A 144,179-nucleotide genomic window follows, 5' to 3' on the forward strand; every position below is an offset into this window, starting at 1 on the left:
CTCATACGCAGGCACTGACCCTTTCATCAGCAAGTAGACTGACCCTCCCACGTTTCCGTACCCTCACCTGTGCCCTAAGCCTTGCCATTCACTAACCCTAACCCTAGCCCGGAACGGAAACCCACCACCAGCCCTACACCTTACTCTATGCCGTAGCCTACACCTGGCCCATACGCGGGCACTGACCTGTGCTTCAGCACGTAGCCTGACCCTCCCATGTTACCGTACGCTCACCTGTGCCCTAAGCCTTGTCGTTCCCTAACCCTAACCATAGCCCGGCACGGAATCTCACCAACAGCTCTACAGCTTATCGTATGCCGTAGCCTAGTCCTGGCCCGTACGCTGGCACTGACCCGTGTGTCAGCATGTAGCCTGACCCTCCCACGTTTCCGTAACCTCACCTGTGCCCTAAGCATTGCCGTTCCCTAACCCTAACCCTAGCCCGGAACAGAAAACCACCACCAGCCCTACACCTTACCATACGCCGTAGCCTACTCCTGGCCCGTACGCTGGCACTGACCCGTGAGTCAGCACGTAGACTGACCCTCCCACATTTCCGTACCCTCACCTGTGCCCTAAGCCTTGCCGTTCCCTCACCCTAACCCTAGCCAAGAACGGAAACCCACCAGCAGCCCTAAACCTTACCCTACACCATAGCCAACTCCTGGCCCGTACGGTGGCACTGACCAGTGCGTCAGCACGTAGCCTGACCCTCACACGTTTCCGTACCCTCACCTGTGCCCTAAGCCTTGTCGTTCCCTAACACTAACCCTAGTCCGGAACGGAAGCCCACCACCAGCCCTACAGCTTACCCCCGATCCATAGCCTATTCCTGGCCCGTACGCTGGCACTGACCCGTGCTTCAGCATGTAGCCTGACCCTCCCACGTTTCCGTACCCTCACCTGTGCCCTAAGCCTTGCAATTCCCTAACCCTAACCCTAGCCCGGAACGGAAACCCACCACCAGCCCTACACCTAACCCCCAAGCCGTAGCCTACTCCTGGCTGGTACGCTGGCACTGACCCGTTCATCAGCACGTAGCCTGACCCTCCCACGTTTCCGTACCCTCACCTGTGCCCTAAGCCTTGCCATTCCCTAACCCTAACCCTAGCCCGGAACGGAAACCCAACACCTGCCCTAAACCTTACCCCCAAGCCGTAGCCTACTCCTGGTCCATACGCTGGCACTGACCTGTGCGTCAGCACGTAGCCTGAACTTCCCACATTACCGTACCCTCACCTGTGCCCTAAGCCTTGCCGTTCCCTAACCCTAACCCTAGTACGGAACGGAAACACACCACAAGCCCTACAACTAACCCCCAAGCCGTAGCCTACTCCTGGCTGGTACGCTGGCACTGACCCGTTCATCAGCACGTAGCCTGACCCTCCCACGTTTCCGTACCCTCACCTGTGCCCTAAGACTTGCTGTTCCCTAACACTAAACCTAGCCTGGAACGGAAACCCACCACCAGCCCTACACCTTACTCTATGCCGTAGCCTACACCTGGCCCGTACGCGGGCACTGACCTGTGCTTCAGCACGTAGCCTGACCCTCCCATGTTACCGTACGCTCACCTGTGCCCTAAGCCTTGTCGTTCCCTAACCCTAACCCTAGCCCGGCACGGAATCTCACCACCAGCTCTACAGCTTATCGTATGCCGTAGCCTAATCCTGGCCCGTACGCTGGCACTGACCCGTGTGTCAGCATGTAGCCTGACCCTCCCACGTTTCCGTAACCTCACCTGTGCCCTAAGCATTGCCGTTCCCTAACCCTAACCCTAGCCCGGAACAGAAACCCACCACCAGCCCTACACTTTACCCCAAGCCGTAGCCTATTCCTGGCCCGTACGCAGGCACTGACCCTTTCATCAGCACGTAGCCTGACCCTCCCACGTTTCCGTACCCTCATCTGTGCCCTAAGCCTTGCCGTTCCCTAACCCTAACCCTAGCCCGGAACGGAAACCCACCACCAGCCCTACACCTTAACCTACGCCGTAGCCTACTCCTGGCCTGTACGGTGGCACTGACCCTTGCGTCAGCATGTAGCCTGACCCTCCCACGTTTCCGTACCCTCACCTGTGCCCTTATCCTTGCCGTTCTGTAACCCTAACCCTAGCCCGGAACGGAAACCCACCACCAGCCCTACACCTTACCCCCAAGCCGTAGCCTACTCCTGGCCCGTTCGGTGGCAGTAACCCTAGCATCAGCAAGGAACCTGACCCTCCCACGTTTCTGTACCCTCACACGTGCCCTAAGCCTTGCCGTTCTGTAACCCTAACCCTAGACCGGAACGGAAACCCACCACCAGCCCTACACCTTTCCCTACGACGTAGCCTATGCCTGGCTCGTACGCAGGCACTCACACTTTCATCAGCACTTAGCCTGAACCTCCCAGGTTTCTGTACCCTCACCTGTGCCCTAAGCCTTGCCGTTCACTAACCCTAACCCTAGCCCGGAACGGAAACCCACCACCAGCCCTACAACTTACCCCCAAGCCGTAGCCTACTCCTGGCCGGTACGCTGACACTGACACGTGCGTCAGCACGTAGCCTGACCCTCACACGTTTCCGTACCCTCACCTGTGCCCTAAGCCTTGCCGTTTCCTAACCCTAACCCTAGCCCGGAACAGAAACCCACCACCAGCCCTACACTCTACCCTACGCCATAGCCTCTTCCTGGCCCATACACTGGCACTGAGCCGTGCGTCAGCACGTAGCCTGACCCTCCCACGTTTCCGTACCCTCACCTGTGCCCTAAGCCTTGTCGTTCCCTAACCCTAACCCTAGTCCGGAACGGAAGCCCACCACCAGCCCTACATCTTACCCGCGATCCATAGCCTATTCCTGGCCCATACGCTGGCACTGACCCGTGCTTCAGCATGTAGCCTGACCCTCCCACGTTTCCGTACCTTCACCTGTGCCCTAAGCCTTGCCATTCCCTAACCCTAACCCTAGCCCGGAACGGAAACCCACCACCAGCCCTACACCTAACCCCCAAGCCGTAGCCTACTCCTGGCTGGTACGCTGGCACTGACCCGTTCATCAGCACGTAGCCTGACCCTCCCACGTTTCCGTACCCTCACCTGTGCCCTAAGCCTTGCCGTTCCCTATCCCTAACCCTAGCCCTGAACGGAAACCCACCACCAGCCCTAAAACTCACCCCAAAGCCGTAGCCTATTCCTGGACCTTATGCTGGCACTGACCCGTGCGTCAGCTCGTAGCCTGACCCTCCCACGTTTGCGGACCCTCACCTGTGCCCTTATCCTTGCCATTCCCTAACCCTAACCCTAGACCGGATCGGAAACCCACCACCAGCCCTACACCTTTCCCTACGCCGTAGCCTATTCCTGGCCCGTACACAGGCACTGACCCGTGAGTCAGCACGTAGCCTGACCCTCCCACGTTTCCGTACCCTCACCTGTGCCCTAAGCCTTGCCGTTCCCTAACCCTAACCCTAGCCCGGAACGGAAACCCACCACCAGCCCTTAACCTAAACCCCAAGCCGTAGCCTACTCCTGGTCCATACGCTGGCACTGACCTGTGCGTCAGCACGTAGCCTGAACTTCCCACATTACCGTACCCTCACCTGTGCCCTAAGCCTTGCCGTTCCGAAACCCTAAACCTAGCCCGGAACGGAAACCCACCACCAGCCCTACACCTTACCCCCAAGCCATAGCCTACTCCTGGCCCGTTCGGTGGCACTAACCCTAGCATCAGCAAGTAGCCTGACCCTCCCACGTTTCTGTACCCTCACACGTGCCGTAAGCCTTGCCGTTCTGTAACCCTAACCCTAGACCGGAATGGAAACCCACCACCAGCCCTACACTCTACCCTACGCCATAGCCTATTCCTGGCCCGTACACTGGCACTGAGCCGTGCGTCAGCACGTAGACTGACCCTCCCACGTTTCCGTACCCTCACCTGTGCCCTAAGCCTTGAGGTTCCCTAACCCTAACTCTAGCCCGGAACAGAAAACCACCAACAGCCCTACAACTTACGACCACGCCGTAGCCTACTCCTACCCCATATGCTGGCACTGACACGTGCGTCAGCACGTAGCCTGTCCCTCCCACGTTTCCGTAACCTCACCTGTGCCCTAAGCCTTGCCGTTTCCTAACCTTAACCCTAGCCCGGAACGGAAACCCACCACCAGCCCTACACCTTACACTATGCCGTAGCCTACACCTGGCCCGTACGCGGGCACTGACCTGTGCTTCAGCACGTAGCCTGACCCTCCCATGTTACTGTACTCTCACCTGGGCCCTAAGCCTTGCCGTTCCCTAACCCTAACCCGAGCCTGGCACGGAATCCCACCCCCAGCCATACACCTTATCGTATGCCGTAGCCTAGTCCTGGCCCGTACGCTGGCACTGACCCGTGTGTCAACATATAGCCTGACCCTCCCACGTTTCCGTACCCTCACCTGTGCCCTAAGCCTTGCCTTTCCCTAACCCTAACCCTAGCCCGGAACGGAAACCCACCACAATCCCTACACTTTACCATACGCCGTAGCCTACTCCTGGCCCGTACGCTGGCACTGACCCGTGAGTCAGCACGTAGACTGACCCTCCCACATTTCCGTACCCTCACCTGTGCCCTAAGCCTTGCCGTTCCCTAACCCTAACCCTAGCCCGGAACGGAAACCCACCACCAGCACTAAACCTTACCCCCAAGCCGTAGCCTACTCCTGGTCCATATGCTGGCAATGACCTGTGCGTCAACACGTAGCCTGAACTTCCCACATTACCGTACACTCACCTGTGCCCTAAGCCTTGCCGTTCCCAAACCCTATCCCTAGTACGGAAAGGAAACACACCACAAGCCCTACACCTAACCCCCAAGCCGTAGCCTACTCCTGGCCGGTACGCTGGCAATGACCCGTGGGTCAGCACGTAGCCTGACCCTCCCACGTTTCCGTACCCTCACCTGTGCCCTAAGACTTGCTGTTCCCTAACACTAAACCTAGCCTGGAACGGAAACACACCATCAGCCCTACACCTAACCACCAAGCCGTAGCCTACTCCTGGCCGGTACGCTGGCACTGACCCGTGCGTCAGCACGTAGCCTGACCCTCCCACGTTTCCGTACCCTCACCTGTGCCCTAAGCCTTGCCGTTCCCTAACCCTAACCCTAGCCCGGAACGGAAACCCACCACTAGCCCTAAACCTTTCCCTACACCGTAGCCTACACCTGGCCCGTACGCTGGCACTGACCCATGTGTCAGCACGTTGTCTGACCCTCGACGTTTCCGTACCCTCACCTGGGCCCAAAGCCTTGCCGTTTCCTAACCCTAACCCTAGTCCATGAACGGAAACCCACCACCAGCCCTACACCTTACCCTACGCCGTAGCATACTCCTGGCCCGTACGCTGGCACTGACCCGTGCGTCAGCACGTAGCCTAACCCTCTCACGTTTCCGAACCCTCACCTGTGCTGTAAGCCTTGCCGTTCCCTAACCCTAACCCTAGTCCGGAACGGAAGCCCACCACCAGCCCTACAGCTTACCCCCGATCCATAGCCTATTCCTGGCCCGTACGCTGGCACTGACCCGTGCTTCAGCATGTAGCCTGACACTCCCACGATTCCGTACCCTCACCTGTGCCCTAAGCCTTGCCATTCCCTAACCCTAACCCTAGCCCGGAACGGAAACCCACCACCAGCCCTACAACTAACCCCCAAGCCGTAGCCTACTCCTGGCTGTTACGCTGGCACTGACCCGTTCATCAGCACGTAGCCTGACCCTCCCACGTTTCCGTACCCTCACCTGTGCCCTAAGCCTTGCCGTTCCCTATCCCTAACCCTAGCCCGGAACGGAAACACACCACCAGCCCTAAAACTTACCCCAAAGCCGTAGCCTATTCCTGGACCTTATGCTGGCACTGACCCGTGCGTCAGCTCGTAGCCTGACCCTCCCACGTTTGCGGACCCTCACCTGTGCCCTAAGCCTTGCCATTCCCTAACCCTAACCCTAGACCGGAACGGAAACCCACCACCAGCCCTACACCTTTCCCTACGCCGTAGCCTATTCCTGGCCCGTACGCAGGCACTGACCCTTTCATCAGCACGTAGCCTGACCCTCCCACGTTTCCGTACCCTCACCTGTGCCCTAAGCCTTGCCGTTCCCTAACCCTAACCCTAGCCCGTAACGGAAACCCACCACCAGCCCTAAACCTTACCCCCAAGCCGTAGCCTACTCCTGGTCCATACGCTGGCACTGACCTGTGCGTCAGCACGTAGCCTGAACTTCCCACATTACCGTACGCTCACCTGTGCCCTAAGCCTTGCCGTTCCCTAACCCTAACCCTAGTCCGGAACGGAAACACACCACCAGCCCTACACCTAACCCCCAAGCCGTAGCTTACTCCCGGCCAGTACGCTGACACTGACCCGTGCATCATCACGTAGCCTGACCCTCCCACGTTTCCGTACACTCACCTGTGCCCTAAGCCTTGCCGTTCCCTAACCCTAACCGTAGCCCGGAACGGAAACCCACCACCAGCCCTACAACTTACCCCCAAGCCGTAGCCTACTCCTGGCCCGTACGCTGGCACAGACCCGTGCATCAGCACGAAGCCTGACCCTCCCACGTTTGCGGACACTCACCTGTGCCCTAAGCCTTGCCGTTCCCTAACCCTAACCCTAGCCCGGAACCGAAACCCACCACCAGCCCTACACCTTTCCCTACGCCGTAGCCTATTCCTGGCTCATACGCAGGCACTGACCCTTTCATCAGCAAGTAGACTGACCCTCCCACGTTTCCGTACCCTCACCTGTGCCCTAAGCCTTGCCATTCACTAACCCTAACCCTAGCCCGGAACGGAAACCCACCACCAGCCCTACACCTTACTCTATGCCGTAGCCTACACCTGGCCCGTACGCGGGCACTGACCTGTGCTTCAGCACGTAGCCTGACCCTCCCATGTTACCGTACGCTCACCTGTGCCCTAAGCCTTGTCGTTCCCTAACCCTAACCCTAGCCCGGCACGGAATCTCACCACCAGCTCTACAGCTTATCGTATGCCGTAGCCTAGTCCTGGCCCGTACGCTGGCACTGACCCGAGTGTCAGCATGTAGCCTGACCCACCCACGTTTCCGTAACCTCACCTGTGCCCTAAGCATTGCCGTTCCCTAACCCTAACCCTAGCCCGGAACAGAAACCCACCACCAGCCCTACACCTTACCCCAAGCCATAGCCTATTCCTGGCCCGTAAGCAGGCACTGACCCATTCATCAGCACGTAGCCTGACCCTCCCACGTTTCCGTACCCTCATCTGTGCCCTAAGCCTTGCCTTTCCCTAACCCTAACCCTAGCCCGGAACAGAAACCCACCACCAGCCCTACACTCTACCCTACGCCATAGCCTATTCCTGGCCCGTACACTGGCACTGAGCCGTGCGTCAGCACGTAGCCTGACCCTCCCACGTTTCCGTACCCTCACCTGTGCCCTAAGCCTTGAGGTTCCCTAACCCTAACTCTAGCCCGGAACAGAAAACCACCAACAGCCCTACAACTTATGACCACGCCGTAGCCTACTCCTGGCCCATATGCTGGCACTGACACGTGCGTCAGCACGTAGCCTGTCCCTCCCACGTTTCCGTAACCTCACCTGTGCCCTAAGCCTTGCCGTTTCCTAACCTTAACCCTAGCCCTGAACGGAAACCCACCACCAGCCCTACACCTTACACTATGCCGTAGCCTACACCTGGCCCGTACGCGGGCACTGACCTGTGCTTCAGCACGTAGCCTGACCCTCCCATGTTACTGTACTCTCACCTGGGCCCTAAGCCTTGCCGTTCCCTAACCCTATCCAGAGCCTGGCACGGAATCCCACCCCCAGCCCTACACCTTATCGTATGCCGTAGCCTAGTCCTGGCCAGTACGCTGACACTGACCCGTGCATCATCACGTAGCCTGACCCTCCCACGTTTCCGTACACTCACCTGTGCCCTAAGCATTGCCGTTCCCTAACCCTAACCGTAGCCCGGAACGGAAACCCACCACCAGCCCTAAACCTTACCATACACCGTAGCCTACTCCTGGCCCGTACGCTGGCACTGACCCGTGAGTCAGCACGTAGACTGACCCTCCCACATTTCCGTACCCTCACCTGTGCCCTAAGCCTTGCCGTTCCCACACCCTAACCCTAGCCAAGAACGGAAACCCACCAGCAGCCCTAAACCTTACCCTACACCATAGCCTACTCCTGGCCCGTACGGTGGCACTGACCAGTGCGTCAGCACGTAGCCTGACCCTCACACGTTTCCGTACCCTCACCTGTGCCCTAAGCCTTGTCGTTCCCTAACCCTAACCCTAGTCCGGAACGGAAGCCCACCACCAGCCCTACAGCTTACCCCCGATCCATAGCCTATTCCTGGCCCGTACGCTGGCACTGACCCGTGCTTCAGCATGTAGCCTGACCCTCCCACGTTTCCGTACCCTCACCTGTGCCCTAAGCCTTGCCATTCCCTAACCCTAACCCTAGCCCGGAACGGAAACCCACCACCAGCCCTACACCTAACCCCCAAGCCGTAGCCTACTCCTGGCTGGTACGCTGGCACTGACCCGTTCATCAGCACGTAGCCTGACCCTCCCACGTTTCCGTACCCTCACCTGTGCCCTAAGCCTTGCCGTTCCCTATCCCTAACCCTAGCCCTGAACGGAAACCCACCACCAGCCCTAAAACTTACCCCAAAGCCGTAGCCTATTCCTAGACCTTATGCTGGCACTGACCCGTGCGTCAGCACGTAGCCTGACCCTCCCACGTTTGCGGACCCTCACCTGTGCCCTAAGCCTTGCCATTCCCTAACCCTAACCCTAGACCGGAACGGAAACCCACCACCAGCCCTACACCTTTCCCTACGCCGTAGCCTATTCCTGGCCCGTATGCAGGCACTGACCCTTTCATCAGCACGTAGCCTGACCCTCCCATGTTACCGTACCCTCACCTGTGCCCTAAGCCTTGTCGTTCCCTAACCCTAACCCTAGCCCGGCACGGAATCTCACCACCAGCTCTACAGCTTATCGTATGCCGTAGCCTAGTCCTGGCCCGTACGCTGGCACTGACCCGTGTGTCAGCATGTAGCCTGACCCTCCCACGTTTCCGTAACCTTACCTGTGCCCTAAGCATTGCCGTTCCCTAACCCTAACCCTAGCCCGGAACGGAAACCCACCACCAGCCCTACACCTTACCCCAAGCCGTAGCCTATTCCTGGCCCGTACGCAGGCACTGACCCTTTCATCAGCACGTAGCCTGACCCTCCCACGTGTCCGTACCCTCACCTGTGCCCTAAGCCTTGCCGTTCCCTAACCCTAACCCTAGTCCGGAGCGGAAACCCACCACCCGCCCTACAGCTTACCCCCAAGACATAGCCTATTCCTGGCCCGTACGCTGGCACTGATCCGTGCGTCAGCATGTAGCCTGACCCTCCCTCGTTTCCGTACCCTCACCTGTGCCCTAAGCCTTGCCGTTCCCTTACCCTAACCCTTGCCCGGAACAGAAACCCACCACCAGCCCTACACCTTACCCCCAAGCCGTAGCCTACTCCTGGCCCGTTCGGTGGCAGTAACCCTAGCATCAGCAAGTAGCCTGACACTCCCAAGTTTCTGTACCCTCACCCGTGCCCTAAGACTTGCCGTTCCGTAACCCTAACCCTAGCCCAGAACGGAAACCCACCACCAGCCCTACACCTTACCCCCATGCAGTAGCGTACTCATGGCCCACATGCTGGCACTGACCCGTGCGTCAGCACGTAGCGTGACCCTCCCACGTTTCCGTACCCTCACCTGTGCCCTAAGCCTTGCCGTTCCCTAACCCTAACCCTAGCCCGGAACGGAAACCCACCACTAGCCCTACACATTACCCTACGCTGTAGCCTACACATGGCCCATACGCGGGCACTGAACCGTGCGTCAGCACGTAGCCTGTCCCTCCCACGTTTCCGTACCCTCACCTGTACCCTAAGCCTTGCCGTTCCCTAACCCTAACCCTAGACTGGAACGGAAAGCCACCACCATCCCTAAAACTTAGCCACAAGCCGTAGCCTACTCCTGGCCCGTACGCTGGCACTGACCCGTGCGTCAGCACGTAGCCTGACCCTCCCACATTTCCGTACCCTCACCTGTGCCCTAAGCCTTGCCGTTCCCTAACCCTAACCCTAGCCCAGAACGGAAACCCACCACCCGCCCTACACCTTACCCTATGACGTAGCCTACTCCTTGCCCGTACCCTGGCACTGACCCGTGCTTCAGCACATAGCCATACCCTCCCACATTTCCGTACCCTCACATGTGCCCTAAGCCTTGCCATTCCCTAAAAGTAACCGTAGTGCGGAACGAATACCCACCACCAGCCCTACACCTTACACTACGCCGTAGTCTACTCCTGGCCCGTACGCTGGCACTGACCCGTGCGTCAGCCCGTAGCCTGAGCTTCCCACGTTTCGGTAACATCACCTGTGCCCTAAGCCTTGCCGTTCCCTCACCCTCACCCTAGCCAGGAACAGAAAACCATCAGCAGCCCTACACCTTACCCTATGCCGTAGCCTACTCCTGGCACGTACGCTGGCACTGACACGTGCCTCAGCACGTAGCCTGACCCTCACACGTTTCCGTACCCTCACCTGTGCCCTAAGCCTTGCCGTTCACTAACCCTAAACCTAGTCCGGAACGGAAACCCACCACCAGCCCTACAGCTTACCCCCAAGCCATAGCCTATTTCTGGCCCGTACGCTGGCACTGACCCGTGCGTCAGCATGTAGCCTGACCCTCCCACGTTTCCGTAACCTCACCTGTGCCCTAAGCCTTGCCGTTCCCTAACCCTAAGCCTAGCCCGGAACGGAAACCCACCACCAGCCCTACAACTTACCCCAAAGCCGTAGCCTATTCCTGGACCATATGCTAGCACTGACCCGTGCGTCAGCACGTAGCCTGACCCTCCCACGTTTGCGGACCATCACCTGTGCCCTAAGCCTTGCCATTCCCTAACCCTAACCCTAGCCCAGAACGGAAACCCACCACCAGCCCTAAACCTTACCCCGAAGCCGTAGCCTACTCCTGGTCCATACGCTGGCAATGACCTGTGCGTCAGCACGTAGCCTGAACTTCCCACATTACCGTACCCTCACCTGTGCCCTAAGCCTTGCCGTTCACTAACCCTAATACGGAACGGAAACACTCCACAAGCCCTACACCTAACCCCCAAGCCGTAGCCTACTCCTGGCCCGTACGCTGGCACTGACCCGTGCGTCAGCATGTAGCCTGACCCTCCCACGTTTCCGTACACTCACCTGTGCCCTACGACTTGCTGTTCCTTAACACTAACCCTAGCCTGGAACGGAAACACACCATCAGCCCTACACCTAACCACCAAGCCGAAGCCTACTCCTGGGCAGTACGCTGGCACTGACACGTGCGTCAGCACGTAGCCTGACCCTCCCACGTTTCCTTTCCCTCACCTGTGCCCTAAGCCTTGCCGTTCCCTAACCCTAACCCTAGCCCGGAACGGGAACCCACCACTAGCCCTAAACCTTTCCCTACGCCGTAGCCTAAACCTGGCCTGTACGCTGGCACTGACCCATGCGTCAGCACGTAGTCTGACCCTCCCACGTTTCCGTACCCTCACCTGGGCCCTAAGCCTTGCCGTTTCCTAACCCTAACCCTAGCCCATGAACGGAAACCCACCACCAGCCCTACACCTTACCCTACGCCGTAGCCTACTCCTGGCCCATACGCTGGCACTGACCCGTGCATCAGCACGTAGCCTAACCCTCTCACGTTTCCGAACCCTCACCTGTGCTGTAAGCCTTGCCGTTCCCTAACCCTAACCCTAGTCCGGAACGGAAGCCCACCACCAGCCCTACAGCTTACCCCCGATCCATAGCCTATTCCTGGCCCGTACGCTGGCACTGACCCGTGCTTCAGCATGTAGCCTGACACTCCCACGATTCCGTACCCTCACCTGTGCCCTAAGCCTTGCCATTCCCTAACCCTAACCCTAGCCCGGAACGGAAACCCACCACCAGCCCTACAACTAACCCCCAAGCCGTAGCCTACTCCTGGCTGTTACGCTGGCACTGACCCGTTCATCAGCACGTAGCCTGACCCTCCCACGTTTCCGTACCCTCACCTGTGCCCTAAGCCTTGCCGTTCCCTATCCCTAACCCTAGCCCGGAACGGAAACACACCACCAGCCCTAAAACTTACCCCAAAGCCGTAGCCTATTCCTGGACCTTATGCTGGCACTGACCCGTGCGTCAGCTCGTAGCCTGACCCTCCCACGTTTGCGGACCCTCACCTGTGCCCTAAGCCTTGCCATTCCCTAACCCTAACCCTAGACCGGAACGGAAACCCACCACCAGCCCTACACCTTTCCCTACGCCGTAGCCTATTCCTGGCCCGTACGCAGGCACTGACCCTTTCATCAGCACGTAGCCTGACCCTCCCACGTTTCCGTACCCTCACCTGTGCCCTAAGCCTTGCCGTTCCCTAACCCTAACCCTAGCCCGTAACGGAAACCCACCACCAGCCCTAAACCTTACCCCCAAGCCGTAGCCTACTCCTGGTCCATACGCTGGCACTGACCTGTGCGTCAGCACGTAGCCTGAACTTCCCACATTACCGTACGCTCACCTGTGCCCTAAGCCTTGCCGTTCCCTAACCCTAACCCTAGTCCGGAACGGAAACACACCACCAGCCCTACACCTAACCCCCAAGCCGTAGCTTACTCCCGGCCAGTACGCTGACACTGACCCGTGCATCATCACGTAGCCTGACCCTCCCACGTTTCCGTACACTCACCTGTGCCCTAAGCCTTGCCGTTCCCTAACCCTAACCGTAGCCCGGAACGGAAACCCACCACCAGCCCTACAACTTACCCCCAAGCCGTAGCCTACTCCTGGCCCGTACGCTGGCACAGACCCGTGCATCAGCACGAAGCCTGACCCTCCCACGTTTGCGGACACTCACCTGTGCCCTAAGCCTTGCCGTTCCCTAACCCTAACCCTAGCCCGGAACCGAAACCCACCACCAGCCCTACACCTTTCCCTACGCCGTAGCCTATTCCTGGCTCATACGCAGGCACTGACCCTTTCATCAGCAAGTAGACTGACCCTCCCACGTTTCCGTACCCTCACCTGTGCCCTAAGCCTTGCCATTCACTAACCCTAACCCTAGCCCGGAACGGAAACCCACCACCAGCCCTACACCTTACTCTATGCCGTAGCCTACACCTGGCCCGTACGCGGGCACTGACCTGTGCTTCAGCACGTAGCCTGACCCTCCCATGTTACCGTACGCTCACCTGTGCCCTAAGCCTTGTCGTTCCCTAACCCTAACCCTAGCCCGGCACGGAATCTCACCACCAGCTCTACAGCTTATCGTATGCCGTAGCCTAGTCCTGGCCCGTACGCTGGCACTGACCCGAGTGTCAGCATGTAGCCTGACCCACCCACGTTTCCGTAACCTCACCTGTGCCCTAAGCATTGCCGTTCCCTAACCCTAACCCTAGCCCGGAACAGAAACCCACCACCAGCCCTACACCTTACCCCAAGCCATAGCCTATTCCTGGCCCGTAAGCAGGCACTGACCCATTCATCAGCACGTAGCCTGACCCTCCCACGTTTCCGTACCCTCATCTGTGCCCTAAGCCTTGCCTTTCCCTAACCCTAACCCTAGCCCGGAACAGAAACCCACCACCAGCCCTACACTCTACCCTACGCCATAGCCTATTCCTGGCCCGTACACTGGCACTGAGCCGTGCGTCAGCACGTAGCCTGACCCTCCCACGTTTCCGTACCCTCACCTGTGCCCTAAGCCTTGAGGTTCCCTAACCCTAACTCTAGCCCGGAACAGAAAACCACCAACAGCCCTACAACTTATGACCACGCCGTAGCCTACTCCTGGCCCATATGCTGGCACTGACACGTGCGTCAGCACGTAGCCTGTCCCTCCCACGTTTCCGTAACCTCACCTGTGCCCTAAGCCTTGCCGTTTCCTAACCTTAACCCTAGCCCTGAACGGAAACCCACCACCAGCCCTACACCTTACACTATGCCGTAGCCTACACCTGGCCCGTACGCGGGCACTGACCTGTGCTTCAGCACGTAGCCTGACCCTCCCATGTTACTGTACTCTCACCTGGGCCCTAAGCCTTGCCGTTCCCTAACCCTATCCAGAGCCTGGCACGGAATCCCACCCCCAGCCCTACACCTTATCGTATGCCGTAGCCTAGTCCTGGCCAGTACGCTGACACTGACCCGTGCATCATCACGTAGCCTGACCCTCCCACGTTTCCGTACACTCACCTGTGCCCTAAGCATTGCCGTTCCCTAACCCTAACCGTAGCCCGGAACGGAAACCCACCACCAGCCCTAAACCTTACCATACACCGTAGCCTACTCCTGGCCCGTACGCTGGCACTGACCCGTGAGTCAGCACGTAGACTGACCCTCCCACATTTCCGTACCCTCACCTGTGCCCTAAGCCTTGCCGTTCCCACACCCTAACCCTAGCCAAGAACGGAAACCCACCAGCAGCCCTAAACCTTACCCTACACCATAGCCTACTCCTGGCCCGTACGGTGGCACTGACCAGTGCGTCAGCACGTAGCCTGACCCTCACACGTTTCCGTACCCTCACCTGTGCCCTAAGCCTTGTCGTTCCCTAACCCTAACCCTAGTCCGGAACGGAAGCCCACCACCAGCCCTACAGCTTACCCCCGATCCATAGCCTATTCCTGGCCCGTACGCTGGCACTGACCCGTGCTTCAGCATGTAGCCTGACCCTCCCACGTTTCCGTACCCTCACCTGTGCCCTAAGCCTTGCCATTCCCTAACCCTAACCCTAGCCCGGAACGGAAACCCACCACCAGCCCTACACCTAACCCCCAAGCCGTAGCCTACTCCTGGCTGGTACGCTGGCACTGACCCGTTCATCAGCACGTAGCCTGACCCTCCCACGTTTCCGTACCCTCACCTGTGCCCTAAGCCTTGCCGTTCCCTATCCCTAACCCTAGCCCTGAACGGAAACCCACCACCAGCCCTAAAACTTACCCCAAAGCCGTAGCCTATTCCTAGACCTTATGCTGGCACTGACCCGTGCGTCAGCACGTAGCCTGACCCTCCCACGTTTGCGGACCCTCACCTGTGCCCTAAGCCTTGCCATTCCCTAACCCTAACCCTAGACCGGAACGGAAACCCACCACCAGCCCTACACCTTTCCCTACGCTGTAGCCTATTCCTGGCCCGTATGCAGGCACTGACCCTTTCATCAGCACGTAGCCTGACCCTCCCATGTTACCGTACCCTCACCTGTGCCCTAAGCCTTGTCGTTCCCTAACCCTAACCCTAGCCCGGCACGGAATCTCACCACCAGCTCTACAGCTTATCGTATGCCGTAGCCTAGTCCTGGCCCGTACGCTGGCACTGACCCGTGTGTCAGCATGTAGCCTGACCCTCCCACGTTTCCGTAACCTTACCTGTGCCCTAAGCATTGCCGTTCCCTAACCCTAACCCTAGCCCGGAACGGAAACCCACCACCAGCCCTACACCTTACCCCAAGCCGTAGCCTATTCCTGGCCCATACGCAGGCACTGACCCTTTCATCAGCACGTAGCCTGACCCTCCCACGTGTCCGTACCCTCACCTGTGCCCTAAGCCTTGCCGTTCCCTAACCCTAACCCTAGTCCGGAGCGGAAACCCACCACCCGCCCTACAGCTTACCCCCAAGACATAGCCTATTCCTGGCCCGTACGCTGGCACTGATCCGTGCGTCAGCATGTAGCCTGACCCTCCCTCGTTTCCGTACCCTCACCTGTGCCCTAAGCCTTGCCGTTCCCTTACCCTAACCCTTGCCCGGAACAGAAACCCACCACCAGCCCTACACCTTACCCCCAAGCCGTAGCCTACTCCTGGCCCGTTCGGTGGCAGTAACCCTAGCATCAGCAAGTAGCCTGACACTCCCAAGTTTCTGTACCCTCACCCGTGCCCTAAGACTTGCCGTTCCGTAACCCTAACCCTAGCCCAGAACGGAAACCCACCACCAGCCCTACACCTTACCCCCATGCAGTAGCGTACTCATGGCCCACATGCTGGCACTGACCCATGCGTCAGCACGTAGCGTGACCCTCCCACGTTTCCGTACCCTCACCTGTGCCCTAAGCCTTGCCGTTCCCTAACCCTAACCCTAGCCCGGAACGGAAACCCACCACTAGCCCTACACATTACCCTACGCTGTAGCCTACACATGGCCCATACGCGGGCACTGAACCGTGCGTCAGCACGTAGCCTGTCCCTCCCACGTTTCCGTACCCTCACCTGTACCCTAAGCCTTGCCGTTCCCTAACCCTAACCCTAGACTGGAACGGAAAGCCACCACCATCCCTAAAACTTAGCCACAAGCCGTAGCCTACTCCTGGCCCGTACGCTGGCACTGACCCGTGCGTCAGCACGTAGCCTGACCCTCCCACATTTCCGTACCCTCACCTGTGCCCTAAGCCTTGCCGTTCCCTAACCCTAACCCTAGCCCAGAACGGAAACCCACCACCCGCCCTACACCTTACCCTATGACGTAGCCTACTCCTTGCCCGTACCCTGGCACTGACACGTGCTTCAGCACATAGCCATACCCTCCCACATTTCCGTACCCTCACATGTGCCCTAAGCCTTGCCATTCCCTAAAAGTAACCGTAGTGCGGAACGAATACCCACCACCAGCCCTACACCTTACACTACGCCGTAGTCTACTCCTGGCCCGTACGCTGGCACTGACCCGTGCGTCAGCCCGTAGCCTGAGCTTCCCACGTTTCGGTAACATCACCTGTGCCCTAAGCCTTGCCGTTCCCTCACCCTCACCCTAGCCAGGAACAGAAAACCATCAGCAGCCCTACACCTTACCCTATGCCGTAGCCTACTCCTGGCACGTACGCTGGCACTGACACGTGCCTCAGCACGTAGCCTGACCCTCACACGTTTCCGTACCCTCACCTGTGCCCTAAGCCTTGCCGTTCACTAACCCTAAACCTAGTCCGGAACGGAAACCCACCACCAGCCCTACAGCTTACCCCCAAGCCATAGCCTATTTCTGGCCCGTACGCTGGCACTGACCCGTGCGTCAGCATGTAGCCTGACCCTCCCACGTTTCCGTAACCTCACCTGTGCCCTAAGCCTTGCCGTTCCCTAACCCTAAGCCTAGCCCGGAACGGAAACCCACCACCAGCCCTACAACTTACCCCAAAGCCGTAGCCTATTCCTGGACCATATGCTGGCACTGACCCGTGCGTCAGCACGTAGCCTGACCCTCCCACGTTTGCGGACCATCACCTGTGCCCTAAGCCTTGCCATTCCCTAACCCTAACCCTAGCCCGGAACGGAAACCCACCACCAGCCCTAAACCTTACCCCGAAGCCGTAGCCTACTCCTGGTCCATACGCTGGCAATGACCTGTGCGTCAGCACGTAGCCTGAACTTCCCACATTACCGTACCCTCACCTGTGCCCTAAGCCTTGCCGTTCACTAACCCTAATACGGAACGGAAACACTCCACAAGCCCTACACCTAACCCCCAAGCCGTAGCCTACTCCTGGCCCGTACGCTGGCACTGACCCGTGCGTCAGCATGTAGCCTGACCCTCCCACGTTTCCGTACACTCACCTGTGCCCTACGACTTGCTGTTCCTTAACACTAACCCTAGCCTGGAACGGAAACACACCATCAGCCCTACACCTAACCACCAAGCCGAAGCCTACTCCTGGGCAGTACGCTGGCACTGACACGTGCGTCAGCACGTAGCCTGACCCTCCCACGTTTCCTTTCCCTCACCTGTGCCCTAAGCCTTGCCGTTCCCTAACCCTAACCCTAGCCCGGAACGGGAACCCACCACTAGCCCTAAACCTTTCCCTACGCCGTAGCCTAAACCTGGCCTGTACGCTGGCACTGACCCATGCGTCAGCACGTAGTCTGACCCTCCCACGTTTCCGTACCCTCACCTGGGCCCTAAGCCTTGCCGTTTCCTAACCCTAACCCTAGCCCATGAACGGAAACCCACCACCAGCCCTACACCTTACCCTACGCCGTAGCCTACTCCTGGCCCATACGCTGGCACTGACCCGTGCGTCAGCATGTAGCCTAACCCTCTCACGTTTCCGTACCCTCACCTGGCTGTAAGCCTTGCCGTTCCCTAACCCTAACCCTAGCCCGGAACGGAAACCCACCACCAGCCCTACACCTTTCCATACGCCGTAACCTATTCCTGGCCCGTACGCAGGCAATGACCCTTTCATCAGCACGTAGCCAGACACTCCCACGTTTCCGTACCCTCATCTGTGCCTTAAGGCTTGCCGGTCCGTAACCCTAACCCTATTCCGGAATGGAAACCCTCCACCAGCCCTGAAACTTACCCACAAACCGTAGCCTACTCTTGGCCCGTACGCTGGCACTGACCCGTGCGTCAGCACGTAGCCTGACCCTCCCACGTTTCCGTACCATCAACTGTGCCCGAAGCCTTGCTGTTCCCTCACCCTCACCCTAGCCAGGAACAGAAACCCATCAGCAGCCCTACACCTTACCCTACGCCGTAGTCTACTCCTGGCACGTACGCTGGCACTGACACGTGCGTCAGCACGTAGCCTGACCCTCCCACGTTTCCGTACCCTCACCTGTGCCCTAAGACTTGCTGTTCCCTAACACTAACACTAGCCTGGAATGGAAACACACCATCAGCCCTACACCTAACCACCAAGCCGTAGCCTACTCCTGGCCGGTACGCTGGCACTGACCCGTGCGTCAGCACGTAGCCTGACCCTCCCACGTGTCCGTACCCTCACCTGTGCCCTAAGCCTTGCCGTTCCCTAACCCTAACCCTAGTCCGGAGCGGAAACCCACCACCAGCCCTACAGCTTACCCCCAAGACATAGCCTATTCCTGGCCCGTACGCTGGCACTGATCCGTGCGTCAGCATGTAGCCTGACCCTCCCTCGTTTCCGTACCCTCACCTGTGCCCTAAGCCTTGCCGTTCCCTTAACCTAACACTTGCCCGGAACGGAAACCCACCACCAGCCCTACACCTTACCCCCAAGCCGTAGCCTACTCCTGGCCCGTTCGGTGGCAGTAACCCTAGCATCAGCAAGTAGCCTGACACTCCCAAGTTTCTGTACCCTCACCCGTGCCCTAAGACTTGCCGTTCCGTAACCCTAACCCTAGCCCAGAACGGAAACCCACCACCAGCCCTACACCTTACCCCCATGCAGTAGCGTACTCATGGCCCACATGCTGGCACTGACCCGTGCGTCAGCACGTAGCGTGACCCTCCCACGTTTCCGTACCCTCACCTGTGCCCTAAGCCTTGCCGTTCCCTAACCCTAACCCTAGCCCGGAACGGAAACCCACCACTAGCCCTACACATTACCCTACGCTGTAGCCTACACATGGCCCATACGCGGGCACTGACCCGTGCGTCAGCACGTAGCCTGTCCCTCCCACGTTTCCGTACCCTCACCTGTACCCTAAGCCTTGCCGTTCCCTAACCCTAACCCTAGACTGGAACGGAAAGCCACCACCATCCCTAAAACTTAGCCACAAGCCGTAGCCTACTCCTGGCCCGTACGCTGGCACTGACCCGTGCGTCAGCACGTAGCCTGACCCTCCCACTTTTCCGTACCCTCACCTGTGCCCTAAGCCTTGCCGTTCCCTAACCCTAACCCTAGCCCAGAACGGAAACCCACCACCCGCCCTACACCTTACCCTATGACGTAGCCTACTCCTTGCCCGTACCCTGGCACTGACCCGTGCTTCAGCACATAGCCATACCTTCCCACATTTCCGCACCCTCACATGTGCCCTAAGCCTTGCCATTCCCTAAAAGTAACCGTAGTGCGGAACGAATACCCACCACCAGCCCTACACCTTACACTACGCCGTAGCCTACTCCTGGCCCGTACGCTGGCACTGACCCGTGCGTCAGCAAGTAGCCTGACCCTCCCACGTTTCCGTACCCTCACCTGTGCCCTAAGCCTTGCCGTTCCCTAACCCTAACCCTAACCCGTAACGGAAACCCACCACCATCCCTAAACCTTTACCTACTGGGTAGCCTACTCCTCGCCCGTACGCTCGCACTGACCCGTGCGTCTGCATGTAGTTTGACCCTCCCACTTTTCCGTACCCTCACCTGGGCCCTAAGCCTTGCAATTCCCTAACACTAACCTTAGCCCGGAAGGGAAACCCACCACCAGCCCTACACATTACCCTATGCCGTAGCCTACACCTGGCCCATACGCGGGCACTGACTTGTGCTTCAGCACGTAGCCTGACCCTCCCACGTTTCCGTACCATCACCTGTGCCCTAAGCTTTGCCATTCCCTAACCCTAACTGTAGCCCGGAACGGAAACCCACCACCAGCCCTACAACTTACCCCCAAGCCGTAGCCTACTCCTGGTCCATACGCTGGCACTGACCCGTGCTTCAGAATGTATCCTGACCCTGCCACGTTGCCGTACCCTCACATGTGCCCTAAACCTTGCCGTTCCCTAACCGTAACACTAGCCCGGAACGGAAACCCACCACAAGCCCTACACCTTACCCCCAAGCCGTAGCCTACTTGTGGTTCATACGCTGGCACTGACCTCTGCGTCAGCATGTAGCCTGACCTTCCCACGTTACCGTAACGTCACCTGTGCCCTAAGCCTTGCCGTTCCCTAACCGTAACCCTAGTACGGGACAGAAACACACCACAAGCCCTAAACATTAACCCCAAGCTGAAGCCTACTGCTGGCCCGTACGCTGGCACTGACACGTGCGTCAGCATGTAGCCTGAACCTCCCACGTTTCCGTACCATCACCTGGGCCGTAAGCCTTGCAGTTCCCTAACCCTAACCCTAGCCCGGAACGGAAAACCACGACCAGCCCTAAACCATACCCTACGCCATACCCTACTCCTGGCCCATACGCTGGCACTGACCCGTGAATCAGCACGTAGCCTGACCCTCCCACGTTTCCGTACCCTCACCAGTGTCCTAAGCCTTGCAGTTCCCTCACCCTAACCCTAGCCCGGAACGGAAACCCACCACCAGCCCTATATCTAACCCTATGCCGTAGCCTACACCTGTCCCGTACGCTGGCACTGACCTGTGCGTCAGCACGAAGCCTGACCTTCCCACATTTCCGCACCCTCATCTGTGCCCTAAGCCTTGACGTTCTCTAACACTAACCCTAACCCGGAACGGAAACCCACCAACAGCCCTACAACTTACCCCCAAGCCGTAGCCTATTCCTGTCCCGTACGCTGGCACTGAACCGTGCGTCAGCACATAGCCTGACCCTCCCACGTTTCCGTACCCTCACCTGTGCCCTAAGCCTTGCGGTTCCCTAACTCTAACCCTAGCCCGGAACGGAAACCCACCACCAGCCCTACACCTTACCCTACACCGTAGCCTACTCCGGGCCCGTACGCTGTCACTGACCCGTGCGTCAGCACGTAGCCTGACCCTCCCACGTTTACGGAGCCTCACCTGTGCCCTAAGACTTGACGTTCCCCAACTCTAACCATAGCCCGGAACGGAAACACACCACCAGCCCTACACTTTACCCCCAAGCCATAGCCTACTCCTGGCCCGTACGCTGGCACTGATGCGTGCGTCACCACGTAGCAATGAAACTCCCACGTTTCCGTACCCTCAAGTGTGCCCTAAGCCTTGCGGTTCCCTAACCCTAACCCTAGCCCAGAAGGGAAACCCACCACCAACCCTACACCTTACCTTACGCCGTAGCCTACTCCTGGCCCATACGCGGGCACTGACCCGTGCATTCAGCAGGTAGCCTGACCCTCCCACGTTTCCGTACCCTCACCTGTGCCCTAAGCCTTGCCGTTCCCTAACCCTAACACTAGCCCAGAACAGAAACCCATCACCAGCCTAAAACTTACCCACAAACTATAGCCTACTCCTGGCCCGTACGCTGGCACTGACCCGTGCGTCAGCACGGAGCCTGACCTTCCCACGTTTCCGTATCCTCACGTGGGCCCTAAGCCTTGCCGTTCCCTAACCCTAACCCTAGCCTGGAACGAAAACCAACCACCAGCCCTACAACTTACCCCCAAGCCTTAGCCTACTCCTTGCCCATATGCTGGCACTGACCCATGCGTCAGCACGTAGCCTGACCCTCCCACGTTTCCGTATCATCACCTGTGCCCTAAGCCTTGCCGTTCCCTAACCCTAACCCTAGCCCTGAATGGAAACACACCACCAGCCCTATACCTAACCCCCAAGCCGTAGGCTACTCCTGGCCCATACGCGGGCACTGACCTGTGCTTCAGCACATAGCCTGACACTCCCATGTTACTCTACCCTCACTTGTGCCCTAAGCCTTGCTGTTCCCTTATCCTAACCCTAGCCCCGAACGGAAAACCACCACCAGCCCTACACTCTACCCTACGCTGTAGCCAACTCCTGGCCCGTACGCTGGCACTGAGCCGTCCGTCAGCACTTAGCCTGACCCTCCCACGTTTCCGTACCATCACCTGTGCCCTAAGCCTTGCCTTTCCTTAACCCTAACCCTAGCCCATCACAGAAACCCACCACCAGCCCTACACCTTACACTACGCCGTAGCCTAATCCTGGCCCATACGCTGGCACTGACCCGTGCGTCAGCACGTAGCCGGACCCTCACTCGTTTCCGTACACTCACCTGTGCCCTAAGCCTTGCCGTTCCCTAACCCTAACCCTAGTCCGGAACGGAAAACCACCACCAGCCCTACAGCTTACCCCCAAGCCATAGCCTACTCGTGACCCATACGCTGGCACTGACCGGTGTGTCAGCATATAGCCTGAAGAGGCACACCAAGGGAGGGCGGGCCGGCAGGGTAAGGCTACCCAGGTCAGCTAATCCACAACCCTCAGGAAATCACATTGGTGAAAATGGACCTCGCTAAGGCAGAAGAGAATCCAAGGGAAAAAAGGACACGGTGCCATTTGCAGCACCGTAGATGAGTCTAGAAATAATCAAGTGACTTGTAGTAAGTCAGAAAGTGAAAGACACATATCATATCATATCACTTATAGGTGTTACCTAAAAATGGATACCAGGGCAGATATTTCCACGGAGAAGGGCAAACACAGATTCATTAAACAAACTTATGATTCACCAATGGAAAGGTGTGAGGATTGGTTTCATTTCGATATCGGCGTTAACACACATATACAAACACAGGTGACATATATAATCACCAAAGACCTACAGAATACCAAGAGAGGACTACTCAACATTCTGTCATAACGTACATGGGAAAAGGATCCCAGGAAGAACAGACATCTGTATATGTGTAAAAGAACCACATCTTCCACACCTACAACAAGCCAAACATTGTAATCAAACTTGCTGTAATAAAAAATAAAAAATTAAATTAAAAACACAAACAAGAAGTAGTGAGAGAAACTTGAGGGGCTTTCTCCTGGCACATTCCATTCTAAATTCCAATCTAGAACACCACTTCCACTGAGGCTCTCTTGCCCTAGTAACCAGATTTGGTAAGGGAGAACTGCTGCCACCTTGTGGCCGTTTCACACAACAGCAGCTTTAATCCCAGCACTAATGGTCAGTTGATATTCAGAATCATTGCAGGCCTGTAAATGACACCTGCCCTGAAAACAAATCCTGGGGTCACATATCGACCAAAAAATTCAAAGGACGTCCATATTTCAAAACGACCGTTTCAAAAGGCATATTTTACGCACATTAGTGTTCTGCTTCTTTTCCTTTCTTTCCTTTTTTGTTAAAAAACACGGGAATGGAAAAAGGCATCCCTCAGAATGGGCGAAAATCGTTGCAGACGAATCAATGGACAGAGGTATAATCTCCAATATATATAAACAGCACATGCAGCTTAATATTAAAAAAAACAAACAACCCAATACAAAAATGGGCAGAAGATCTAAAGAGACGTTTCTTCAAAGGAGACACAGAGATGGCCAAGACGCACATGAAAAGCTGCTCAACAGCACTAATTATTAGAGAAATGCAAATCAAAACTACAATGAGGTATCACCTCACACCTGTTAGAATCGGCATCATCAGAAAATCTACAAACAACAAATTCTGGGGAGGGTGTGGACAAAAGGATCCCTCTTCCACTATTGGTGGGAATGTAACTTGATACAGTCACTATGGAGAACAGTATGGAGTTTCCTTAAAAAAACTAGAAATAGAATTACCATCTGATCCAGCAATCCCACTTCTGGTCATATACCCAGAGAAAACCGTAAATCAAAAAGGCACATTCACCACAATGTTCATTGCAGCACTATTTACAATAGCCAGGTAATGGAAGCAACCTAAATGCCCACAGACAGATGAATGGATAAAGATGTGGTACATATATAAAATGGAATATTACTCGGCCATAAAAAGGAATGAAACTGGGTCATTTGTAGAGACATCGATGGATCGAGAGACTGTCATACAGAATGAAGTAAGTCAGAAAGAGGAAAACAAATATTGTATATAAATGCATATATGTGGAGCCTAAAAAATGGTACAGATGAACTGGTTTGCAGGGAAGAAATAGAGACACAGAGGTAGAGAACAAACGTATGGACCACAAGTGTGGGAAGCCATGGGGTGGTGGTGGTGGGATGAGTTGGGAGATTGGGATTGACCTGAATACATATATATGCATAAAATACATAACAAATAATAACGTGCTGTATAAAAAAAATAAATAAAATTATATTTCAAAATTTAAAAAAAATAGAATTTAACAATAAAACAGAAAAAAGTTCTTCCCGTCACACAGATGTATTTATAGGAATGAATTATTTCCATGCTTATATCTATAAATACATAAAAGAGGAATAAAATCTAACTTGAACCATAAAAGAAAAAAAAAACCTGAACCCACGAGTTATACAGAGGAAAACCCTATCAGGGCACAATTGCTCCAGCGGTAAAAAATTCTGAAATTGGTCAGAGGTGGGGAACCATCTCCCATACAGTCAGCAACCCACCCCCCACGCAAGGAGCGTCCTCATTGCAAAGCTGGGGGACCGTGCCGAGGCATCTGTGAGTAAACGTGAGCTGAGCCCCAGGCCAGCTGCTGCTGAACGGTTCCCAACCTTTCCAGGTAAAACACCTGAATATGTACAAGGGCTTGAAAGCCTAGAGGAAGGACCGTGGAGCCACACCAGTGACAGCACGCAGGCCAACTTGGTGCCTGCAGGCCAGCCAGGGTGGTCCTGGCCCCGGGAGCTCCTCCAGAAGCTTTCCATTGCCCTGCCTGTGATACCCCTTCTGTCCCGGCCCCCACTGCTTTTTTCCTTCCTCATCTCTGTCCGGAGAGAAATTCCAGCGGAAGGTATGGGTGACACAACCTCTTCTTTACAGGCGGCAGCCTGGCAACTCCTGCAGAAAGGCCAGCAGAACCCCACTCACACCGGGCCACCCACAAAGCTGTGGCACCTCTCTCCCTCCCACCAGCACAGCCCCGAGACTGCTGATGGGGCAGAAAATATGGAGTCAGGCACAGCTTCAGGGGCTATTGCTGCCTGGAGCTCTGTTTATATTGACCTCAACGAGGCACACCTGGGGAGGGCGGGCCGGCAGGGTAAGGCTGTCCAAGTCAGCTAATCCACAACCCTCAGGGAATCACATTGTTGAAAATGGACCTCGCTAAGGCAGAAGAGGAGCCAAGGAAAAAAAGGACACAATGCCATTTGCAGCCCCGTAGATGAGTCTAGAAGTAATCACGTGACTTGTAGTAAGTCAGAAAGTGAAAGACACATATCATATCATATCACTTATAGGTGTTACCTAAAAATGGATACCAGGGCAGATATTTCCACGGAGAAGGGCAATCACAGATTCATTAAACAAACTTATGGTTCACCAATGGAAAGGTGTGAGGATTGGTTTCATTATGATATCGGCGTTAACACACATATACAAACACAGGTGACATATATAATCACCAAAGAACTACAGAATACCAAGAGAGGACTACTTAACTCTGTCATAACATACATGGGAAAAGGATCCCAGGAAGAACAGACATCTGTATATGTGTAAAAGAATCACATCTTCCACACCTACAACAAGCCAAACATTGTAATCAAACTTGCTGTAATAAAAAATATAAAAAATTAAATTAAAAACACGAACAAGAAGTAGTGAGACAAACTTGAGGGGCTTTCTCCTGGCACATTCCATTCTAAATTCCAATCTAGAACACCACTTCCACTGAGGCTCTCTTGCCCTAGTAACCAGATTTGGTAAGGGAGAACTGCTGCCACCTTGTGGCCGTTTCACACAACAGCAGCTTTAATCCCAGTGCTAATGGTCAGTTGATATTCAAAATCATTGCAGGCCTGTAAATGACACCTGCCCTGAAAACAAATCCTGGGGTCACATATCGACCAAAAAATTCAAAGGATGTCCATATTTCAAAACGACCGTTTCAAAAGGCATATTTTACGCACATTAGTGTTCTGCTTCTTTTCCTTTCTTTCCTTTTTTTGTTAAAAAACACGGGAATGGAAAAAGGCATCCCTCAGAATGGGCGAAAATCGTTGCAAACGAATCAATGGACAGAGGTTTAATCTCCAATATATATAAACAGCTCATGCAGCTTAATATTAAAAAAACAAACAACCCAATACAAAAATGGGCAGAAGATCTAAAGAGACGTTTCTTCAAAGGAGACACAGAGATGGCCAAGACGCACATGAAAAGCTGCTCAACAGCACTAATTATTAGAGAAATGCAAATCAAAACTACAATGAGGTATCACCTCACACCTGTTAGAATCAGCATCATCAGAAAATCTACAAACATCCAATTCTGGGGAGGGTGTGGACAAAAGCAGCCCTCTTCCACAATTGGTGGGAATGTAAATTGATACAGTCACTATGGAGAACAGTGTGGAGTTTCCTTAAAAAAACTAGAAATAGAATTACCATCTGATCCAGCAATCCCACTTCTGGGCATATACCCAGAGAAAACCGTATTTCAAAAAGGCACATTCACCACAATGTTCGTTGCAGCACTATTTACAATAGCCAGGTAATGGAAGCAAACTAAATGCCCACAGACAGATGAATGGATAAAGATGTGGTACATATATAAAATGGAATATGACTCGGCCATAAAAAGGAATGAAACTGGGTCATTTGTAGAGACATCGATGGATCGAGAGACTATCATACAGAATGAAGTAAGTCAGAAAGCGGAAAAAAAATATTGTATATTAATGCATAAATGTGGAACCTAAAAAAATGGTACAGATGAACTGGTTTGCAGGGAAGAAATAGAGACACAGAGGTAGAAAACAAACGTATGGACACCAAGTGTGGGAAACCATGGGGTGGTGGTGGTGGGATGAGTTGGGAGATTGGGATTGACCTGTATACATGTATATGCATAAAATACATAACTAATAAAAACCTGCTGTATAAAAACATAAATAAAATTATCTTTAAAATTTAAAAAAAATAGAATTTAACAATAAAAGAGAAAAAAGTTCTTCTGTCACACAGATGTATTTATAGGAATGAATTATTTCAATGCTTATATCTATAAATACATAAAAGAGGAATAAAATATAACTTGAACCATAAAAGAAAAAAAAAAACCTGAACTCACGAGTTTTGCAGAGGAAAACCCTATCTGGGCACCTGCTCCAGCGGTAAACAATTCTGAAATTGGTCAGAGGTGGGGAACCATCTCTCATACAGCCAGCAACCCACCCCCCACGCAAGGAGCGTCCTCATTGCAAAGCTGGGGGACTGTGCCGAGGCATCTGTGAGTAAACGTGAGCTGAGCCCCAGGCCAGCTGCTGCTGAACTGTTCCCACCCTTTCCAGGTAAAACACCTGAATATGTACAAGGGCTTGAAAGCCTAGTGGAAGGACCGTGGAGCCACACCAGCGACAGCACGCAGGCCAACATGGTGCCTGCAGGCCAGCCAGGGTGGTCTTGTCCCCGGGCGCTCTTCCAGAAGCTTTCCATTGCCCTGCCTGAGATACCCCACCTGTCCCGGCCCCCACTGCTTTTTTCCTTCCTCACCTCTGTCCGGAGAGAAATTCCAGCGGAAGGTATGTGTGACACATCCTCTTCTTTACAGGCGGCAGCCTGGCAACTCCTGCAGAAAGGCCAGCAGAACCCCACTCACACCGGGCCACCAACAAAGCTGTGGCCCCTCACTCCCTCCCACCAGCACAGCCCCGAGACTGCTGACGGGGCAGAGAATATGGAGTCAGGCACAGCTTCAGGGGCTATTGCTGCCTGGAGCTCTGTTTATATTGACCTCAACGAGGCACACCTGGGGAGGGCGGGCCGGCAGGGTAAGGCTGCCCAGGTCAGCTAATCCACAACCCTAAGGGAATCACATTGTTGAATATGGACCCCGCTAAGGCAGAAGAGAAGCCAAGGGAAAAAAGGACACAATGCCATTTGCAGCACCGTAGATGAGTCTAGAAGTAATCACGTGACTTGTAGTAAGTCAGAAAGTGGAAGACACATATCATATCATATCACTTATAGGTGTTACCTAAAAATGGATACCAGGGCAGATATTTCCACGGAGAAGGGCAATCACAGATTCATTAAACAGACTTATGGTTCACCAATGGAAGGTGTGAGGATTGGTTTCATTACGATATTGGGGTTAACAGACATATACAAACACAGGTGACATATATAATCACCAAAGACATACAGAATACCAAGAGAGGACTACTCAATATTCTGTCATAACATACATGGGAAAAGGATCCCAGGAAGAACAGACATCTGTATATGTGTAAAAGAACCACATCTTCCACACCTACAACAAGCCAAACATTGTAATCAAACTTGCTGTAATAAAAAATAAAAAATTAAATTAAAAACACGAACGAGAAGTAGTGAGACAAACTTGAGGGGCTTTCTCCTGGCACATTCCATTCTAAATTCCAATCTAGAACACCACTTCCACTGAGGCTCTCTTGCCCTAGTAACCAGATTTGGTAAGGGAGAACTGCTGCCACATTGTGGCCGTTTCACACAACAGCAGCTTTAATCCCAGTGCTAATGGTCAGTTGATATTCAAAATCATTGCAGGCCTGTAAATGACACCTGCCCTGAAAACAAATCCTGGGGTCACATATCGACCAAAAAATTCAAAGGACGTCCATATTTCAAAACGACCGTTTCAAAAGGCATATTTTACGCACATTAGTGTTCTGCTTCTTTTCCTTTCTTTCCATTTTTGTTAAAAAACACGGGAATGGAAAAAGGCATCCCTCAGAATGGGCAAAAATCCTTGCAGACGAATCAATGGACAGAGGTTTAATCTCCAATATATATAAACAGCTCATGCAGCTTAATATTAAAAAAACAAACAACCCAAAAAAATGGGCAGAAGATCTAAAGAGACGTTTCTTCAAAGGAGACACAGAGATGGCCAAGACGCACGTGAAAAGCTGCTCAACAGCACTAATTATTAGAGAAATGCAAATCAATACTACAATGAGGTATCACCTCACACCTGTTAGAATCGGCATCATCAGAAAATCTACAAACAACCAATTCTGGGGATGGTGTGGACAAAAGGAGCCCTCTTCCACTATTGGTGGGAATGTAAATTGATACAGTCACTATGGAGAACAGTATGGAGTTTCCTTAAAAAAATTAGAAATAGAATTACCATCTGATCCAGCAATCCCACTTCTGTGCATATACCCAGAGAAAACCGTATTTCAAAAAGGCACATTCACCACAATGTTTGTTGCAGCACTATTTACAATAGCCAGGTAATGGAAGCAACCTAAATGCCCACAGACAGATGAATGGATAAAGATGTGGTACATATATAAAATGGAATATTACTCGGCCATAAAAAGGAATGAAACTGGGTCATTTGTAGAGACATCGATGGATCGAGAGACTGTCATACAGAATGAAGTAAGTCAGAAAGAGGAAAACAAATATTGTATATTAATGCATATATGTGGAGCCTAAAAATGGTACAGATGAACTGGTTTGCAGGGAAGAAATAGAGACACAGAGGTAGAGAACAAACGTATGGACACCAAGTGTGGGAAGCCATGGGGTGGTGGTGGTGGGATGAGTTGGGAGTTTGGGATTGACCTGTATACATGTATATGCATAAAATACATAACTAATAATAACGTGCTGTATAAAAAAAATAAATAAAATTAAATTTCAAAATTTAAAAAAATAAAATTTAAAAATAAAACAGAAAAAAGTTCTTGCCATCACACAGATGTATTTATAGGAATGAATTATTTCCATGCTTATATCTATAAATACATAAAAGTAGAATAAAATCTAACTTGAATGATAAAAGAAAAAAAAAAGTGAACCCACGAGTTATACAGAGGAAAACCCTACCACGGCACTTGCTCCAGCGGTAAACAATTCTGAAATTGTTCAGAGGTGGGGAACCCTCTCCCATACAGCCAGCAACCCACCCCCCACGCAAGGAGCGTCCTCATTGCAAAGCTGGGGGACCGTGCCGAGGCATCTGTGAGTAAACGTGAGCTGAGCCCCAGGCCAGCTGCTGCTGAACTGTTCCCACCCTTTCCAGGTAAAACACCTGAATATGTACAAGGGCTTGAAAGCCTAGAGGAAGGACCGTGGAGCCACACCAACGACAGCACGCAGGCCAACATGGTGCCTGCCGGCCAGCCAGGGTGGTCCTGGACCCTGGCGCTCTACCAGAAGCTTTCCATTGCCCTTCCTGAGATACCCCTCCTGTCCCGGCCCCCACTGCTTTTTCCCTTCCTCACCTCTGTCCGGAGAGAAATTCCAGCGGAAGGTATGGGTGACACATCCTCTTCTTTAAAGGAGGCAGCCTGGCAACTCCTGCAGAAAGGCCAGCAGAACCCCACTCACACCGGGCCACCCACAAAGCTGTGGCCCCTCACTCCCTCCCACCAGCACAGCCCCGAGACTGCTGACGGGGCAGAGAATATGGAGTCAGGCACAGCTTCAGGGGCTATTGCTGCCTGGAGCTCTGTTTATATTGACCTCAACGAGGCACAACTGGGGAGGGCGGGCCGGCAGGGTAAGGCTGCCCAGGTCAGCTAATCCACAACCCTCAGGGAATCACATTGTTGAAAATGGACCCCGCTAAGGCAGAAGAGAAGCCAAGGGAAAAAAGGACACAATGCCATTTGCAGCACCGTAGATGAGTCTAGAAGTAATCACGTAACTTGTAGTAAGTCAGAAAGTGAAAGACACATATCATATCATATCACTTATAGGTGTTACCTAAAAATGGATACCAGGGCAGATATTTCCACGGAGAAGGGCAATCACAGATTCATTAAACAAACTTATGGTTCACCAATGGAAAGTTGTGAGGATTGGTTTCATTACGATATCGGGGTTAACAGACATATACAAACACAGGTGACATATATAATCACCAAAGACCTACAGAATACCAAGAGAGGACTACTCAACATTCTGTCATAACGTACATGGGAAAAGGATCCTAAGAAGAACAGTCATCTGTATATGTGTAAAAGAACCACATCTTCCACACCTACAACAAGCCAAACATTGTAATCAAACTTGCTGTAATAAAAAATAAAAAATTAAATTAAAAACACGAACAAGAAATAGTGAGACAAACGTGAGGGGCTTTCTCCTGGCACATTCCATTCTAATCTCCAATCTAGAACACCACTTCCACTGAGGCTCTCTTGCCCTAGTAACCAGATTTGGTAAGGGTGAACTGCTGCCACCTTGTGGCCGTTTCACACAACAGCAGCTTTAATCCCAGCGCTAATCGTCAGTTGATATTCAAAATCATTGCAGGCCTGTAAATGACACCTGCCCTGAAAACAAATCCTGGGGTCACATATCGACCAAAAAATTCAAAGGACGTCCATATTTCAAAACGACCGTTTCAAAAGGCATATTTTACGCACATTAGTGTTCTGCTTCTTTTCCTTTCTTTCCTTTTTTGTTAAAAAAAACGGGAATGGAAAAAGGCATCCCTCAGAATGGGCGAAAATCGTTGCAGACGAATAAATGGACAGAGGTTTAATCTCCAATATATATAAACAGCTCATGCAGCTTAATATTAAAAAAACAAACAACCCCAAAAAAATGGGCAGAAGATCTAAAGAGACGTTTCTTCAAAGGAGACACAGAGATGGCCAAGACGCACATGAAAAGCTGCTCAACAGCACTAATTATTAGAGAAATGCAAATCAAAACTACAATGAGGTTTCACCTCACACCTGTTAGAATCGGCATCATCAGAAAATCTACAAACAACCAATTCTGGGGAGGGTGTGGACAAAAGGAGCCCTCTTCCACTATTGGTGGGAATGTAAATTGATACAGTCACTATGGAGAACAGTATGGAGTTTCCTTAAAAAAACTTGAAATAGAATTACCATCTGATCCAGCAATCGCACTTCTGGGCATATACCCAGAGAAAACCGTATTTCAAAAAGGCACATTCACCACAATGTTCGTTGCAGCACTATTTACAATAGCCAGGTAATGGAAGCAACCTAAATGCCCACAGACAGATGAATGGATAAAGATGTGGTACATATATAAAATGGAATATGACTCGGCCATAAAAAGGAATGAAACTGGGTCATTTGTAGAGACATCGATGGATCGAGAGACTGTCATACAGAATGAAGTAAGTCAGAAAGAGGAAAACAAATATTGTATATTAATGCATATATGTGGAGCCTAAAAATGGTACAGATGAACTGGTTTGCAGGGAAGTAATAGAGACATAGAGGTAGAGAACAAACGTATGGACACCAATTGTGGGAAGCCATGGGGTGGTGGTGGTGGGATGAGTTGGGAGTTTGGGATTGACCTGTATACATGTATGTGCATAAAATACATAACTAATAATAATGTGCTGTATAAAAAAAATAAATAAAATTAAATTTCAAAATTTTAAAAAATAAAATTTAAAAATAAAACAGAAAAAAGTTCTTCCCGTCACACAGATGTATTTATAGGAATGAATTATTTCCATGCTTATATCTATAAATACATAAAAGAGGAATAAAATCTAACTTGAACGATAAAAGAAGAAAAAAGTGAACCCACTAGTTATACAGAGGAAAACCCTATCACGGCACTTGCTCCAGCGGTAAACAATTCTGAAATTGGTCAGAGGTGGGGAACCCTCTCCCATACAGCCAGCAACCCACCCCCCACGCAAGGAGCGTCCTTATTGCAAAGCTGGGGGACCGTGCCGAGGCACCTTTGAGTAAACGTGAGTTGAGCCCCACGCCAGCTGCTGCTGAACTGTCCCCACCCTTTCCAGGTAAAACACCTGAATATGTACAAGGGCTTGAAACCCTAGAGGAAGGACTGTGGAGCCACACCAGCGACAGCACGCAGGACAACTTGGTGCCTGCAGGCCAGCCAGGGTGGTCCTGGACCCTGGCGCTCTTCCAGAAGCTTTCCATTGCCCTTCCTGAGATACCCCTCCTGTCCCGGCCCCCACTGCTTTTTTCCTTCCTCACCTCTGTCCGGAGAGAAATTCCAGCGGAAGTTATGTGTGACACATCCTCTTCTTTACAGGCGGCAGCCTGGCAACTCCTGCAGAAAGGCCAGCAGAACCCCACTCACACCGGGCCACCCACAAAGCTGTGGCTCCTCACTCCCTCACACCAGCACAGCCCCGAGACTGCTGACTGGGCAGAGAATATGGAGTCAGGCACAGCTTCAGCGGCTATTGCTGCCTGGAGCTCTGTTTATATTGACCTCAACGAGGCACACCTGGGGAGGGCGGGCCGGCAGGGTAAGGCTGCCCAGGTCAGCTAATCCACAACCCTCAGGGAATCACATTGTTGAAAATGGACCCCGCTAAGGCAGAAGAGAAGCCAAGGAAAAAAAGGACACAATGCCATTTGCAGCACCGTAGATGTGTCTAGAAGTATTCACGTGACTTGTAGTAAGTCAGAAAGTGAAAGACACATATCATATCCTATCACTTATAGGTGTTACCTAAAAATGGATACCAGGGCAGATATTTCCACGGAGCAGGGCAATCACAGATTCATTAAACAAACTTATGGTTCAACAATGGAAAGGTGTGAGGATTGGTTTCGTTACGATATCGGGGTTAACAGACATATACAAACACAGGTGACATATATAATCACCAAAGACCTACAGAATACCAAGAGAGGACTACTCAACATTCTGTCATAACGTACATGGGAAAAGGATCCCAGGAAGAACAGACATGTGTATATGTGTAAAAGAACCACATCTTCCACACCTACAACAAGCCAAACATTGTAATCAAACTTGCTGTAATAAAAAATAAAAACTTAAATTAAAAACACGAAAAAGAAGTAGTGAGACAAACGTGAGGGGCTTTCTCCTGGTACATTCCATTCTAAACTCCAATCTAGAACACCACTTCCACTTAGGCTCTCTTGCCCTAGTAACCAGATTTGGTAAGGGTGAACTGCTGCCACCTTGTGTCCGTTTCACACAACAGCAGCTTTAATCCCAACGCTAATGGTCAGTTGATATTCAAAATCATTGCAGGCCTGTAAGTGACACCTGCCCTGAAAATAAATCCTGGGGTCACATATCGACCAAAAAATTCAAAGGACGTCCATATGTCAAAACGACCGTTTCAAAAGGCATATTTTAGGCACATTAGTGTTCTGCTTCTTTTCCTTTCTTTCCTTTTTTGTTAAAAAAAAACGGGAATGGAAAAAAGCATCCCTCAGAATGGGCGAAAATCGTTGCAGACGAATCAATGGACAGAGGTTTAATCTCCAATATATATAAACAGCTAATGCAGCTTAATATTAAAAAAACAAACAACCCCAAAAAAATGGGCAGAAGATCTAAAGAGACGTTTCTTCAAAGGAGACTCAGAGATGGCCAAGACGCACATGAAAAGCTGCTCAACAGCACTAATTATTAGAGAAATGCAAATCAAAACTACAATGAGGTTTCACCTCACACCTGTAAGAATCGGCATCATCAGAAAATCTACAAACAACCAATTCTGGGGAGGGTGTGGACAAAAGGAGCCCTCTTCCACTATTGGTGGGAATGTAAATTGATACAGGCACTATGGAGAACAGTATGGAGTTTCCTTAAAAAAACTAGAAATAGAATTACCATCTGATCCAGCAATCGCACTTCTGGGCATATACCCAGAGAAAACCGTATTTCAAAAAGGCACATTCACCACAATGTTCGTTGCAGCACTATTTACAATAGCCAGGTAATGGAAGCAACCTAAATGCCCACAGACAGATGAATGGATAAAGATGTGGTACATATATAAAATGGAATATGACTCGGCCATAAAAAGGAATGAAACTGGGTCATTTGTAGAGACATCGATGGATCGAGAGACTGTCATACAGAATGAAGTAAGTCAGAAAGAGGAAAACAAATATTGTATATTAATGCATATATGTGGAGCCTAAAAATGGTACAGATGAACTGGTTTGCAGGGAAGAAATAGAGACACAGAGGTAGAGAACACACATATGGACACCAAGTGTGGGAAGCCATGGGGTGGTGGTGGTGGGATGAGTTGGGAGTTTGGGATTGACCTGTATACATGTATATGCATAATATATATAACTAATAATAACGTGCTGTATAAAAAAAATAAATAAAATTAAATTTCAAAATTTTAAAAAATAAAATTTAAAAATAAAACAGAAAAAAGTTCTTCCCGTCACACAGATGTATTTATAGGAATGAATTATTTCCATGCTTATATCTATAAATACATAAAAGAGGAATAAAATCTAACTTGAACCATAAAAGAAAAAAAAAGTGAACCCACGAGTTACACAGAGGAAAACCCTATCACGGCACTTGCTCTGGCGGTAAACAATTCTGAAATTGGTCAGAGGTTGGGAACCATCTCCCATACAGCCAGCAACTGACCCACACGCAATGAGCATCCTCAATGCAAAGCTGGGGGACCGTGCCGAGGCATCTGTGAGTAAACGTGAGCTGAGCCCCAGGCCAGCTGCTGCTGAACTGTTCCCACCCTTTCCAGGTAAAACACCTGAATATGTACAAGGGCTTGAAAGCCTTGGGGAAGGACCTTGGAGCCACACCAGTGACAGCACGCAGTGCAACTTGGTGCCTGCAGGCCAGCCAGGGTGGTCCTGGCCCCGGGCACTCTTCCAGAAGCTTTCCACTGCTCTGCCTGAGATACCCCTCCTGTCCCGGCCCCCACTGCTTTTTTCCTTCCTCACCTCTGTCCGGAGAGAAATTCCAGCGGAAGGTATGGGTGACACAACCTCTTCTTTACAGGCGGCAGCCTGGCAACTCCTGCAGAAAGGCCAGCAGAACCCCACTCACACCGGGCCACCCACAAAGCTGTGGCCCCTCACTCCCTCCCACCAGCACAGCCCCGAGACTGCTGACGGGGCAGAGAATATGGAGTCAGGCACAGCTTCAGGGGCTATTGCTGCCTGGAGCGCTGTTTATATTGACCTCAACGAGGCACACCTGGGGAGGGCGGGCCGGCAGGGTAAGGCTGCCCAGGTCAGCTAATCCACAACCCTCAAGGAATCACATTGTTGAAAATGGACCTCGCTAAAGCAGAAGAGAAGCCAAGGGAAAAAAGGACACAATGCCATTTGCAGCACCGTAGATGAGTCTAGAAGTAATCACGTGACTTGTAGTAAGTCAGAAAGTGAAAGACACATATCCTATCATATCTCTTATAGGTGTTACCTAAAAATGGATACCAGGGCAGATATTTCCACGGAGAAGGGCAATCACAGATTCATTAAACAAACTTATGGTTCACCAATGGAAAGGTGTGAGGATTGGTTTCATTACGATATCGGGGTTAACAGACATATACAAACACAGGTGACATATATAATCACCAAAGACCTACAGAATACCAAGAGAGGACTACTCAACATTCTGTCATAACGTACATGGGAAAAGGATCCCAGGAAGAACAGACATGTGTATATGTGTAAAAGAACCACATCTTCCACACCTACAACAAGCCAAACATTGTAATCAAACATGCTGTAATAAAAAATAAAAAATTAATTGAAAAACACGAACAAGAAGTAGTGAGACAAACGTGAGGGGCTTTCTCCTGGCACATTCCATTCTAAACTCCAATCTAGAACACCACTTCCACTGAGGCTCTCTTGCCCTAGTAACCAGATTTGGTAAGGGTGAACTGCTGCCACCTTGTGGCCGTTTCACACAACAGCAGCTTTAATCCCAGCGCTAATGGTCAGTTGATATTCAAAATCATTGCAGGCCTGTAAATGACACCTGCCCTGAAAACAAATCCTGGGGTCACATATCGACCAAAAAATTCAAAGGACGTCCATATTTCAAAACGACCGTTTCAAAAGGCATATTTTACGCACATTAGTGTTCTGCTTCTTTTCCTTTCTTTCCTTTTTTGTTAAAAAACACGGGAATGGAAAAAGGCATCCCTCAGAATGGGCGAAAATCGTTGCAGACGAATAAATGGACAGAGGTTTAATCTCCAATATATATAAACAGCTCATGCAGCTTAATATTAAAAAAACAAACAACCCCAAAAAAATGGGCAGAAGATCTAAAGAGACGTTTCTTCAAAGGAGACACAGAAATGGCCAAGACGCACATGAAAAGCTGCTCAACAGCACTAATTATTAGAGAAATGCAAATCAAAACTACAATGAGGTTTCACCTCACACCTGTTAGAATCGGCATCATCAGAAAATCTACAAACAACCAATTCTGGGGAGGGTGTGGACAAAAGGAGCCCTCTTCCACTATTGGTGGGAATGTAAATTGATACAGTCACTATGGAGAACAGTATGGAGTTTCCTTAAAAAAACTTGAAATAGAATTACCATCTGATCCAGCAATCGCACTTCTGGGCATATACCCAGAGAAAACCGTATTTCAAAAAGGCACATTCACCACAATGTTCGTTGCAGCACTATTTACAATAGCCAGGTAATGGAAGCAACCTAAATGCCCACAGACAGATGAATGGATAAAGATGTGGTACATATATAAAATGGAATATGACTCGGCCATAAAAATGAATGAAACTGGGTCATTTGTAGAGACATCGATGGATCGAGAGACTGTCATACAGAATGAAGTAAGTCAGAAAGCGGAAAACAAATATTGTATATTAATGCATATATGTGGAGCCTAAAAATGGTACAGATGAACTGGTTTGCAGGGAAGTAATAGAGACATAGAGGTAGAGAACAAACGTATGGACACCAAGTGTGGGAAGCCATGGGGTGGTGGTGGTGGGATGAGTTGGGAGTTTGGGATTGACCTGTATACATGTATGTGCATAAAATACATAACTAATAATAATGTGCTGTATAAAAAAAATAAATAAAATTAAATTTCAAAATTTTAAAAAATAAAATTTAAAAATAAAACAGAAAAATGTTCTTCCCGTCACACAGATGTATTTATAGGAATGAATTATTTCCATGCTTATATCTATAAATACATAAAAGAGGAATAAAATCTAACTTGAACGATAAAAGAAGAAAAAAGTGAACCCACTAGTTATACAGAGGAAAACCCTATCACGGCACTTGCTCCAGCGGTAAACAATTCTGAAATTGGTCAGAGGTGGGGAACCCTCTCCCATACGGCCAGCAACCCACCCCCCACGCAAGGAGCGTCCTTATTGCAAAGCTGGGGGACCGTGCCGAGGCATCTTTGAGTAAATGTGACTTGAGCCCCAGGCCAGCTGCTGCTGAACTGTCCCCACCCTTTCCAGGTAAAACACCTGAATATGTACAAGGGCTTGAAACCCTAGAGGAAGGACTGTGGAGCCACACCAGCGACAGCACGCAGGCCAACTTGGTGCCTGCAGGCCAGCCAGGGTGGTCCTGGACCCTGGCGCTCTTCCAGAAGCTTTCCATTGCCCTTCCTGAGATACCACTCCTGTCCCGGCCCCCACTGCTTTTTTCCTTCCTCACCTCTGTCCGGAGAGAAATTCCAGCGGAAGTTATGTGTGACACATCCTCTTCTTTACAGGCGGCAGCCTGGCAACTCCTGCAGAAAGGCCAGCAGAACCCCACTCACACCGGGCCACCCACAAAGCTGTGGCTCCTCACTCCCTCCCACCAGCACAGCCCCGAGACTGCTGACGGGGCAGAGAATATGGAGTCAGGCACAGCTTCAGGGGCTATTGCTGCCAGGAGCTCTGTTTATATTGACCTCAACGAGGCGCACCTGGGGAGGGCGGGCCGGCAGGGTAAGGCTGCCCAGGTCAGCTAATCCACAACCCTCAGGGAATCACATTGTTGAAAATGGACCCCGCTAAGGCAGAAGAGAAGCCAAGGAAAAAAAGGACACAATGCCATTTGCAGCACCGTAGATGTGTCTAGAAGTATTCACGTGACTTGTAGTAAGTCAGAAAGTGAAAGACACATATCATATCCTATCACTTATAGGTGTTACCTAAAAATGGATACCAGGGCAGATATTTCCACGGAGAAGGGCAATCACAGATTCATTAAACAAACTTATGGTTCAACAATGGAAAGGTGTGAGGATTGGTTTCATTACGATATCGGGGTTAACAGACATATACAAACACAGGTGACATATATAATCACCAAAGACCTACAGAATACCAAGAGAGGACTACTCAACATTCTGTCATAAGGAACATGGGAAAAGGATCCCAGGAAGAACAGTCATCTGTATATGTGTAAAAGAACCACATCTTCCACACCTACAAGAAGCCAAACATTGTAATCAAACTTGCTGTAATAAAAAATAAAAATTAAATTAAAAACATGAACAAGAAGTAGTGAGACAAACGTGAGGGGCTTTCTCCTGGCACATTCCATTCTAAACTCCAATCTAGAACACCACTTCCACTGAGGCTCTCTTGCCCTAGTAACCACATTTGGTAAGGGTGAACTGCTGCCACCTTGTGGCCATTTCACACAACAGCAGCTTTAATCCCAGCGCTAATGGTCAGTTGATATTCAAAATCATTGCAGGCCTGTAAATGACACCTGCCCTGAAAACAAATCCTGGGGTCACATATCGACCAAAAAATTCAAAGGACGTCCATATTTCAAAACGACCATTTCAAACGGCATATTTTACGCACATCAGTGTTCTGCTTCTTTTCCTTTCTTTCCTTTTTTGTTAAAAAACACGGGAATGGAAAAAGGCATCCCTCAGAATGGGCGAAAATCGTTGCAGACGAATAAATGGACAGAGGTTTAATCTCCAATATATATAAACAGCTCATGCAGCTTAATATTAAAAAAACAAACAACCCCAAAAAAATGGGCAGAAGATCTAAAGAGACGTTTCTTCAAAGGAGACACAGAAATGGCCAAGACGCACATGAAAAGCTGCTCAACAGCACTAATTATTAGAGAAATGCAAATCAAAACTACAATGAGGTTTCACCTCACACCTGTTAGAATCGGCATCATCAGAAAATCTACAAACAACCAATTCTGGGGAGGGTGTGGACAAAAGGAGCCCTCTTCCACTATTGGTGGGAATGTAAATTGATACAGTCACTATGGAGAACAGTATGGAGTTTCCTTAAAAAAACTTGAAATAGAATTACCATCTGATCCAGCAATCGCACTTCTGGGCATATACCCAGAGAAAACCGTATTTCAAAAAGGCACATTCACCACAATGTTCGTTGCAGCACTATTTACAATAGCCAGGTAATGGAAGCAACCTAAATGCCCACAGACAGATGAATGGATAAAGATGTGGTACATATATAAAATGGAATATGACTCGGCCATAAAAATGAATGAAACTGGGTCATTTGTAGAGACATCGATGGATCGAGAGACTGTCATACAGAATGAAGTAAGTCAGAAAGCGGAAAACAAATATTGTATATTAATGCATATATGTGGAGCCTAAAAATGGTACAGATGAACTGGTTTGCAGGGAAGTAATAGAGACATAGAGGTAGAGAACAAACGTATGGACACCAAGTGTGGGAAGCCATGGGGTGGTGGTGGTGGGATGAGTTGGGAGTTTGGGATTGACCTGTATACATGTATGTGCATAAAATACATAACTAATAATAATGTGCTGTATAAAAAAAATAAATAAAATTAAATTTCAAAATTTTAAAAAATAAAATTTAAAAATAAAACAGAAAAATGTTCTTCCCGTCACACAGATGTATTTATAGGAATGAATTATTTCCATGCTTATATCTATAAATACATAAAAGAGGAATAAAATCTAACTTGAACGATAAAAGAAGAAAAAAGTGAACCCACTAGTTATACAGAGGAAAACCCTATCACGGCACTTGCTCCAGCGGTAAACAATTCTGAAATTGGTCAGAGGTGGGGAACCCTCTCCCATACGGCCAGCAACCCACCCCCCACGCAAGGAGCGTCCTTATTGCAAAGCTGGGGGACCGTGCCGAGGCATCTTTGAGTAAATGTGACTTGAGCCCCAGGCCAGCTGCTGCTGAACTGTCCCCACCCTTTCCAGGTAAAACACCTGAATATGTACAAGGGCTTGAAACCCTAGAGGAAGGACTGTGGAGCCACACCAGCGACAGCACGCAGGCCAACTTGGTGCCTGCAGGCCAGCCAGGGTGGTCCTGGACCCTGGCGCTCTTCCAGAAGCTTTCCATTGCCCTTCCTGAGATACCACTCCTGTCCCGGCCCCCACTGCTTTTTTCCTTCCTCACCTCTGTCCGGAGAGAAATTCCAGCGGAAGTTATGTGTGACACATCCTCTTCTTTACAGGCGGCAGCCTGGCAACTCCTGCAGAAAGGCCAGCAGAACCCCACTCACACCGGGCCACCCACAAAGCTGTGGCTCCTCACTCCCTCCCACCAGCACAGCCCCGAGACTGCTGACGGGGCAGAGAATATGGAGTCAGGCACAGCTTCAGGGGCTATTGCTGCCAGGAGCTCTGTTTATATTGACCTCAACGAGGCGCACCTGGGGAGGGCGGGCCGGCAGGGTAAGGCTGCCCAGGTCAGCTAATCCACAACCCTCAGGGAATCACATTGTTGAAAATGGACCCCGCTAAGGCAGAAGAGAAGCCAAGGAAAAAAAGGACACAATGCCATTTGCAGCACCGTAGATGTGTCTAGAAGTATTCACGTGACTTGTAGTAAGTCAGAAAGTGAAAGACACATATCATATCCTATCACTTATAGGTGTTACCTAAAAATGGATACCAGGGCAGATATTTCCACGGAGAAGGGCAATCACAGATTCATTAAACAAACTTATGGTTCAACAATGGAAAGGTGTGAGGATTGGTTTCATTACGATATCGGGGTTAACAGACATATACAAACACAGGTGACATATATAATCACCAAAGACCTACAGAATACCAAGAGAGGACTACTCAACATTCTGTCATAAGGAACATGGGAAAAGGATCCCAGGAAGAACAGTCATCTGTATATGTGTAAAAGAACCACATCTTCCACACCTACAAGAAGCCAAACATTGTAATCAAACTTGCTGTAATAAAAAATAAAAATTAAATTAAAAACATGAACAAGAAGTAGTGAGACAAACGTGAGGGGCTTTCTCCTGGCACATTCCATTCTAAACTCCAATCTAGAACACCACTTCCACTGAGGCTCTCTTGCCCTAGTAACCACATTTGGTAAGGGTGAACTGCTGCCACCTTGTGGCCATTTCACACAACAGCAGCTTTAATCCCAGCGCTAATGGTCAGTTGATATTCAAAATCATTGCAGGCCTGTAAATGACACCTGCCCTGAAAACAAATCCTGGGGTCACATATCGACCAAAAAATTCAAAGGACGTCCATATTTCAAAACGACCATTTCAAACGGCATATTTTACGCACATCAGTGTTCTGCTTCTTTTCCTTTCTTTCCTTTTTTGTTAAAAAACACGGGAATGGAAAAAGGCATCCCTCAGAATGGGCGAAAATCGTTGCAGACGAATCAATGGACAGAGGTTTAATCTCCAATATATATAAACCGCTCATGCAGCTTAATATTAAAAAAAACAAACAACCCCCAAGAAAATGGGCAGAAGATCTAAAGAGACGTTTCTTCAAAGGAGACACAGAGATGGCCAAGACGCACATGAAAAGCTGCTCAACAGCACTAATTATTAGAGAAATGCAAATCAAAACTACAATGAGGTTTCACCTCACACCTGTTAGAATCGGCATCATCAGAAAATCTACAAACAACCAATTCTGGGGAGGGTGTGGACAAAAGGAGCCCTCTTCCACTATTGGTGGGAATGTAAATTGATACAGTCACTATGGAGAACAGTATGGAGTTTCCTTAAAAAAACTTGAAATAGAATTACCATCTGATCCAGCAATCCCACTTCTGGGCATATACCCAGAGAAAACCGTATTTCAAAAAGGCACATTCACCACAATGTTCGTTGCAGCACTATTTACAATAGCCAGGTAATGGAAGCAACCTAAATGCCCATAGACAGATGAATGGATAAAGATGTGGTACATATATAAAATGGAATATGACTCGGCCATAAAAAGGAAAGAAACTGGGTCATTTGTAGAGACATCGATGGATCGAGAGACTGTCATACAGAATGAAGTAAGTCAGAAAGAGGAAAACAAATATTGTATATTAATGCATATATGTGGAGACTAAAAATAGTACAGATGAACTGGTTTGCTGGGAAGAAATAGAGACACAGAGGTAGAGAACAAACGTATGGACACCAAGTGTGGGAAGCCATGGGGTGGTGGTGGTGGGATGAGTTGGGAGTTTGGGATTGACCTGTATACATGTATGTGCATAAAATACATAACTAATAATAACGTGGTGTATAAAAAAAATAAATAAAATTAAATTTCAAAATTTAAAAAAATAAAATTTAAAAATAAAACAGAAAAAAGTTCTTCCCGTCACACAGATGTATTTATAGGAATGAATTATTTCCATGCTTATATCTATAAATACATAAAAGAGGAATAAAATCTAACTTGAACGATAAAAGAAGAAAAAAGTGAACCCACGAGTTATACAGAGGAAAACCCTATCAGGGCACTTGCTCCAGTGGTAAACAATTCTGAAATTGGTCAGAGTTGGGGAAGCATCTCCCATACAGCCATCAACCCACCCCCCACGCAAGGAGCGTCCTCATTGCAAAGCTGGGGGACCGTGCCGAGGCATCTGTGAGTAAACGTGAGCTGAGCCCCAGGCCAGCTGCTGCTGAACTGTTCCCACCCTTTCCAGGTAAAACACCTGAATATGTACAAGGGCTTGAAAGCCTAGAGGAAGGACCGTGGAGCCACACCAGCGACAGCACGCAGGCCAACTTGGTGCCTGCAGGCCAGCCAGCGTGGTCATGGCCCCGGGCGCACTTCCAGAAGCTTTCCATTGCCCTGCCTGAGATACCCCTCCTGTCCCGGCCCCCACTGCTTTTTTTCCTTCCTCACCTCTGTCCGGAGACAAATTCCAACGGAAGGTATGGGTGACACCACCTCTTCTTTACAGGCGGCAGCCTGGCAACTCCTGCAGAAAGGCCAGCAGAACCCCACTCACACCGGGCCACCCACAAAGCTGTGGCCCCTCACTCCCTCCCACCAGCACAGCCCCGAGACTGCTGACGGGGCAGAGAATATGGAGTCAGGCACAGCTTCAGGGGCTATTGCTGCCTGCAGCGCTGTTTATATTGACCTCAACGAGTCACACGTGTGGAGGGCCGGCCAGCAGGGTAAGGCTGCCCAGGTCAGCTAATCCACAACCCTCAGGGAATCACATTGTTGAAAATGGACCCCGCTAAGGCAGAAGAGAAGCCAATGGAAAAAAGGACACAATGCCATTTGCAGCACCGTAGATGAGTCTGGAAGTAATCACGTGACTTGTAGTAAGTCAGAAAGTGAAAGACACATATCATATCATATCAGTTATAGGTGTTACCTAAAAATGGATACCAGGGCAGATATTTCCACGGAGAAGGGCAATCACAGATTCAGTAAACAAACTTATGGTTCACCAATGGAAAGGTGTGAGGATTGGTTTCATTAAGATATCGGGGTTAACAGACATATACAAACACAGGTGACATATATAATCACCAAAGACCTACAGAATACCAAGAGAGGACTACTCAACATTCTGTCATAACGTACATGGGAAAAGGATCCCAGGAAGAACAGACATGTGTATATGTGTAAAAGAACCACATCTTCCACACCTACAACAAGCCAAACATTGTAATCAAACTTGCTGTAATAAAAAATAAAAACTTAAATTAAAAACACGAAAAAGAAGTAGTGAGACAAACGTGAGGGGCTTTCTCCTGGCACATTCCATTCTAAACTCCAATCTAGAACACCACTTCCACTTAGGCTCTCTTGCCCTAGTAACCCGATTTGGTAAGGGTGAACTGCTGCCACCTTGTGTCCGTTTCACACAACAGCAGCTTTAATCCCGACGCTAATGGTCAGTTGATATTCAAAATCATTGCAGGCCTGTAAGTGACACCTGCCCTGAAAATAAATCCTGGGGTCACATATCGACCAAAAAATTCAAAGGACGTCCATATGTCAAAACGACCGTTTCAAAAGGCATATTTTAGGCACATTAGTGTTCTGCTTCTTTTCCTTTCTTTCCTTTTTTGTTAAAAAAAAACGGGAATGGAAAAAAGCATCCCTCAGAATGGGCGAAAATCGTTGCAGACGAATCAATGGACAGAGGTTTAATCTCCAATATATATAAACAGCTAATGCAGCTTAATATTAAAAAAACAAACAACCCAAAAAAAATGGGCAGAAGATCTAAAGAGACGTTTCTTCAAAGGAGACTCAGAGATGGCCAAGACGCACATGAAAAGCTGCTCAACAGCACTAATTATTAGAGAAATGCAAATCAAAACTACAATGAGGTTTCACCTCACACCTGTAAGAATCGGCATCATCAGAAAATCTACAAACAACCAATTCTGGGGAGGGTGTGGACAAAAGGAGCCCTCTTCCACTATTGGTGGGAATGTAAATTGATACAGGCACTATGGAGAACAGTATGGAGTTTCCTTAAAAAAACTAGAAATAGAATTACCATCTGATCCAGCAATCGCACTTCTGGGCATATACCCAGAGAAAACCGTATTTCAAAAAGGCACATTCACCACAATGTTCGTTGCAGCACTATTTACAATAGCCAGGTAATGGAAGCAACCTAAATGCCCACAGACAGATGAATGGATAAAGATGTGGTACATATATAAAATGGAATATGACTCGGCCATAAAAAGGAATGAAACTGGGTCATTTGTAGAGACATTGTTGGATCGAGAGACTGTCATACACAATGAAGTAAGTCAGAAAGAGGAAAACAAATATTGTATATTAATGCATATATGTGGAGCCTAAAAATGGTACAGATGAACTGGTTTGCAGGGAAGAAATAGAGACACAGAGGTAGAGAACACACGTATGGACACCAAGTGTGGGAAGCCATGGGGTGGTGGTGGTGGGATGAGTTGGGAGTTTGCGATTGACCTGTATACATGTATATGCATAATATATATAACTAATAATAACGTGCTGTATAAAAAAAATAAATAAAATTAAATTTCAAAATTTTAAAAAATAAAATTTAAAAATAAAACAGAAAAAAGTTCTTCCCGTCACACAGATGTATTTATAGGAATGAATTATTTCCATGCTTATATCTATAAATACATAAAAGAGGAATAAAATCTAACTTGAACCATAAAAGAAAAAAAAAGTGAACCCACGAGTTACACAGAGGAAAACCCTATCACGGCACTTGCTCTGGCGGTAAACAATTCTGAAATTGGTCAGAGGTTGGGAACCATCTCCCATACAGCCAGCAACTGACCCCCACGCAATGAGCATCCTCAATGCAAAGCTGGGGGACCATGCCGAGGCATATGTGAGTAAACGTGAGCTGAGCCCCAGGCCAGCTGCTGCTGAACTGTTCCCACCCTTTCCAGGTAAAACACCTGAATATGTACAAGGGCTTGAAAGCCTTGGGGAAGGACCGTGGAGCCACACCAGTGACAGCACGCAGTGCAACTTGGTGCCTGCAGGCCAGCCAGGGTGGTCCTGGCCCCGGGCACTCTTCCAGAAGCTTTCCACTGCACTGCCTGAGATACCCCTCCTGTCCCGGCCCCCACTGCTTTTTTCCTTCCTCACCTCTGTCCGGAGAGAAATTCCAGCGGAAGGTATGGGTGACACAACCTCTTCTTTACAGGCGGCAGCCTGGCAACTCCTGCAGAAAGGCCAGCAGAACCCCACTCACACCGGGCCACCCACAAAGCTGTGGCCCCTCACTGCCTCCCACCAGCACAGCCCCGAGACTGCTGACGGGGCAGAGAATATGGAGTCAGGCACAGCTTCAGGGGCTATTGCTGCCTGGAGCGCTGTTTATATTGACCTCAACGAGGCACACCTGGGGAGGGCGGGCAGGCAGGGTAAGGCTGCCCAGGTCAGCTAATCCACAACCCTCAAGGAATCACATTGTTGAAAATGGACCTCGCTAAGGCAGAAGAGAAGCCAAGGGAAAAAAGGACACAATGCCATTTGCAGCACCGTAGATGAGTCTAGAAGTAATCACGTGACTTGTAGTAAGTCAGAAAGTGAAAGACACATATCCTATCATATCACTTATAGGTGTTACCTAAAAATGGATACCAGGGCAGATATTTCCACGGAGAAGGGCAATCACAGATTCATTAAACAGACTTATGGTTCACCAATGGAAAGGTGTGAGGATTGGTTTCATTACGATATCGGGGTTAACAGACATATACAAACACAGGTGACATATATAATCACCAAAGACCTACAGAATACCAAGAGAGGACTACTCAATATTCTGTCATAACGTACATGGGAAAAGGATCCCAGGAAGAACAGACATGTGTATATGTGTAAAAGAACCACATCTTCCACACCTACAACAAACCAAACATTGTAATCAAACTTGCTGTAATAAAAAATAAAAAATTAAATTAAAAACACGAACAAGAAGTAGTGAGACAAACGTGAGGGGCTTTCTCCTGGCACATTCTATTCTAAACTCCAATCTAGAACACCACTTCCACTGAGGCTCTCTTGCCCTAGTAACCAGATTTGGTAAGGGTGAACTGCTGCCACCTTGTGGCCGTTTCACACAACAGCAGCTTTAATCCCAACGCTAATGGTCAGTTGATATTCAAAATCATTGCAGGCCTGTAAATGACACCTGCCCTGAAAACAAATCCTGGGGTCACATATCGACCAAAATATTCAAAGGACGTCCATATTTCAAAACGACCGTTTCAAAAGGCATATTTTACGCACATTAGTGTTCTGCTTCTTTTCCTTTCTTTCCTTTTTTTGTTAAAAAAAGCGGGAATGGAAAAAAGCATCCCTCAGAATGGGCGAAAATCCTTGCAGACGAATCAATGGACAGAGGTTTAATCTCCAATATATATAAACAGCTAATGCAGCTTAATATTAAAAAAAACAAACAACCCCAAAAAAATGGGCAGAAGATCTAAAGAGACGTTTCTTCAAAGGAGACTCAGAGATGGCCAAGACGCACATGAAAAGCTGCTCAACAGCACTAATTATTAGAGAAATGCAAATCAAAACTACAATGAGGTTTCACCTCACACCTGTAAGAATCGGCATCATCAGAAAATCTACAAACAACCAATTCTGGGGAGGGTGTGGACAAAAGGAGCCCTCTTCCACTATTGGTGGGAATGTAAATTGATACAGGCACTATGGAGAACAGTATGGAGTTTCCTTAAAAAAACTAGAAATAGAATTACCATCTGATCCAGCAATCCCACTTCTGGCCATATACCCAGAGAAAACAGTATTTCAAAAAGGCACATTCACCACAATGTTCGTTGCAGCACTATTTACAATAGCCAGGTAATGGAAGCAACCTAAATGCCCACAGACAGATGAATGGATAAAGATGTGGTACATATATAAAATGGAATATGACTCGGCCATAAAAAGGAATGAAACTGGGTCATTTGTAGAGACATTGTTGGATCGAGAGACTGTCATACAGAATGAAGTAAGTCAGAAAGAGGAAAACAAATATTGTATATTAATGCATATATGTGGAGCCTAAAAATGGTACAGATGAACTGGTTTGCAGGGAAGAAGTAGAGACACAGAGGTAGAGAACACACGTATGGACACCAAGTGTGGGAAGCCATGGGGTGGTGGTGGTGGGATGAGTTGGGAGTTTGGGATTGACCTGTGTACATGTATATGCATAAAATACATAACTAATAATAATGTGCTGTATAAAAAAATAAATAAAATTAAATTTCAGAATTTTAAAAAATAAAATTTAAAAATAAAACAGAAAAAAGTTCTTCCCGTCACACAGATGTATTTATAGGAATGAATTATTTCCATGCTTATATCTATAAATACATAAAAGAGGAATAAAATCTAACTTGAACCATAAAAGAAAAAAAAACCTGAACCCACGAGTTATACAGAGGAAAACCCTATCAGGGCACTTGCTCCGGTGGTAAACAATTATGAAATTGGTCAGAGGTGGGGAAGCATCTCCCATACAGCCATCAACCCACCCCCCACGCAAGAGCGACCTCATTGCAAAGCTTCGGGACCGTGCCGAGGCATTTGTGAGTAAACGTGAGCTGAGCCCCTGGCCAGCTGCTGCTGAACTGTTCCCACCCTTTCCAAGTAAAACACCTGAATATGTACAAGGGCTTGAAAGCCTAGAGGAAGGACCGTGGAGCCACACCAGCGACAGCACGCAGGCCAACTTGGTGCCTGCAGGCCAGCCAGGGTGGTCTTGGCCCCGGGCGCTCTTCCAGAAGCTTTCCATTGCCCTGCCTGAGATACCCCTCCTGTCCCGGCCCCCACTGCTTTTTTCCTTCCTCACCTCTGTCCGGAGAGAAATTCCAGGGGAAGGTATGGGTGACACATCCTCTTCTTTACAGGCGGCAGCCTGGCAACTCCTGCAGAAAGGCCAGCAGAACCCCACTCACACCGGGCCACCAACAAAGCTGTGGCCCCTCACTGCTTCCCACCAGCACAGCCCCGAGACTGCTGACGGGGCAGAGGATATGGAGGCAGGCACAGCTTCAGGGGCTATTGCTGCCTGGAGCGCTGTTTATATTGACCTCAACGAGGCACACCTGGGGAGGGCGGGCCGGCAGGGTAAGGCTGCCCAGGTCAGCTAATCCACAACCCTCAGGGAATCACATTGTTGAAAATGGACCGCGCTAAGGCAGAAGAGAAGCCAAGGGAAAAAAGGACACAATGCCATTTGCAGCACCATAGATGAGTCTAGAAGTAATCACATGAATTGTAGTAAGTCAGAAAATGGAAGACACATATCATATCATATCACTTATAGGTGTTACATAAAAATGGATACCAGGGCAGATATTTCCACGGAGAAGGGCAATCACAGATTCATTAAACAGACTTATGGTTCACCAATGGAAAGGTGTGAGGATTGGTTTCATTACGATATCGGGGTTAACAGACATATACAAACACAGGTGACATATATAATCACCAAAGACCTACAGAATACCAAGAGAGGACTACTCAATATTCTGTCATAACATACATGGGAAAAGGATCCCAGGAAGAACAGACATCTGTATATGTGTAAAAGAACCACATCTTCCACACCTACAACAAGCCAAACATTGTAATCAAAATTGCTGTAATAAAAAATAAGAAATTAAATTAAAAACACGAAGAAGAAGTAGTGAGACAAACGTGAGGGGCTTTCTCCTGGCACATTCCATTCTAAACTCCAATCTAGAACACCACTTCCACTGAGGCTCTCTTGCTCTAGTAACCAGATTTGGTAAGGGTGAACTGCTGCCACCTTGTGGCCGTTTCACACAACAGCAGCTTTAATCCCAACGCTAATGGTCAGTTGATATTCAAAATCATTGCAGGCCTGTAAATGACACCTGCCCTGAAAACAAATCCTGGGGTAACATATCGACCAAAAAATTCAAAGGACGTCCATATGTCAAAACGACCGTTTCAAAAGGCATATTTTACGCACATTAGTGTTCTGCTTCTTTTCCTTTCTTTCCTTTTTTGTTAAAAAACACGGGAATGGAAAAAGGCATCCCTCAGAATGGGCGAAAATCGTTGCAGACGAATCAATGGACAGAGGTTTAATCTCCAATATATATAAACAGCTCATGCAGCTTAATATTAAAAAAACAAACAACCCAAAAAAATGGGCAGAAGATCTAAAGAGACGTTTCTTCAAAGGAGACACAGAGATGGCCAAGACGCACATGAAAAGCTGCTCAACAGCACTAATTATCAGAGAAATGCAAATCAAAACTACAATGAGATTTCACCTCACACCTGTTAGAATCGGCATCATCAGAAAATCTACAAACAACCAATTCTGGGGAGGGTGTGGACAAAAGGAGCCCTCTTCCACTATTGGTGGGAATGTAAATTGATACAGTCACTATGGAGAACAGTATGGAGTTTTCTTAAAAAAACTAGAAATAGAATTACCATCTGATCCAGCAATCCCACTTCTGGGCATATACCCAGAGAAAACCGTATTTCAAAAAGGCACATTCACCACAATGTTCGTTGCAGCACTATTTACAATAGCCAGGTAATGGAAGCAACCCAAATGCCCACAGACAGATGAATGGATAAAGATGTGGTACATATATGAAATGGAATATTACTCGGCCATAAAAAGGAATGAAACTGGGTCATTTGTAGAGACATCGATGGATCGAGAGACTGTCATACAGAATGAAGTAAGTCAGAAAGAGGAAAACATATATTGTATATTAATGCATATATGTGGAGCCTAAAAATGATACAGATGAACTGGTTTGCAGGGAAGAAATAGAGACACAGAGGTAGAGAACAAACGTATGGACACCAAGTGTGGGAAGCCATGGGGTGGTGGTGGTGGGATGAGTTGGGAGTTTGGGATTGACCTGTATACATGTATATACATAAAATATATAACTAATAATAACGTGCTGTATAAAAAAAATAAATAAAATTAAATTTCAATATTTTAAAAAATAAAATTTAAAAATGAAACAGAAAAAAGTTCTTCCCGTCACACAGATGTATTTATAGGAATGAATTATTTCCATGCTTATATCTATAAATACATAAAAGAGGAATAAAATCTAACTTGAACCATAAAAGAAAAAAAAAGTGAACCCACGAGTTACACAGAGGAAAACCCTATCATGGCACTTGCTCAAGCGGTAAACAATTCTGAAATTGGTCAGAGGTTGGGAACCATCTCCCATACAGCCAGCAACTCACCCCCACGCAAGGAGCATCCTCATTGCAAAGCTGGGGGACCGTGCCGAGGCATCTGTGAGTAAACTTGAGCTGAGCCCCAGGCCAGCTGCTGCTGAACTGTTCCCACCCTTTCCAGGTAAAACACCTGAATATGTACAAGGGCTTGAAAGCCTAGAGGAAGGACCATGGAGCCACACCAGTGACAGCACGCAGGCCAACTTGGTGCCTGCAGGCCAGCCAGGGTGGTCCTGACCCCGGGCGCTCTTCCAGAAGCTTTCCATTGCCCTGCCTGAGAAACCCCTCCTGTCCAGGCCCCCACTGCTTTTTTCCTTCCTCACCTCTGTCCGGAGAGAAATTCCAGCAGAAGGTATGGGTGACACAACCTCTTCTTTACAGGCGGCAGCCTGGCAACTCCTGCAGAAAGGCCAGCAGAACCCCACTCACACCGGGCCACCCACAAAGCTGTGGCCCCTCACTCCCTCCCACCAGCACAGCCCCGAGACTGCTGACTGGGCAGAGAATATGGAGTCAGGCACACCTTCAGGGGCTATTGCTGCCTGGAGCGCTCTTTATATTGACCTCAACGAGGCACACCTGGGGAGGGCGGGCCGGCAGGGTAAGGCTGCCCAGGTCAGCTAATCCACAACCCTCAGGGAATCACATTGTTGAAAATGGACCTCGCTAAGGCAGAAGAGAAGCCAAGGGAAAAAAGGACACAATGCCATTTGCAGCACCATAGATGAGTCTAGAAGTAATCACGTGACTTGTAGTAAGTCAGAAAGTGAAAGACACATATCATATCATATCAGTTATAGGTGTTACCTAAAAATGGATACCAGGGCCGATATTTCCACGGAGAAGGGCAATCACAGATTCATTAAACAAACTTATGGTTCACCAATGGGAAGGTGTGAGGATTGGTTTCATTACGATATCGGGGTTAACAGACATATACAAACACAGGTGACATATATAATCACCAAAGACCTACAGAATACCAAGAGAGGACTACTCAACATTCTGTCATAACGTACATGGGAAAAGGATCCCAGGAAGAACAGACATCTGTATATGTGTAAAAGAACCACATCTTCCACACCTACAACAAGCCAAACATTGTAATCAAACTTGCTGTAATAAAAAATAAAAAATTAAATTAAAAACACGAACAAGAAGTAGTGAGACAAACGTGAGGGGCTTTCTCCTGGCACATTCCATTCTAAACTCCAATCTAGAACAACACTTCCACTGAGGCTCTCTTGCCCTAGTAACCAGATTTGGTAAGGGTGAACTGCTGCCACCTTGTGGCCGTTTCACACAACAGCAGCTTTAATCCCAACGCTAATGGTCAGTTGATATTCAAAATCATTGCAGGCCTGTAAATGACACCTGCCCTGAAAACAAATCCTGGGGTCACATATCGACCAAAATATTCAAAGGACGTCCATATTTCAAAACGACCGTTTCAAAAGGCATATTTTACGCACATTAGTTTTCTGCTTTTTATCCTTTCTTTCCTTTTTTTGTTAAAAAAAGCGGGAATGGAAAAAAGCATCCCTCAGAATGGGCGAAAATCATTGCAGACGAATCAATGGACAGAGGTTTAATCTCCAATATATATAAACAGCTCATGCAGCTTAATATTAAAAAAACAAACAACCCAAAAAAATGGGCAGAAGATCTAAAGAGACGTTTCTTCAAAGGAGACACAGAGATGGCTAAGACGCACATGAAAAGCTGCTCAACAGCACTAATTATTAGAGAAATACAAATCAAAACTACAATGAGGTTTCACCTCACACCTGTAAGAATCGGCATCATCAGAAAATCTACAAACAACCAATTCTGGGGAGGGTGTGGACAAAAGGAGCCCTCTTCCACTATTGGTGGGAATGTAAATTGATACAGTGACTATGGAGTACATTATGGACTTTCCTTAAAAAAACTAGATATAGAATTACCATCTGATCCAGCAATCCCACTTCTGGGCATATCCCCAGAGGAAACCATAAATCAAAAAGGCACATTCACCACAATGTTCATTGCAGCACTATTTACAATAGCCAGGTAATGGAAGCAACCTAAATGCCCAGAGACAGATGAATGGATAAAGATGTGGTACATATATGAAATGGAATATTACTCGGCCATAAAAAGGAATGAAACTGGGTCATTTGTAGAGACATCGATGGATCGAGAGACTGTCATACAGAATGATGTAAGTCAGAAAAAGGAAAACAAATATTGTATATTAATGCATATATGTGGAGCCTAAAAATGGTACAGATGAACTGGTTTGCAGGGAAGAAATAGAGACACAGAGGTAGAGAACAAACGTATGGACACCAAGTGTGGGAAGCCATGGGGTGGTGGTGGTGGGATGAGTTGGGAGTTTGGGATTGACCTGTGTACATGTATATGCATAAAATACATAACTAATAATAATGTGTTGTATAAAAAAAATAAATAAAATTAAATTTCAAAATTTTAAAAAATAAAATTGAAAAATAAAACAGAAAAAAGTTCTTCCCGTCACACAGATGTATTTATAGGAATGAATTATTTCCATGCTTATATCTATAAATACATAAATGAGGAATAAAATCTAACTTGAACCATAAAAGAAAAAAAAACCTGAACCCACGAGTTATACAGAGGAAAACCCTAACAGGGCACTTGTTCCAGTGGTAAACAATTCTGAAATTGGTCAGAGGTGGGGAACCATCTCCCATACAGCCATCAACCCACCCCCCACTCAAGGAGCGTCCTCATTGAAAAGCTGGGGGACCATGCCGAGGCATCTGTGAGTAAACGTGAGCTGAGCCCCAGGCCAGCTGCTGCTGAACTGTTCCCACCCTTTCCAGGTAAAACACCTGAATATGTACAAGGGCTTGAAAGCCTAGAGGAAGGACCGTGGAGCCACACCAGCGACAGCACGCAGGCCAACTTGGTGCCTGCAAGCCAGCCAGGGTGGTCCTGGCCCCGGGCGCTCTTCCAGAAGCTTTCCATTGCCCTGCCTGAGATACCCCTCCTGTCCGGGCCCCCACTGCTTTTTTCCTTCCTCACCTCTGTCCGGAGAGAAATTCCAGCGGAAGGTATGGGTGACACAACCTCTTCTTTACAGGCGGCAGCCTGGCAACTCCTGCAGAAAGGCCAGCAGAACCCCACTCACACCGGGCCACCCACAAAGCTGTGGCCCCTCACTCCCTCCCACCAGCACAGCCCCGAGACTGCTGACGGGGCAGAGAATATGGAGGCAGGCACAGCTTCAGGGGCTATTGCTGCCTGGAGCGCTGTTTATATTGACCTCAATGAGGCACACCTGGGGAGGGCGGGCCGGCAGGGTAAGGCTGCCCAGGTCAGCTAATCCACAACCCTCAGGGAATCACATTGTTGAAAACGGACCCCGCTAAGGCAGAAGAGAAGCCAAGGGAAAAATGGACACAATGCCATTTGCAGCACCGTAGATGAGTCTAGAAGTAATCACGTGACTTGTAGTAAGTCAGAAAGTGAAAGACACATATCCTATCATATCACTTATAGGTGTTACCTAAAAATGGATACCAGGGCAGATATTTCCACGGAGAAGGGCAATCACAGATTCATTAAACAAACTTATGGTTCACCAATGGAAAGGTGTGAGGATTGGTTTCATTACGATATCGGGGTTAACAGACATATACAAACACAGGTGACATATATAATCACCAAAGACCTACAGAATACCAAGAGAGGACTACTCAACATTCTGTCATAACGTACATGGGAAAAGGATCCCAGGAAGAACAGACATCTGTATATGTGTAAAAGAACCACATCTTCCACACCTACAACAAGCCAAACATTGTAATCAAACTTGCTGTAATAAAAAATAAAAAATTAAATTAAAAACACGAACAAGAAGTAGTGATACAAACGTGAGGGGCTTTCTCCTGGCACATTCCATTCTAAACTCCAATCTAGAACACCACTTCCACTGAGGCTCTCTTGCCCTAGTAACCAGATTTGGTAAGGGTGAACTGTTGCCACCTTGTGGCCGTTTCACACAACAGCAGCTTTAATCCCAACGCTAATGGTCAGTTGATATTCAAAATCATTGCAGGCCTGTAAATGACACCTGCCCTGAAAACAAATCCTGGGGTCACATATCGACCAAAAAATTCAAAGGACGTCCATATTTCAAAATGACAGTTTCAAAAGGCATATTTTACGCACATTAGTGTTCTACTTCTTTTCCTTTCTTTCCTTTTTTGTTAAAAAACACGGGAATGGAAAAAGGCTTCCCTCAGAATGGGCGAAAATCGTTGCAGACGAATCAATGGACAGAGGTTTAATCTCCCATACATATAAACAGCTCATGCAGCTTAATATTAAAAAAACAAACAACCCCCCAAAAAATGGCCAGAAGATCTAAAGAGATGATTCTTCAAAGAAGACACAGAGATGACCATGACGCACATGAAAAGCTGCTCAACAGCACTAATTATTAGAGAAACGCAAATCAAAACTACAATGAGGTATCACCTCACACCTGTTAGAATCGGCATCATCAAAAAATCTACAAACAACCAATTCTGGGGAGGGTGTGGACAAAAGGAGCCCTCTTCCACTATTGGTGGGAATGTAAATTGATACAGTCACTATGGAGAACAGTATGGAGTTTCCTTAAAAAATTAGAAATAGAATTACCATCTGATACAGTAATCCCACTTCTGGGCATATACCCAGAGAAAACCATAAATCAAAAAGGCACATTCACCACAATGTTCGTTGCAGCACTATTTACAATAGCCAGGTAATGGAAGCAACCTAAATGCCCACAGACAGATGAATGGATAAAGATGTGGTACATATATAAAATGGAATATTCCTCGGCCATATAAAGGAATGAAACTGGGTCATTTGTAGAGACATCGATGGATCGAGAGACTGTCATACAGAATGAAGTAAGTCAGAAAGAGGAAAACAAATATTGTATATTAATGCATATATGTGGAGCCTAAAAATGGTACAGATGAACTGGTTTGCAGGGAAGAAATAGAGACACAGAGGTAGAGAACAAACGTATGGACACCAAGTGTGGGAAGCCATGGGGTGGTGGTGGTGGGATGAGTTGGGAGTTTGGGATTGACCTCTATACATGTATATGCATAAAATACATAACTAATAATAACGTGCTGTATAAAAATATAAATAAAATTAAATTTCAAAATTTTAAAAAATAAAATTTAAAAATAAAACAGAAAAAAGTTCTTCCCGTCACACAGATGTATTTATAGGAATGAATTATTTCCATGCTTATATCTATAAATACATAAAAGAGGAATAAAATCTAACTTGAACCATAAAAGAAAAAAAAAACCTGAACCCACGAGTTATACAGAGGAAAACCCTATCAGGGCACTTGCTCCAGTGGTAAACAATTCTGAAATTGGTCAGAGGTGGGGAACCATCTCCCATACAGCCAGCAACCCACCCCCCACGCAAGGAGCGTCCTCATTGCAAAGCTGGGGGACCATGCCGAGGCATCTGTGAGTAAACGTGAGCTGAGCCCCAGGCCAGCTGCTGCTGAACTGTTCCCAACCTTTCCAGGTAAAACACCTGAATATGTACAAGGGCTTGAAAGCCTAGAGGAAGGACCGTGGAGCCACACCAGCGACAGCACGCAGGCCAACTTGGTAACTGCAGGCCAGCCAGGGTGGTCCTGGCCCCGGGCGCTCTTCCAGAAGCTTTCCATTGCCCTGCCTGAGATACCCCTCCTGTCCCGGCCCCCACTGCTTTTTTCCTTCCTCACCTCTGTCCGGAGAGAAATTCCAGCGGAAGGTATGGGTGACACATCCTCTTCTTTACAGGCGGCAGCCTGGCAACTCCTGCAGAAAGGCCAGCAGAACCCCACTCACACCGGGCCACCCACAAAGCTGTGGCCCCTCACTCCCTCCCACCAGCACAGCCCCGAGACTGCTGACGGGGCAGAGAATATGGAGTCAGGCACAGCTTCAGGGGCTATTGCTGCCTGGAGCGCTGTTTATATTGACCTCAACGAGGCACACCTGGGGAGTGCGGGCCGGCAGGGTAAGGCTGCCCAGGTCAGCTAATCCACAACCCTCAGGGAATCACATTGTTGAGAATGGACCCCGCTAAGGCAGAAGAGAAGCCAAGGGAAAAAAGGACACAATGCCATTTGCAGCACCGTAGATGAGTCTAGAAGTAATCACGTGACTTGTAGTAAGTCAGAAAGTGAAAGACACATATCCTATCATATCACTTATAGGTGTTACCTAAAAATGGATACCAGGGCAGATATTTCCACGGAGAAGGGCAATCACAGATTCATTAAACAAACTTATGGTTCACCAATGGAAAGGTGTGAGGATTGGTTTCATTACGATATCGGGGTTAACAGACATCTACAAACACAGGTGACATATATAATCACCAAAGACCTACAGAATACCAAGAGAGGAGTACTCAACATTCTGTCATAACGTACATGGGAAAAGGATCCCAGGAAGAACAGACATGTGTATATGTGTAAAAGAACCACATCTTCCACACCTACAACAAGCCAAACATTGTAATCAAACTTGCTGTAAGAAAAAATAAAAAATTAAATTAAAAACACGAACAAGAAGAAGTGAGACAAACGTGAGGGGCTTTCTCCTGGCACATTCCATTCTAAACTCCAATCTAGAACACCACTTCCACTGAGGCTCTCTTGCCCAGGTAACCAGATTTGGTAAGGGTGAACTGCTGCCACCTTGTGGCCGTTTCACACAACAGCAGCTTTAATCCCAACGCTAATGGTCAGTTGATATTCAAAATCATTGCAGGCCTGTAAATGACACCTGCCCTGAAAACAAATCCTGGGGTCACATATCGACCAAAAAATTCAAAGGACGTCCATATTTCAAAACGACCGTTTCAAAAGGCATATTTTACGCACATTAGTGTTCTGCTTCTTTTCCTTTCTTTCCTTTTTTGTTAAAAAACACGGGAATGGAAAAAGGCATCCCTCAGAATGGGCGAAAATCGTTGCAGACGAATCAATGGACAGAGGTTTAATCTCCAATATATATAAACAGCTCATGCAGCTTAATATTAAAAAAACAAACAACCCAAAAAAATGGGCAGAAGATCTAAAGAGACGTTTCTTCAAAGGAGACACAGAGATGGCCAAGACGCACATGAAAAGCTGCTCAACAGCACTAATTATCAGAGAAATGCAAATCAAAACTACAATGAGGTTTCACCTCACACCTGTTAGAATCGGCATCATCACAAAGTCTACAAACAACCAATTCTGGGGAGGTTGTGGACAAAAGGAGCCCTCTTCCACTATTGGTGGGAATGTAAATTGATACAGTCACTATGGAGAACAGTATGGAGTTTCCTTAAAAAAACTAGAAATAGAATTACCATCTGATCCAGCAATCCCACTTCTGGGCATATACCCAGAGAAAACCGTATTTCAAAAAGGCACATTCACCACAATGTTCGTTGCAGCACTATTTACAATAGCCAGGTAATGGAAGCAACCTAAATGCCCACAGACAGATGAATGGATAAAGATGTGGTACATATATGAAATGGAATATTACTCGGCCATAAAAAGGAATGAAACTGGGTCATTTGTAGAGACATCGATGGATCGAGAGACTGTCATACATAATGAAGGAAGTCAGAAAGAGGAAAACAAATATTGAATATTAATGCATATATGTGGAGCCTACAAATGGTACAGATGAACTGGTTTGCAGGGAAGAAATACAGACACAGAGGTAGAGAACAAACGTATGGACACCAAGTGTGGGAAGCCATGGGGTGGTGGTGGTGGGATGAGTTGGGAGTTTGGGATTGACCTGTGTACATGTATATGCATAAAATACATAACTAATAATAACGTGCTGTATAAAAAAAATAAATAAAATTAAATTTCAAATTTTAAAAAATAAAATTTAAAAATAAAACAGAAAAAAGTTCTTCCCGTCACACAGATGTATTTATAGGAATGAATTATTTCCATGCTTATATCTATAAATACATAAAAGAGGAATAAAATCTAACTTGAACCATAAAAGAAAAAAAAAACTTGAACCCACGAGTTATACAGAGGAAAACCCTATCAGGGCACTTGCTCCAGTGGTAAACAATTCTGAAATTGGTCAGAGGTGGGGAACCATCTCCCATACAGCCAACAACCCACCCCCCACACAAGGAGCTTCCTCATTGCAAAGCTGGGGGACCGTGCCGAGGCATCTGTGAGTAAACGTGAGCTGAGCCCCAGGCCAGCTGCTGCTGAACTGTTCCCACCCTTTCCAGGTAAAACACCTGAATATGTACAAGGGCTTGAAAGCCTAGAGGAAGGACCGTGGAGCCACACCAGCGACAGCACGCAGGCCAACTTGGTGCCTGCAGGCCAGCCAGGGTGGTCCTGGCCCCGGGCGCTCTTCCAGAAGCTTTCCATTGCCCTGCCTGAGATACCCCTCCTGTCCCGGCCCCAACTGCTTTTTTCCTTCCTCACCTCTGTCTGGAGAGAAATTCCAGCGGAAGGTATGGGTGACACATCCTCTTCTTTACAGGCGGCAGCCTGGCAACTCCTGCAGAAAGGCCAGCAGAACCCCACTCACACCGGGCCACCCACAAAGCTGTGGCCCCTCACTCCCTCCCACCAGCACAGCCCCGAGACTGCTGACGGGGCAGAGAATATGGAGTCAGGCACAGCTTCAGGGGCTATTGCTGCCTGGAGCGCTGTTTATATTGACCTCAACGAGGCACACCTGGGGAGGGCGGGCCGGCAGGGTAAGGCTGCCCAGGTCAGCTAATCCACAACGCTCAGGGAATCACATTGTTGAAAATGGACCCCGCTAAGGCAGAAGAGAAGTCAAGGGAAAAAAGGACACAATACCATTTGCAGCACCGTAGATGAGTCTAGAAGTAATCACGTGACTTGTAGTAAGTCAGAAAGTGAAAGACACATATCATATCATATCACTTATAGGTGTTACCTAGAAATGGATACCAGGACAGATATTTCCACGGAGAAGGGCAATCACAGATTCATTAAACAAACTTATGGTTCACCAATGGAAAGGTGTGAGGATTGGTTTCATTACGATATCGGGGTTAACAGACATATACAAACACAGGTGACATATATAATCACCAAAGGCCTACAGAATACCAAGAGAGGACTACTCAACATTCTGTCATAACGTACATGGGAAAAGGATCCCAGAAAGAACAGACATGTGTATATGTGTAAAAGAACCACATCTTCCACACCTACAACAAGCCAAACATTGTAATCAAACTTGCTGTAATAAAAAATAAAAAAAATTAAATTAAAAACACGAACAAGATGTAGTGAGACAAACGTGAGGGGCTTTTTCCTGGCACATTCCATTTTAAATTCCAATCTAGAACACCACTTCCACTGAGGCTCTCTTGCCCTAGTAACCGGATTTGGTAAGGGTGAACTGCTGCCACCTTGTGGCCGTTTCACACAACAGCAGCTTTAATCCCAACGCTAATGGTCAGTTGATATTCAAAATCATTGCAGGCCTGTAAATGACACCTGCCCTGAAAACAAATCCTGGGTTCACATATCGACCAAAATATTCAAAGGACGTCCATATTTCAAAACGACCGTTTCAAAAGGCATATTTTACGCACATTAGTGTTCTGCTTCTTTTCCTTTCTTTCCTTTTTTGTTAAAAAACACGGGAATGGAAAAAGGCATCCCTCAGAATGGGCGAAAATCGTTGCAGACGAATCAATGGACAGAGGTTTAATCTCCCATACATATAAACAGCTCATGCAGCTTAATATTAAAAAAAAACAAACAACCCAATACAAAAATGGGCGGAAGATCTAAAGAGACGTTTCTTCAAAGGAGACACAGAGATGGCCAAGACGCACATGAAAAGCTGCTCAACAGCACTAATTATCAGAGAAATGCAAATCAAAACTACAATGAGGTTTCACCTCACACCTGTTAGAATCGGCATCATCAGAAAATCTACAAACAACCAATTCTGGGGAGGGTGTGCACAAAAGGAGCCCTCTTCCACTATTGGTGGGAATGTAAATTGATACAGTCACTATGGAGAACAGTATGGAGTTTCCTTAAAAAAACTAGAAATAGAATTACCATCTGATCCAGCAATCCCACTTCTGGGCATATACCCAGAGAAAACCGTATTTCAAAAAGGCACATTCACCACAATGTTCGTTGCAGCACTATTTACAATAGCCAGGAAATGGAAGCAACCTAAATGCCCACAGACAGATGAATGGATAAAGATGTGGTACATATATGAAATGGAATATTACTCGGCCATAAAAAGGAATGAAACTGGGTCATTTGTAGAGACATCGATGGATCGAGAGAGTGTCATACAGAATGAAGTAAGTCAGAAAGAGGAAAACAAATATTGTATATTAACGCATATATGTGGAGCCTAAAAATGGTACAGATGAACTGGTTTGCAGGGAAGAAATAGAGACACAGAGGTAGAGAACAAACGTATGGACACCAAGTGTGGGAAGCCATGGGGTGGTGGTGGTGGGATGAGTTGGGAGTTTGGGATTGACCTGTGTACATATATATGCATAAAATACATAACTAATAATAACGTGCTGTATAAAAAAATAAATAAAATTAAATTTCAAAATTTTAAAAAATAAAATTTAAAAATAAAACAGAAAAAAGTTCTTCCCGTCACACAGATGTATTTATAGGAATGAATTATTTCCATGCTTATATCTATAAATACATAAAAGAGGAATTAAATCTAACTTGAACCATAAAAGAAAAAAAAACCTGAACCCACGAGTTATACAGAGGAAAACCCTATCAGGGCACTTGCTCCAGTGGTAAACAATTCTGAAATTGGTCAGAGGTGGGGAACCATCTCCCATACAGCCATCAACCCACCCCCCACACAAGGAGCTTCCTCATTGCAAAGCTGGGGGACCGTGCCGAGGCATCTGTGAGTAAACGTGAGCTGAGCCCCAGGCCAGCTGCTGCTGAACTGTTCCCACCCTTTCCAGGTAAAACACCTGAGTATGTACAAGGGCTTGAAAGCCTAGAGGAAGGACCGTGGAGCCACACCAGCGACAGCACGCAGGCCAACTTGGTGCCTGCAGGCCAGCCAGGGTGGTCCTGGCCCCGGGCGCTCTTCCAGAAGCTTTCCATTGCCCTGCCTGAGATACCCCTCCTGTCCCGGCCCCAACTGCTTTTTTCCTTCCTCACCTCTGTCTGGAGAGAAATTCCAGCGGAAGGTATGGGTGACACATCCTCTTCTTTACAGGCGGCAGCCTGGCAACTCCTGCAGAAAGGCCAGCAGAACCCCACTCACACCGGGCCACCCACAAAGCTGTGGCCCCTCACTCCCTCCCACCAGCACAGCCCCGAGACTGCTGACGGGGCAGAGAATATGGAGTCAGGCACAGCTTCAGGGGCTATTGCTGCCTGGAGCGCTGTTTATATTGACCTCAACGAGGCACACCTGGGGAGGGCGGGCCGGCAGGGTAAGGCTGCCCAGGTCAGCTAATCCACAACGCTCAGGGAATCACATTGTTGAAAATGGACCCCGCTAAGGCAGAAGAGAAGTCAAGGGAAAAAAGGACACAATACCATTTGCAGCACCGTAGATGAGTCTAGAAGTAATCACGTGACTTGTAGTAAGTCAGAAAGTGAAAGACACATATCATATCATATCACTTATAGGTGTTACCTAGAAATGGATACCAGGACAGATATTTCCACGGAGAAGGGCAATCACAGATTCATTAAACAAACTTATGGTTCACCAATGGAAAGGTGTGAGGATTGGTTTCATTACGATATCGGGGTTAACAGACATATACAAACACAGGTGACATATATAATCACCAAAGGCCTACAGAATACCAAGAGAGGACTACTCAACATTCTGTCATAACGTACATGGGAAAAGGATCCCAGAAAGAACAGACATGTGTATATGTGTAAAAGAACCACATCTTCCACACCTACAACAAGCCAAACATTGTAATCAAACTTGCTGTAATAAAAAATAAAAAAAATTAAATTAAAAACACGAACAAGATGTAGTGAGACAAACGTGAGGAGCTTTCTCCTGGCACATTCCATTTTAAATTCCAATCTAGAACACCACTTCCACTGAGGCTCTCTTGCCCTAGTAACCGGAGTTGGTAAGGGTGAACTGCTGCCACCTTGTGGCCGTTTCACACAACAGCAGCTTTAATCCCAACGCTAATGGTCAGTTGATATTCAAAATCATTGCAGGCCTGTAAATGACACCTGCCCTGAAAACAAATCCTGGGTTCACATATCGACCAAAATATTAAAAGGACGTCCATATTTCAAAACGACCGTTTCAAAAGGCATATTTTACGCACATTAGTGTTCTGCTTCTTTTCCTTTCTTTCCTTTTTTGTTAAAAAACACGGGAATGGAAAAAGGCATCCCTCAGAATGGGCGAAAATCGTTGCAGACGAATCAATGGACAGAGGTTTAATCTCCCATACATATAAACAGCTCATGCAGCTTAATATTAAAAAAAACAAACAACCCAATACAAAAATGGGCAGAAGATCTAAAGAGACGTTTCTTCAAAGGAGACACAGAGATGGCCAAGACGCACATGAAAAGCTGCTCAACAGCACTAATTATCAGAGAAATGCAAATCAAAACTACAATGAGGTTTCACCTCACACCTGTTAGAATCGGCATCATCAGAAAATCTACAAACAACCAATTCTGGGGAGGGCGTGCACAAAAGGAGCCCTCTTCCACTATTGGTGGGAATGTAAATTGATACAGTCACTATGGAGAACAGTATGGAGTTTCCTTAAAAAAACTAGAAATAGAATTACCATCTGATCCAGCAATCCCACTTCTGGGCATATACCCAGAGAAAACCGTATTTCAAAAAGGCACATTCACCACAATGTTCGTTGCAGCACTATTTACAATAGCCAGGTAATGGAAGCAACCTAAATGCCCACAGACAGATGAATGGATAAAGATGTGGTACATATATGAAATGGAATATTACTCGGCCATAAAAAGGAATGAAACTGGGTCATTTGTAGAGACATCGATGGATCGAGAGAGTGTCATACAGAATGAAGTAAGTCAGAAAGAGGAAAACAAATATTGTATATTAACACATATATGTGGAGCCTAAAAATGGTACAGATGAACTGGTTTGCAGGGAAGAAATAGAGACACAGAGGTAGAGAACAAACGTATGGACACCAAGTGTGGGAAGCCATGGGGTGGTGGTGGTGGGATGAGTTGGGAGTTTGGGATTGACCTGTGTACATGTATATGCATAAAATACATAACTAATAATAACGTGCTGTATAAAAAAATAAATAAAATTAAATTTCAAAATTTTAAAAAATAAAATTTAAAAATAAAACAGAAAAAAGTTCTTCCCGTCACACAGATGTATTTATAGGAATGAATTATTTCCATGCTTATATCTATAAATACATAAAAGAGGAATAAAATCTAACTTGAACCATAAAAGAAAAAAAAACCTGAACCCATGAGTTATACAGAGGAAAACCCTATCAGGGCACTTGCTCCAGTGGTAAAGAATTCTGAAATTGGTCAGAGGTGGGGAACCATCTCCCATACAGCCATCAACCCACCCCCCACGCAAGGAGCGTCCTCATTGTAAAGCTAGGGGACCGTGCCGAGGCATCTGTGAGTAAACGTGAGCTGAGCCCCAGGCCAGCTGCTGCTGAACTGTTCCCACCCTTTCCAGGTAAAACACCTGAATATGTACAAGGGCTTGAAAGCCTAGAGGAAGGACCGTGGAGCCACACCAGCGACAGCACGCAGGCCAACTTGGTACCTGCAGGCCAGCCAGGGTGGTCCTGGCCCCGGGCGCTCTTCCGGAAGCTTTCCATTGCCCTGCCTGAGATACCCCTCCTGTCCCGGCCCCCACTGCATTTTTCCTTCCTCACCTCTGTCCGGAGAGAAATTCCAGCGGAAGGTATGGGTGACACAACCTCTTCTTTACAGGCGGCAGCCTGGCAACTCCTGCAGAAAGGCCAGCAGAACCCCACTCACACCGAGCCACCCACAAAGCTGTGGCCCCTCACTCCCTCCCACCAGCACAGCCCCGAGACTGCTGACGGGGCAGAGAATATGGAGTCAGGCACAGCTTCAGGGGCTATTGCTGCCTGGAGCGCTGTTTATATTGACCTCAATGAGGCACACCTGGGGAGGGCGGGCCGGCAGGGTAAGGCTGCCCAGGTCAGCTAATCCACAACCCTCAGGGAATCACATTGTTGAAAATGGACCTGGCTAAGGCAGAAGAGAAGCCAAGGGAAAAAAGGACACAATGCCATTTGCAGCACCGTAGATGAGTCTAGAAGTAATCACGTGACTTGTAGTAAGTCAGAAAGTGAAAGACACATATCATATCATATCACTTATAGGTGTTACCTAAAAATGGATACCAGGGCAGATATTTCCACGGAGAAGGGCAATCACAGATTCATTAAACAGACTTATGGTTCACCAATGGAAAGGTGTGAGTATTGGTTTCATTACGATATCGGGGTTAACAGACATATACAAACACAGGTGACATATATAATCACCAAAGACCTACAAAATACCAAGAGAGGACTACTCAACATTCTGTCATAACGTACATGGGAAAAGGATCCCAGGAAGAACAGACATGTGTATATGTGTAAAAGAACCACATCTTCCACACCTACAACAAGCCAAACATTGTAATCAAACTTGCTGTAAGAAAAAATAAAAAATTAAATTAAAAACACGAACAAGAAGTAGTGAGACAAACGTGAGGGGCTTTCTCCTGGCACATTCCATTCTAAATTCCAATCTAGAACACCACTTCCACTGAGGCTCTCTTGCCCTAGTAACCAGATTTGGTAAGGGTGAACTGCTGCCACCTTGTGGCCGTTTCACACAACAGCAGCTTTAATCCCAACGCTAATGGTCAGTTGATATTCAAAATCATTGCAGGCCTGTAAATGACACCTGCCCTGAAAACAAATCCTGGGGTCACATATCGACCAATATATTCAAAGGACGTCCATATTTCAAAACGACCGTTTCAAAAGGCATATTTTACGCACATTAGTGTTCTGCTTCTTTTCCTTTCTTTCCTTTTTTGTTAAAAAACACGGGAATGGAAAAAGGCATCCCTCAGAATGGGCGAAAATCGTTGCAGACCAATCAATGGACAGAGGTTTAATCTCCAATATATATAAACAACTCCTGCAGCTTAATATTAAAAAAACAAACAACCCCCCAAAAAATGGGCAGAAGATCTAAAGAGACGTTTCTTCAAGGAAGGCACAGAGATGGCCAAGACGCACATGAAAAGCTGCTCAACAGCACTAATTATTAGAGAAATGCAAATCAAAACTACAATGAGGTATCACCTCACACCTGTTAGAATCGGCATCATCAGAAAATCTACAAACAACCAATTCTGGGGAGGGTGTGGACAAAAGGAGCCCTCTTCCACTATTGGTGGGAATGTAAATTGATACAGTGACTATGGAGAAGAGTATGGAGTTTCCTTAAAAAAACTAGAAATAGAATTACCATCTGATCCAGCAATCCCACTTCCGGGCATATACCCAGAGAAAACCGTAAATCAAAACGGCACATTCACCACAATGTTCATTGCAGCACTATTTACAATAGCCAGGTAATGGAAGCAACCTAAATGCCCACAGACAGATGAATGGATAAAGAGGTGGTACATATATGAAATGGAATATTACTCGGCCATAAAAAGGAATGAAACTGGGTCATTTGTAGAGACATCGATGGATCGAGAGACTGTCATACAGAATGAAGTAAGTCAGAAAGAGGAAAACAAATATTGTATATTAATGCATATATGTGGAACCTAAAAAAATGGTACAGATGAAAGAGTTTGCAGGGAAGAAATAGAGACACAGAGGTACAGAACAAACGTATGTAAACCAAGTGTGGGAAGCCATGGGGTGTTGGTGGTGGGATGAGTTGGGAGATTGGGATTGACCTGTATACATGTATATGCATAAAATACATAACTAATAATAACGTGCTGTATAAAAACATAAATAAAATTAAATTTCAAAATTTTAAAAACTAAAATTTAAAAATAAAACAGAAAAAATTCTTCCCGTCAGACAGATGTATTTATAGGAATGAATTATTTCCATGCTTATATTTATAAATACATAAAGGAGGAATAAAATCTAACTTGAACCATAAAAGAAAAAAAAAGTGAACCCACGAGTTATACAGAGGAAAACCCTATCACGGCCCTTGCTCCAGTGGTAAACAATTCTGAAATTGGTCAGATGTGGGGAACCATCTCCCATACAGCCATCAACCCACCCCCCACGCAAGGAGCGTCCTCATTGCAAAGCTGGGGGACCGTGCCGAGGCATCTGTGAGTAATCGTGAGCTGAGCCCCAGGCCAGCTGCTGCTGAACTGTTCCCACCCTTTCCAGGTAAATCACCTGAATATGTACAAGGGCTTGAAAGCCTAGAGGAAGGACCGTGGAGCCACACCAGCAACATCACACAGGCCAACTTGGTGCCTGCAGGCCAGCCAGGGTGGTCCTGGCCCCGGGCGCTCTTCCGGAAGCTTTCCATTGCCCTGCCTGAGATACCCCTCCTGTCCCGGCCCCCACTGCTTTTTTCCTTCCTCACCTCTGTCCGGAGAGAAATTCCAGCGGAAGGTATGCGTGACACATCCTCTTCTTTACAGGCGGCAGCCTGGCAACTCCTGCAGAAAGGCCAGCAGAACCCCACTCACACCGGGCCACCCACAAAGCTGTGGCCCCTCACTCCCTCCCACCAGCACAGCCCCGAGACTGCTGACGGGGCAGAGAATATGGAGTCAGGCACAGCTTCAGGGGCTATTGCTGCCTGGAGCTCTGTTTATATTGACCTCAACGAGGCACACCTGGGGAGGGCGGGCCGGCAGGTTAAGGCTGCCCAGGTCAGCTAATCCACAACCCTCAGGGAATCACATTGTTGAAAATGGACCCCGCTAAGGCAGAAGAGAAGCCAAGGGAAAAAAGGACACAATGCCATTTGCAGCACCGTAGATGAGTCTAGAAGTAATCACGTGACTTGTAGTATGTCAGAAAGTGAAAGACACATATCATATCATATCACTTATAGGTGTTACCTAAAAATGGATACCAGGGCTGATATTTACACGAAGAAGGGCAATCACAGATTCATTAAACAAACTTATGGTTCACCAATGGAAAGGTGTGAGGATTGGTTTCATTACGATATCGGGGTTAACAGACATATACAAACACAGGTGACATATATAATCACCAAAGACCTACAGAATACCAAGAGAGGACTACTCAACATTCTGTCATAACGTACATGGGAAAAGGATCCCAGGAAGAACAGACATCTGTATATGTGTAAAAGAACCACATCTTCCACACCTACAACAAGCCAAACTTTGTAATCAAACTTGCTGTAATAAAAAATAAAAAATTAGGGCCTTCCTGGTGGCGCAGTGGTTCTGAGTCCGCCTGCCGATGCAGGGGATACTGGTTTGTGCCCCGGTCTGGGGGGATCCCATATGCCGAGGAGCGGCTGGGCCCGTGAGCCATGGCCGCTGGGCCTGCGCGTCCAGAGCCTGTGCTCCGCAGCGGGAGAGGCCACAGAGGTGAGAGGCCCGCATACCGCAAAAAAAAAAAAGAAAAGAAAAAAAAAAGAAATAAATAAATAAAAAATTAAATTAAAAACACGAACAAGAAGTAGTGAGACAAACGTGAGGGGCTTTCTCCTGGCACATTCCATTCTAAACTCCAATCTAGAACACCACTTCCACTGAGGCTCTCTTGCCCTAGTAACCAGATTTGGTAAGGGTGAACTGCTGCCACCTTGTGGCCGTTTCACACAACAGCAGCTTTAATCCCAACGCTAATGGTCAGTTGATATTCAAAATCATTGCAGGCCTGTAAATGACACCTGCCCAGAAAAAAAATCCTGGGGTCACATATCGACCAAAAAATTCAAAGGACGTCCATATTTCAAAACGACCGTTTCAAAAGGCATATTTTACGCACATTAGTGTCCTGCTTCTTTTCCTTTCTTTCCTTTTTTGTTAAAAATCACGGGAATGGAAAAAGGCATCCCTCAGAATGGGCGAAAATCATTGCAGACGAATCAATGGACAGAGGTTTAATCTCCAATATATATAAACAGCTCATGCAGCTTAATATTAAAAAACAAACAACCCCAAAAAAATGGGCAGAAGATCTAAAGAGACGTTTCTTCAAAGGAGACACAGAGATGGCCAAGACGCACATGAAAAGCTGCTCAACAGCACTAAATATTAGAGAAATGCAAATCAAAACTACAATGAGGTATCACCTCACACCTGTTAGAATTGGCATCATCAGAAAATCTACAAACAACCAATTCTGGGGAGGGTGTGGACAAAAGGAGCTCTCTTCCACAATTGGTGGGAATGTAAATTGATACAGTCACTATGGAGAACAGTATGGAGTTTCCTTAAAAAAACTAGAAATAGAATTACCATCTGATCCTGCAATCCCACTTCTGGGCATATACCCAGAGAAAACCGTATTTCAAAAAGGCACATTCACCACAATGTTCGTTTGAGCACTATTTACAATAGCCAGGTAATGGAAGCATCCTACATGCCCACAGACAGATGAATGGATAAAGATGTGGTACATATATGAAATGGAATATAACTCGGCCATAAAAAGGAATGAAACTGGGTCATTTGTAGAGACATCGATGGATTGAGAGACTGTCATACAGAATGAAGTAAGTCAGAAAGAGGAAAACAAATATTGTATATTAATGCATATATGTGGAACCTAAAAAAATGGTACAGATGAACTGGTTTGCAGGGAAGAAATAGAGACACAGAGGTAGAGAACAAACGTATGGACACCAAGTGTCGGAAGCCATGGGGTGTTGGTGGTGGGATGAGTTGGGAGTTTGGGATTGACCTGTATACATGTATATGCATAAAATACATAACTAATAATAATGTGCTGTATAAAAACGTAAATAAAAGTAAATTTCAAAATTTTAAAAAATAAAATTAAAAAATAAAAGAGAAAAAATTCTTCCCGTAACACAGATGTATTTATAGGAATGAATTATTTCCATGATTATATTTATAAATACATAAAAGAGGAATAAAATCTAACTTGAAGCATAAAAGAAAAAAAAGTGAACCCACGAGTTATACAGAGGAAAACCCTATCACGGCACTTGCTCCAGCGGTAAACAATTCTGAAATTGGTCAGAGGTGGGGAACCATCTCCCATACAGCCAGCAACCAACCCCCCACGCAAGGAGTGTCCTCATTGCAAAGCTGGGGGACCGTGCCGAGGCATCTGTGAGTAAACGTGAGCTGAGCCCCAGGCCAGATGCTGCTGAACTGTTCCCACCCTTTCCAGGTAAAACACCTGAATATGTACAAGGGCTTGAAAGCGTAGAGGAAGGACCGTGGAGCCACCCCAGCGACAGCACGCAGGCCAACTTGGTGCCTGCAGGCCAGCCAGGGTGGTCCTGGCCCCGGGCGCTCTTCCAGAAGCTTTCCATTGCCCTGCCTGAGATACCCCTCCTGTCCCGGCCCCCACTGATTTTTTCCTTCCTCACCTCTGTCCGGAGAGAAATTCCAGCGGAAGGTATGAGTGACAAATCCTCTTCTTTACAAGCGGCAGCCTGGCAACTCCTGCAGAAAGGCCAGCAGAACCACACTCACTCCGGGCCACCCACAAAGCTGTGGCCCCTCACTCCCTCCCACCAGCACAGCCCCGAGACTGCTGACGGGGCAGAGAATATGGAGTCAGGCACAGCTTCAGCGGATATTGCTGCGTGGAGCTCTGTTTATATTGACCTCAACGAGGCACACCTGGGGAGGGCGGGCCGGCAGGGTAAGGCTGCCCAGGTCAGCTAATCCACAACCCTCAGGGAATCACATTGTTGAAAATGGACCCCACTAAGGCAGAAGAGAAGCCAAGGGAAAAAAGGACACAATGCCATTTGCAGCACCGTAGATGAGTCTAGAAGTAATCACGTGACTTGTAGTAAGTCAGAAAGTGAAAGACACATATCCTATCATATCACTTATAGGTGTTACCTAAAAATGGATACCAGGGCAGATATTTCCACGGAGAAGGGCAATCACAGATTCATTAAACAAACTTATGGTTCACCAATGGAAAGGTGTGAGGATTGGTTTCTTTACGATATCGGGGTTAACAGACATATACAAACACAGGTGACATATATAATCACCAAAGACCTACAGAATACCAAGAGAGGACTACTCAACATTCTGTCATAACGTACATGGGAAAAGGATCCCAGGAAGAACAGACATCTGTATATGTGTAAAACAACCACATCTTCCACACTTACAACAAGCCAAACATTGTAATCAAACTTGCTGTAATAAAAAATAAAAAATTTATTTAAAAACACGAACAAGAAGTAGTGACACAAACGTGAGGGGCTTTCTCCAGGCACATTCCATTCTAAACTCCTATCTAGAACACCACTTCCACTGAGGATCTCTTGCCCTAGTAACCAGATTTGGTAAGGGTGAACTGCTGCCACCTTGTGGCCGTTTCACACAACAGCAGCTTTAATCCCAACACTAATGATCAGTTGATATTCAAAATTATTGCAGGCCTGTATATGACACCTGCCCTGAAAACAAATCCTGGGGTCACATATCGACCAAAAAATTCAAAGGACGTCCATATTTCAAAACGACCGTTTCAAAAGGCATATTTTACGCACATTAGTGTTCTGCTTCTTTTCCTTTCTTTCCTTTTTTGTTAAAAAAAAACGGGAATTGAAAAAGGCATCCCTCAGAATGGGCCAAAATCGTTGCAGACGAATCAATGGACAGAGGTTTAATCTCCAATATACATAAACAACCCATGAAGCTTAATATTAAAAAAAACAAACCACCCAAAAAAAAAATGGGTAGAAGATCTAAAGAGACGTTTCTTCAAAGGAGACACAGAGATGGCCAAGACGCACATGAAAAGCTGCTCAACAGCACTAATTATTAGAGAAATGCAAATCAAAACTACAATGAGGTATCACCTCACACCTGTTAGAATCGGCATCATCAGAAAATCTACAAACAACCAATTCTGGGGAGGGTGTGGACAAAAGGAGCCCTCTTCCACTATTGGTGGGAATGTAAATTGATACAGTCACTATGGAGAACAGTATGGAGTTTCCGTAAAAAATCTAGAAATAGAATTACCATCTGATCCAGCTATCCCACTTCTGGCCATATACCCAGAGAAAACCGTATTTCAAAAAGGCACATTCACCACAATGTTCGTTGCAGCACTATTTACAATAGCCAGGTAATGGAAGCAACCTAAATGCCCACAGACAGATGAATGGATAAAGATGTGGTACATATATAAAATTGAATATTACTCGGCCATTAAAAGGAATGAAACTGGGTCATTTGTAGAGACATCGATGGATCGAGAGACTGTCATACAGAATGAAGTAAGTCAGAAAGAGGAAAACAAATATTGTATATTAATGCATATATGTGGAGCCTAAAAATGGTACAGATGAACTGGATTGCAGGGAAGAAATAGAGACACAGAGGTAGAGAACAAACGTATGGACACCAAGTGTGGGAAGCCATGGGGTGTTGGTGGTGGGATGAGTTGGGAGTTTGGGATTGACCTGTGTACATGTATATGCATAAAATACATAACTAATAATAACGTGCTGTATAAAAAAATAAATAATATTAAATTTCAAAATTTTAAAAACTAAAATTTAAAAATAAAACAGAAAAAAGTTCTTCCCGTCACACAGATGTATTTATAGGAATGAATTATTTCCATGCTTATATCTATGAATACATAAAAGAGGAATAAAATCTAACTTGAACCATAAAAGAAAAAAAAACCTGTACCCACGAGTTATACAGTGGAAAACCCTATCAGGGCACTTGCTCCAGTGGTAAGCAATTCTGAAATTGGTCAGAGGTGGGGAACCATCCCCATACAGCCAGCAACCCACCCCCCACGCAAGGAGCGTCCTCATTGCAAAGCTGGGGGACCGTGCCGAGGCATCTGTGAGTAAACGTGAGCTGAGCCCCAGGCCAGCTGCTGCTGAACTGTTCCCACCCTTTCCAGGTAAAACACCTGAATATGTACAAGGGCTTGAAAGCCTAGAGGAAGGACCGTGGAGCCACACCAACGACAGCACACAGGCCAACTTGGTGCCTGCAGGCCAGCCAGGGTGGTCCTGGCCCCGGGCGCTCTTCCAGAAGCTTTCCATTGCCCTGCCTGAGATACCCCTCCTGTCCCGGCCCCCACTGCTTTTTTCCTTCCTCACCTCTGTCCGGAGAGAAATTCCAGCGGAAGGTATGCGTGACACATCCTCTTCTTTACAGGCGGCAGCCTGGCAACTCCTGCAGAAAGGCCAGCAGAACCCCACTCACACCGGGCCACCCACAAAGCTGTGGCCCCTCACTCCCTCCCACCAGCACAGCCCCGAGACTGCTGACGGGGCAGAGAATATGGAGTCAGGCACAGCTTCAGGGGCTATTGCTGCCTGGAGCTCTGTTTATATTGACCTCAACGAGGCACACCTGGGGAGGGTGGGCCGGCATGGTAAGGCTGCCCAGGTCAGCTAATCCACAACCCTCAGGGAATCACATTGTTGAAAATGGACCCCGCTAAGGCAGAAGAGAAGCCAAGGGAAAAAAGGACACAATGCCATTTGCAGCACCGTAGATGAGTCTAGAAGTAATCACGTGACTTGTAGTAAGTCAGAAAGTGAAAGACACATATCCTATCATATCACTTATAGGTGTTACCTAAAAATGGATACCAGGGCAGATATTTCCACGGAGAAGGGCAATCACAGATTCATTAAACAAACTTATGGTTCACCAATGGAAAGGTGTGAGGATTGGTTTCATTACGATATCGGGGTTAACAGACATATACAAACACAGGTGACATATATAATCACCAAAGACCTACAGAATACCAAGAGAGGACTACTCAACATTCTGTCATAACGTACGTGGGAAAAGGATCCCAGGAAGAACAGACATCTGTATATGTGTAAAAGAACCACATCTTCCACACCTACAACAAGCCAAACATTGTAATCAAACGTGCTGTAATAAAAAATAAAAAAAAAATTAAATTAAAAACACGAACAAGATGTAGTGAGACAAACCTTAGGGGCTTTCTCCTGGCACATTCCATTTTAAATTCCAATCTAGAACACCACTTCCACTGAGGCTCTCTTGCCCTGGTAACCAGATTTGGTAAGGGTGAACTGCTGCCACCTTGTGGCCGTTTCACACAACAGCAGCTTTAATCCCAGCGCTAATGGTCAGTTGATATTCAAAATCATTGCAGGCCTGTAAATGACACCTGCCCTGAAAACAAATCCTGGGGTCACATATCGACCAAAATATTAAAAGGACGTCCATATTTCAAAACGACCGTTTCAAAAGGCATATTTTACGCACATTAGTGTTCTGCTTCTTTTCCTTTCTTTCCTTTTTTTGTTAAAAAACACGGGAATGGAAAAAGGCATCCCTCAGAATGGGCGAAAATCGTTGCAGACGAATCAATGGACAGAGGTTTTATCTCCAATATATATAAACAACTCTTGCAGCTTAATATTAAAAAAAACAAACAACACAATACAAAAATGGGCAGAAGATCTAAAGAGACGTTTCTTCAAAGGAGACAAAGAGATGGCCAAGACGCACATGAAAAGCTGCTCAACAGCACTAATTATCAGAGAAATGCAAATCAAAACTACAATGAGGTTTCACCTCACACCTGTTAGAATCGGCATCATCAGAAAATCTACAAACAACCAATTCTGGGGAGGGTGTGGACAAAAGGAGCCCTCTTCCACTATTGGTGGGAATGTAAATTGATACAGTCACTATGGAGAACAGTATGGAGTTTCCTTAAAAAATCTAGAAATAGAATTACCATCTGATCCAGCAATCCCACTTCTGGGCATATACCCAGAGAAAACCGTATTTCAAAAAGGCACATTCACCACAATGTTCGTTGCAGCACTATTTACAATAGCCAGGTAATGGAAGCAACCTAAATGCCCACAGACAGATGAATGGATAAAGATGTGGTACATATATGAAATGGAATAGTACTCGGCCATAAAAAGGAATGAAACTGGGTCATTTGTAGAGACATCGATGGATCGAGAGAGTGGCATTCAGAATGAATAAAGTCAGAAAGAGGAAAACAAATATTGTATATTAATGCATATATGTGGAGCCTAAAAATGGTACAGATGAACTGGTTTGCAGGGCAGAAATAGAGACACAGAGGTAGAGAACAAACGTATGGACACCAAGTGTGGGAAGCCATGGGGTGTTGGTGGTGGGATGAGTTGGGAGTTTGGGATTGACCTGTGTACATGTATATGCATAAAATACATAACTAATAATAACGCGCTGTATAAAAAATAAATAAAATTAAATTTCAAAATTTTAAAAACAAAAATTTAAAAATAAAACAGAAAAAAGTTCTTCCCGTCACACAGATGTATTTATAGGAATGAATTATTTCCATGCTTATATCTATAAATACATAAAAGAGGAATAAAATCTAACTTGAACCATAAAAGAAAAAAAAAACCTGAACCCACGAGTTATACAGAGGAAAACACTCTCAGGGCACTTGCTCCAGTGGTAAACAATTCTGAAATTGGTCAGATGTGGGGAACCATCTCCCATACAGCCATCAACCCACCCCCCACGCAAGGAGCGTCCTCATTGCAAAGCTGGGGGACCGTGCCGAGGCATCTGTGAGTAAACGTGAGCTGAGCCCCAGGCCAGCTGCTGCTGAACTGTTCCCACCCTTTCCAGGTAAAACACCTGAATATGTACAAGGACTTGAAAGCCTAGAGGAAGGACCGTGGAGCCACACCAGCGACAGCACACAGGCCAACTTGTTGCCTGCAGGCCAGCCAGGGTGGTCCTGGCCCCGGGCGCTCTTCCGGAAGCTTTCCATTGCCCTGCCTGAGATACCCCTCCTGTCCCGGCCCCCACTGCTTTTTTCGTTCCTCACCTCTGTCCGGAGAGAAATTCCAGCGGAAGGTATGAGTGACACATCCTCTTCTTTACAGGCGGCAGCCTGGCAACTCCTGCAGAAAGGCCAGCAGACCCCCACTCACACCGGGCCACCCACAAAGCTGTGGCCCCTCACTCCCTCCCACCAGCACAGCCCCGAGACTGCTGACGGGGCAGAGAATATGGAGTCAGGCACAGCTTCAGGGGCTATTGCTGCCTGGAGCTCTGTTTATATTGACCTCAACGAGGCACACCTGGGGAGGGTGGGCCGGCATGGTAAGGCTGCCCAGGTCAGCTAATCCACAACCCTCAGGGAATCACATTGTTGAAAATGGACCCCGCTAAGGCAGAAGAGAAGCCAAGGGAAAAAAGGACACAATGCCATTTGCAGCACCGTAGATGAGTCTAGAAGTAATCACGTGACTTGTAGTAAGTCAGAAAGTGAAAGACACATATCATATCATATCATATCACTTATAGGTGTTACCTAAAAATGGATACCAGGGCAGATATTTCCACGGAGAAGGGCAATCACAGATTCATTAAACAAACTTATGGTTCACCAATGGAAAGGTGTGAGGATTGGTTTCATTACGATATCGGGGTTAACAGACATATACAAACACAGGTGACATATATAATCACCAAAGGCCTACAGAATACCAAGAGAGGACTACTCAACATTCTGTCATAACGTACATGGGAAAAGGATCCCAGGAAGAACAGACATCTGTATATGTGTAAAAGAACCACATCTTCCACACCTACAACAAGCCAAACTTTGTAATCAAACTTGCTGTAATAAAAAATAAAAAATTAGGGCCTTCCTGGTGGCGCAGTGGTTCTGAGTCCGCCTGCCGAAGCAGGGGATACTGGTTTGTGCCCCGGTCTGGGGGGATCCCATATGCCGAGGAGCGGCTGGGCCCGTGAGCCATGGCCGCTGGGCCTGCGCGTCCGGAGCCTGTGCTCCGCAGCGGGAGAGGCCACAGCGGTGAGAGGCCCGCATAAAGCAAAAAAAAAAAAGAAAAGAATAAATAAATAAATAAATAAATAAATAAATTAAAAACACGAACAAGATGTAGTGAGACAAACGTCAGGGGCTTTCTCCTGGCACATTCCATTCTAAATTCCAATCTAGAACACCACTTCCACTGAGGCTCTCTTGCCCTAGTAACCAGATTTGGTAAGGGTTAACTGCTGCCACTTTGTGGCCATTTCATACAACAGCAGCTTTAATCCCAGCACTAACGGTCAGTTGATATTCAAAATCATTGCAGGCCTGTAAATGACACCTGCCCTGAAAACAAATCCTGGGGTCACATATCGACCAAAAAATTCAAAGGACGTCCATATTTCAAAACGACCGTTTCAAAAGGCATATTTTACGCACATTAGTGTTCTGCTTCTTTTCCTTTCTTTCCTTTTTTGTTAAAAAACACGGGAATGGAAAAAGGCATCCCTCAGAATGGGCGAAAATCGTTGCAGACGAATCAATGGACAGAGGTTTAATCTCCTATATATATAAACAACCCATGCAGCTTAATATTAAAAAAACAAACAACCCCCCAAAAAATGGGCAGAACATCTAAAGAGACGTTTCTTCAAAGGAGACACAGAGATGGCCAAGACGCACATGAAAAGCTGCTCAACAGCACTAATTATTAGAGAAATGCAAATCAAAACTACAATGAGGTATCACCTCACACCTGTTAGAATCGGCATCATCAGAAAATCTACAAACAACCAATTCTGGGGAGGGTGTGGACAAAAGGAGCCCTCTTCCACTATTGGTGGGAATGTAAATTGATACAGTCACTATGGAGAACAGTATGGAGTTTCCTTAAAAAAATTAGAAATAGAATTACCATCTGATGCAGCAATCCCACTTCTGGGCATATACCCAGAGAAAACCGTATTTCAAAAAGGCACATTCACCACAGTGTTCGTTGCAGCACTATTTACAATAGCCAGGTAATGGAAGCAATCTAAATGCCCACAGACAGATGAATGGATAAAGATGTGGTACATATATAAAATGGAATATTACTCGGCCATTAAAAGGAATGAAACTGGGTCATTTGTAGAGACATCGATGGATCGAGAGACTGTCATCCAGAATGAAGTAAGTCAGAAAGAGGAAAACAAATATTGTATATTAATACATGTATGTGGAGCCTAAAAATGGTACAGATGAACTGGTTTGCAGGGAAGAAATAGAGACTCAGAGGTAGAGAACAAACGTATGGACACCAAGTGTGGGAAGCCATGGGGTTGTGGTGGTGGGATGAGTTGGGAGTTTGGGATTGACCTGTATACATGTATATGCATAAAATACATAACTAATAATAACGTGCTGTATAAAAAATAAATAAAATTAAATTTCAAAATTTTAAAAAATAAAATTTAAAAATAAAACAGAAAAAAGTTCTTCCTGTCACACAGATGTATTTATAGGAATGAATTATTTCCATGCTTATATCTATAAATACATAAAAGAGGAATAAAATCTAACTTAAACCATAAAAGAAAAAAAAAAACCTGAACCCAGCAGTTATACACAGGAAAACCCTAGCAGGGCACTTGCTCCAGTGGTAAGCAATTCTGAAATTGGTCAGAGGTGGGGAACCATCCCCATACAGCCAGCAACCCACCCCCCACGCAAGGAGCGTCCTCATTGCAAAGCTGGGGGACCGTGCCGAGGCATCTGTGAGTAAACGTGAGCTGAGCCCCAGGCCAGCTGCTGCTGAACTGTTCCCACCCTTTCCAGGTAAAACACCTGAATATGTACAAGGACTTGAAAGCCTAGAGGAAGGACTGTGGAGCCACAACAGCGACAGCACGCAGGCCAAGTTGGTGCCTGCAGGCCAGCCAGGGTGGTCCTGGCCCCGGGCGCTCTTCCAGAAGCTTTCCATTGCCCTGCCTGAGATACCCTTCCTGTCCCGGCCCCCACTGCTTTTTTCCTTCCTCACCTCTGTCCGGAGAGAAATTCCAGCGGAAGGTATGGGTGACACAACCTCTTCTTTACAGGCGGCAGCCTGGCAACTCCTGCAGAAAGGCCAGCAGAACCCCACTCACACCGGGCCACCCACAAAGCTGTGGCCCCTCAATCCCTCCCACCAGCACAGCCCCGAGACTGCTGACGGGGCAGAGAATATGGAGTCAGGCACAGCTTCAGGGGCTATTGCTGCCTGGAGCTCTGTTTATATTGCCCTCAACGAGGCACACCTGGGGAGGGCGGGCCGGCAGGGTAAGGCTGCCCAGGTCAGCTAATCCACAACCCTCAGGGAATCACATTGTTGAAAATGGACCCCGCTAAGGCAGAAGAGAAGCCAAGGGAAAAAAGGACACAATGCCATTTGCAGCAGCGTAGATGAGTCTAGAAGCAATTACGTGACTTGTAGTAAGTCAGAAAGTGAAAGACACATATCCTATCATATCACTTATAGGTGTTACCTAAAAATGGATACCAGGGCAGATATTTTCACAGAGAAGGGCAATCACAGATTCATTAAACAAACTTATGGTTCACCAATGGAAAGGTGTGAGGATTGGTTTCATTACGATATCGGGGTTAACAGACATCTACAAACACAGGTGACATATATAATCACCAAAGACCTACAGAATACCAAGGGAGGACTACTCAACATTCTGTCATAACGTACATGGGAAAAGGATCCCAGGAAGAACAGACATCTGTATATTTGTAAAACAACCACATCTTCCACACCTACAACAAGCCAAACATTGTAATCAAACTTGCTGTAATAAAAAATAAAAAATTTATTTAAAAACACGAACAAGAAATAGTGAGACAAACGTGAGGGGCTTTCTCCTGGCACATTCCATTCTAAACTCCTATCTAGAACACCACTTCCACTGAGGCTCTCTTGCCCTAGTAACCAGATTTGGTAAGGGTGAACTGCTGCCACCTTGTGGCCGTTTCACACAACAGCAGTTTTAATCCCAACGCTAATGGTCAGTTGATATTCAAAATCATTGCAGGCCTGTAAATGACACCTGCCCTGAAAACAAATCCTGGGGTCACATATCTACCAAAAAATTCAAAGGACGTCCATATTTCAAAACGACCGTTTCAAAAGGCATATTTTACGCACATTAGTGTTCTGCTTCTTTTCCTTTCTTTCCTTTTTTGTTAAAAAAAAACGGGAATGGAAAAAGGCATCCCTCAGAATGGGCCAAAATCGTTGCAGACGAATCAATGGACAGAGGTTTAATCTCCAATATATATAAACAACTCATGCAGCTTAATATTAAAAAAAACAAACAACCCCCAAAAAAATGGGCAGAAGATCTAAAGAGACGTTTCTTCAAAGGAGACACAGAGATGGCCAAGACGCACATGAAAAGCTGCTCAACAGCACTAATTATTAGAGAAATGCAAATCAAAACTACAATGAGGTATCACCTCACACCTGTTAGAAACGGCATCATCAGAAAATCTACAAACAACCAATTCTGGGGAGGGTGTGGACAAAAGGAGCCCTCTTCCACTATTGGTGGGAATGTAAATTGATACAGTCACTATGGAGAACAGTATGGAGTTTCCTTAAAAAAATTAGAAATAGAATTACCATCTGATCCAGCAATCCCACTTCTGAGCATATACCCAGAGAAAACCGTATTTCAAAAGGGCACATTCACCACAATGTTCGTTGCAGCACTATTTACAATAGCCAGGTAATGGAAGCAACCTAAATGCCCACAGACAGATGAATGGATAAAGATGTGGTACATATATAAAATGGAATATTACTCGGCCATTAAAAGGAATGAAACCGGGTCATTTGTAGAGACATCGATGGATCGAGAGACTGTCATACAGAATGAAGTAAGTCAGAAAGAGGAAAACAAATATTGTATATTAATGCATATATGTGGGGCCTAAAAATGGTACAGATGAACTGGATGGCAGGGAAGAAATAGCGACACAGAGGTAGAGAACAAACGTATGGACACCAAGTGTGGGAAGCCATGGGGTGGTGGTGGTGGGATGAGTTGGGAGTTTGGGATTGATCTGTATACATCTATATGCATAAAGTACATAACTAATAATAACGTGTTGTATAAAAAATAAATAAAATTAAATTTCAAAATTTTAAAAACTAAAATTTAAAAATAAAACAGAAAAAATTCTTCCCGTCACACAGATGTATTTATAGGAATGAATTATTTCCATGCTTATATCTATAAATACATAAAAGAGGAATAAAATCTAACTTGAACCATAAAAAAAAAAAAAACCTGAAACCACGAGTTATACAGTGGAAAACCCTATCAGGGCACTTGCTCCAGTGGTAAACAATTCTGAAATTGGTCAGAGGTGGGGAACCATCTCCCATACAGCCAGCAACCCACCCCCCACGCAAGGAGCGTCCTCATTGCAAAGTTGGGGGACCGTGCCGAGGCATCTGTGAGTAAACGTGAGCTGAGCCCCAGGCCAGCTGCTGCTGAACTGTTCCCACCCTTTCCAGGTAAAACACCTGAATATGTACAAGGGCTTGAAAGCCTAGAGGAAGGACCGTGGAGCCACACCAGCGACAGCACGCAGGCCAACTTGGTGCCTGCAGGCCAGCCAGGGTGGTCCTGGCCCCGGGCGCTCTTCCAGAAGCTTTCCATTGCCCTGCCTGAGATACCCCTCCTGTCCCGGCCCCCACTGCTTTTTTCCTTCCTCACCTCTGTCCGGAGAGAAATTCCAGCGGAAGGTATGGGTGACACATCCTCTTCTTTACAGGCGGCAGCCTGGCAACTCATGCAGAAAGGCCAGCAGAACCCCACTCACACCGGGCCAACCACAAAGCTGTGGCCCCTCACTCCCTCCCACCAGCACCGCCCCGAGACTGCTGACGGGGCAGAGAATATGGAGTCAGGCACAGCTTCAGGGGCTATTGCTGCCTGGAGCGCTGTTTATATTGACCTCAACGAGGCACACCTGGGGAGGGCGGGCCGGCAGGGTAAGGCTGCCCAGGTCAGCTAATCCACAACCCTCAGGGAATCACATTGTTGAAAATGGACCCGGCTAAGGCAGAAGAGAAGCCAAGGGAAAAAAGGACACAATGCCATTTGCAGCACCGTAGATGAGTCTAGAAGTAATCACGTGACTTGTAGTAAGTCAGAAAGTGAAAGACACATATCATATCATATCACTTATAGGTGTTACCTAAAAATGGATACCAGGGCAGATATTTTCACTGAGAAGGGCAATCACAGATTCATTAAACAAACTTATGGTTCACCAATGGAAAGGTGTGAGGATTGGTTTCATTACGATATCGGGGTTAACAGACATATACAAACACAGGTGACATATATAATCAGCAAAGGCCTACAGAATACCAAGAGAGGACTACTCAACATTCTGTCATAACGTACATGGGAAAAGGATCCCAGGAAGAACAGACATCTGTATATGTGTAAAAGAACCACATCTTCCACACCTACAACAAGCCAAACATTGTAATCAAACTTGCTGTAATAAAAAATAAAAAAAATTAAATTAAAAACACGAACAAGATGTAGTGAGACAAACCTGAGGGGCTTTCTCCTGGCACATTCCATTTTAAATTACAATCTAGAACACCACTTCCACTGAGGCTCTCTTGCCCTAGTAACCAGATTTGGTAAGGGTGAACTGCTGCCACCTTGTGGCCGTTTAACACAACAGCAGCTTTAATCCCAGCGCTAATGGTCAGTTGATATTCAAAATCATTGCAGGCCTGTAAATGACACCTGCCCTGAAAACAAATCCTGGGGTCACATATCGACCAATAAATTCAAAGGACGTCCATATTTCAAAACGACCGTTTCAAAAGGCATATTTTACGCACATTAGTGTTCTGCTTCTTTTCCTTTCTTTCCTTTTTTGTTAAAAAACACGGGAATGGAAAAAGGCATCCCTCAGAATGGGCGAAAATCGTTGCAGACGAATCAATGGACAGAGGTTTAATCTCCAATATATATAAACAGCTCATGCAGCTTAATATTAAAAAAAGAAACAACCCCAAAAAAATGGGCAGAAGATCTAAAGAGACGTTTCTTCAAAGGAGACACAGAGATGGCCAAGACGCACATGAAAAGCTGCTCAACAGCACTAATTATCAGAGAAATGCAAATCAAAACTACAATGAGGTTTCACCTTACACCTGTTAGAATCGGCATCATCAGAAAATCTACAAACAACCAATTCTGGGGAGGGTGTGGACAAAAGGAGCCCTCTTCCACTATTGGTGGGAATGTAAATTGATACAGTCACTATGGAGAACAGTATGGAGTTTCCTTAAAAAATCTAGAAATAGAATTACCATCTGATCCAGCAATCCCACTTCTGGCCATATACCCAGAGAAAACCATATTTCAAAAAGGCACATTCACCACAATATTCGTTGCAGCACTATTTACAATAGCCAGGTAATGGAAGCAACCTAAATGCCCACAGACAGATGAATGGATAAAGATGTGGTACATATATGAAATGGAATAGTACTCGGCCATAAAAAGGAATGAAACTGGGTCATTTGTAGAGACATCGATGGATCGAGAGAGTGGCATTCAGAATGAATAAAGTCAGAAAGAGGAAAACAAATATTGTATATTAATGCATATATGTGGAGCCTAAAAATGGTACAGATGAACTGGTTTGCAGGGCAGAAATAGAGACACAGAGGTAGAGAACAAATGTATGGACACCAAGTGTGGGAAGCCATGGGGTGTTGGTGGTGGGATGAGTTGGGAGTTTGGGATTGACCTGTGTACATGTATATGCATAAAATACATAACTAATAATAACGCGCTGTATAAAAAAATAAATAAAATTAAATTTCAAAATTTTAAAAACTAAAATTTAAAAATAAAACAGAAAAAAGTTCTTCCCGTCACACAGATGTATTTATAGGAATGAATTATTTCCATGCTTATATCTATAAATACATAAAAGAGGAATAAAATCTAACTTGAACCATAAAAGAAAAAAAAACCTGAACCCACGAGTTATACAGAGGAAAACCCTATCAGGGCACTTGCTCCAGTGGTAAACAATTCTGAAATTGGTCAGATGTGGGGAACCATCTCCCATACAGCCATCAACCCACCCCCCACGCAAGGAGCGTCCTCATTGCAAAGCTGGGGGACCGTGCCGAGGCATCTGTGAGTAAACGTGAGCTGAGCCCCAGGCCAGCTGCTGCTGAACTGTTCCCACCCTTTCCAGGTAAAACACCTGAATATGTACAAGGGCTTGAAAGCCTAGAGGAAGGACCGTGGAGCCACACCAGCGACAGCACACAGGCCAACTTGTTGCCTGCAGGCCAGCCAGGGTGGTCCTGGCCCCGGGCGCTCTTCCGGAAGCTTTCCATTGCCCTGCCTGAGATACCCCTCCTGTCCCGGCCCCCACTGCTTTTTTCCTTCCTCACCTCTGTCCGGAGAGAAATTCCAGCTGAAGGTATGAGTGACACATCCTCTTCTTTACAGGCGGCAGCCTGGCAACTCCTGCAGAAAGGCCAGCAGAACCCCACTCACACCGGGCCACCCACAAAGCTGTGGCCCCTCACTCCCTCCCACCAGCACAGCCCCGAGACTGCTGACGGGGCAGAGAATATGGAGTCAGGTACAGCTTCAGGGGCTATTGCTGCCTGGAGCTCTGCTTATTTTGACCTCAACGAGGCACACCTGGGGAGGGCGGGCTGGCAGGTAAGGCTGCCCAGGTCAGCTAATCCACAACCCTCAGGGAATCACATTGTTGAAAATGGACCCCGCTAAGGCAGAAGAGAAGCCAAGGGAAAAAAGGACACAATGCCATTTGCAGCACCGTAGATGAGTCTAGAAGTAATCACGTGACTTGTAGTAAGTCAGAAAGTGAAAGACACATATCATATCATATCATATCACTTATAGGTGTTACCTAAAAATGGATACCAGGGCAGATATTTCCACGGAGAAGGGCAATCACAGATTCATTAAACAAACTTATGGTTCACCAATGGAAAGGTGTGAGGATTGGTTTCATTACGATATCGGGGTTAACAGACATATACAAACACAGGTGACATATATAATCACCAAAGGCCTACAGAATACCAAGAGAGGACTACTCAACATTCTGTCATAACGTACATGGGAAAAGGATCCCAGGAAGAACAGACATCTGTATATGTGTAAAAGAACCACATCTTCCACACCTACAACAAGCCAAACTTTGTAATCAAACTTGCTGTAATAAAAAATAAAAAATTAGGGACTTCCTGGTGTCGCAGTGGTTCTGAGTCCGCCTGCCGAAGCAGGGGATACTGGTTTGTGCCCCGGTCTGGGGGGATCCCATATGCCGAGGAGCGGCTGGGCCCGTGAGCCATGGCCGCTGGGCCTGCGCGTCCGGAGCCTGTGCTCCGCAGCGGGAGAGGCCACAGCGGTGAGAGGCCCGCATACAGCAAAAAAAAAAAAGAAAAGAAAAAATAAATAAATAAATAAATAAATAAATTAAAAACACGAACAAGATGTAGTGAGACAAACGTCAGGGGCTTTCTCCTGGCACATTCCATTCTAAATTCCAATCTAGAACACCACTTCCACTGAGGCTCTCTTGCCCTAGTAACCAGATTTGGTAAGGGTAAACTGCTGCCACTTTGTGGCCATTTCACACAACAGCAGCTTTAATCCCAGCACTAACGGTCAGTTGATATTCAAAATCATTGCAGGCCTGTAAATGACACCTGCCCTGAAAACAAATCCTGGGGTCACATATCGACCAAAAAATTCAAAGGACGTCCATATTTCAAAACGACCGTTTCAAAAGGCATATTTTACGCACATTAGTGTTCTGCTTCTTTTCCTTTCTTTCCTTTTTTGTTAAAAAACACGGGAATGGAAAAAGGCATCCCTCAGAATGGGCGAAAATCGTTGCAGACGAATCAATGGACAGAGGTTTAATCTCCAATATATATAAACAACCCATGCAGCTTAATATTAAAAAAACAAACAACCCCCCAAAAAATGGGCAGAACATCTAAAGAGACGTTTCTTCAAAGGAGACACAGAGATGGCCAAGACGCACATGAAAAGCTGCTCAACAGCACTAATTATTAGAGAAATGCAAATCAAAACTACAATGAGGTATCACCTCACACCTGTTAGAATCGGCATCATCAGAAAATCTACAAACAACCAATTCTGGGGAGGGTGTGGACAAAAGGAGCCCTCTTCCACTATTGGTGGGAATGTAAATTGATACAGTCACTATGGAGAACAGTATGGAGTTTCCTTAAAAAAATTAGAAATAGAATTACCATCTGATGCAGCAATCCCACTTCTGGGCATATACCCAGAGAAAACCGTATTTCAAAAAGGCACATTCACCACAGTGTTCGTTGCAGCACTATTTACAATAGCCAGGTAATGGAAGCAATCTAAATGCCCACAGACAGATGAATGGATAAAGATGTGGTACATATATAAAATGGAATATTACTCGGCCATTAAAAGGAATGAAACTGGGTCATTTGTAGAGACATCGATGGATCGAGAGACTGTCATCCAGAATGAAGTAAGTCAGAAAGAGGAAAACAAATATTGTATATTAATACATGTATGTGGAGCCTAAAAATGGTACAGATGAACTGGTTTGCAGGGAAGAAATAGAGACTCAGAGGTAGAGAACAAACGTATGGACACCAAGTGTGGGAAGCCATGGGGTTGTGGTGGTGGGATGAGTTGGGAGTTTGGGATTGACCTGTATACATGTATATGCATAAAATACATAACTAATAATAACGTGCTGTATAAAAAATAAATAAAATTAAATTTCAAAATTTTAAAAAATAAAATTTAAAAATAAAACAGAAAAAAGTTCTTCCTGTCACACAGATGTATTTATAGGAATGAATTATTTCCATGCTTATATCTATAAATACATAAAAGAGGAATAAAATCTAACTTAAACCATAAAAGAAAAAAAAAAAAACCTGAACCCAGCAGTTATACACAGGAAAACCCTAGCAGGGCACTTGCTCCAGTGGTAAACAATTCTGAAATTGGTCAGAGGTGGGGAATCATCTCCCATACAGCCAGCAACCCACCCCCCACGCAAGGAGCGTCCTCATTGCAAAGCTGGGGGACCGTGCCGAGGCATCTGTGAGTAAACGTGAGCTGAGCCCCAGGCCAGCTGCTGCTGAACTGTTCCCACCCTTTCCAGGTAAAACACCTGAATATGTACAAGGGCTTGAAAGCCTAGAGGAAGGACCGTGGAGCCACAACAGCGACAGCACGCAGGCCAAGTTGGTGCCTGCAGGCCAGCCAGGGTGGTCCTGGCCCCGGGCGCTCTTCCAGAAGCTTTCCATTGCCCTGCCTGAGATACCCTTCCTGTCCCGGCCCCCACTGCTTTTTTCCTTCCTCACCTCTGTCCGGAGAGAAATTCCAGCAGAAGGTATGGGTGACACAACCTCTTCTTTACAGGCGGCAGCCTGGCAACTCCTGCAGAAAGGCCAGCAGAACCCCACTCACACCGGGCCACCCACAAATTGTGGCCCCTCAATCCCTCCCACCAGCACAGCCCAGAGACTGCTGACGGGGCAGAGAATATGGAGTCAGGCACAGCTTCAGGGGCTATTGCTGCCAGGAGCTCTGTTTATATTGACCTCAACGAGGCACACCTGGGGAGGGCGGGCCGGCAGGGTAAGGCTGCCCAGGTCAGCTAATCCACAACCCTCAGGGAATCACATTGTTGAAAATGGACCCCGCTAAGGCAGAAGAGAAGCCAAGGGAAAAAAGGACACAATGCCATTTGCAGCAGCGTAGATGAGTCTAGATGTAATCACGTGACTTGTAGTAAGTCAGAAAGTGAAAGACACATATCCTATCATATCACTTATAGGTGTTACCTAAAAATGGATACCAGGGCAGATATTTTCACAGAGAAGGGCAATCACAGATTCATTAAACAAACTTATGGTTCACCAATGGAAAGGTGTGAGGATTGGTTTCATTACGATATCGGGGTTAACAGACATCTACAAACACAGGTGACATATATAATCACCAAAGACCTACAGAATACCAAGGGAGGACTACTCAACATTCTGTCATAACGTACATGGGAAAAGGATCCCAGGAAGAACAGACATCTGTATATTTGTAAAACAACCACATCTTCCACACCTACAACAAGCCAAACATTGTAATCAAACTTGCTGTAATAAAAAATAAAAAATTTATTTAAAAACACGAACAAGAAATAGTGAGACAAACGTGAGGGGCTTTCTCCTGGCACATTCCATTCTAAACTCCTATCTAGAACACCACTTCCACTGAGGCTCTCTTGCCCTAGTAACCAGATTTGGTAAGGGTGAACTGCTGCCACCTTGTGGCCGTTTCACACAACAGCAGCTTTAATCCCAACGCTAATGGTCAGTTGATATTCAAAATCATTGCAGGCCTGTAAATGACACCTGCCCTGAAAACAAATCCTGGGGTCACATATCTACCAAAAAATTCAAAGGACGTCCATATTTCAAAACGACCGTTTCAAAAGGCATATTTTACGCACATTAGTGTTCTGCTTCTTTTCCTTTCTTTCCTTTTTTGTTAAAAAAAAACGGGAATGGAAAAAGGCATCCCTCAGAATGGGCCAAAATCGTTGCAGACGAATCAATGGACAGAGGTTTAATCTCCAATATATATAAACAACTCATGCAGCTTAATATTAAAAAAAACAAACAACCCCCAAAAAAATGGGCAGAAGATCTAAAGAGACGTTTCTTCAAAGGAGACACAGAGATGGCCAAGACGCACATGAAAAGCTGCTCAACAGCACTAATTATTAGAGAAATGCAAATCAAAACTACAATGAGGTATCACCTCACACCTGTTAGAATCGGCATCATCAGAAAATCTACAAACAACCAATTCTGGGGAGGGTGTGGACAAAAGGAGCCCTCTTCCACTATTGGTGGGAATGTAAATTGATACAGTCACTATGGAGAACAGTATGGAGTTTCCTTAAAAAAATTAGAAATAGAATTACCATCTGATCCAGCAATCCCACTTCTGAGCATATACCCAGAGAAAACCGTATTTCAAAAGGGCACATTCACCACAATGTTCGTTGCAGCACTATTTACAATAGCCAGGTAATGGAAGCAACCTAAATGCCCACAGACAGATGAATGGATAAAGATGTGGTACATATATAAAATGGAATATTACTCGGCCATTAAAAGGAATGAAACTGGGTCATTTGTAGAGACATCGATGGATCGAGAGACTGTCATACAGAATGAAGTAAGTCAGAAAGAGGAAAACAAATATTGTATATTAATGCATATATGTGGGGCCTAAAAATGGTACAGATGAACTGGATGGCAGGGAAGAAATAGCGACACAGAGGTAGAGAACAAACGTATGGACACCAAGTGTGGGAAGCCATGGGGTGGTGGTGGTGGGATGAGTTGGGAGTTTGGGATTGATCTGTATACATGTATATGCATAAAATACATAACTAATAATAACGTGTTGTATAAAAAATAAATAAAATTAAATTTCAAAATTTTAAAAACTAAAATTTAAAAATAAAACAGAAAAAATTCTTCCCGTCACACAGATGTATTTATAGGAATGAATTATTTCCATGCTTATATCTATAAATACATAAAAGAGGAATAAAATCTAACTTGAACCATAAAAAAAAAAAAAAAAAAAACCTGAACCCACGAGTTATACAGTGGAAAACACTATCAGGGCACTTGCTCCAGTGGTAAACAATTCTGAAATTGGTCAGAGGTGGGGAACCATCTCCCATACAGCCAGCAACCCACCCCCCACGCAAGGAGCGTCCTCATTGCAAAGCTGGGGGACCGTGCCGAGGCATCTGTGAGTAAACGTGAGCTGAGCCCCAGGCCAGCTGCTGCTGAACTGTTCCCACCCTTTCCAGGTAAAACACCTGAATATGTACAAGGTCTTGAATGCTTAGAGGAAGGACCGTGGAGCCACACCAGCGACAGCACGCAGGCCAACTTGGTGCCTGCAGGCCAGCCAGGGTGGTCCTGGCCCCGGGCGCTCTTCCAGAAGCTTTCCATTGCCCTGCCTGAGATACCCCTCCTGTCCCGGCCCCCACTGCTTTTTTCCTTCCTCACCTCTGTCCGGAGAGAAATTCCAGCGGAAGGTATGGGTGACACATCCTCTTCTTTACAGGCGGCAGCCTGGCAACTCATGCAGAAAGGCCAGCAGAACCCCACTCACACCGGGCCAACCACAAAGCTGTGGCCCCTCACTCCCTCCCACCAGCACCGCCCCGAGACTGCTGACGGGGCAGAGAATATGGAGTCAGGCACAGCTTCAGGGGCTATTGCTGCCTGGAGCGCTGTTTATATTGACCTCAACGAGGCACACCTGGGGAGGGCGGGCCGGCAGGGTAAGGCTGCCCAGGTCAGCTAATCCACAACCCTCAGGGAATCACATTGTTGAAAATGGACCCGGCTAAGGCAGAAGAGAAGCCAAGGGAAAAAAGTACACAATGCCATTTGCAGCACCGTAGATGAGTCTAGAAGTAATCACGTGACTTGTAGTAAGTCAGAAAGTGAAAGTCACATATCATATCATATCACTTATAGGTGTTACCTAAAAATGGATACCAGGGCAGATATTTTCACTGAGAAGGGCAATCACAGATTCATTAAACAAACTTATGGTTCACCAATGGAAAGGTGTGAGGATTGGTTTCATTACGATATCGGGGTTAACAGACATATACAAACACAGGTGACATATATAATCAGCAAAGGCCTACAGAATACCAAGAGAGGACTACTCAACATTCTGTCATAACGTACATGGGAAAAGGATCCCAGGAAGAACAGACATCTGTATATGTGTAAAAGAACCACATCTTCCACACCTACAACAAGCCAAACTTTGTAATCAAACTTGCTGTAATAAAAAATAAAAAATTAGGGCCTTCTTGGTGGCGCAGTGGTTCTGAGTCCGCTTGCCGAAGCAGGGGATACTGGTTTGTGCCCCGGTCTGGGGGGATCCCATATGCCGAGGAGCGTCTGGGCCCGTGAGCCATGGCCGCTGGGCCTGCGCGTCCGGAGCCTGTGCTCCGCAGCGGGAGAGGCCACAGCGGTGAGAGGCCCGCATACAGCAAAAAAAAAAAAGAAAAGAAAAAATAAATAAATAAATAAATAAATAAATTAAAAACACGAACAAGATGTAGTGAGACAAACGTCAGGGGCTTTCTCCTGGCACATTCCATTCTAAATTCCAATCTAGAACACCACTTCCACTGAGGCTCTCTTGCCCTAGTAACCAGATTTGGTAAGGGTTAACTGCTGCCACTTTGTGGCCGTTTCACACAACAGCAGCTTTAATCCCAGCACTAACGGTCAGTTGATATTCAAAATCATTGCAGGCCTGTAAATGACACCTGCCCTGAAAACAAATCCTGGGGTCACATATCGACCAAAAAATTCAAAGGACGTCCATATTTCAAAACGACCGTTTCAAAAGGCATATTTTACGCACATTAGTGTTCTGCTTCTTTTCCTTTCTTTCCTTTTTTGTTAAAAAACACGGGAATGGAAAAAGGCATCCCTCAGAATGGGCGAAAATCGTTGCAGACGAATCAATGGACAGAGGTTTAATCTCCAATATATATAAACAACCCATGCAGCTTAATATTAAAAAAGCAAACAACCCCCCAAAAAATGGGCAGAACATCTAAAGAGACGTTTCTTCAAAGGAGACACAGAGATGGCCAAGACGCACATGAAAAGCTGCTCAACAGCACTAATTATTAGAGAAATGCAAATCAAAACTACAATGAGGTATCACCTCACACCTGTTAGAATCGGCATCATCAGAAAATCTACAAACAACCAATTCTGGGGAGGGTGTGGACAAAAGGAGCCCTCTTCCACTATTGGTGGGAATGTAAATTGATACAGTCACTATGGAGAACAGTATGGAGTTTCCTTAAAAAAATTAGAAATAGAATTACCATCTGATGCAGCAATCCCACTTCTGGGCATATACCCAGAGAAAACCGTATTTCAAAAAGGCACATTCACCACAGTGTTCGTTGCAGCACTATTTACAATAGCCAGGTAATGGAAGCAATCTAAATGCCCACAGACAGATGAATGGATAAAGATGTGGTACATATATAAAATGGAATATTACTCGGCCATTAAAAGGAATGAAACTGGGTCATTTGTAGAGACATCGATGGATCGAGAGACTGTCATCCAGAATGAAGTAAGTCAGAAAGAGGAAAACAAATATTGTATATTAATACATGTATGTGGAGCCTAAAAATGGTACAGATGAACTGGTTTGCAGGGAAGAAATAGAGACTCAGAGGTAGAGAACAAACGTATGGACACCAAGTGTGGGAAGCCATGGGGTTGTGGTGGTGGGATGAGTTGGGAGTTTGGGATTGACCTGTATACATGTATATGCATAAAATACATAACTAATAATAACGTGCTGTATAAAAAATAAATAAAATTAAATTTCAAAATTTTAAAAAATAAAATTTAAAAATAAAACAGAAAAAAGTTCTTCCTGTCACACACATGTATTTATAGGAATGAATTATTTCCATGCTTATATCTATAAATACATAAAAGAGGAATAAAATCTAACTTAAACCATAAAAGAAAAAAAAAAAACCTGAACCCAGCAGTTATACACAGGAAAACCCTAGCAGGGCACTTGCTCCAGTGGTAAACAATTCTGAAATTGGTCAGAGGTGGGGAATCATCTCCCATACAGCCAGCAACCCACCCCCCACGCAAGGAGCGTCCTCATTGCAAAGCTGGGGGACCGTGCCGAGGCATCTGTGAGTAAACGTGAGCTGAGCCCCAGGCCAGCTGCTGCTGAACTGTTCCCACCCTTTCCAGGTAAAACACCTGAATATGTACAAGGGCTTGAAAGCCTAGAGGAAGGACCGTGGAGCCACAACAGCGACAGCACGCAGGCCAAGTTGGTGCCTGCAGGCCAGCCAGGGTGGTCCTGGCCCCGGGCGCTCTTCCAGAAGCTTTCCATTGCCCTGCCTGAGATACCCTTCCTGTCCCGGCCCCCACTGCTTTTTTCCTTCCTCACCTCTGTCCGGAGAGAAATTCCAGCGGAAGGTATGGGTGACACAACCTCTTCTTTACAGGCGGCAGCCTGGCAACTCCTGCAGAAAGGCCAGCAGAACCCCACTCACACCGGGCCACCCACAAAGCTGTGTCCCCTCAATCCCTCCCACCAGCACAGCCCCGAGACTGCTGACGGGGCAGAGAATATGGAGTCAGGCACAGCTTCAGGGGCTATTGCTGCCTGGAGCTCTGTTTATATTGACCTCAACGAGGCACACCTGGGGAGGGCGGGCCGGCAGGGTAAGGCTGCCCAGGTCAGCTAATCCACAACCCTCAGGGAATCACATTGTTGAAAATGGACCCCGCTAAGGCAGAAGAGAAGCCAAGGGAAAAAAGGACACAATGCCATTTGCAGCAGCGTAGATGAGTCTAGAAGTAATCACGTGACTTGTAGTAAGTCAGAAAGTGAAAGACACATATCCTATCATATCACTTATAGGTGTTACCTAAAAATGGATACCAGGGCAGATATTTTCACAGAGAAGGGCAATCACAGATTCATTAAACAAACTTATGGTTCACCAATGGAAAGGTGTGAGGATTGGTTTCATTACGATATCGGGGTTAACAGACATCTACAAACACAGGTGACATATATAATCACCAAAGACCTACAGAATACCAAGGGAGGACTACTCAACATTCTGTCATAACGTACATGGGAAAAGGATCCCAGGAAGAACAGACATCTGTATATTTGTAAAACAACCACATCTTCCACACCTACAACAAGCCAAACATTGTAATCAAACTTGCTGTAATAAAAAATAAAAAATTTATTTAAAAACACGAACAAGAAATAGTGAGACAAACGTGAGGGGCTTTCTCCTGGCACATTCCATTCTAAACTCCTATCTAGAACACCACTTCCACTGAGGCTCTCTTGCCCTAGTAACCAGATTTGGTAAGGGTGAACTGCTGCCACCTTGTGGCCGTTTCACACAACAGCAGCTTTAATCCCAACGCTAATGGTCAGTTGATATTCAAAATCATTGCAGGCCTGTAAATGACACCTGCCCTGAAAACAAATCCTGGGGTCACATATCTACCAAAAAATTCAAAGGACGTCCATATTTCAAAACGACCGTTTCAAAAGGCATATTTTACGCACATTAGTGTTCTGCTTCTTTTCCTTTCTTTCCTTTTTTGTTAAAAAAAAACGGGAATGGAAAAAGGCATCCCTCAGAATGGGCCAAAATCGTTGCAGACGAATCAATGGACAGAGGTTTAATCTCCAATATATATAAACAACTCATGCAGCTTAATATTAAAAAAAACAAACAACCCCCCAAAAAATGGGCAGAAGATCTAAAGAGACGTTTCTTCAAAGGAGACACAGAGATGGCCAAGACGCACATGAAAAGCTGCTCAACAGCACTAATTATTAGAGAAATGCAAATCAAAACTACAATGAGGTATCACCTCACACCTGTTAGAATCGGCATCATCAGAAAATCTACAAACAACCAATTCTGGGGAGGGTGTGGACAAAAGGAGCCCTCTTCCACTATTGGTGGGAATGTAAATTGATACAGTCACTATGGAGAACAGTATGGAGTTTCCTTAAAAAAATTAGAAATAGAATTACCATCTGATCCAGCAATCCCACTTCTGAGCATATACCCAGAGAAAACCGTATTTCAAAAGGGCACATTCACCACAATGTTCGTTGCAGCACTATTTACAATAGCCAGGTAATGGAAGCAACCTAAATGCCCACAGACAGATGAATGGATAAAGATGTGGTACATATATAAAATGGAATATTTCTCGGCCATTAAAAGGAATGAAACTGGGTCATTTGTAGAGACATCGATGGATCGAGAGACTGTCATACAGAATGAAGTAAGTCAGAAAGAGGAAAACAAATATTGTATATTAATGCATATATGTGGGGCCTAAAAATGGTACAGATGAACTGGATGGCAGGGAAGAAATAGCGACACAGAGGTAGAGAACAAACGTATGGACACCAAGTGTGGGAAGCCATGGGGTGGTGGTGGTGGGATGAGTTGGGAGTTTGGGATTGATCTGTATACATGTATATGCATAAAATACATAACTAATAATAACGTGTTGTATAAAAAATAAATAAAATTAAATTTCAAAATTTTAAAAACTAAAATTTAAAAATAAAACAGAAAAAATTCTTCCCGTCACACAGATGTATTTATAGGAATGAATTATTTCCATGCTTATATCTATAAATACATAAAAGAGGAATAAAATCTAACGTGAACCATAAAAGAAAACAAAATCCTGAACCCACGAGTTATACAGAGGAAAACCCTATCAGGGCACTTGCTCCAGTGGTAAACAATTCTGAAATAGGTCAGAGGTGGGGAATCATCTCCCATACAGCCAGCAACCCACCCCCCACGCAAGGAGCGTCCTCATTGCAAAGCTGGGGGACAGTGCCGAGGCATCTGTGAGTAAACGTGAGCTGAGCCCCAGGCCAGCTGCTGCTGAACTGTTCCCACCCTTTCCAGGTAAAACACCTGAATATGTACAAGGGCTTGAAAGCCTAGAGGAAGGACCGTGGAGCCACACCAGCAACAGCACGCAGGCCAACTTGGTGCCTGCAGGCCAGCCAGGGTGGTCCTGGCCCCGGGCGCTCTTCCAGAAGCTTTCCATTGCCCTGCCTGAGATACCCCTCCTTTCCCGGCCCCCACTGCTTTTTTCCTTCCTCACCTCTGTCCGGAGAGAAATTCCAGCGGAAGGTATGGGTGACACATCCTCTACTTTACAGGCGGCAGCCTGGCAACTCCTGCAGAAAGGCCAGCAGAACCCCACTCACACCGGGCCACCCACAAAGCTGTGGCCCCTCACTCCCTCCCACCAGCACAGCCCCGAGACTGCTGACGGGGCAGAGAATATGGAGTCAGGCACAGCTTCAGGGGCTATTGCTGCCTGGAGCGCTGTTTATATTGACCTCAACGAGGCACACCTGGGGAGGGCGGGCCGGCAGGGTAAGGCTGCCCAGGTCAGCTAATCCACAACCCTCAGGGAATCACATTGTTGAAAATGGACCCGGCTAAGGCGGAAGAGAAGCCAAGGGAAAAAAGGACACAATGCCATTTGCAGCACCGTAGATGAGTCTAGAAGTAATCACGTGACTTGTAGTAAGTCAGAAAGTGAAAGACACATATCATATCATATCACTTAAAGGTGATACCTAAAAATGGATACAAGGGCAGATATTTTCACTGAGAAGGGCAATCACAGATTCATTAAACAAACTTATGGTTCACCAATGGAAATGTGTGAGGATTGGTTTCATTACGATATCGGGGTTAACAGACATATACAAACACAGGTGACATATATAATCAGCAAAGGCCTACAGAATACCAAGAGAGGACTACTCAACATTCTGTCATAACGTACATGGGAAAAGGATCCCAGGAAGAACAGACATCTGTATATGTGTAAAAGAACCACATCTTCCACACCTACAACAAGCCAAACTTTGTAATCAAACTTGCTGTAATAAAAAATGAAAAATTAGGGCCTTCCTGGTGGCGCAGTGGTTCTGAGTCCGCTTGCCGAAGCAGGGGATACTGGTTTGTGCCCCGGTCTGGGGGGATCCCATATGCCGAGGAGCGTCTGGGCCCGTGAGCCATGGCCGCTGGGCCTGCGCGTCCGGAGCCTGTGCTCCGCAGCGGGAGAGGCCACAGCGGTGAGAGGCCCGCATACAGCAAAAAAAAAAAAGAAAAGAAAAAATAAATAAATAAATAAAAAAATAAATTAAAAACACGAACAAGATGTAGTGAGACAAACGTCAGGGGCTTTCTCCTGGCACATTCCATTCTAAATTCCAATCTAGAACACCACTTCCACTGAGGCTCTCTTGCCCTAGTAACCAGATTTGGTAAGGGTTAACTGCTGCCACTTTGTGGCCGTTTCACACAACAGCAGCTTTAATCCCAGCACTAACGGTCAGTTGATATTCAAAATCATTGCAGGCCTGTAAATGACACCTGCCCTGAAAACAAATCCTGGGGTCACATATCGACCAAAAAATTCAAAGGACGTCCATATTTCAAAACGACCGTTTCAAAAGGCATATTTTACGCACATTAGTGTTCTGCTTCTTTTCCTTTCTTTCCTTTTTTGTTAAAAAACACGGGAATGGAAAAAGGCATCCCTCAGAATGGGCGAAAATCGTTGCAGACGAATCAATGGACAGAGGTTTAATCTCCAATATATATAAACAACCCATGCAGCTTAATATTAAAAAAACAAACAACCCCCCAAAAAATGGGCAGAACATCTAAAGAGACGTTTCTTCAAAGGAGACACAGAGATGGCCAAGACGCACATGAAAAGCTGCTCAACAGCACTAATTATTAGAGAAATGCAAATCAAAACTACAATGAGGTATCACCTCACACCTGTTAGAATCGGCATCATCAGAAAATCTACAAACAACCAATTCTGGGGAGGGTGTGGACAAAAGGAGCCCTCTTCCACTATTGGTGGGAATGTAAATTGATACAGTCACTATGGAGAACAGTATGGAGTTTCCTTAAAAAAATTAGAAATAGAATTACCATCTGATGCAGCAATCCCACTTCTGGGCATATACCCAGAGAAAACCGTATTTCAAAAAGGCACATTCACCACAGTGTTCGTTGCAGCACTATTTACAATAGCCAGGTAATGGAAGCAATCTAAATGCCCACAGACAGATGAATGGATAAAGATGTGGTACATATATAAAATGGAATATGACTCGGCCATTAAAAGGAATGAAACTGGGTCATTTGTAGAGACATCGATGGATCGAGAGACTGTCATCCAGAATGAAGTAAGTCAGAAAGAGGAAAACAAATATTGTATATTAATACATGTATGTGGAGCCTAAAAATGGTACAGATGAACTGGTTTGCAGGGAAGAAATAGAGACTCAGAGGTAGAGAACAAACGTATGGACACCAAGTGTGGGAAGCCATGGGGTTGTGGTGGTGGGATGAGTTGGGAGTTTGGGATTGACCTGTATACATGTATATGCATAAAATACATAACTAATAATAACGTGCTGTATAAAAAATAAATAAAATTAAATTTCAAAATTTTAAAAAATAAAATTTAAAAATAAAACAGAAAAAAGTTCTTCCTGTCACACAGATGTATTTATAGGAATGAATTATTTCCATGCTTATATCTATAAATACATAAAAGAGGAATAAAATCTAACTTAAACCATAAAAGAAAAAAAAAAAACCTGAACCCAGCAGTTATACACAGGAAAACCCTAGCAGGGCACTTGCTCCAGTGGTAAACAATTCTGAAATTGGTCAGAGGTGGGGAATCATCTCCCATACAGCCAGCAACCCACCCCCCACGCAAGGAGCGTCCTCATTGCAAAGCTGGGGGACCGTGCCGAGGCATCTGTGAGTAAACGTGAGCTGAGCCCCAGGCCAGCTGCTGCTGAACTGTTCCCACCCTTTCCAGGTAAAACACCTGAATATGTACAAGGGCTTGAAAGCCTAGAGGAAGGACCGTGGAGCCACAACAGCGACAGCACGCAGGCCAAGTTGGTGCCTGCAGGCCAGCCAGGGTGGTCCTGGCCCCGGGCGCTCTTCCAGAAGCTTTCCATTGCCCTGCCTGAGATACCCTTCCTGTCCCGGCCCCCACTGCTTTTTTCCTTCCTCACCTCTGTCCGGAGAGAAATTCCAGCAGAAGGTATGGGTGACACAACCTCTTCTTTACAGGCGGCAGCCTGGCAACTCCTGCAGAAAGGCCAGCAGAACCCCACTCACACCGGGCCACCCACAAAGCTGTGGCCCCTCAATCCCTCCCACCAGCACAGCCCCGAGACTGCTGACGGGGCAGAGAATATGGAGTCAGGCACAGCTTCAGGGGCTATTGCTGCCAGGAGCTCTGTTTATATTGACCTCAACGAGGCACACCTGGGGAGGGCGGGCCGGCAGGGTAAGGCTGCCCAGGTCAGCTAATCCACAACCCTCAGGGAATCACATTGTTGAAAATGGACCCCGCTAAGGCAGAAGAGAAGCCAAGGGAAAAAAGGACACAATGCCATTTGCAGCAGCGTAGAGGAGTCTAGATGTAATCACGTGACTTGTAGTAAGTCAGAAAGTGAAAGACACATATCCTATCATATCACTTATAGGTGTTACCTAAAAATGGATACCAGGGCAGATATTTTCACAGAGAAGGGCAATCACAGATTCATTAAACAAACTTATGGTTCACCAATGGAAAGGTGTGAGGATTGGTTTCATTACGATATCGGGGTTAACAGACATCTACAAACACAGGTGACATATATAATCACCAAAGACCTACAGAATACCAAGGGAGGACTACTCAACATTCTGTCATAACGTACATGGGAAAAGGATCCCAGGAAGAACAGACATCTGTATATTTGTAAAACAACCACATCTTCCACACCTACAACAAGCCAAACATTGTAATCAAACTTGCTGTAATAAAAAATAAAAAATTTATTTAAAAACACGAACAAGAAATAGTGAGACAAACGTGAGGGGCTTTCTCCTGGCACATTCCATTCTAAACTCCTATCTAGAACACCACTTCCACTGAGGCTCTCTTGCCCTAGTAACCAGATTTGGTAAGGGTGAACTGCTGCCACCTTGTGGCCGTTTCACACAACAGCAGCTTTAATCCCAACGCTAATGGTCAGTTGATATTCAAAATCATTGCAGGCCTGTAAATGACACCTGCCCTGAAAACAAATCCTGGGGTCACATATCTACCAAAAAATTCAAAGGACGTCCATATTTCAAAACGACCGTTTCAAAAGGCATATTTTACGCACATTAGTGTTCTGCTTCTTTTCCTTTCTTTCCTTTTTTGTTAAAAAAAAACGGGAATGGAAAAAGGCATCCCTCAGAATGGGCCAAAATCGTTGCAGACGAATCAATGGACAGAGGTTTAATCTCCAATATATATAAACAACTCATGCAGCTTAATATTAAAAAAAACAAACAACCCCCCAAAAAATGGGCAGAAGATCTAAAGAGACGTTTCTTCAAAGGAGACACAGAGATGGCCAAGACGCACATGAAAAGCTGCTCAACAGCACTAATTATTAGAGAAATGCAAATCAAAACTACAATGAGGTATCACCTCACACCTGTTAGAATCGGCATCATCAGAAAATCTACAAACAACCAATTCTGGGGAGGGTGTGGACAAAAGGAGCCCTCTTCCACTATTGGTGGGAATGTAAATTGATACAGTCACTATGGAGAACAGTATGGAGTTTCCTTAAAAAAATTAGAAATAGAATTACCATCTGATCCAGCAATCCCACTTCTGAGCATATACCCAGAGAAAACCGTATTTCAAAAGGGCACATTCACCACAATGTTCGTTGCAGCACTATTTACAATAGCCAGGTAATGGAAGCAACCTAAATGCCCACAGACAGATGAATGGATAAAGATGTGGTACATATATAAAATGGAATATTTCTCGGCCATTAAAAGGAATGAAACTGGGTCATTTGTAGAGACATCGATGGATCGAGAGACTGTCATACAGAATGAAGTAAGTCAGAAAGAGGAAAACAAATATTGTATATTAATGCATATATGTGGGGCCTAAAAATGGTACAGATGAACTGGATGGCAGGGAAGAAATAGCGACACAGAGGTAGAGAACAAACGTATGGACACCAAGTGTGGGAAGCCATGGGGTGGTGGTGGTGGGATGAGTTGGGAGTTTGGGATTGATCTGTATACATGTATATGCATAAAATACATAACTAATAATAACGTGTTGTATAAAAAATAAATAAAATTAAATTTCAAAATTTTAAAAACTAAAATTTAAAAATAAAACAGAAAAAATTCTTCCCGTCACACAGATGTATTTATAGGAATGAATTATTTCCATGCTTATATCTATAAATACATAAAAGAGGAATAAAATCTAACGTGAACCATAAAAGAAAACAAAATCCTGAACCCACGAGTTATACAGAGGAAAACCCTATCAGGGCACTTGCTCCAGTGGTAAACAATTCTGAAATAGGTCAGAGGTGGGGAATCATCTCCCATACAGCCAGCAACCCACCCCCCACGCAAGGAGCATCCTCATTGCAAAGCTGGGGGACAGTGCCGAGGCATCTGTGAGTAAACGTGAGCTGAGCCCCAGGCCAGCTGCTGCTGAACTGTTCCCACCCTTTCCAGGTAAAACACCTGAATATGTACAAGGGCTTGAAAGCCTAGAGGAAGGACCGTGGAGCCACACCAGCAACAGCACGCAGGCCAACTTGGTGCCTGCAGGCCAGCCAGGGTGGTCCTGGCCCCGGGCGCTCTTCCAGAAGCTTTCCATTGCCCTGCCTGAGATACCCCTCCTGTCCCGGCCCCCACTGCTTTTTTCCTTCCTCACCTCTGTCCGGAGAGAAATTCCAGCGGAAGGTATGGGTGACACATCCTCTACTTTACAGGCGGCAGCCTGGCAACTCCTGCAGAAAGGCCAGCAGAACCCCACTCACACCGGGCCACCCACAAAGCTGTGGCCCCTCACTCCCTCCCACCAGCACAGCCCCGAGACTGCTGACGGGGCAGAGAATATGGAGTCAGGCACAGCTTCAGGGGCTATTGCTGCCTGGAGCGCTGTTTATATTGACCTCAACGAGGCACACCTGGGGAGGGCGGGCCGGCAGGGTAAGGCTGCCCAGGTCAGCTAATCCACAACCCTCAGGGAATCACATTGTTGAAAATGGACCCGGCTAAGGCGGAAGAGAAGCCAAGGGAAAAAAGGACACAATGCCATTTGCAGCACCGTAGATGAGTCTAGAAGTAATCACGTGACTTGTAGTAAGTCAGAAAGTGAAAGACACATATCATATCATATCACTTAAAGGTGATACCTAAAAATGGATACAAGGGCAGATATTTTCACTGAGAAGGGCAATCACAGATTCATTAAACAAACTTATGGTTCACCAATGGAAATGTGTGAGGATTGGTTTCATTACGATATCGGGGTTAACAGACATATACAAACACAGGTGACATATATAATCAGCAAAGGCCTACAGAATACCAAGAGAGGACTACTCAACATTCTGTCATAACGTACATGGGAAAAGGATCCCAGGAAGAACAGACATCTGTATATGTGTAAAAGAACCACATCTTCCACACCTACAACAAGCCAAACTTTGTAATCAAACTTGCTGTAATAAAAAATAAAAAATTAGGGCCTTCCTGGTGGCGCAGTGGTTCTGAGTCCGCTTGCCGAAGCAGGGGATACTGGTTTGTGCCCCGGTCTGCGGGGATCCCATATGCCGAGGAGCGTCTGGGCCCGTGAGCCATGGCCGCTGGGCCTGCGCGTCCGGAGCCTGTGCTCCGCAGCGGGAGAGGCCACAGCGGTGAGAGGCCCGCATACAGCAAAAAAAAAAAAGAAAAGAAAAAATAAATAAATAAATAAATAAATAAATTAAAAACACGAACAAGATGTAGTGAGACAAACGTCAGGGGCTTTCTCCTGGCACATTCCATTCTAAATTCCAATCTAGAACACCACTTCCACTGAGGCTCTCTTGCCCTAGTAACCAGATTTGGTAAGGGTTAACTGCTGCCACTTTGTGGCCGTTTCACACAACAGCAGCTTTAATCCCAGCACTAACGGTCAGTTGATATTCAAAATCATTGCAGGCCTGTAAATGACACCTGCCCTGAAAACAAATCCTGGGGTCACATATCGACCAAAAAATTCAAAGGACGTCCATATTTCAAAACGACCGTTTCAAAAGGCATATTTTACGCACATTAGTGTTCTGCTTCTTTTCCTTTCTTTCCTTTTTTGTTAAAAAACACGGGAATGGAAAAAGGCATCCCTCAGAATGGGCGAAAATCGTTGCAGACGAATCAATGGACAGAGGTTTAATCTCCAATATATATAAACAACCCATGCAGCTTAATATTAAAAAAACAAACAACCCCCCAAAAAATGGGCAGAACATCTAAAGAGACGTTTCTTCAAAGGAGACACAGAGATGGCCAAGACGCACATGAAAAGCTGCTCAACAGCACTAATTATTAGAGAAATGCAAATCAAAACTACAATGAGGTATCACCTCACACCTGTTAGAATCGGCATCATCAGAAAATCTACAAACAACCAATTCTGGGGAGGGTGTGGACAAAAGGAGCCCTCTTCCACTATTGGTGGGAATGTAAATTGATACAGTCACTATGGAGAACAGTATGGAGTTTCCTTAAAAAAATTAGAAATAGAATTACCATCTGATGCAGCAATCCCACTTCTGGGCATATACCCAGAGAAAACCGTATTTCAAAAAGGCACATTCACCACAGTGTTCGTTGCAGCACTATTTACAATAGCCAGGTAATGGAAGCAATCTAAATGCCCACAGACAGATGAATGGATAAAGATGTGGTACATATATAAAATGGAATATTACTCGGCCATTAAAAGGAATGAAACTGGGTCATTTGTAGAGACATCGATGGATCGAGAGACTGTCATCCAGAATGAAGTAAGTCAGAAAGAGGAAAACAAATATTGTATATTAATACATGTATGTGGAGCCTAAAAATGGTACAGATGAACTGGTTTGCAGGGAAGAAATAGAGACTCAGAGGTAGAGAACAAACGTATGGACACCAAGTGTGGGAAGCCATGGGGTTGTGGTGGTGGGATGAGTTGGGAGTTTGGGATTGACCTGTATACATGTATATGCATAAAATACATAACTAATAATAACGTGCTGTATAAAAAATAAATAAAATTAAATTTCAAAATTTTAAAAAATAAAATTTAAAAATAAAACAGAAAAAAGTTCTTCCTGTCACACAGATGTATTTATAGGAATGAATTATTTCCATGCTTATATCTATAAATACATAAAAGAGGAATAAAATCTAACTTAAACCATAAAAGAAAAAAAAAAAAACCTGAACCCAGCAGTTATACACAGGAAAACCCTAGCAGGGCACTTGCTCCAGTGGTAAACAATTCTGAAATTGGTCAGAGGTGGGGAATCATCTCCCATACAGCCAGCAACCCACCCCCCACGCAAGGAGCGTCCTCATTGCAAAGCTGGGGGACCGTGCCGAGGCATCTGTGAGTAAACGTGAGCTGAGCCCCAGGCCAGCTGCTGCTGAACTGTTCCCACCCTTTCCAGGTAAAACACCTGAATATGTACAAGGGCTTGAAAGCCTAGAGGAAGGACCGTGGAGCCACAACAGCGACAGCACGCAGGCCAAGTTGGTGCCTGCAGGCCAGCCAGGGTGGTCCTGGCCCCGGGCGCTCTTCCAGAAGCTTTCCATTGCCCTGCCTGAGATACCCTTCCTGTCCCGGCCCCCACTGCTTTTTTCCTTCCTCACCTCTGTCCGGAGAGAAATTCCAGCAGAAGGTATGGGTGACACAACCTCTTCTTTACAGGCGGCAGCCTGGCAACTCCTGCAGAAAGGCCAGCAGAACCCCACTCACACCGGGCCACCCACAAAGCTGTGGCCCCTCAATCCCTCCCACCAGCACAGCCCCGAGACTGCTGACGGGGCAGAGAATATGGAGTCAGGCACAGCTTCAGGGGCTATTGCTGCCAGGAGCTCTGTTTATATTGACCTCAACGAGGCACACCTGGGGAGGGCGGGCCGGCAGGGTAAGGCTGCCCAGGTCAGCTAATCCACAACCCTCAGGGAATCACATTGTTGAAAATGGACCCCGCTAAGGCAGAAGAGAAGCCAAGGGAAAAAAGGACACAATGCCATTTGCAGCAGCGTAGAGGAGTCTAGATGTAATCACGTGACTTGTAGTAAGTCAGAAAGTGAAAGACACATATCCTATCATATCACTTATAGGTGTTACCTAAAAATGGATACCAGGGCAGATATTTTCACAGAGAAGGGCAATCACAGATTCATTAAACAAACTTATGGTTCACCAATGGAAAGGTGTGAGGATTGGTTTCATTACGATATCGGGGTTAACAGACATCTACAAACACAGGTGACATATATAATCACCAAAGACCTACAGAATACCAAGGGAGGACTACTCAACATTCTGTCATAACGTACATGGGAAAAGGATCCCAGGAAGAACAGACATCTGTATATTTGTAAAACAACCACATCTTCCACACCTACAACAAGCCAAACATTGTAATCAAACTTGCTGTAATAAAAAATAAAAAATTTATTTAAAAACACGAACAAGAAATAGTGAGACAAACGTGAGGGGCTTTCTCCTGGCACATTCCATTCTAAACTCCTATCTAGAACACCACTTCCACTGAGGCTCTCTTGCCCTAGTAACCAGATTTGGTAAGGGTGAACTGCTGCCACCTTGTGGCCGTTTCACACAACAGCAGCTTTAATCCCAACGCTAATGGTCAGTTGATATTCAAAATCATTGCAGGCCTGTAAATGACACCTGCCCTGAAAACAAATCCTGGGGTCACATATCTACCAAAAAATTCAAAGGACGTCCATATTTCAAAACGACCGTTTCAAAAGGCATATTTTACGCACATTAGTGTTCTGCTTCTTTTCCTTTCTTTCCTTTTTTGTTAAAAAAAAACGGGAATGGAAAAAGGCATCCCTCAGAATGGGCCAAAATCGTTGCAGACGAATCAATGGACAGAGGTTTAATCTCCAATATATATAAACAACTCATGCAGCTTAATATTAAAAAAAACAAACAACCCCCAAAAAAATGGGCAGAAGATCTAAAGAGACGTTTCTTCAAAGGAGACACAGAGATGGCCAAGACGCACATGAAAAGCTGCTCAACAGCACTAATTATTAGAGAAATGCAAATCAAAACTACAATGAGGTATCACCTCACACCTGTTAGAATCGGTATCATCAGAAAATCTACAAACAACCAATTCTGGGGAGGGTGTGGACAAAAGGAGCCCTCTTCCACTATTGGTGGGAATGTAAATTGATACAGTCACTATGGAGAACAGTATGGAGTTTCCTTAAAAAAATTAGAAATAGAATTACCATCTGATCCAGCAATCCCACTTCTGAGCATATACCCAGAGAAAACCGTATTTCAAAAGGGCACATTCACCACAATGTTCGTTGCAGCACTATTTACAATAGCCAGGTAATGGAAGCAACCTAAATGCCCACAGACAGATGAATGGATAAAGATGTGGTACATATATAAAATGGAATATTACTCGGCCATTAAAAGGAATGAAACTGGGTCATTTGTAGAGACATCGATGGATCGAGAGACTGTCATACAGAATGAAGTAAGTCAGAAAGAGGAAAACAAATATTGTATATTAATGCATATATGTGGGGCCTAAAAATGGTACAGATGAACTGGATGGCAGGGAAGAAATAGCGACACAGAGGTAGAGAACAAACGTATGGACACCAAGTGTGGGAAGCCATGGGGTGGTGGTGGTGGGATGAGTTGGGAGTTTGGGATTGATCTGTATACATGTATATGCATAAAATACATAACTAATAATAACGTGTTGTATAAAAAATAAATAAAATTAAATTTCAAAATTTTAAAAACTAAAATTTAAAAATAAAACAGAAAAAATTCTTCCCGTCACACAGATGTATTTATAGGAATGAATTATTTCCATGCTTATATCTATAAATACATAAAAGAGGAATAAAATCTAAGGTGAACCATAAAAAAAAAAAAAAAACCTGAACCCACGAGTTATACAGTGGAAAACACTATCAGGGCACTTGCTCCAGTGGTAAACAATTCTGAAATTGGTCAGAGGTGGGGAACCATCTCCCATACAGCCAGCAACCCACCCCCCACGCAAGGAGCGTCCTCATTGCAAAGCTGGGGGACCGTGCCGAGGCATCTGTGAGTAAACGTGAGCTGAGCCCCAGGCCAGCTGCTGCTGAACTGTTCCCACCCTTTCCAGGTAAAACACCTGAATATGTACAAGGGCTTGAAAGCCTAGAGGAAGGACCGTGGAGCCACACCAGCGACAGCACGCAGGCCAACTTGGTGCCTGCAGGCCAGCCAGGGTGGTCCTGGCCCCGGGCGCTCTTCCAGAAGCTTTCCATTGCCCTGCCTGAGATACCCCTCCTGTCCCGGCCCCCACTGCTTTTTTCCTTCCTCACCTCTGTCCGGAGAGAAATTCCAGCGGAAGGTATGGGTGACACATCCTCTTCTTTACAGGCGGCAGCCTGGCAACTCCTGCAGAAAGGCCAGCAGAACCCCACTCACACCGGGCCAACCACAAAGCTGTGGCCCCTCACTCCCTCCCACCAGCACCGCCCCGAGACTGCTGACGGGGCAGAGAATATGGAGTCAGGCACAGCTTCAGGGGCTATTGCTGCCTGGAGCGCTGTTTATATTGACCTCAACGAGGCACACCTGGGGAGGGCGGGCCGGCAGGGTAAGGCTGCCCAGGTCAGCTAATCCACAACCCTCAGGGAATCACATTGTTGAAAATGGACCCGGCTAAGGCAGAAGAGAAGCCAAGGGAAAAAAGGACACAATGCCATTTGCAGCACCGTAGATGAGTCTAGAAGTAATCACGTGACTTGTAGTAAGTCAGAAAGTGAAAGTCACATATCATATCATATCACTTATAGGTGTTACCTAAAAATGGATACCAGGGCAGATATTTTCACTGAGAAGGGCAATCACAGATTCATTAAACAAACTTATGGTTCACCAATGGAAAGGTGTGAGGATTGGTTTCATTACGATATCGGGGTTAACAGACATATACAAACACAGGTGACATATATAATCAGCAAAGGCCTACAGAATACCAAGAGAGGACTACTCAACATTCTGTCATAACGTACATGGGAAAAGGATCCCAGGAAGAACAGACATCTGTATATGTGTAAAAGAACCACATCTTCCACACCTACAACAAGCCAAACTTTGTAATCAAACTTGCTGTAATAAAAAATGAAAAATTAGGGCCTTCCTGGTGGCGCAGTGGTTCTGAGTCCGCTTGCCGAAGCAGGGGATACTGGTTTGTGCCCCGGTCTGGGGGGATCCCATATGCCGAGGAGCGTCTGGGCCCGTGAGCCATGGCCGCTGGGCCTGCGCGTCCGGAGCCTGTGCTCCGCAGCGGGAGAGGCCACAGCGGTGAGAGGCCCGCATACAGCAAAAAAAAAAAAGAAAAGAAAAAATAAATAAATAAATAAATAAATAAATTAAAAACACGAACAAGATGTAGTGAGACAAACGTCAGGGGCTTTCTCCTGGCACATTCCATTCTAAATTCCAATCTAGAACACCACTTCCACTGAGGCTCTCTTGCCCTAGTAACCAGATTTGGTAAGGGTTAACTGCTGCCACTTTGTGGCCGTTTCACACAACAGCAGCTTTAATCCCAGCACTAACGGTCAGTTGATATTCAAAATCATTGCAGGCCTGTAAATGACACCTGCCCTGAAAACAAATCCTGGGGTCACATATCGACCAAAAAATTCAAAGGACGTCCATATTTCAAAACGACCGTTTCAAAAGGCATATTTTACGCACATTAGTGTTCTGCTTCTTTTCCTTTCTTTCCTTTTTTGTTAAAAAACACGGGAATGGAAAAAGGCATCCCTCAGAATGGGCGAAAATCGTTGCAGACGAATCAATGGACAGAGGTTTAATCTCCAATATATATAAACAACCCATGCAGCTTAATATTAAAAAAACAAACAACCCCCCAAAAAATGGGCAGAACATCTAAAGAGACGTTTCTTCAAAGGAGACACAGAGATGGCCAAGACGCACATGAAAAGCTGCTCAACAGCACTAATTATTAGAGAAATGCAAATCAAAACTACAATGAGGTATCACCTCACACCTGTTAGAATCGGCATCATCAGAAAATCTACAAACAACCAATTCTGGGGAGGGTGTGGACAAAAGGAGCCCTCTTCCACTATTGGTGGGAATGTAAATTGATACAGTCACTATGGAGAACAGTATGGAGTTTCCTTAAAAAAATTAGAAATAGAATTACCATCTGATGCAGCAATCCCACTTCTGGGCATATACCCAGAGAAAACCGTATTTCAAAAAGGCACATTCACCACAGTGTTCGTTGCAGCACTATTTACAATAGCCAGGTAATGGAAGCAATCTAAATGCCCACAGACAGATGAATGGATAAAGATGTGGTACATATATAAAATGGAATATTACTCGGCCATTAAAAGGAATGAAACTGGGTCATTTGTAGAGACATCGATGGATCGAGAGACTGTCATCCAGAATGAAGTAAGTCAGAAAGAGGAAAACAAATATTGTATATTAATACATGTATGTGGAGCCTAAAAATGGTACAGATGAACTGGTTTGCAGGGAAGAAATAGAGACTCAGAGGTAGAGAACAAACGTATGGACACCAAGTGTGGGAAGCCATGGGGTTGTGGTGGTGGGATGAGTTGGGAGTTTGGGATTGACCTGTATACATGTATATGCATAAAATACATAACTAATAATAACGTGCTGTATAAAAAATAAATAAAATTAAATTTCAAAATTTTAAAAAATAAAATTTAAAAATAAAACAGAAAAAAGTTCTTCCTGTCACACACATGTATTTATAGGAATGAATTATTTCCATGCTTATATCTATAAATACATAAAAGAGGAATAAAATCTAACTTAAACCATAAAAGAAAAAAAAAAAACCTGAACCCAGCAGTTATACACAGGAAAACCCTAGCAGGGCACTTGCTCCAGTGGTAAACAATTCTGAAATTGGTCAGAGGTGGGGAATCATCTCCCATACAGCCAGCAACCCACCCCCCACGCAAGGAGCGTCCTCATTGCAAAGCTGGGGGACCGTGCCGAGGCATCTGTGAGTAAACGTGAGCTGAGCCCCAGGCCAGCTGCTGCTGAACTGTTCCCACCCTTTCCAGGTAAAACACCTGAATATGTACAAGGGCTTGAAAGCCTAGAGGAAGGACCGTGGAGCCACAACAGCGACAGCACGCAGGCCAAGTTGGTGCCTGCAGGCCAGCCAGGGTGGTCCTGGCCCCGGGCGCTCTTCCAGAAGCTTTCCATTGCCCTGCCTGAGATACCCTTCCTGTCCCGGCCCCCACTGCTTTTTTCCTTCCTCACCTCTGTCCGGAGAGAAATTCCAGCGGAAGGTATGGGTGACACAACCTCTTCTTTACAGGCGGCAGCCTGGCAACTCCTGCAGAAAGGCCAGCAGAACCCCACTCACACCGGGCCACCCACAAAGCTGTGTCCCCTCAATCCCTCCCACCAGCACAGCCCCGAGACTGCTGACGGGGCAGAGAATATGGAGTCAGGCACAGCTTCAGGGGCTATTGCTGCCTGGAGCTCTGTTTATATTGACCTCAACGAGGCACACCTGGGGAGGGCGGGCCGGCAGGGTAAGGCTGCCCAGGTCAGCTAATCCACAACCCTCAGGGAATCACATTGTTGAAAATGGACCCCGCTAAGGCAGAAGAGAAGCCAAGGGAAAAAAGGACACAATGCCATTTGCAGCAGCGTAGATGAGTCTAGAAGTAATCACGTGACTTGTAGTAAGTCAGAAAGTGAAAGACACATATCCTATCATATCACTTATAGGTGTTACCTAAAAATGGATACCAGGGCAGATATTTTCACAGAGAAGGGCAATCACAGATTCATTAAACAAACTTATGGTTCACCAATGGAAAGGTGTGAGGATTGGTTTCATTACGATATCGGGGTTAACAGACATCTACAAACACAGGTGACATATATAATCACCAAAGACCTACAGAATACCAAGGGAGGACTACTCAACATTCTGTCATAACGTACATGGGAAAAGGATCCCAGGAAGAACAGACATCTGTATATTTGTAAAACAACCACATCTTCCACACCTACAACAAGCCAAACATTGTAATCAAACTTGCTGTAATAAAAAATAAAAAATTTATTTAAAAACACGAACAAGAAATAGAGAGACAAACGTGAGGGGCTTTCTCCTGGCACATTCCATTCTAAACTCCTATCTAGAACACCACTTCCACTGAGGCTCTCTTGCCCTAGTAACCAGATTTGGTAAGGGTGAACTGCTGCCACCTTGTGGCCGTTTCACACAACAGCAGCTTTAATCCCAACGCTAATGGTCAGTTGATATTCAAAATCATTGCAGGCCTGTAAATGACACCTGCCCTGAAAACAAATCCTGGGGTCATATATCTACCAAAAAATTCAAAGGACGTCCATATTTCAAAACGACCGTTTCAAAAGGCATATTTTACGCACATTAGTGTTCTGCTTCTTTTCCTTTCTTTCCTTTTTTGTTAAACAAAAACGGGAATGGAAAAAGGCATCCCTCAGAATGGGCCAAAATCGTTGCAGACGAATCAATGGACAGAGGTTTAATCTCCAATATATATAAACAACTCATGCAGCTTAATATTAAAAAAAACAAACAACCCCCAAAAAAATGGGCAGAAGATCTAAAGAGACGTTTCTTCAAAGGAGACACAGAGATGGCCAAGACGCACATGAAAAGCTGCTCAACAGCACTAATTATTAGAGAAATGCAAATCAAAACTACAATGAGGTATCACCTCACACCTGTTAGAATCGGCATCATCAGAAAATCTACAAACAACCAATTCTGGGGAGGGTGTGGACAAAAGGAGCCCTCTTCCACTATTGGTGGGAATGTAAATTGATACAGTCACTATGGAGAACAGTATGGAGTTTCCTTAAAAAAATTAGAAATAGAATTACCATCTGATCCAGCAATCCCACTTTTGAGCATATACCCAGAGAAAACCGTATTTCAAAAGGGCACATTCACCACAATGTTCGTTGCAGCACTATTTACAATAGCCAGGTAATGGAAGCAACCTAAATGCCCACAGACAGATGAATGGATAAAGATGTGGTACATATATAAAATGGAATATTACTCGGCCATTAAAAGGAATGAAACTGGGTCATTTGTAGAGACATCGATGGATCGAGAGACTGTCATACAGAATGAAGTAAGTCAGAAAGAGGAAAACAAATATTGTATATTAATGCATATATGTGGGGCCTAAAAATGGTACAGATGAACTGGATGGCAGGGAAGAAATAGCGACACAGAGGTAGAGAACAAACGTATGGACACCAAGTGTGGGAAGCCATGGGGTGGTGGTGGTGGGATGAGTTGGGAGTTTGGGATTGATCTGTATACATGTATATGCATAAAATACATAACTAATAATAACGTGTTGTATAAAAAATAAATAAAATTAAATTTCAAAATTTTAAAAACTAAAATTTAAAAATAAAACAGAAAAAATTCTTCCCGTCACACAGATGTATTTATAGGAATGAATTATTTCCATGCTTATATCTATAAATACATAAAAGAGGAATAAAATCTAACGTGAACCATAAAAGAAAACAAAATCCTGAACCCACGAGTTATACAGAGGAAAACCCTATCAGGGCACTTGCTCCAGTGGTAAACAATTCTGAAATAGGTCAGAGGTGGGGAATCATCTCCCATACAGCCAGCAACCCACCCCCCACGCAAGGAGCGTCCTCATTGCAAAGCTGGGGGACAGTGCCGAGGCATCTGTGAGTAAACGTGAGCTGAGCCCCAGGCCAGCTGCTGCTGAACTGTTCCCACCCTTTCCAGGTAAAACACCTGAATATGTACAAGGGCTTGAAAGCCTAGAGGAAGGACCGTGGAGCCACACCAGCAACAGCACGCAGGCCAACTTGGTGCCTGCAGGCCAGCCAGGGTGGTCCTGGCCCCGGGCGCTCTTCCAGAAGCTTTCCATTGCCCTGCCTGAGATACCCCTCCTTTCCCGGCCCCCACTGCTTTTTTCCTTCCTCACCTCTGTCCGGAGAGAAATTCCAGCGGAAGGTATGGGTGACACATCCTCTACTTTACAGGCGGCAGCCTGGCAACTCCTGCAGAAAGGCCAGCAGAACCCCACTCACACCGGGCCACCCACAAAGCTGTGGCCCCTCACTCCCTCCCACCAGCACAGCCCCGAGACTGCTGACGGGGCAGAGAATATGGAGTCAGGCACAGCTTCAGGGGCTATTGCTGCCTGGAGCGCTGTTTATATTGACCTCAACGAGGCACACCTGGGGAGGGCGGGCCGGCAGGGTAAGGCTGCCCAGGTCAGCTAATCCACAACCCTCAGGGAATCACATTGTTGAAAATGGACCCGGCTAAGGCGGAAGAGAAGCCAAGGGATAAAAGGACACAATGCCATTTGCAGCAGCGTAGATGAGTCTAGAAGTAATCACGTGACTTGTAGTAAGTCAGAAAGTGAAAGACACATATCATATCATATCACTTAAAGGTGATACCTAAAAATGGATACCAGGGCAGATATTTTCACTGAGAAGGGCAATCACACATTCATTAAACAAACTTATGGTTCACCAATGGAAATGTGTGAGGATTGGTTTCATTACGATATCGGGGTTAACAGACATATACAAACACAGGTGACATATATAATCACCAAAGGCCTACAGAATACCAAGAGAGGACTACTCAACATTCTGTCATAACGTACGTGGGAAAAGGATCCCAGGAAGAACAGACATCTGTATATGTGTAAAAGAACCACATCTTCCACACCTACAACAAGCCAAACATTGTAATCAAACTTGCTGTAATAAAAAATAAAAACTTAAATTAAAAACACGAACAAGAAGTAGTGAGACAAACGTGAGGGGCTTTCTCCTGGCACATTCCATTCTAAATTCCAATCTAGAACACCACTTCCACTGAGGCTCTCTTGCCCTAGTAACCAGATTTTGTAAGGGTGAACTGCTGACACCTTGTGGCCGTTTCACACAACAGCAGCTTTAATCCCAATGCTAATGGTCAGTTGATATTCAAAATCATTGCAGGCCTGTAAATGACACCTGCCCTGAAAACAAATCCTGGGGTCACATATCGACCAAAAAATTCAAAGGACGTCCATATTTCAAAACGACCGTTTCAAAAGGCATATTTTACGCACATTAGTGTTCTGCTTCTTTTCCTTTCTTTCCTTTTTTGTTAAAAAACACGGGAATGGAAAAAGGCATCCCTCAGAATGGGCGAAAATCGTTGCAGACGAATCAATGGACAGAGGTTTAATCTCCAATATATATAAACAGCTCATGCAGCTTAATGTTAAAAAAACAAACAACCCAAAAAAAATGGGCAGAAGATCTAAAGAGACGTTTCTTCAAAGGAGACACAGAAATGGCCAAGACGCACATGAAAAGCTGCTCAACAGCACTATTTATTAGAGGAATGCAAATCAAAATTACAATGAGGTATCACCTCACACCTGTTAGAATCGGCATCATCAGAAAATCTACAAACAACCAATTCTGGGCAGGGTGTGGACAAAAGGAGCCCTCTTCCACTATTGGTGGGAATGTAAATTGATACAGTCACTATGGAGAACAGTATGGAGTTTCCTTAAAAAATCTAGAAATAGAATTACCATCTGATCCAGCAATCCCACTTCTGGCCATATACCCAGAGAAAACCGTATTTCAAAAAGGCACATTCACCACAATGTTCGTTGCAGCACTATTTACAATAGCCAGGTAATGGAAGCAACCTAAATGCCCACAGACAGATGAATGGATAAAGATGTGGTACATATATAAAATGGAATATTACTCGGCATAAAAAGGAATGAAACTGGGTCATTTGTAGAGACATCGATGGATCGAGAGACTGTCATACAGAATGAAGTAAGTCAGAAAGAGGAAAACAAATATTGTATATTAACGCATATATGTGGAGCCTAAAAATGGTACAGATGAACTGGTTTGCAGGGAAGAAATAGACACAGAGGTAGAGAACAAACGTATGGACACCAAGTGTGGGAAGCCATGGGGTGGTGGTGGTGGGATGAGTTGGGAGATTGGGATTGACCTGTATACATGTATATGCATAAAATACATAACTAATAATAACGTGCTGTATAAAAAAATAAATAAAATTAAATTTCAAAATTTTAAAAAATAAAATTTTAAAATAAAACAGAAAAAGGTCTTCCCGTCACACAGATGTATTCATAGGAATGAATTATTTCCATGCTTATATCTATAAATACATAAAAGAGGAATAAAATCTAACTTGAAACATAAAAGAAAAAAAAAACCTGAACCCACGAGTTATACAGAGGAAAACCCTATCAGGGCACTTGCTCCAGTGGTAAACAATTCTGAAATTGGTCAGAGGTGGGGAACCATCTCCCATATAGCCAGCAACCCACCCCCAACGCAAGGAGCGTCCTCATTGCAAAGCTGGGGTACCGTGCCGAGGCATCTGTGAGTAATCGTGAGCTGAGGCCCAGGCCAGCTGCTGCTGAACTGTTCCCACCCTTTCCAGGTAAAACACCTGAATATGTACAAGGGCTTGAAAGCCTAGAGGAAGGACCATGGAGCCACACCAGCAACAGCACGCAGGCCAACTTGGTGCCTGCAGGCCAGCCAGGGTGGTCCTGGCCCCGGGCGCTCTTCCAGAAGCTTTCCATTGCCCTGCCTGAGATACCCCTCCTGTCCCGGCCCCCACTGCTTTTTTCCTTCCTCACCTCTGTCCGGAGAGAAATTGCAGCAGAAGGTATGGGTGACACAACCTCTTCTTTACAGGCGGCAGCCTGGCAACTCCTGCAGAAAGGCCAGCAGAACCCCAATCACACCGGGCCACCCACAAAGCTGTGACCCCTCACTCCCTCCCACCACCACAGCCCCGAGACTTGACGGGGCAGAGATTATGGAGTCAGGCACAGCTTCAGGGTCTATTGCTGCCTGGAGCGCTGTTTATATTGACCTCAACGAGGCACACCTGGGGAGGGCGGGCCGGCAGGGTAAGGCTGCCCAGGTCAGCTAATCCACAACCCTCAGGGAATCACATTGTTGAAAATGGACCCCGCTAAGGCAGAAGAGAAGCCAAGGGAAAAAAGGACACAATGCCATTTGCAGCACCGTAGATGAGTCTAGAAATAATCACGTGACTTGTAGTAAGTCAGAAAGTGAAAGACACATATCCTATCACATCACTTATAGGTGTTACCTAAAAATGGATACCAGGGCAGATATTTCCATGGAGAAGGGCAATCTCAGATTCATTAAACAAACTTATGGTTCACCAATGGAAAGGTGTGAGGATTGGTTTCATTACGATATCGGGGTTAAAAGACATATACAAACACAGGTGACATATATAATCACCAAAGACCTACAGAATACCAAGAGAGGACTACTCAACATTCTGTCATAACGTACATGGGAAAAGGATCCCAGGAAGAACAGTCATCTGTATATGTGTAAAAGAACCACATCTTCCACACCTACAACAAGCCAAACATTGTAATCAAACTTGCTGTAATAAAAAATAAAAAATTAAATTAAAAACACGAACAAGAAGTAGTGAGACAAACGTGAGGGGCTTTCTCCTGGCACATTCCATTCTAAACTCCAATCTAGAGCACCACTTCCACTGAGGCTCTCTTGCCCTAGTAACCAGATTTGGTAAGGGTGAACTGCTGCCACCTTGTGGCCGTTTCACACAACAGCAGCTTTAATCCCAACGCTAATGGTCAGTTGATATTCAAAATCATTGCAGGCCTCTAAATGACGCCTGCCCTGAAAACAAATCCTGGGGTCACATATGGACCAAAAAATTCAAAGGACGTCCATATTTCAAAACGACCGTTTCAAAAGGCATATTTTAGGCACATTAGTGTTCTGCTTCTTTTCCTTTCTTTCCTTTTTTGTTAAAAAACACGGGAATGGAAAAAGGCATCCCTCAGAATGGGCGAAAATCGTTGCAGACCAATCAATGGACAGAGGTTTAATCTCCAATATATATAAACAACTCATGCAGCTTAATATTAAAAAAACAAACAACCCCCAAAAAAATGGGCAGAAGATCTAAAGAGACGTTTCTTCAAAGGAGACACAGATATGGCCAAGACGCACATGAAAAGCTGCTCAACAGCACTAATTATTAGAGAAATGCAAATCAAAACTACAATGAGGTATCACCTCACACCTGTTAGAATCGGCATCATCAGAAAATCTACAAACAACCAATTCTGGGCAGGGTGTGGACAAAAGGAGCCCTCTTCCACTATTGGTGGGAATGTAAATTGATACAGTCACTATGGAGAACAGTATGGAGTTTCCTTAAAAAATCTAGAAATAGAATTACCATCTGATCCAGCAATCCCACTTCTGGCCATATACCCAGAGAAAACCGTATTTCAAAAAGGCACATTCACCACAATGTTCGTTGCAGGACTATTTACAATAGCCAGGTAATGGAATCAACCTAAATGCCCACAGACAGATGAATGGATAAAGATGTGGTACATATATAAAATGGAATATTACTCGGCCATAAAAAGGAATTAAACTGGGTCATTTGTAGAGACATCGGAGGATCGAGAGACTGTCATACAGAATGAAGTAAGTCAGAAAGAGGAAAACAAATATTGTATATTAACGCATATATGTGGAGCCTAAAAATGGTACAGATGAACTGGTTTGCAGGGAAGAAATAGAGACACAGAGGTAGAGAACAAACGTATGGACACCAAGTGTGGGAAGCCATGGGGTGGTGGTTGTGGGATGAGTTGAGAGTTTGGGATTGACCTGTATACATGCATATGCATAAAATACATAACTAATAATAACGTGCTGTATAAAAAAAATAAATAAAATTAAATTTCAAAATTTTTAAAAATAAAATTTAAAAATAAAACAGAAAAAAGTTCTTCCCGTCACACAGATGTATTTATAGGAATGAATTATTTCCATGCTTATATCTATAAATACATAAAAGAGGAATAAAATCTAACTTGAACCATAAAAGAAAATAAAATCCTGAACCCAAGAGTTATACAGAGGAAAACCCTATCAGGGCACTTGCTCCAGTGGTAAACAATTCTGAAATTGGTCAGAGGTGGGGAATCATCTCCCATACAGCCAGCAACCCACCCCCCACGCAAGGAGCATCCTCATTGCAAAGCTGGGGGACCGTGCCAAGGCATCTGTGAGTAAAGGTGAGCTGAGCCCCAGGCCAGCTGCTGCTGAACTGTTCCCACCCTTTCCAGGTAAATCACCTGAATATGTACAAGGGATTGAAAGCCTAGAGGAAGGACCGTGGAGCCACACCAGCGACACCACGCAGGCCAACTTGGTGCCTGCAGGCCCGCCAGGGTGGTTCTGGCCCCGGGCGCTCTTCCAGAAGCTTGCCATTGCCCTGCCTGAGATACCCCTCCTGTCCCGGCCCCCACTGCTTTTTTCCTTCCTCACCTCTGTCCGGAGAGAAATTCCAGCGGAAGGTATGGGTGACACAACCTCTTCTTTACAGGCGGCAGCCTGGCAACTCCTGCAGAAAGGCCAGCAGAACCCCACTCACACCGGGCCACCCAAAAAGCTGTGGCCCCTCACTCCCTCCCACCAGCACAGCCCCGAGACTGTTGACGGGGCAGAGAATATGGAGTCATGCACAGCTTCTGTGTCTAATGCTGCCTGGAGCGCTGTTTATATTGACCTCAATGAGGCACACCTGGGGAGGGCCGTCGGCAGTGTAAGGCTGCCCAGGTCAGCTAATCCACAACCCTCAGGGAATCACATTGTTGAAAATGGACCCCGCTAAGGCAGAAGAGAAGCCAAGGGAAAAAAGGACACAATGCCATTTGCAGCACCGTAGATGAGTCTAGAAGTAATCACGTGACTTGTAGTAAGTCAGAAAGTGAAAGACACATATCATATCATATCACTTATAGGTGTTACCTAAAAATGGATACCAGGGCAGATATTTCCACGGAGAAGGGCAATCACAGATTCATTAAACAAACTTATGGTTCACCAATGGAAAGGTGTGAGGATTGGTTTCATTACGATATCGGGGTTAACAGACATATACAAACACAGGTGACATATATAATCACCAAAGGCCTACAGAATACCAAGAGAGGACTACTCAACATTCTGTCATAACGTACATGGGAAAAGGATCCCAGGAAGAACAGACATCTGTATATGTGTAAAAGAACCACATCTTCCACACCTACAACAAGCCAAACTTTGTAATCAAACTTGCTGTAATAAAAAATAAAAAATTAGGGCCTTCCTGGTGGCGCAGTGGTTCTGAGTCCGCTTGCCGAAGCAGGGGATACTGGTTTGTGCCCCGGTCTGGGGGGATCCCATATGCCGAGGAGCGTCTGGGCCCGTGAGCCATGGCCGCTGGGCCTGCGCGTCCGGAGCCTGTGCTCCGCAGCGGGAGAGGCCACAGCGGTGAGAGGCCCGCATACAGCAAAAAAAAAAAAGAAAAGAAAAAATAAATAAATAAATAAAAAAATAAATTAAAAACACGAACAAGATGTAGTGAGACAAACGTCAGGGGCTTTCTCCTGGCACATTCCATTCTAAATTCCAATCTAGAACACCACTTCCACTGAGGCTCTCTTGCCCTAGTAACCAGATTTGGTAAGGGTTAACTGCTGCCACTTTGTGGCCGTTTCACACAACAGCAGCTTTAATCCCAGCACTAACGGTCAGTTGATATTCAAAATCATTGCAGGCCTGTAAATGACACCTGCCCTGAAAACAAATCCTGGGGTCACATATCGACCAAAAAATTCAAAGGACGTCCATATTTCAAAACGACCGTTTCAAAAGGCATATTTTACGCACATTAGTGTTCTGCTTCTTTTCCTTTCTTTCCTTTTTTGTTAAAAAACACGGGAATGGAAAAAGGCATCCCTCAGAATGGGCGAAAATCGTTGCAGACGAATCAATGGACAGAGGTTTAATCTCCAATATATATAAACAACCCATGCAGCTTAATATTAAAAAAACAAACAACCCCCCAAAAAATGGGCAGAACATCTAAAGAGACGTTTCTTCAAAGGAGACACAGAGATGGCCAAGACGCACATGAAAAGCTGCTCAACAGCACTAATTATTAGAGAAATGCAAATCAAAACTACAATGAGGTATCACCTCACACCTGTTAGAATCGGCATCATCAGAAAATCTACAAACAACCAATTCTGGGGAGGGTGTGGACAAAAGGAGCCCTCTTCCACTATTGGTGGGAATGTAAATTGATACAGTCACTATGGAGAACAGTATGGAGTTTCCTTAAAAAAATTAGAAATAGAATTACCATCTGATGCAGCAATCCCACTTCTGGGCATATACCCAGAGAAAACCGTATTTCAAAAAGGCACATTCACCACAGTGTTCGTTGCAGCACTATTTACAATAGCCAGGTAATGGAAGCAATCTAAATGCCCACAGACAGATGAATGGATAAAGATGTGGTACATATATAAAATGGAATATTACTCGGCCATTAAAAGGAATGAAACTGGGTCAATTGTAGAGACATCGATGGATCGAGAGACTGTCATCCAGAATGAAGTAAGTCAGAAAGAGGAAAACAAATATTGTATATTAATACATGTATGTGGAGCCTAAAAATGGTACAGATGAACTGGTTTGCAGGGAAGAAATAGAGACTCAGAGGTAGAGAACAAACGTATGGACACCAAGTGTGGGAAGCCATGGGGTTGTGGTGGTGGGATGAGTTGGGAGTTTGGGATTGACCTGTATACATGTATATGCATAAAATACATAACTAATAATAACGTGCTGTATAAAAAATAAATAAAATTAAATTTCAAAATTTTAAAAAATAAAATTTAAAAATAAAACAGAAAAAAGTTCTTCCTGTCACACACATGTATTTATAGGAATGAATTATTTCCATGCTTATATCTATAAATACATAAAAGAGGAATAAAATCTAACTTAAACCATAAAAGAAAAAAAAAAACCTGAACCCAGCAGTTATACACAGGAAAACCCTAGCAGGGCACTTGCTCCAGTGGTAAACAATTCTGAAATTGGTCAGAGGTGGGGAATCATCTCCCATACAGCCAGCAACCCACCCCCCACGCAAGGAGCGTCCTCATTGCAAAGCTGGGGGACCGTGCCGAGGCATCTGTGAGTAAACGTGAGCTGAGCCCCAGGCCAGCTGCTGCTGAACTGTTCCCACCCTTTCCAGGTAAAACACCTGAATATGTACAAGGGCTTGAAAGCCTAGAGGAAGGACCGTGGAGCCACAACAGCGACAGCACGCAGGCCAAGTTGGTGCCTGCAGGCCAGCCAGGGTGGTCCTGGCCCCGGGCGCTCTTCCAGAAGCTTTCCATTGCCCTGCCTGAGATACCCTTCCTGTCCCGGCCCCCATTGCTTTTTTCCTTCCTCACCTCTGTCCGGAGAGAAATTCCAGTGGAAGGTATGGGTGACACAACCTCTTCTTTACAGGCGGCAGCCTGGCAACTCCTGCAGAAAGGCCAGCAGAACCCCACTCACACCGGGCCACCCACAAAGCTGTGTCCCCTGAATCCCTCCCACCAGCACAGCCCCGAGACTGCTGACGGGGCAGAGAATATGGAGTCAGGCACAGCTTCAGGGGCTATTGCTGCCTGGAGCTCTGTTTATATTGACCTCAACGAGGCACACCTGGGGAGGGCGGGCCGGCAGGGTAAGGCTGCCCAGGTCAGCTAATCCACAACCCTCAGGGAATCACATTGTTGAAAATGGACCCCGCTAAGGCAGAAGAGAAGCCAAGGGAAAAAAGGACACAATGCCATTTGCAGCAGCGTAGATGAGTCTAGAAGTAATCACGTGACTTGTAGTAAGTCAGAAAGTGAAAGACACATATCCTATCATATCACTTATAGGTGTTACCTAAAAATGGATACCAGGGCAGATATTTTCACAGAGAAGGGCAATCACAGATTCATTAAACAAACTTATGGTTCACCAATGGAAAGGTGTGAGGATTGGTTTCATTACGATATCGGGGTTAACAGACATCTACAAACACAGGTGACATATATAATCACCAAAGACCTACAGAATACCAAGGGAGGACTACTCAACATTCTGTCATAACGTACATGGGAAAAGGATCCCAGGAAGAACAGACATCTGTATATTTGTAAAACAACCACATCTTCCACACCTACAACAAGCCAAACATTGTAATCAAACTTGCTGTAATAAAAAATAAAAAAATTATTTAAAAACACGAACAAGAAATAGTGAGACAAACGTGAGGGGCTTTCTCCTGGCACATTCCATTCTAAACTCCTATCTAGAACACCACTTCCACTGAGGCTCTCTTGCCCTAGTAACCAGATTTGGTAAGGGTGAACTGCTGCCACCTTGTGGCCGTTTCACACAACAGCAGCTTTAATCCCAACGCTAATGGTCAGTTGATATTCAAAATCATTGCAGGCCTGTAAATGACACCTGCCCTGAAAACAAATCCTGGGGTCACATATCTACCAAAAAATTCAAAGGACGTCCATATTTCAAAACGACCGTTTCAAAAAGCATATTTTACGCACATTAGTGTTCTGCTTCTTTTCCTTTCTTTCCTTTTTTGTTAAAAAAAAACGGGAATGGAAAAAGGCATCCCTCAGAATGGGCCAAAATCGTTGCAGACGAATCAATGGACAGAGGTTTAATCTCCAATATATATAAACAACTCATGCAGCTTAATATTAAAAAAAACAAACAACCCCCCAAAAAATGGGCAGAAGATCTAAAGAGACGTTTCTTCAAAGGAGACACAGAGATGGCCAAGACGCACATGAAAAGCTGCTCAACAGCACTAATTATTAGAGAAATGCAAATCAAAACTACAATGAGGTATCACCTCACACCTGTTAGAATCGGCATCATCAGAAAATCTACAAACAACCAATTCTGGGGAGGGTGTGGACAAAAGGAGCCCTCTTCCACTATTGGTGGGAATGTAAATTGATACAGTCACTATGGAGAACAGTATGGAGTTTCCTTAAAAAAATTAGAAATAGAATTACCATCTGATCCAGCAATCCCACTTCTGAGCATATACCCAGAGAAAACCGTATTTCAAAAGGGCACATTCACCACAATGTTCGTTGCAGCACTATTTACAATAGCCAGGTAATGGAAGCAACCTAAATGCCCACAGACAGATGAATGGATAAAGATGTGGTACATATATAAAATGGAATATTACTCGGCCATTAAAAGGAATGAAACTGGGTCATTTGTAGAGACATCGATGGATCGAGAGACTGTCATACAGAATGAAGTAAGTCAGAAAGAGGAAAACAAATATTGTATATTAATGCATATATGTGGGGCCTAAAAATGGTACAGATGAACTGGATGGCAGGGAAGAAATAGCGACACAGAGGTAGAGAACAAACGTATGGACACCAAGTGTGGGAAGCCATGGGGTGGTGGTGGTGGGATGAGTTGGGAGTTTGGGATTGATCTGTATACATGTATATGCATAAAATACATAACTAATAATAACGTGTTGTATAAAAAATAAATAAAATTAAATTTCAAAATTTTAAAAACTAAAATTTAAAAATAAAACAGAAAAAATTCTTCCCGTCACACAGATGTATTTATAGGAATGAATTATTTCCATGCTTATATCTATAAATACATAAAAGAGGAATAAAATCTAACTTGAACCATAAAAAAAAAAAAAACCTGAACCCACGAGTTACACAGTGGAAAACCCTATCAGGGCACTTGCTCCAGTGGTAAACAATTCTGAAATTGGTCAGAGGTGGGGAACCATCTCCCATACAGCCAGCAACCCACCCCCCACGCAAGGAGCGTCCTCATTGCAAAGCTGGGGGACCGTGCCGAGGCATCTGTGAGTAAACGTGAGCTGAGCCCCAGGCCAGCTGCTGCTGAACTGTTCCCACCCTTTCCAGGTAAAACACCTGAATATGTACAAGGGCTTGAAAGCCTAGAGGAAGGACCGTGGAGCCACACCAGCGACAGCACGCAGGCCAACTTGGTGCCTGCAGGCCAGCCAGGGTGGTCCTGGCCCCGGGCGCTCTTCCAGAAGCTTTCCATTGCCCTGCCTGAGATACCCCTCCTGTCCCGGCCCCCACTGCTTTTTTCCTTCCTCACCTCTGTCCGGAGAAAATTCCAGCGGAAGGTATGGGTGACACATCCTCTTCTTTACAGGCGGCAGCCTGGCAACTCATGCAGAAAGGCCAGCAGAACCCCACTCACACCGGGCCAACCACAAAGCTGTGGCCCCTCACTCCCTCCCACCAGCACAGCCCGGAGACTGCTGACGGGGCAGAGAATATGGAGTCAGGCACAGCTTCAGGGGCTATTGCTGCCTGGAGCGCTGTTTATATTGACCTCAACGAGGCACACCTGGGGAGGGCGGGCCGGCAGGGTAAGGCTGCCCAGGTCAGCTAATCCACAACCCTCAGGGAATCACATTGTTGAAAATGGACCCCGCTAAGGCAGAAGAGAAGCCAAGGGAAAAAAGGACACAATGCCATTTGCAGCACCGTAGATGAGTCTAGAAGTAATCACGTGACTTGTAGTAAGTCAGAAAGTGAAAGACAGATATCATATCATATCACTTATAGGTGTTACCTAAAAATGGATACCAGGGCAGATATTTTCACTGAGAAGGGCAATCACAGATTCATTAAACAAACTTATGGTTCACCAATGGAAAGGTGTGAGGATTGGTTTCATTACGATATCGGGGTTAACAGACATATACAAACACAGGTGACATATATAATCACCAAAGGCCTATAGAATACCAAGAGAGGACTACTCAACATTCTGTCATAACGTACATGGGAAAAGGATCCCAGGAAGAACAGACATCTGTATATGTGTAAAAGAACCACATCTTCCACACCTACAACAAGCCAAACATTGTAATCAAACTTGCTGTAATAAAAAATAAAAAAAATTAAATTAAAAACACGAACAAGATGTAGTGAGACAAACCTGAGGGGCTTTCTCCTGGCACATTCCATTTTAAATTCCAATCTAGAACACCACTTCCACTGAGGCTCTTTTGCCCTAGTAACCAGATTTGGTAAGGGTGAACTGCTGCCACCTTGTGGCCGTTTAACACAACAGCAGCGTTAATCCCAGCGATAATGGTCAGTTGATATTCAAAATCATTGCAGGCCTGTAAATGACACCTGCCCTGAAAACAAATCCTGGGGTCACATATGGACCAATAAATTCAAAGGACGTCCATATTTCAAAACGACCGTTTCAAAAGGCATATTTTACGCACATTAGTGTTCTGCTTCTTTTCCTTTTTTCCTTTTTTGTTAAAAAACACGGGAATGGAAAAAGGCATCCCTCAGAATGGGCGAAAATCGTTGCAGACGAATCAATGGACAGAGGTTTAATCTCCAATATATATAAACAGCTCATGCAGCTTAATATTAAAAAAGGAAACAACCCCAAAAAAATGGGCAGAAGATCTAAAGAGACGTTTCTTCAAAGGAGACACAGAGATGGCCAAGACGCACATGAAAAGCTGCTCAACAGCACTAATTATTAGAGAAATGCAAATCAAAACTACAATGAGGTATCACCTCACACCTGTTAGAATCGGCATCATCAGAAAATCTACAAACAACCAATTCTGGGGAGGGTGTGGACAAAAGGAGCCCTCTTCCACTATTGGTGGGAATGTAAATTGATACAGTCACTATGGAGAACAGTATGGAGTTTCCTTAAAAAATCTAGAAATAGAATTACCATCTGATCCAGCAATCCCACTTCTGGCCATATACCCAGAGAAAACCGTATTTCAAAAAGGCACATTCACCACAATGTTCGTTGCAGCACTATTTACAATAGCCAGGTAATGGAAGCAACCTAAATGCCCACAGACAGATGAATGGATAAAGATGTGGTACATATATAAAATGGAATATTACTCGGCCATAAAAAGGAATGAAACTGGGTCATTTGTAGAGACATCGATGGATCGAGAGACTGTCATACAGAATGAAGTAAGTCAGAAAGAGGAAAACAAATATTGTATATTAACGCATATATGTGGAGGCTAAAAATGGTACAGATGAACTGGTTTGCAGGGAAGAAATAGAGACACAGAGGTAGAGAACAAACGTATGGACACCAAGTGTGGGAAGCCATGGGGTGGTGGTGGTGGGATGAGTTGGGAGTTTGGGATTGACCTGTATACATGTATATGCATAAAATACATAACTAATAATAACGTGCTGTATAAAAAAATAAATAAAATTAAATTTCAAAATTTTAAAAAATAAAATTTAAAAATAAAACAGAAAAAAGTTCTTCCCGTCACACAGATGTATTTATAGGAATGAATTATTTCCATGCTTATATCTATAAATACATAAAAGAGGAATAAAATCTAACGTGAACCATAAAAGAAAAAAATATCCTGAACCCACGAGTTATACAGAGGAAAACCCTATCAGGGCACTTGCTCCAGTGGTAAACAATTCTGAAATAGGTCAGAGGTGGGGAATCATCTCCCATACAGCCAGCAACCCACCCCCCACGCAAGGAGCGTCCTCATTGCAAAGCTGGGGGACAGTGCCGAGGCATCTGTGAGTAAACGTGAGCTGAGCCCCAGGCCAGCTGCTGCTGAACTGTTCCCACCCTTTCCAGGTAAAACACCTGAATATGTACAAGGGCTTGAAAGCCTAGAGGAAGGACCGTGGAGCCACACCAGCAACAGCACGCAGGCCAACTTGGTGCCTGCAGGCCAGCCAGGGTGGTCCTGGCCCCGGGCGCTCTTCCAGAAGCTTTCCATTGCCCTGCCTGAGATACCCCTCCTTTCCCGGCCCCCACTGCTTTTTTCCTTCCTCACCTCTGTCCGGAGAGAAATTCCAGCGGAAGGTATGGGTGACACAACCTCTACTTTACAGGCGGCAGCCTGGCAACTCCTGCAGAAAGGCCAGCAGAACCCCAATCACACCGGGCCACCCACAAAGCTGTGGCCCCTCACTCCCTCCCACCAGCACAGCCCCGAGACTGCTGACGGGGCAGAGAATATGGAGTCAGGCACAGCTTCAGGGGCTATTGCTGCCTGGAGCGCTGTTTATATTGACCTCAACGAGGCACACCTGGGGAGGGCGGGCCGACAGGGTAAGGCTGCCCAGGTCAGCTAATCCATAACCCTCAGGGAATCACATTGTTGAAAATGGACCCGGCTAAGACAGAAGAGAAGCCAAGGGAAAAAAGGACACAATGCCATTTGCAGCACCGTAGATGAGTCTAGAAGTAATCACGTGACTTGTAGTAAGTCAGAAAGTGAAAGACACATATCATATCATATCACTTAAAGGTGATACCTAAAAATGGATACCAGGGCAGATATTTTCACTGAGAAGGGCAATCACAGATTCATTAAACAAACTTATGGTTCACCAATGGAAATGTGTGAGGATTGGTTTCATTACGATATCGGGGTTAACAGACATATACAAACACAGGTGACATATATAATCACCAAAGGCCTACAGAATACCAAGAGAGGACTACTCAACATTCTGTCATAACGTACGTGGGAAAAGGATCCCAGGAAGAACAGACATCTGTATATGTGTAAAAGAACCACATCTTCCACACCTACAACAAGCCAAACATTGTAATCAAACTTGCTGTAATAAAAAATAAAAACTTAAATTAAAAACACGAACAAGAAGTAGTGAGACAAACGTGAGGGGCTTTCTCCTGGCACATTCCATTCTAAATTCCAATCTAGAACACCACTTCCACTGAGGCTCTCTTGCCCTAGTAACCAGATTTTGTAAGGGTGAACTGCTGACACCTTGTGGCCGTTTCACACAACAGCAGCTTTAATCCCAACGCTAATGGTCAGTTGATATTCAAAATCATTGCAGGCCTGTAAATGACACCTGCCCTGAAAACAAATCCTGGGGTCACATATCGACCAAAAAATTCAAAGGACGTCCATATTTCAAAACGACCGTTTCAAAAGGCATATTTTACGCACATTAGTGTTCTGCTTCTTTTCCTTTCTTTCCTTTTTTGTTAAAAAACACGGGAATGGAAAAAGGCATCCCTCAGAATGGGCGAAAATCGTTGCAGACGAATCAATGGACAGAGGTTTAATCTACAATATATATAAACAGCTCATGCAGCTTAATGTTAAAAATCAAACAACCCAAAAAAATGGGCAGAAGATCTAAAGAGACGTTTCTTCAAAGGAGACACAGAGGTGGCGAAGACGCACATGAAAAGCTGCTCAACAGCACTATTTATTAGAGGAATGCAAATCAAAACTACAATGAGGTATCACCTCACACCTGTTAGAATCGGCATCATCAGAAAATCTACAAACAACCAATTCTGGGGAGGGTGTGGACAAAAGGAGCCCTCTTCCACTATTGGTGGGAATGTAAATTGATACAGTCACTATGGAGAACAGTATGGAGTTTCCTTAAAAAATCTAGAAATAGAATTACCATCTGATCCAGCAATCCCACTTCTGGCCATATACCCAGAGAAAACCGTATTTCAAAAAGGCACATTCACCACAATGTTCGTTGCAGCACTATTTACAATAGCCAGGTAATGGAAGCAACCTAAATGCCCACAGACAGATGAATGGATAAAGATGTGGTACATATATAAAATGGAATATTACTCGGCATAAAAAGGAATGAAACTGGGTCATTTGTAGAGACATCGATGGATCGAGAGACTGTCATACAGAATGAAGTAAGTCAGAAAGAGGAAAACAAATATTGTATATTAACACATATATGTGGAGCCTAAAAATGGTACAGATGAACTGGTTTGCAGGGAAGAAATAGACACAGAGGTAGAGAACAAACGTATGGACACCAAGTGTGGGAAGCCATGGGGTGGTGGTGGTGGGATGAGTTGGGAGATTGGGATTGACCTGTATACATGTATATGCATAAAATACATAACTAATAATAACGTGCTGTAAAAAAAAAATAAATAAAATTAAATTTCAAAATTTTAAAAAATAAAATTTAAAAATAAAACAGAAAAAGGTCTTCCCGTCACACAGATGTATTCATAGGAATGAATTATTTCCATGCTTATATCTATAAATACATAAAAGAGGAATAAAATCTAACTTGAAACATAAAAGAAAAAAAAACCTGAACCCACGAGTTATACAGAGGAAAACCCTATCAGGGCACTTGCTCCAGTGGTAAACAATTCTGAAATTGGTCAGAGGTGGGGAACCATCTCCCATATAGCCAGCAACCCACCCCCCACGCAAGGAGCGTCCTCATTGCAAAGCTGGGGTACCGTGCCGAGGCATCTGTGAGTAATCGTGAGCTGAGGCCCAGGCCAGCTGCTGCTGAACTGTTCCCACCCTTTCCAGGTAAAACACCTGAATATGTACAAGGGCTTGAAAGCCTAGAGGAAGGACCATGGAGCCACACCAGCAACAGTACGCAGGCCAACTTGGTGCCTGCAGGCCAGCCAGGGTGGTCCTGGCCCCAGGCGCTCTTCCAGAAGCTTTCCATTGCCCTGCCTGAGATACCCCTCCTGTCCCGGCCCCCACTGCTTTTTTCCTTCCTCACCTCTGTCCGGAGAGAAATTCCAGCTGAAGGTATGGGTGACACAACCTCTTCTTTACAGGCGTTAGCCTGGCAACTCCTGCAGAAAGGCCAGCAGAACCCCACTCACACCGGGCCACCCACAAAGCTGTGGCCCCTCACTCCCTCCCACCACTACAGCCCCGAGACTTGACGGGGCAGAGATTATGGAGTCAGGCACAGATTCAGGGGCTATTGCTGCCTGGAGCGCTGTTTATATTGACCTCAACGAGGCACACCTGGGGAGGGCGGGCCGGCAGGGTAAGGCTGCCCAGGTCAGCTAATCCACAACCCTCAGGGAATCACATTGTTGAAAATGGACCCCGCTAAGGCAGAAGAGAAGCCAAGGGAAAAAAGGACACAATGCCATTTGCAGCACCGTAGATGAGTCTAGAAATAATCACGTGACTTGTAGTAAGTCAGAAAGTGAAAGACACATATCCTATCACATCACTTATAGGTGTTACCTAAAAATGGATACCAGGGCAGATATTTCCATGGAGAAGGGCAATCTCAGATTCATTAAACAAACTTATGGTTCACCAATGGAAAGGTGTGAGGATTGGTTTCATTACGATATCGGGGTTAACAGACATATACAAACACAGGTGACATATATAATCACCAAAGACCTACAGAATACCAAGAGTGGACTACTCAACATTCTGTCATAACGTACATGGGAAAAGGATCCCAGGAAGAACAGTCATCTGTATATGTGTAAAAGAACCACATCTTCCACACCTACAACAAGCCAAACATTGTAATCAAACTTGCTGTAATAAAAAATAAAAAAATTAAATTAAAAACACGAACAAGAAGTAGTGAGACAAACGTGAGGGGCTTTCTCCTGGCACATTCCATTCTAAACTCCAATCTAGAGCACCACTTCCACTGAGGCTCTCTTGCCCTAGTAACCAGATTTGGTAAGGGTGAACTGCTGCCACCTTGTGGCCGTTTCACACAACAGCAGCTTTAATCCCAACGCTAATGGTCAGTTGATATTCAAAATCATTGCAGGCCTGTAAATGACACCTGCCCTGAAAACAAATCCTGGGGTCACATATGGACCAAAAAATTCAAAGGACGTCCATATTTCAAAACGACCGTTTCAAAAGGCATATTTTACGCACATTAGTGTTCTGCTTCTTTTCCTTTCTTTCCTTTTTTGTTAAAAAACACGGGAATGGAAAAAGGCATCCCTCAGAATGGGCGAAAATCGTTGCAGACCAATCAATGGACAGAGGTTTAATCTCCAATATATATAAACAACTCATGCAGCTTAATATTAAAAAAACAAACAACCCCCAAAAAAATGGGCATTAGATCTAAAGAGACGTTTCTTCAAAGGAGACACAGATATGGCCAAGACGCACATGAAAAGCTGCTCAACAGCACTAATTATTAGAGAAATGCAAATCAAAACTACAATGAGGTATCACCTCACACCTGTTAGAATCGGCATCATCAGAAAATCTACAAACAACCAATTCTGGGCAGGGTGTGGACAAAAGGAGCCCTCTTCCACTATTGGTGGGAATGTAAATTGATACAGTCACTATGGAGAACAGTATGGAGTTTCCTTAAAAAATCTAGAAATAGAATTACCATCTGATCCAGCAATCCCACTTCTGGGTATATACCCAGAGAAAACCGTATTTCAAAAAGGCACATTCACCACAATGTTCGTTGCAGGACTATTTACAATAGCCAGGTAATGGAAGCAACCTAAATGCCCACAGACAGATGAATGGATAAAGATGTGGTACATATATAAAATGGAATATTACTCGGCCATAAAAAGGAATGAAACTAGGTCATTTGTAGAGACATCGATGGATCGAGAGACTGTCATACAGAATGAAGTAAGTCAGAAAGAGGAAAACAAATATTGTATATTAACGCATATATGTGGAGCCTAAAAATGGTACAGATGAACTGGTTTGCAGGGAAGAAATAGAGACACAGAGGTAGAGAACAAACGTATGGACACCAAGTGTGGGAAGCCATGGGGTGGTGGTTGTGGGATGAGTTGAGAGTTTGGGATTGACCTGTATACATGCATATGCATAAAATACATAACTAATAATAACGTGCTGTATAAAAAAAATAAATAAAATTAAATTTCAAAATTTTAAAAAATAAAATTTAAAAATAAAACAGAAAAAAGTTCTTCCCGTCACACAGATGTATTTATAGGAATGAATTATTTCCATGCTTATATTTATAAATACATAAAAGAGGAATAAAATCTAACTTGAACCATAAAAGAAAAAAAAAGTGAACCCACGAGTTATACAGAGGAAAACCCTATCAGGGCACTTGCTCCAGCGGTAAACAATTCTGAAATTGGTCAGAGGTGGGGAACCATCTCCCATACAGCCAGCAACCCACCCCCCACGCAAGGAGCGTCCTCATTGCAAAGCTGCGGGACCGTGCCGAGGCATCTGTGAGTAAACGTGAGCTGAGCCCCAGGCCAGCTGCTGCTGAACTGTTCCCACCCTTTCCAGGTAAAACACCTGAATATGTACAAGGGCTTGAAAGCCTAGAGGAAGGACCGTGGAGCCACACCAGCGACAGCACGCAGGCCAACTTGGTGCCTGCAGGCCAGCCAGGGTGGTCCTGGCCCCGGGCGCTCTTCCAGAAGCTTTCCATTGCCCTGCCTGAGATACCCCTCCTGTCCCGGCCCCCACTGCTTTTTTCCTTCCTCACCTCTGTCCGGAGAGAATTTCCAGCGGAAGGTATGGGTGACAAATCCTCTTCTTTACAGGCGGCAGCCTGGCAACTCCTGCAGAAAGGCCAGCAGAACCCCACTCACACCGGGCCACCCACAAAGCTGTGGCCCCTCACTCCCTCCCACCAGCACAGCCCCGAGACTGTTGACGGGGCAGAGAATATGGAGTCAGGCACAGCTTCAGGGTCTAATGCTGCCTGGAGCGCTGTTTATATTGACCTCAACGAGGCACACCTGGGGAGGGCGGGCCGGCAGCGTAAGGCTGCCCAGGTCAGCTAATCCACAACCCTCAGGGAATCACATTGTTGAAAATGGACCCCGCTAAGGCAGAAGAGAAGCCAAGGGAAAAAAGGACACAATGCCATTTGCAGCACCGTAGGTGAGTCTAGAAGTAATCACGTGACGTGTAGTAAGTCAGAAAGTGAAAGACACATATCATATCATATCACTTATAGGTGTTACCTAAAAATGGATACCAGGGCAGATATTTCCACGGAGAAGGGCAATCACAGATTCATTAAACAAACTTATGGTTCACCAATGGAAAGGTGTGAGGACTGGTTTCATTACGATATCGGGGTTAACAGACATATACAAACACAGGTGACATATATAATCACCAAAGACCAACAGAATACCAAGAGAGGACTACTCAACATTCTGTCATAACGTACGTGGGAAAAGGATCCCAGGAAGAACAGACATCTGTATATGTGTAAAAGAACCACATCTTCCACACCTACAACAAGTCAAACATTGTAATCAAACTTGCTGTAATAAAAAATAAAAAATTAAATTAAAGACACGAACAAGAAGTAGTGAGACAAACGTGAGGGGCTTTCTCCTGGCACATTCCATTCTAAATTCCAATCTAGAACACCACTTCCACTGAGGCTCTCTTGCCCTAGTAACCAGATTTGGTAAGGGTGAACTGCTGCCACCTTGTGGCCGTTTCACACAACAGCAGCTTTAATCCCAACGCTAATGGTCAGTTGATATTCAAAATCATTGCAGGCCTGTAAATGACACCTGCCCTGAAAACAAATCCTGGGTTCACATATCGACCAAAAATTTCAAAGGACGTCCATATTTGAATACGACCGTTTCAAAAGGCATATTTTACGCACATTAGTGTTCTGCTTCTTCTCCTTTCTTTCCTTTTTTGTTAAAAAACACGGGAATGGAAAAAGGCATCCCTCAGAATGGGCGAAAATCGTTGCAGACGAATCAATGGACAGAGGTTTAATCTCCAATATATATAAACAACTCATGCAGCTTAATATTAAAAAAAACAAACAACCCAATCCAAAAATGGGCAGAAGATCTAAAGAGACGTTTCTTCAAAGGAGACACAGAGATGGCCAAGACGCACATGAAAAGCTGCTCAACAGCACTAATTATTAGAGAAATGCAAATCAAAACTACAATGAGGTATCACCTCACACCTGTTAGAATCGGCATCATCAGAAAATCTACAAACAACCAATTCTGGGAAGGGTGTGGACAAAAGGAGCCCTCTTCCACTATTGGTGGGAAGGTAAATTGATACAGTCACTATGGAGAACAGTATGGAGTTTCCTTAAAAAAACTAGAAATAGAATTACCATCTGATCCAGCAATCCCACTTCTGGGCATATACCCAGAGAAAACCGTAAATCAAAAAGGCACATTCACCACAATATTCATTGCAGCACTATTTACAATAGCCAGGTAATGGAAGCAACCTAAATGCCCACAGACAGATGAATGGATAAAGAGATGGTACATATATGAAATGGAATATTACTCGGCCATAAAAAGGAATGAAACTGGGTCATTTGTAGAGACATCGATGGATCGAGAGACTGTCATACAGAATGAAGTAAGTCAGAAAGAGGAAAACAAATATTGTATATTAATGCATATATGTGGAACCTAAAAAAATGGTACAGATGAACTGGTTTGCAGGGAATAAATAGAGACACAGACGTAGAGAACAAACGTATGGACACCAAGTGTGGGAAGCCATGGGGTGGTGGTGCTGGGATGAGTTGGGAGATGGGGATTGACCTGTATACATGTATATGCATAAAATACATAACTAATAATAATGTGCTGTATAAAAAAACATAAATAAAATTAAATTTCAAAAATTTAAAAAATAAAATTTAAAAATAAAACAGAAAAAATTCTTCCCGTCACACATATGTATTTACAGGAATGAATTATTTCCATGCTTATATCTATAAATACATAAAAGAGGAATAAAATCTAACTTGAACCATAAAAGAAAAAAACAATTGAACCCACGAGTTATACAGAGGAATACCCTATCACGGCACTTGCTCCAGCGGTAAACAATTCTGAAATTGGTCAGAGGTCAGGAACCATCTCCCATACAGCCAGCAACCCACCCCCCACGCAAGGAGCGTCCTCATTGCAAAGCTTCGGGACTGTGCCGAGGCATCTGTGAGTAAACGTGAGCTGAGCCCCAGGCCAGCTGCTGCTGAACTGTTCCTACCCTTTCCAGGTAAAACACCTGAATATGTACAAGGGCTTGAAAGCCTAGAGGAAGGACCGTGGAGCACACCAGCGACAGCACGCAGGCCAACTTGGTGCCTGCAGGCCAGCCAGGGTGGTCCTGGACCCTGGCGCCCTTCCAGAAGCTTTCCATTGCCCTGCCTGAGATACCCCTCCTGTCCTGGCCCCCACTGCTTTTTTCCTTCCTCACCTCTGTCCGGAGAGAAATTCCAGCGGAAGGTATGGGTGACACATCCTCTTCTTTACAGGCAGCAGCCTGACAACTCCTGCAGAAAGGCCAGCAGAACCCCACTCACACCGGGCCATCCACAAAGCTGTGGCCCCTCACTCCCTCCCACCAGCACAGCCCCGATACTGCTGACGGGGCAGAGAATATGGAGTCAGGCACAGCTTCAGGGACTATTGCTGCCTGCAGCTCTGTTTATATTGATCTCAATGAGGCACACCTGGGGAGGGCGGGCCGGCAGGGTAAGGCTGCCCAGGTCAGCTAATCCACAACCCTCAGGGAATCACATTGTTGAAAATGGACCCCGCTAAGGCAGAAGAGAAGCCAAGGGAAAAAAGGACACAATGCCATTTGCAGCACCGTAGATGAGTCTAGAAGTAATCATGTGACTTGTAGTAAGTCAGAAAGTGAAAGACTCATATCATATCATATCACTTATAGGTGTTACCTAAAAATGGATACCAGGGCAGATATTTCCACGGAGAAGGGCAATCACAGATTCATTAAACAGACTTATGGTTCACCAATGGAAAGGTGTGAGTATTGGTTTCATTACGATATCGGGGTTAACAGACATATACAAACACAGGTGACATATATAATCACCAAAGACCTACAAAATACCAAGAGAGGACTACTCAACATTCTGTCATAACATACATGGGAAAATGATCCCAGGAAGAACAGACATGTGTATATGTGTAAAAGAACCACATCTTCCACACCTACAACAAGCCAAACATTGTAATCAAACTTGCTGTAAGAAAAAATAAAAAAATAAATTAAAAACACGAACAAGAAGTAGTGAGACAAACGTGAGGGGCTTTCTCCTGGCACATTCCATTCTAAACTCCAATCTAGAACACCACTTCCACTGAGGCTCTCTTGCCCAGGTAACCAGATTTGGTAAGGGTGAACTGCTGCCACCTTGTGGCCGTTTCACACAACAGCAGCTTTAATCCCAATGCTAAAGGTCAGTTGATATTCAAAATCATTGCAGGCCTGTAAATGACACCTGCCCTGAAAACAAATCCTGGGGTCACATATCGACCAAAATATTCAAAGGACGTCCATATTTCAAAACGACCGTTTCAAAAGGCATATTTTACGCACATTAGTGTTCTGCTTCTTTTCCTTTCTTTCCTTTTTTGTTAAAAAACACGGGAATGGAAAAAGGCATCCCTCAGAATGGGCGAAAATCGTTGCAGACCAATCAATGGACAGAGGTTTAATCTCCAATATATATAAACAACTCATGCAACTTAATATTAAAAAAACAACCCAATACAAAAATGGGCAGAAGATCTAAAGAGACGTTTCTTCAAGGAAGGCACAGAGATGGCCAAGACGCACATGAAAAGCTGCTCAACAGCACTAATTATTAGAGAAATGCAAATCAAAACTACAATGAGGTATCACCTCACACCTGTTAGAATCGGCATCATCAGAAAATCTACAAACAACCAATTCTGGGGAGGGTGTGGACAAAAGGAGCCCTCTTCCACTATTGGTGGGAATGTAAATTGATACAGTGACTATGGAGAAGAGTATGGAGTTTCCTTAAAAAAACTAGAAATAGAATTACCATCTGATCCAGCAATCCCACTTCCGGGCATATACCCAGAGAAAACCGTAAATCAAAACGGCACATTCACCACAATGTTCATTGCAGCACTATTTAAAATAGCCAGGTAATGGAAGCAACCTAAATGCCCACAGACAGATGAATGGATAAAGAGGTGGTACATATATGAAATGGAATATTACTCGGCCATAAAAAGGAATGAAACTGGGTCATTTGTAGAGACATCGATGGATCGAGAGACTGTCATACAGAATGATGTAAGTCAGAAAGAGGAAAACAAATATTGTATATTAATGCATATATGTGGAACCTAAAAAAATGGTACAGATGAAAGAGTTTGCAGGGAAGAAATAGAGACACAGAGTTACAGAACAAACGTATGTACACCAAGTGTGGGAAGCCATGGGGTGGTGGTGGTGGGATGAGTTGGGAGATTGGGATTGACCTGTATACATGTATATGCATAAAATACATAACTAATAATAACGTGCTGTATAAAAACATAAATAAAATTAAATTTCAAAATTTTAAAAACTAAAATTTAAAAATAAAACAGAAAAATTTCTTCCCGTCAGACAGATGTATTTATAGGAATGAATTATTTCCATGCTTATATTTATAAATACATAAAAGAGGAATAAAATCTAACTTGAACCATAAAAGAAAAAATAAGTGAACCCACGAGTTATACAGAGGAAAACCCAATCACGGCACTTGCTCCAGTGGTAAACAATTCTGAAATTGGTCAGATGTGGGGAACCATCTCCCATACAGCCATCAACCCACCCCCCACGCAAGGAGCGTCCTCATTGCAAAGCTGGGGGACCGTGCCGAGGCATCTGTGAGTAAACGTGAGCTGAGCCCCAGGCCAGCTGCTGCTGAACTGTTCCCACCTTTTCCAGGTAAATCACCTGAATATGTACAAGGGCTTGAAAGCCTAGAGGAAGGACCGTGGAGCCACACCAGCGACAGCACACAGGCCAACTTGGTGCCTGCAGGCCAGCCAGGGTGGTCCTGGCCCCGGGCGCTCTTCCGGAAGCTTTCCATCGCCCTGCCTGAGATACCCCTCCTGTCCCGGCCCCCACTGCTTTTTTCCTTCCTCACCTCTGTCCGGAGAGAAATTCCAGCGGAAGGTATGGGTGACACAACCTCTTCTTTACAGGCGGCAGCCTGGCAACTCCTGCAGAAAGGCCAGCAGAACCCCACTCACACCGGGCCACCCACAAAGCTGTGGCCCCTCACTCCCTCCCACCAGCACAGCCCCGAGACTGCTGACGGGGCAGAGAATATGGAGTCAGGCACAGCTTCAGGGGCTATTGCTGCCTGGAGCGCTGTTTATATTGACCTCAACGAGGCACACCTGGGGAGGGCGGGCCGGCAGTGTAAGGCTGCCCAGGTCAGCTAATCCACAACCCTCAGGGAATCACATTGTTGAAAATGGACCCCGCTAAGGCAGAAGAGAAGCCAAGGGAAAAAAGGACACAATGCCATTTGCAGCACCGTAGATGAGTCTAGAAGTAATCACGTGACTTGTAGTAAGTAAGAAAGTGAAAGACACATATCATATCATATCACTTATAGGTGTTACCTAGAAATGGATACCAGGACAGATATTTCCACGGAGAAGGGCAATCACAGATTCATTAAACAAACTTATGGTTCACCAATGGAAAGGTGTGAGGATTGGTTTCATTACGATATCGGGGTTAACAGACATATACAAACACAGGTGACATATATAATCACCAAAGGCCTACAGAATATCAAGAGAGGACTACTCAACATTCTGTCATAACGTACATGGGAAAAGGATCCCAGGAAGAACAGACATGTGTATATGTGTAAAAGAACCACATCTTCCACACCTACAACAAGCCAAACATTGTAATCAAACTTGCTGTAATAAAAAATAAAAAAAATTAAATTAAAAACACGAACAAGATGTAGTGAGACAAACCTGAGGGGCTTTCTCCTGGCACATTCCATTTTAAATTCCAATCTAGAACACCACTTCCACTGAGGCTCTCTTGCCCTAGTAACCAGATTTGGTAAGGGTGAACTGCTGCCACCTTGTGGCCGTTTCACACAACAGCAGCTTTAATCCCAACGCTAATGGTCAGTTGATATTCAAAATCATTGCAGGCCTGTAAATGACACCTGCCCTGAAAACAAATCCTGGGTTCACATATCGACCAAAATATTCAAAGAACGTTTATATTTCAAAACGACCGTTTCAAAAGGCATATTTTACGCACATTAGTGTTCTGCTTCTTTTCCTTTCTTTCCTTTTTTGTTAAAAAACACGGGAATGGAAAAAGGCATCCCTCAGAATGGGCGAAAATCGTTGCCGACGAATCAATGGACAGAGGTTTAATCTCCAATATATATAAACAACTCTTGCAGCTTAATATTAAAAAAAACAAACAACCCAATACAAAAATGGGCAGAAGATCTAAAGAGACGTTTCTTCAAAGGAGACACAGAGATGGCCAAGACGCACATGAAAAGCTGCTCAACAGCACTAATTATCAGAGAAATGCAAATCAAAACTACAATGAGGTTTCACCTCACACCTGTTAGAATCGGCATCATCAGAAAATCTACAAACAACCAATTCTGGGGAGGGTGTGGACAAAAGGAGCCCTCTTCCACTATTGGTGGGAATGTAAATTGATACAGTCACTATGGAGAACAGTATGGAGTTTCCTTAAAAAAACTAGAAATAGAATTACCATCTGATCCAGCAATCCCACTTCTGGGCATATACCCAGAGAAAACCGTATTTCAAAAAGGCACATTCACCACAATGTTCGTTGCAGCACTATTTACAATAGCCAGGTAATGGAAGCAACCTAAATGCCCACAGACAGATGAATGGATAAAGATGTGGTACATATATGAAATGGAATATTACTCGGCCATAAAAAGGAATGAAACTGGGTCATTTGTAGAGACATCGATGGATCGAGAGAGTGTCATACAGAATGAAGAAAGTCAGAAAGAGGAAAACAAATATTGTATATTAAGGCATATATGTGGAGCCTAAAAATGGTACAGATGAACTGGTTTGCAGGGAAGAAATAGAGACACAGAGGTAGAGAACAAACGTATAGACACCAAGTGTGGGAAGCCATGGGGTGGTGGTGGTGGGATGAGTTGGGAGTTTGGGATTGACCTGTGTACATGTATATGCATAAAATACATAACTAATAATAACGTGCTGTATAAAAAAAATAAATAAAATTAAATTTCAAAATTTTAAAAACTAAAATTTAAAAATAAAACAGAAAAAAGTTCTTCCCGTCACACAGATGTATTTATAGGAATGAATTATTTCCATGCTTATATCTATAAATACATAAAAGAGGAATAAAATCTAACTTGAACCATAAAAGAAAAAAAAACCTGAACCCACGAGTTATACAGAGGAAAACCCTATCAGGGCACTTGCTGCAGTGGTAAACAATTCTGAAATTGGTCAGAGGTGGGGAACCATCTCCCATACAGCCAGCAACCCACCCCCCACGCCAGGAGCGTCCTCATTGTAAAGCTGGGGGACCGTGCCAAGGCATCTGTGAGTAAACGTGAGCTGAGCCCCAGGCCAGCTGCTGCTGAACTGTTCCCACCTTTTCCAGGTAAAACACCTGAATATGTACAAGGGTTTGAAAGCCTAGAGGAAGGACCGTGGAGCCACACCAGCGACAGCACGGAGGCCAACTTGGTACCTGCAGGCCAGCCGGGGTGGTCCTGGCCCCGGGCGCTCTTCCAGAAGCTTGCCATTGCCCTGCCTGAGATACCCCTCCTGTCCCGGCCCCCACTGCTTTTTTCCTTCCTCACCTCTGTCCGGAGAGAAATTCCAGCGGAAGGTATGGGTGACACAACCTCTTCTTTACAGGCGGCAGCCTGGCAACTCCTGCAGAAAGGCCAGCAGAACTCCACTCACACCGGGCCACCCACAAAGCTGTGGCCCCTGACTCCCTCCCAGCAGCACAGCCACGAGACTGCTGACGGGGCAGAGAATATGGAGTCAGGCACAGCTTCAGGGGCTATTGCTGCCTGGAGCGCTGTTTATATTGACCTCAACGAGAAACACCTGGGGAGGGCGGGCCGGCAGGGTAAGGCTGCCCAGGTCAGCTAATCCACAACCCTCAGGGAATCACATTGTTGAAAATGGACCCCGCTAAGGCAGAAGAGAAGCCAAGGGAAAAAAGGACACAATGCCATTTGCAGCACCGTAGATGAGTCTAGAAGTAATCACGTGACTTGTAGTAAGTCAGAAAGTGAAAGACACATATCATATCATATCACTTATAGGTGTTACCTAAAAATGGATACCAGGGCAGATATTTCCACGGAGAAGGGCAATCACAGATTCATTAAACAAACTTATGGTTCACCAATGGAAAGGTGTGAGGATTGGTTTCATTACGATATCGGGGTTAACAGACATATACAAACACAGGTGACATATATAATCACCAAAGACCTACAGAATACCGAGAGAGGACTACTCAACATTCTGTCATAACGTACATGGGAAAAGGATCCCAGGAAGAACAGACATGTGTATATGTGTAAAAGAACCACATCTTCCACACCTACAACAAGCCAAACGTTGTAATCAAACTTGCTGTAATAAAAAATAAAAAAATTAAATTAAAAACACGAACAAGAAATAGTGAGACAAACGTGAGGGGCTTTCTCCTGGCACATTCCATTCTAAACTCCAATCTAGAACACCACTTCCACTGAGGCTCTCTTGCCCAGGTAACCAGATTTGGTAAGGGTGAACTGCTGCCACCTTGTGGCCGTTTCACACAACAGCAGCTTTAATCCCAACGCTAATGGTCAGTTGATATTCAAAATCATTGCAGGCCTGTAAATGACACCTGCCCTGAAAACAAATCCTGGGGTCACATATCGACCAAAATATTCAAAGGATGTCCATATTTCAAAACGACCGTTTCAAAAGGCATATTTTTCGCACATTAGTGTTCTGCTTCTTTTCCTTTCTTTCCTTTTTTGTTAAAAAAAACGGGAATGGAAAAAGGCATCCCTCAGAATGGGCGAAAATCGTTGCAGACGAATCAATGGACAGAGGTTTAATCTCCAATATATATAAACAACTCTTGCAGCTTAATATTAAAAAAAACAAACAACCCAATACAAAAATGGGCAGAAGATCTAAAGAGACGTTTCTTCAAAGGAGACACAGAGATGGACAAGACGCACATGAAAAGCTGCTCAACAGCACTAATTATCAGAGAAATGCAAATCAAAACTACAATGAGGTTTCACCTCACACCTGTTAGAATCGGCATCATTAGAAAATCTACAAACAACCAATTCTGGGGAGGGTGTGGACAAAAGGAGCCCTCTTCCACTATTGGTGGGAATGTAAATTGATACAGTCACTATGGAGAACAGTATGGAGTTTCCTTAAAAAAACTAGAAATAGAATTACCATCTGATCCAGCAATCCCACTTCTGGGCATATACCCAGAGAAAACCGTATTTCAAAAAGGCACATTCACCACAATGTTCGTTGCAGCACTATTTACAATAGCCAGGTAATGGAAGCAACCTAAATGCCCACAGACAGATGAATGGATAAAGATGTGGTACATATATGAAATGGAATATTACTCGGCCATAAAAAGGAATGAAACTGGGTCATTTGTAGAGACATCGATGGATCGAGAGAGTGTCATACAGAATGAAGAAAGTCAGAAAGAGGAAAACAAATATTGTATATTAATGCATATATGTGGAGCCTAAAAATGGTACAGATGAACTGGTTTGCAGGGAAGAAATAGAGACACAGAGGTAGAGAACAAACGTATGGACACCAAGTGTGGGAAGCCATGGGGTGGTGGTGGTGGGATGAGTTGGGAGTTTGGGATTGACCTGTGTACATGTATATGCATAAAATACATAACTAATAATAACGTGCTGTATAAAAAAATAAATAAAATTAAATTTCAAAATTTTAAAAACTAAAATTTAAAAATAAAACAGAAAAAAGTTCTTCCCGTCACACAGATGTATTTATAGGAATGAATTATTTCCATGCTTATATCTATAAATACATAAAAGAGGAATAAAATCTAACTTGAACCATAAAAGAAAAAAAAACCTGAACCCATGAGTTATACAGAGGAAAACCCTATCACGGCACTTGCTCCAGTGGTAAA

Source organism: Mesoplodon mirus (genome assembly GCF_964341445.2).
Source record: "Mesoplodon mirus genome assembly, chromosome: 9".
Lineage (NCBI taxonomy): Eukaryota > Metazoa > Chordata > Mammalia > Artiodactyla > Ziphiidae > Mesoplodon > Mesoplodon mirus.